The sequence below is a fragment of the Calypte anna genome, chromosome 4B, assembly GCF_003957555.1.
Source record: "Calypte anna isolate BGI_N300 chromosome 4B, bCalAnn1_v1.p, whole genome shotgun sequence".
In the NCBI taxonomy this organism is placed as follows: domain Eukaryota; kingdom Metazoa; phylum Chordata; class Aves; order Apodiformes; family Trochilidae; genus Calypte; species Calypte anna.
Window position 1 is genome coordinate 10,900,518 of NC_044249.1, and position 124,532 is coordinate 11,025,049.

General features: G+C 37.2%; 1 protein-coding gene across 1 annotated transcript; it reads left to right on the plus strand.

Moving 5' to 3' along the window:
- The first annotated feature begins 52,777 nt into the window (after window positions 1-52,777).
- PDE5A (phosphodiesterase 5A) lies at window positions 52,778-109,016 on the plus strand. The gene is made up of 21 exons (XM_008501804.2): window positions 52,778-52,908; window positions 65,030-65,612; window positions 66,467-66,556; window positions 77,534-77,605; window positions 78,358-78,447; window positions 79,677-79,814; window positions 81,087-81,154; window positions 84,052-84,160; window positions 87,282-87,366; window positions 91,218-91,393; window positions 92,765-92,824; window positions 94,584-94,730; window positions 96,712-96,837; window positions 98,934-99,028; window positions 102,248-102,335; window positions 103,443-103,543; window positions 103,638-103,715; window positions 104,288-104,351; window positions 104,934-105,008; window positions 105,529-105,612; window positions 108,879-109,016. Exons 1-21 carry the CDS (start codon window positions 52,805-52,807, stop codon window positions 109,014-109,016), a joined length of 2,571 nt encoding a protein of 856 aa, XP_008500026.2. The 5' UTR covers window positions 52,778-52,804.
- Window positions 109,017-124,532: the final 15,516 nt, after the last annotated feature.

Consider the following 124,532-nt stretch of genomic DNA (forward strand, 5'->3'; position numbering starts at 1 on the left):
ATTAAACAAACACAAATACTGTAATTGATGCAACATGCTTATATAAATATTAATTCTAGGTTACAAATGGGTTGAATATTCAAAACACTAACCATTCTATAATATGGTTAGTAGGGTTTCTGTTTTACTGGATTTCTCTGGTATGGTGTAATTTCATTTAAGAGGAATACCTCTGAAGCCACTCTTCTGGCAAAGGCAACTCCTTCAGGTATCTTTTGTTTCTAGACATATCAGATGACAGTCTCTTGAAGGTCAGTCTTGCAAACACTTTTAGGGCCATGGATAGCAGTTGGACATTCAAAGCAGGTAACTATAACCTGTTTTCTGGGATATTATTATTTTTTAATCATTTGACTTTGTTTTTACATGCTAAATTTTGCTCAAATTTTTTTCTGATGTGAGCACGCAACACAGGGTAAGCCATGCCCTTACCAGATAGAATTTTCAAAGTTTCACCTCCCATTAAGATATTTCAATTTTCATGCAAGGAGCTTCAGCAACTACTCTGATAACTCCAAACTTGCCAAAAAAAAAAAAAAAAAAACCACCAACCCAAAATGAGCAAATATACAGCTGTTCCCCAACAGTCTCATGCCTTGTCTCAGTCACTGGAGCCAGGCTTCTTTGAAAATCTGACCCTAAAATTATCCTTTGCCTCACTCAGATATTTGGAGTCCCTATGTCATCCAAATTGCCATGAAGCAGAAGTAGTCCTAGTTTCAAATGGAAGTAGAGCTGAAAGGTGAAACAAATCTCAAGCTATGCTGCCTGAAGTTTTTATTCCAAAGGAGTGGCTAATGACTAGGAAGACTGGAAAGAGATCAAATATGAAGGCATGATTAAGAGAACAAAATTCTTCCACACCAATTACAGCATCCATGGTTTTGACTAGAATCCATATCCCATCTTCCAGAGGCAGCTCAATGACTTTCAATTGCCTTATTGGACTTTACAGTGTCAAAGAGATGGATACCAGCCTACTATTTTGTAAGCTTGAAAAGAGAAAAATTGGATGGGCAGGCTGCCCCAAATTCTGTTGGAACATAATTGGCACTGAGAGTTTTCCCAGAAGAAAATTATTCAGGTTTCAAAATTTTCTGAAATTGTGGGCTGCATGTGAAGTCTTTCTCTCTAGCTCCCCATCACTATTCTCCAGTGCCATCACACCTTCACAAAAACCTTCAAAATACAGGATTCTATAGTAAAGCAACAAATTCCACTGCTCTATAGAACAATGTGCTCTGCCTGCTCTCATTTGCCAAGCCTACTGTTTTCCAGCATTATCTTTGTATTTGTCTAATGCTGTTTTGGCTGATACAGATAGAATTGATGACATCCATTCCAACAGTTTTCAAGGAGTTCTCCAAAGCAAGAATATATGCATTTACTGATTATTGTGCAATGACATAAAGCACTGTCAGGCTTTGAAATGCTTATGTATTGTCAGATGAGTGAGAAACATGAATCTTTGCTTGTTTGTAGTCAAGACAGCAAAAATATATAGGCAAAAGGGATTATATTGCAATGCCTTTAGAGCTGCTAATATTATGTGTAGAAATTTGAGCTGGAACCATTGCATTTGCTGCTCCATGTAGGAGAACCACAGGTTATGTACCACTTTTACAATAAGGTACTGCCTTTCAGGGTTTGTCACCAACTCACTGGATAAAATCCACAGCCCTCATAAAGCTCCTTTGTGCTCCTACTTGTTTGTGGCTCTACCTCCACACCACTTCAGCACAGGGGTGGTTCAGAGGTAAGGCAAGAGGAAAGAGAACAGAAAGTACTCCAGTGACCCTCTCTAGAAGGATGCCTTCTCTGACAAAACATCCATGTGGCTGCTGTAATTTGCATTAAGAAATACCTTGTTCTACAAAAGTCAGAGATTATCTGATGTAATTTATGTGGTAAGTAAATTGGAATCATGGCTTTTTCTGTGTAGATCACAGTGTTTGAAGTCTGCCAAAATCTGTTTTTTCCCCTTACTGGCTTATATAGCTGTGTTCAGCAGCATATTAAAGAGTTGAGCCAACAGAGATCTTTCCAGTTCACTAGTAGTAATTAGATCTATGAGCATGAATATAAATCCAAAGATCTGAGACCCAAATGGCTGCTTCTTGATGTATTTTTATTTGTCTCAAGAGCCCTCTTCATATCTCTTGTAAAAATATGTATTGCATTCAGATTAAACCCTAGGATAAATTCCTTGTCTTTCCTCTTCACACCTATTGATATGGTTTGGCTGGGTTATGCATCAGTGCCAAGGACACAGTTTACAGAATGTCAGAAATGGCATTAACTCACCTAAGTGGTAAACAGGCAGCACAACCAAGATTACATCTTCAGCTAGGTGGCTGGGTTTGTATTTTCCCCTTCAAGCGAACAACCAAAAATACAGTCAAAGAGGCGTACAAGTGGAATTTCATTTTGGATTTCCTTATTTCCTTACAAGAGGACTAATACATTATTTCTCAATTACATTCTTCATTTTGGCATAGTTTAAAAAAGTGTGAGGATAACAAAATCATTGCAAGTGTAAATGGTCCTGTGAGGAAGAAACACAGCACGCAACAATCACAACATGGATGTGACTGCATTTCACTTCTGAAAGCAAAAGATTGTCAGAAATGATTGGGAAATGGATACTGAGAGGATAAACAGCCATCAGGAAGACATAGCTAGGATAAACAACAGAATAGCCATCTTGTTTCACTATTTCTCTATCCATATTAAGAAATAAGTATTGATTAACTTCAAAATAGCATATTTTACAGTGTAGATCCACGTTGGAGCTTTTTTTTTTATTATTATTTTTTTATTATTTTTTTATTTTTATTTTTATTTCCAGCACAATGACACGTGTAATAAAGTGTGGCACTGGCATGTGTGGACATGTTAGACACATAAGGAGTGCTGCACACAACCAAGAGTCTTCTTGAAGCAAAGACACATGCACTCCCATGTGCTCTTTAATAAGAAAACAGGCAAAACTTTCTACAAAACATCACTGGACCAAAACAAAGCTGAAAAAATAAAGCTTCCTATAGCATTCTAAAAAAGTTGATTCCAAAATGAGAAATATAATTACATTTTATACAGTAAACCTGAAGCAACAAACCAAAATACTCTCAAGTACCATTAGAAGCACCATTTAATTTTTAAAGTAAAACAAAAGAAAACTTTCAACTTTAAGCTGAGATTAAAATTTCTTTTTTGACTTTGAGCAATGGCTTTTTCTCTTGGTGCTTCTATCAACCCAGCTGGAAAGTGTAGTAATTAAGAAACACAAAACCAAAAAACAGTTCTCTGTTTCCAGATGCTCTATTAAAATGCTGTTCTCCTTAAACACCTTCCAAACCACAGCTAAACTGAAATATGTCGAAGAGCTGAATTTTAAGTATGCATGTGAAACTGTAGAATTGTCTTTATCTATTTTCCAACAATTAGAAGTTACTGTCCCTCTTCAGAAATTGGAACCACATTAGGTTTCCCTATCCAGGATAAAAGTAATTACAACATAACTGCACTGATGCCACCTCAAGATTAAAGGATCTTATACTTTATGATTCTCTGTTTATACAGTAACTTACCGTGTGGTTTACCTTGGCTAGGCAATGTGCGTGCTGTGACTGCTTCTCATTATATGAAATTCAATCTTTTTGCTGTTGCCATGTCCTTTTTCTGGCTTCTAACTCCCTGCCCTTTTTGAAGTTTGTAAGGGCTTTTCTCATCTGTACCTGTTAAGATCACATCACTTTACTAAATAACGTATTTTTTTCTTAATGTACATGCAAAATGATGATTGGAACTGAACCTAAGCATGCAGGAAATTATCATAAAAATGTCATTATGTAAAGGTGTTTTTGTCATAGCTTCAGCTGAATACAATGACCATGGAAGAAATTAAATTTGCATTACCATATTCAACACTGCTACTTCTGTGGTGTTTAATGCTGCTACAGCAATATTTTAGAATAATTTCCACAACAAGCATTTGCAGCAAATCCTACTAAACACCTCACGCAGAACCTATTTACCAGTCCTAACTCAGATTGTTCCATTAGGAACTCAAAGTGGCAAATTAAGTGAGCAACATATCCACTGTGCTTCTTAAGCAGTTCTTAGATGTTTGGGAGATGACTATTAAGTCCTTATTCCTGTTAAAGTAGTATCCAACAAATGATGAAACTGCTTCAAGCTTGTCACACCTCCAGAGCAATGCTTTACTACGAACAGTAAAGGGTTCCCAGACTAATTGAATGAAGATTTCCTAATTCCTGCCCTGCTGCAATTAGAGGCAGTTGGTGCTGAGTACTGCTAGTGTTCTTGAGGGTTATCTTCTTGCCCCAATAGGAAAAAGATCCTTGTAGAATATTTTACACCTTTTCTTTATAAAAGTTACAACCACAGAATAGGTCCATAGAGGACATTTCTCTTGGAACTCATTATTAAATTATTACCAGCTCTTTGCTAAGTAAGGACAGTATGTATGCTCTTAGTGCTGGAAACAGTATGCACCAACTTGCAGCTGTGAGAGCTTGAAATCTGCAAGATAAATAATTTTCTTTTAAAAAGCCATCATCTCTTCAATAGATAATCAGGCTCACAGTTGCAATAACAGAACATTTCCAAATAACATGGATAATGTTAAAACATTCTATAGGTAACATTGCTAAATGTCAAAATGTGGCAAATGACAAAAAACAATGAAGGGAATGAAAACTGATTCATACCAACTGAGTCTGAAATGAAACCGCAGTTGTCAGTAAACTGAGATCTGTCAGAAGCTCCAAAGCACGTTGCTGGGCACTTCTTATGAATACGGGTTCTTTCATCCAGTCCCCAATAGCAGTGCAGATGGTCCTCATGTCTCTAGCGGCAATGCCACATCTCATTGCCACCTAGCGGCGAAGAACATTTATACTTTTGACCTTTAGTCGTGAGACGCAAATACTTTCAGGAACGTATTTTTTAAAATTTCCTTACCATTTTCAGCTCAGTCCCCTACCATAATGTTACATGTGGATGCAGTAAACATCCACACCAGCAATGGGATGTGATACAATTCTGAAGAGAAATACCAGAAGTTAAACCAGTCAATAGTTGAGAAGAGACATCCTTCGTGCACATCAAGCTACCAACTTAAGAATGACATGTAGCTCAGCACCACTACGTGAAGTTGGATCTCTGTCACAGCAGTTGCCCAATAGCTATGTTTAATCATTAAGAAACTTCATGTGGCTCACTAATGTAAAATCAAAATGCAAGCAGAAAATTGTTACAGGCTAAAACCAAGCTGGTTTTATGATGGCCTGGACCTCCGCCCTCAGAGTACTCAGAGACCTCAGCCCTTAGAATCCAATCTAGCTTTCTTACAGTATCCTAAAAATAAATTCATATCCCTTTGAATTTTTATTTTGGAAGGTTGTCCACCCCTAACCCATCCTATCAGAACAGAGCAGTTGAATAGTTCTGGCCAGACAATTGCCAGTTTGGGGGGAAGGAAGAAAGAAAAAACAAAAAACAACAAACAAACAAAAATCCCTTAAAAAGACAAAGCCATATGTGACTACTGAGCTGTGCAAGTGTCCCCTAGAAAGAATAAAACCACAGGTGTCACCTTGCTCCACCTATTAATTTTGGAGAGAACTTGCCTAGAAAAGTTAGTGAGTTTGACCTCAATTTCAAGAGCAGGAAGCAAGATAGTCTTGACCAGAGCATATGATGTCAGTACAGTTATACCTAATTTACCCCAGTATAACTAAAATTAGAATCTAGCCTGAGGGTAAAAGTTTCTCTAAATTGCCCAGGCTTGTCCTCTCTTTGTTCAGGTGTGTAGGTGCACCACAGTAGCTTGTTCTCACTTAATCCTACGACTTGGAAGAGTATTTGTTTCCTTCTAACCACAGTGTAGGAGAGATTCTCAGGGTCATAATTAATCAAAGAACTTTGCTCAAAGACAGAAACTTTTCTCTCAGCCTTCTCATATGATCTCATTTATCTACATTCTCATCTAATTGCATACAGCTGCTGCTGGCCAGAACCAGGGACACCCACTAGGCAGGGTAACCCACATTGTCTGAGTCTGGAAAGTCCATGGGTAGTTCTGAAGTAAATAAAAAAGTTAAAAATTACTTTTATATACTTTGAGGTTCTTTTAAAACAGGATCCCAGCTCAGGCCAGAGGGACTAATGTAAGTCAAACTATTCAGGGATGGAGAGACTATATTAATGACAGAAAGGGTGATGATGAAGTAGGAGCAGAAGAAATTAGATCAAGTGAACAGAGAACAAGGTTGTAATTGGATTTGGCTGCCAAAATAACTTCCCATATTTCCCTCTCCTAACCTTTAGTAAATTATATTCCATGTTCTGTCTGCCTATGGAGCTACGCTGAATATTTACTTTTCTCTGTCTTAAAGCAGAAATTCAATACCAAAAAGCTCTGAGAACAGAGCTGGGATTAACTTTTCTCCAATCCTGGCTATATTCAAAGGTTATATATCCCTACCACGTATAGCTTGCTGTGGTAGTTGAGAAGCAAAGCTATCACTCACCAATCAGATCAGCTAACCTGGGGCTGGGAAAGAGATCAGCTTTATAGTTAATTAAACAACAAACACCTGCTAGATAGTTTCCTAGCAGCACCTGCCTATCTGTTGGCTCCCTGACAATAGAGGGCTGGAGCACTTAAGACAGGATTTCAAACAGAGTTGTGTGCCACTGCCTATCCTGGATCTACACGGTGAGGGGGACTCTTCTCTCTTTGGAAGGAATCATTTAAGCCAGGTGGCATTTGTTGTGCGTAAAGCAAAGTAGCACTAATTCAGGAAATTAGTCACAGACTTGATCACTTTCTATACCAGGTTTTATCCATTAATCTGTACTTGCAGCAGCAACTTTATAAGTCCCATCAGTAACTGAGGCAGCCATTGTGAAAGCCTGATAACAGAGCATTGGAAAGCAACCAAGCTATGATAAAGAAAACAAATCAAGGTTATGGTATTGCAAAAGGAACTTTGTATGCTTGGCCAGAAAACAGGGTTTCTTTACAATATTGCCTCCTCATTGTCTAGTGGGTGTTTTGTACTACTAGTTGTAAAAGTTGCACAAAACCGTGTGACCTTATTGTAACATTCTTCGTCATGCAAAGATGTCCATATGTGCAAATATGCGGTTCAAATAAGTGTAAGTTCGCAATGCCCTGAACAGTGCTTGAAAACAAACAACATAGTGGAGATGCTGCAGCACTATGTGGAAAACAACACTGGTTTGCTGTATGTGCAGCACCTAGGATCAAACTTTACAGTAAGACATACACACAATTGCATTTTATCAACATGATTCTAAGAAATAAACCATCCAAATCCAAAACCATTGCACTGCTTTCCTGCAAATTTCTGCTTGAAGTCTATGTCTGCCTTGAGACCAACAGAGACCCTGTTGCTACACAATTCTGGCTGGTGGGACAATTTTGTTTGCTTCACCAGCCTGTTTAGTTCTGCTTTATCCTCACTGCCTGCTACTCTATACAGGCCAATCACAGAGGTTTCTTGGACATTTTTACTCCAGTAATACACTGTAATAAAAATAGATCACATTGAATTTATGTCTGCTATCTCAGTCTCTATCTGAGACATAGAAGCACTGATATATTTAGCTATAATGTTTTAAAGGCATTACTACTCTCAGTTGTCCACTCACCTCTCTGCCAGACGTAATGACTCTGTGGTGAACAGGTGCCAGTCCTGTAGCTTCTGTAATTCACAGTTTGGCAAAAAGTCTAAGAACTGGTTTGTCCTGTTTTCTATTTGAGTAGTAGATATACCACACTTTTTTTTTTTACACTGTGGTGTTTCCACTGTAGGTCTACTTGAAAAGTAAGGTCATTTAGCCTTCCATTTCAAGCACCATTATGTTCTTCCTATAGTAACAAGACAAACTGGCCCTAGCCCTTTAAAAAAATATTGCCAGTATTGTTGCTTCCTCTATATCCTGCCCAAATGTAATGACATCACTGCAACAGTTCCAGACACTCCAGAGATGATAGGAAAGTATATACAGTTCATTTGTTAATGCTATAAAAAAAGAGCAAAATAAACCTTTGTATCATGGTTGGTTTCCACAGTTGGGTGGCAACAGCTCTGCAAATGAACTATTTTAGGCAAGAGCTGGTGGCAGTTATTTGATAAAATGCAGCAGTTCTGACAATACACAGATTTTTTTCAACACAGAGTTTTTAAACAATAGTATTCAAGGACAAACTTGACAGGTAAAATTTGACCCAGGTGCTGAATGTGTAAAAGCTCAGAAGTAGAGATAACTGCAGGAAAGACTAATGACTCTTTTACACGAATATGTGCAGTTACATAGCTGTGCAGAGGAAGTTTCATTTGGAGGTGAAGCAAATGAAATCAGGGTGTGCTCTGTGCATACTGTTGTTCCTTTTCATGTCCAGAGATATTTTATCTCTGAGACATTAAAATATACTTTTGTTTCTATAAACAAGCTTTAAAACTATTTTATTTTACTTGATGAATCAGTTAAATGGTAAATGCATCACAGGATTGCTTCATAATACAGTCTATTTGACTTTATCCAGGTATCCTGTGTGAAAAGTGAAAATCTCTTTACTATAACATGTTTTTCATGCTTCTGCAATGGAAATAATGAGTAACATTTTTAATTACTTTTGTTCTAAATATGTAAAATTGAGCTCTTATTCTCCTGACGAAAAACATTTTATTGTTCATCAGATGTGAAGTACTAATGATTACAGAACACAGTTCTTGTGTCAAACAATAAGAAGACTTTAAGCAGCTGGGGACCATGTTCTTACCTTGTGCAGTCAGCCCAGACACTGCTCATATCATTAATTCTCTCATTTACATCAGGTGAAGAGATGGTATCTGAGAGGTGCAGGGTCACCCCAACAGAAGGAGCAAGAAGAGCAGTTGATCTCTTTGCACTCTGCTAATTAGAAGTATATTCCACCTCCTTCCAGTGGTTCAAATCTGAGCAAACAAGCGTCCATAGTCTCTACTTGTATTCTTTTGAAACTCTGGCACCCCTGCCTGTTTTTTACCTTGATGGCAGTTTTGTCCTAAAATTCAAAATTAAGTACCTGTAATCAAAGCCAGATGGTCTTTTTTATAGGCACTTGATACTCGGTTAAATTCAGCACTGTAACCTAATCTCAGGATCACTAGACTGAATTTCTCACTTCACTACTTTGGTGTCACTACAGACCTCTGCATTTTTGGAGTTTCACACTGGAAGTGGCCTCTGCAAGAGCAAAAATTATTTCTTCCCCTGACTTCATTTGCAGCTGGTCCAGTCCCTGCCAATATTGCTTGGTGAAATGCCAAGATCTGCTCAGAGATTTTAGCTCATATTCCTGACATTAAACAATTCCAATTTCAGGCATGTTAGACCCCAGAAGCAATTTTGGAGGAAATAATTATGAGAACATGACCCAAATGTTCTTGTGTTCAATGCAAAGCTCACTGAATTCATTCTGTCACACTATCTACTGAGCTATTCCTCAGTCTTCTCTGAGTTTCCAGAGGTGGAAAATTTTTTCAGTGAAACATCAACATAATTTTTAAATTTGTTGTATAACGGAGCCAGTCTTTTTTCCTGATTGTCTCCTAGGTCTAGTGTTTGTTTAAGTGGAAATGCTTTGTGATTAAAACATTGCATATTACCAGAGCGACATCCTGTTCCCAGGCCAGCCTGAGAGGATTGCTGCTTACTCCCAGGCTCTCAGTTTGCAAAGTTCCTGAATATTCATTGATCTATTCTCTTCAGATTAGGCTGGATTCTTCCACTAACTCTGAAGATCAGGCTGGGAACTTGCTGTACTATTTCTCATCTGCAAAGTGGTGTTTCCTTACATCAGAAACGTGTGAGAAGCATTAACTCAACACTTCCCAGGTAGCCAGAGATATTGAAGAAAGGTGTTTGTAGGGCCTACCTGCCTAAATTTACTGTGTGTGTACAGGGGTTATTGTCCCTTTTGTCCCCACTGTAAGTCCCTGCCATGTGATGTGGCCATAATTGCCTGCTGGCATTTCACTTTTGATTGGAGCTGCTGCTACTCTATTCTATTGCAGAATATTATAGGAAGGTAAAGAGCCAGCTGGTGTTTGAAGTTCAGTGCTCCTTGGCCACTTATCCTTAAGCACCTTTCAGAGCTCCTGATTGAGAGCTTGACATTCTAATTGAAAACGTGACATTCTCTCCTAATTCATTAAAATATTTATTCTCTAACAGTGGTCTTCATCACAACTCAGTAGTTTTTTGATTATAGACTTTCGTTCCTTCTTTTTGCAATGAGCAACCGGAATTGCATCTTTGTTTTTTCTAAATTATTAATTCATTTATACTGGCAAACAGGATACAATCTCTCCTTTCCAGCTGAGAACTGCTTGCAGAAATCCCCTATTATACACACCAGAAATTTAGCAGGATGAATGAAGGCAGTGAGACATATGAAGCTGTATGCCACGTTTTGTCTGGGTGTGACATTTCAGAATATCTGCTAAAATGCAAAATGGATGTGTAACTCCATCTACCTCTCCTTTCCTCGTAATTATTTACATGGAACCACTAGGATACAGCATGTCATAATATTCATTCATACTTGCAAACCACAAATAAGAAGAAAACTCAGCCAGGACTAACACAAACAGACAGAGAAAGAGACAAGTACATCTGGCTATGAATAAACAGCCAGGTTTTTGCTTCCTCTCCTGCAAACCTTCTTGATTTGTGCTCTACCTCAGTTTATTCTTTCAGAAATGAAATAGCCTGCTTTAGTACTTGCGTAACATTTTAAAGCCTCCTCAGATTGAGGCATCATAAAAGATTTAAAGTGTACAAGAGCAAAAGTAAAACTAATTTTTAGAGCTGACAACCCATGGCTGTATAGATAAGTATAGGATGAAGAAAAGAATCATATAACCAGTTGTACATATTAAGAAGACAATACTAATGGGGTGAGAAGTCGGACACTATGGGAGCTGGGTTAAATCCACACCAGTAATGGCCAGGTGACCCCTGTGCATAACTGGGTTTGCACACCTGCACTGGCTGCGTTTTGCAGGGGAAGGAGGAGCCAGCTTTCAGACATAGGGCCAGAAGTGGCTTTTCCCACAGAGAACAGGAACAGTATCAAAAGAAAATGCAAGAAAGCCTATTTCACAGCACAAAATGGCACTACACACCTGCCAGCTGAAAGGAGTCGAATCAGTGTAAAAATTCATGATAGGAACTGGACCATAAATCAAAAGTTGGTAGAGAACTTTCCTTGACTTAGGTGGATCAAGTGTACAGATTATGATATATTAGCATGAGCTACAGCCATCAAGATTTATTCCCTCTTCACCTCACAAAGCTTTTACCATGAGAGAATGGGATCCCTTTTCACTATTTGTCTTACAACTTCTAGTGCTTGAAGCACCCTGCCTCCAATCGAGTATTTAGGGAAATATCCTTAACAAACTGAATAAAACTGGAAATGCTGTTTGCCTGTTGAGCAGATTTGGTAAATGGTATTAGAAATCTTCACTTTCTTTTTTTTTTCTGTCTCCATACGACAATAACTTGTTGTCTATTTTTAAGTAGAATAAAAGGTTTAGTTTACTCTTCTCTGAAGTTGTTAAAAATGTAGTCATTCATCCTATTTGAACAAAATTTAAACAGAATTTCACAAAAACATTCACTGGGGAGTCTGAAGAATGGTATGCAGAAATAGATGCAGGATTTATTAGTGACATTTGCCATATTTATCATAGATAAGCAGATTCATTGTTATTTCCACCGACACCTCTAATCCTAAATGTTCCAGACAGAGTTCTCAAGAAGATTTATTCCAAAGGGAATTATTTTTTTCAAAATTTAGGCAGTTATGTTTAAAAAATTTCTGGAGAAAAACTATTACAGGAAGGTAAAAACCACCCAAATGTATCTAATTTTTTAAATTCTGTGTTTGTGGCTGTAATTGATTATTCTAAAATTAAATCATATGCAGCAGAAACACAAAGGCTATTTACAAGTTAAAGGCTACCAGCAAGAGAAAATCTAAGCATTGTGTATGACTTTCAGGGGCCTATATCTGGTCTTTATTTATTTTGCTACTTACAATCATGTAACATTTATTTATAGAACTTAATTTTGTAATTTTTTCCTTTTACATTCCATAGTTACATATCTCTCCTCTTTTATAACTTAATGATCTGAGCTTGCTTAGAGAAAGGATTTCCACAGATTGTCCTCATGGCCTTCAGCAGCAATTCTAGGTCTATTCAATTAATCCATTGTGTTGATAGAACAGTATTTCAAGAAAAGGTGAAAGGCTGCTTTTTTAGATATCCTCCCCACACATCCATTCTAACTGGAATTCAGACTTCTTTTGCTTTTAGCACACAACCTTGCAGATAAAACTTGATCAAGAGAAAGTTCACAAAGAGTGCTTTTTTCAATTGTCCCTGTATGCACAGGCACTCAGATATGCATCACTCTGAAAAAGCTCCCAGATGTATAGGATTAGAAGCCTTTTTTGTCAGGTGGCCTTGAATAAACTGGGATTAGCTGCAGAAAGGATGCAAACAGAAAAACTTATGATATTGTGAAGTTACAGATTTTTTGTGTAAGAAAACTTATCCTTTGGCTACATTTACCCCCTCAAACAATGAGATCACCATAAATTTAAAGAAAAAGGAAAACAGAGCAGTTCATACTTATCTGGTCCTTGGTGACTTTTCGCCATCCTGGGAAGTTCTGCAAAGAACTGTTGCTTACTACTTCATGGCTTTGAGGCCTCATTCTGAAATCAGGGGGTTGAAATTTGGTGCAAAATTAATGAAAGGATAAGATATGCATAGATTACTGTAAATAATATGTCAGGAATGATGAAAGGAAGAAATGAAAGTCAAGTGTTCTGGGATTTAGAGAGTCCCATTGCAGACAGACAAGCACATCGAAGTTCTGCTACAAACTGTTACAAAGCTGCAAGAAGCAAAGCTGTAAGTTTTTCTTTTTTGCTGAAAATATTTTGAGAAGATGCTCTTTGGGAATTTATCAGAATGAACTAAAACTACATTCCCCTGTTTGCACCCTCCTATTGTGGTTAAGGTAAAATAATTCAATTAGGTACTTTTCTTAAGTAATTTAGCCTTTAGGGTGGAAAGTGACAACTGTCCCAAAAAGGATTTACTGCAGGCATCCAAGCTCTTCTGTTGGAAAGGGTTAGTAACTTTTAGCAAACTAAAAGGATCTTGAATATAAGCTCATTTTCCTTCTTACATTTCATTGCAGTTGGGCTTGCATAAACTTCATCAAATTGTAGTGTATGTATACACATATGCTTCTGTTTATGGAGAGTGTAATAACTCTGGAAGAGCTGACATTTTGTGACAGAAAAAATACAAAACTGTATAAACAGATTTCATTGCAATTTATAGTTCTTGGATAAAACTTTTACTTATCCACATAATACTGACCTCAGCTAGGAGAGGATTTAACAAAACTGAATCTAAAGTCCAAAGCAAGGGTCTAACTCCATTTTAATGTATATTATATAAATCCAGAATGCAAGTATTTAATTTCTAATCTGGATGTAGGAAGTTCAAGGTCTGCCCCCCTTACATGACTGTAAATACAAGCATTCAGTTAAGTTTTCCTCAGATCAAAGTATCTGCTAAACTTAATTACTATTATTTTTAAATGCTTTTAATTTATCACAGAACAAGCTGTAGCCAGAAGGTCACAATTTATGTGCGTTAAACTACAGAGATGTAGCTCCAAGGAAAAGTGTGTTTTTGTGTTTCTAGGAAAACCCCTAATGCACCATGGTACCAGTCACATTTTGAAAATCAAGAAATAAAGCAGAAGTAGGTATTGTTTAATGAAAAAAATTAAAAGATTCAATCTAGACCTAGAAGACCATTAAACATAAAAAAGAGGGAGAGACACAACATTTTAAAAAGCATTTTAGGAAAGTATAATATTTATTGTATAATTTTTATTTATACTATTTAATTAATAACATATTTAGCTATTTCAGAGGAAAAGTTTAGTCAATTATTGCTAAAAGGACTAATGATGCTTTAAAGGGCCCTCAGAAATCTGTTTTGAAATCAGTGCAGAAGGGAGGACTGTAGACCTTCCAGAATATTTTCTTACAAATCTAGAAACCAGATGAAACTCTTCACTTCAAAGTTTGTTATACATCAGATCTCAACAAATCTGTCAATCTTATAGGCACAGTTGTGCCAGATTTTATAGTAATCTTCTCCATTCCCAGGTTATTATGAAAATCCTTGTGAAATGAACCCTAAAAAAAGACTTTCTCCGTCTGCTGTGCATTTAAATCACTGCTCTACATCAGAATCAAAAGTTATGGGGTGAGAGTTCCAGAGGACAAATGGCCATGTATAGCCACTGGGTAGATAATCTTCAACACATGTAGAAATTAATATCAAGGAAACAAATTTTTGAGAAGCTTGAGTAGAAACGTGTAAATAATTGAAATTCTGGCCACTTGCTCACACTTTATATCATTTAATGACACTGCAGTATTAAGTGAATACAGCTGAACCTAATCTCAAGCATAGTTTCAAATTCAAAATTACACTTTCTGAATTTTGAAATGACACTTTTTGACCACTCTCAGAGAAATCCACTTTCTCAGGTGTAAACTATTTGAAAAAACAGCCTGAAGTTATTTAATATTTTCACTGCTCTGCACTGAGGTTTTTGGTACACAAGGCATATATTTGAAAATATTCACAAGCCTATACTTCTGATTGCTCTACAGCCTTGGACATGCATCTTCTACAAAGAAAAGCTACACGGTACAGATCATAAATATAGAGATTCCTCTTCATTTCTTCTTAAAATTGCCCTGGTGCCTTGCAGATAAGTATTGTCACTGGTTGCAACCCAATACTTTGGATAGACGAAATAGAAAAAAAGTTCCACTGGTCAAAAAAGGAGAAAAAAATAATGTACCTAATTTTCTATTAGTTCCAGGAATCTTATTCTCACATTTATGAGTGCTTCATGTAAGGGCATCTAGTACAGACCCCATAGACAATACATGAAGAATTTCTTTTTTCTCCACTACTTAGTCAGTTCCATTAAGTAGCACAGGATATATTTCTTTATCTTGAACAAATTAGTCTGAAAATTGCAATCATTTTCACCAATGCAGTGGCAATGGCACACACAGCCATGTGAAGAACAGTTCCTTTTTATGTATTTTAAACCAGCTGTTGGATGCTTTCCTTGAATCCTTGCTAGTTCCCATCATAAACAGTAAATAACTGCTCCCTCAGTTTCTTAGCCATGTATTTGCCTTTCTAATGTCCCCTCCCCACTGAGATGCCTTTAGAGTGCTCTGTGACACAGCCACACTTCTGGGGATTTTTTCACTCATCTGGCTGGCTGTTTATGTATTACTAAGGTCACATAGCCCTGAGTGGGCAGTGCTTTACCTCTTCTATAACCATGACTGCATTCAGGGCAAATAAAGTGTGGAGTGGTTGCAAAGCAATCCTGAGTCAAAAGCATTTTATATCCAAACACGTGACATAATATATGTTTAATCATACAGGAACTGTACACTGCTTGATAAAAATCTTCCTGTCTCCCATAGAATCACAAATGTTAATTTATACCAGGAGCACATCTGGCCCAGCCTGTGTAAATAAACAGTTCAGCTGGAAATTTAATATTTAAACTGGTTCAAACCTATAGAATTCTGCACTAAATTAAATCTGGGAAAGCATTAATTACTGCTGTGATTACTTACCAAAGAAAGATTATTTTTACAGCAAACATAAAATTGCTAAAAATTTCAGTCAACACTTTTGCTGCTAATGTCAGGTCAATTACATGACACTTACCCTAAATGTATTTATTGTTGAAGCAGATGAGTGACATGGATAAACATGAGGAGATATGTGACATAGCACCATAGGTTTCTTCCCTGCTTTTATACAAAAGCCAGGCATAGCCACCTCCGTCCAGATGCATACATGAACTATTTACACAGAGGTGAACGTTGATACGTTACAAGTCCTTTAAGAAGTCCTAAACCCTGCAAACCAGGAAATGTGAGAATAGAAATATTCACCACTAGCCACAGTAGGCTTTTTATGAATCAAGGGCTGTTGAAGACACTCTGGGGACCAAGACTTGAGCTAAGCAAGTTCACAAAAAGAAATAGCTTATGCATATCTGTTTCCCTCTTACTCCCTCAGTTCTTCTGTTGTTTTCTTCCCCCTTCTGCTTCCTTTCTTCATTTTATGTGGCTATAAGAAGGGAAAACAGGTAAGCTGGAGCTTAAATTAGAAGGCTTGTCTTCTGTATTTGTTGCTGTTTTCAAAAAGTGGGACTGGTCCTCAGGCCAAATGACTGGTGCCCCTTTAATGAGTGAACTGCATGTAGGAGAGCAGTATGGTTTGCTACTGACCAATCTGGCTTTCCTAAGCAAACCATCTTCTCCCTATCCCTAAGGAAGGATCTGAGTGATCACAAATTTTAGGATCCAACGAAAACTTGAAAATATAAACAGAGTAACATAAAAGTAAGCTTTTTTGGAAAGTAGTTTTCACTAATTTCCACTTGTCATTCCTGAGGTTTAAGTAAATTTCTCAAATTTTGGCTGTTGCCAGGAATTCTGATAGAATAGAAGGGATCACCTGAGTTTCTACAGCTCTTGCCTGACCTGAGGCACAGTGATGCTTTCTGGCCCTGGGGGAGAACATGCTGCAAAGTCCATCAGAGAGCCAGAGAGTATAAAGAAAGCTGTAATGCATCTTCACCCCCTTAGTACAGAAGACTTCTTGTATTCTTCTCACATTATTTTCCATGGACTAGTTTGACATGTCTTTCAATGCAATGCCTGTTGGGTAATTTAGATAACAGCTCTAAGCAGCATTATGATTTGTGCTTTCCTCTATCACAGTGTCTGAATGGCATTGTTTCCATACTCACCTTAGGTGAATTTGGAAAAGAAATACACTGTGGAAGGATGGTATACGGAAAAACAAAAGGCTTTTATCATCATCAGGGAAGCAATAATTCTTTAGCTATTTATTTATCTGTCATTATGCACAGTGCTATTGCCTGCCAAATGAGGAACTGTTGCAGATTGAGCAACATATTTCCCAAAGCTTAGTAATGAGGTAAACATGCACTTTAAGTGTGACTAGCAGAGTCAGGAGTGCTGCAGAACAGTACAGATGCTATACAACAGATTTTTAATGCATTTTAAGAAACAACAGTATCTGGAATCTTTACAGGGATGAGGAAGCAATGAAACATGAATAGTTTGATGCATTTTTTTAAGAACATTTTTTTAAGATTCAAGGATATTGAAGCGTAGATAAGGACTTCATTCTGTAGTATTATTCTATTCTTGAAATATCAGATGTTTCTATCTGGTTTAATAATTTTTCTTTTTATTTGGACAATCAACTAATTAGATATAGATTTGATGACAGAGCCTCTCTGCATACGTTACTGCCAGTTTGTACTTCATCAACAGCTATCAGGGCGTATTCCTGCAGCCTATCTTCACAATTACAAAAACTATTTACTGTAATAATAATAAAATAATATACCCTTATTTTATTAATATTTATTATTTTCTTGGAGTTTGATTATTTTTTAGAAGAAAATATGGGAAATACTATGAAGGCAATTATGACAAGACTTGTGCCTGATCAACATTCAAAGTTTCTTTTGAAACACAACAAAAATAGTTCACAATAATATTAGAAAGTCTATAAGGCCAACCTGATATGCTGTCTTATAAATGAAGGAACTATCCTAAGATTTTTGGTAAGCCAGGTACACAGAATACAATACAAATACAAAAATTATAAAACAGAATTAACCTTATGGAGCATCTGGGTAATTTTTCTTGGTATTTTCCCATGGTTTTATTCCTCATTATTCCATATAATTATGGCATTAAATCTGTGCCAAAGGCCATAAGAGTGAGGATAAAATAATGAATCTAGATCTTCACAGTGGATGGAAGCACACAGGCAAGCTATGAAATGTAGCTAATCTGATATAGTTTTCAACAACTTCCAGTACTGAAAGTTGAGAAAAAAGTGATCAGTTATTATGATCTTACATTCTGGTAGATTAGCTATGCAAACTGGACACTCAGTTCTCATAGGCTTAGCAGATGGCTATAACCCTGACACTGCCAGACAAGCTAGTGTTTTCTGTCTAATATTGTTTTTACTAGGTATTTCCAGCTAGACTGAAATTTCTTCCTTTGATATTTAATGTACATGTGCCCCACAAAAGATTTTTCTTTTAAAAAAGAAGGCAGTAAGAGTGATTTTGTAATGGTTCACTATACATACTCCTACTAGCAAAGATAGTAGATATTTGTTTTGGTGCAGTAAACTGGCAAGAGGGCCAAAGAAGCAATGTAAGGGATGAGGAAAAAAAAAAGAAAGGAATATGAATTAAAAAGAAAATAACAATGCATGAAGTAGAGCTACTCAGTTATAAGAGTTTCTTTCTGGCCCTTTACCCACATCATTTTTCCAATGATAACATGGCACAAGCAATACTAAGACCTTCATGAATAATGTTGCTGGCAAATTTTGGAAAAGAGGTCAGGTCCTCAGAGTTTAGGGTAATATTTTATAACTTGTGTGTGTGCTGAATGCTTGACATCTTATTAATGTCACCATGACTTTCATATAATCATGTAAACCTTACAATTCCATATAGCCAAAATGAGCACTGATTTACTTTCTGTAAATTTCACTAGTTATAAATAATAATAGCAAGAATTTAAAAGTTGTATTTAATTTTAATGAACTCAAAACCTACCAATGTTAAACCAATGAAAGAAGTGTCATCAAAAATATCATCCATTATTTACATAACCTCTAGAGAAACGTAAGCTTGTATAGCAGTAATGTTTAAAAAATAAATCTGTATCCTCTAGAAATCAAACAGTTGCTCGTTTTACTGGGAAAATTGTCCTCCAGTCATCTGGATGTAATCCAAGAGCTAGTACAGGAGCTAGAACTGAATGCTGCAGATTTTGAATAGCAGATCTTGTGCATTATCTAACTGCTTGATTTATTCACTTATTCCAAACCATAGATGATTCACAGAGAATATTGCGTCCTATTTCATTATAGTACTGCTATAAATCACGAGTGATTAAAGTAAAAAAGCTACAAATATAAACCTGGCATAAGGACTAAGCAGTATTCTGCTATATATTCTACCTTTAGAGAGTAGCTATTCCATAAACACAAAGTATGCAGTTTCACAATCTTCAAAAGAAAAGATGAGTGATTTGTTTTTAATTTTAGGTTTTCTACATCTATATCTGGGAACTGTATACTTTTAAGAGTTATAGGTTAAGTGGGAGGAGAAACAGGAGCAACTTGCTTTGGTAGTTTAAAATAGAGTTCACTGATTTCAGGAACAGTTCCTTTTCCACATACTGCAACTGCTCCAGTGGGAGCAGTTTTCTGTTTTTTGTTTTTTGTTTTTTTGGCAAAAGTATAATTCAAAGCTAGTGTGGCAATACACCTCCAACACAGATCTACTAAAACAGTCCACAACAGCAGCAGTAAAATCTTATACAGATATTTACTCCTGATACATTGTTCCTCCAAATGAATTAGGATTGTACATGAAGTATATGATATTCATAATCAAAGATCAGTGTCATTATTCTATATTTTTCCGACCCTATAATTAAGTTTCTAGCTGCTAATGTCATGAGTTTCGTGTCTGAACTAAACACTATACTACCTTTTGCACGATCTATACTGGTGTTTCAGTGGCAGTTCTAGTGGAAAGGAAAAGCTGTGGAAAAACCTCTGGCAGAAACTGACCATGTATGGAGGGATGTTAGTGAAGAGCAAAGCAGGTCTCTCAGTATATTCAGGACACTTTTGTATAAGATCCTAGACTTGAGTTCTTAGTGACATAGGCCGCCATTTTTAATGGGCATTACATACAAGTCTGGTCATATCATACAAGTAGACTTCTATACACAAAAGGTATCATCTGCATTTCCTTTCTTTCCCCTGGATGAACAAGGATGTAGTCTTGTCTTTGGCGTTTACAGTGTCCAGATTAAATTGAAGATATTTTCCAAAAGCATGTGTTGTGTATTTAAGAAAAGAAGTTCACTGTGAGGTGATAGAGATCAACATTTTTTTTCCTGGAAGAAGCCTTGTTTAATTTACATTAAGTAATGAGCTGCAAAAGGATTTGCTGCTACAAGAATCTGAAAAAAAGAGACACCTTAAACACAGTAAAGCCAAGTATTTTCCACTGGGACAATTCCATAGTATAAATTGGTGCCAGTAGGCATTCCATCACCAAAAAAATCAACTAGGAATAGCTAAGCACTGAAGAGTTGTTCCAGAAACATTCTTGAGAAAATTGTTTTCCTGAAATACATAATCATGCTTATTTTTTTACATTCCAGTGTTTTCACTGGTTTGGTAGCCTTGACAGGAAGCATGAATCACAAACTTACAAGCAGACAGCATCTGCATTCCTTTTTGTGGAAAAGTCAGGCCCTAATGATTTTTGCAAGATAGACCACGGGAATAAGCAACATGAATATTGCTTTCTTGAGTTTCATTTACATAAAAATGGGAAAATAGGATACTTCTGCAGTTAGTTACAGCTAGACATAGACAATAGAAGGAAAGGAGTCTCAAAAATCGTGCTTTTTGTGTTTCACTTAGCAAGGTAGTAAATTGTCTTATAAACACAACTAGTTTTAATGGAATACTCTGTGAAGTAGAGTGCTAGTAAACAGGAGTGGGAAGAACAGAAAAGAGTCAGCGGGGTCATGTTGAGAAATTGCTGGCCAACATACAAAATGTTACTTGATATTAATTTCAACAAGATAATCACATCAAACCATATGAAATTTTTCTGTGTTCAATATATCTGAACTGTTTGCTCAGTTTGGTTTTCCTGACCTTTTCCTGACTGGATAGCCTTCCAGGCTAAATCTGTTTGAAACAAACTCTATCTCATAATTTAATTAATCTCAATTTTAAGTCCAACATTCACTTTCTGCAAACATATTGTCGTAACAATAAAACAAAAATTAGTTGCAAGCATTTGCTGGAGAAACTGTGAATATTTCCTAGTAATATTTTTTGTTGCTTTGCTCCTATCATATTGTAAAATATACTAGCAGTAAAAACAGCAATAAATAATTGACCAACACATATTCATTTATCTAGAAATATCATCTTGATGAAGATTTGATATTAAGACTTTGCATATGTCCTCAGCTGTATAAGAGAATTTTTTTTTATCCAGCCAAACAAGAAGACCTCATCCTCAGTTTCTAGTTGTGAAATTAAATTTGACATGATTTCAAGTCACAGCTCCTTACATGCCCACTTTTCTCTGAAACCAGACTTCAGGGGTCCACAAAGCAGGTTTTTTTTAAGGCTTACAGTTATGTTATAAGACTCTCAGGCTGTAACAGCATTCACAAGAATCTATTCTAAACACCAAAACGCCATATATGCATATTTAGAACTAAATAAATTCCATCCATACTGGAAGTAAACACACTTCAGCTCATTCTAAACATATTTCAGTTAGCTGAAAGCCTACAGAAATAAGTCTTAGTGGCTTCAGCTTTGCATTTCACTGGAAGAGCCAGGCCCTTGAGACATGCATTTTCAGAGGTACGAGGACTACACGCTGATAGCCTGCCTTTCCACACTGAATAGCTTTGAGGTTGTTTGGACAAACAACTTAAAAAAAAAAATATCCAGATTGGGAGCTCTTCCACGCTAGAGGACTAAAAATAGTAACAGTCAGTTCACTTCTGCTTGAGGTGTAAAGCTCACCAAAGCCTGTGAGATTACTCTATACATTTGCATAAATATTTTCCTAAGTGAGCACCAGGAAAATATATAGTGAAGACAGTAGATAAAGTTCTACACAGATTTCAATGGGTACAGAGTTCAGGGCACCTAATACCACATCAAGAACTCTCTGTAGGACTAAAGGACAAGTATTACTTGTAAAAAGGATACTTGTAAAAGAACTACAAGTATTGTTCGTACCAAGTCTGGAGTCTTTCAATTCTTGGCCATTCTAAGTGCTTGCAAAACTGTATGATTAAACCAAATATTCATTTAGGAGACAACCTCCTAAACTCTGTGTTTCACCTTTGAATTGGCATAAGCAACTTAATCATCCAGAGGTTAAGTTTCAAAATCTGTAAAAACAAGTTTGTACTAGTTTCCCCTAAAGGAAGTATTACAAAGTGAACCCTTTACCCCTTAGAAAGGACTTAAGGTTTCAGGAAACTAAGAGCCATAAGAATGAAGGCTGCTGTGATCCATTCAGAGTGGAATATTTGCTTTTGGTGAGTAGCTGATAACACTGAGTTTTGGTCTGTGCCTCAGCATCTCTGAAATGTCATGCATCCTTATCAACATTTTGTTCTCTAGGCATCTGCTTAGTGTTTCCAAAGAACAGTTACCTTTATCATCCACAAGTGGCAATATCCTAAGTCAAATTTGTTTTGCTGTTATTCTGTAATATCCTAAAGACAGCTAGACAATTCTCTATTTCCTGAGCTCAGAAAAAAACTGAGTATAGGAATGGTACTGCTTTCAAACTACAGAACACTTTGAGTTTTACATACTAAGTTTTGGCTACTGTGTTATAGAAAATACTAATGGTGACAGCAATGATGGGAAACAGTCTTTTGGTGATCTGTTTTTTGTTTTCTGGAGTCAAAACATAGGATTAGTGTTCTAAATTAATAATCAAAACATTCCGTATTTCTGAGTATAAACTGTACACAAGCATTTATAAAGTACTTCAAGCCTATTAACAACTAAGAGCAGGACATTCCACATTCCTTTCTGTACTGGTCCATTACCATTTTACATACAATTGGGCATACTTCTGATTAATACCCCTTCATAACAGGAGGCTTCATAGTTGATGAAATCCAGTCACAAAATGCTCAAGGTTTCTGAAACTAATACTTATCTGAATTTGAAACATGTAATGATTTTCTGTTTGTATAGTAGAAATAATTCATGTTGTGTTCGGTACACACTCATTAAATTACTCAGACTTTTAAAATGTGCAGACTTACAGGAAGTACATCAAGAGCATACAGACTGAACAAATATGTCTCAATATTTTCATTCTATATGTTTCAGAAAAAAACAAAGCAATACAAAATGTGTTTTTTAATGTGTACTTTCAACTGTTGCTCTGTTAACTGGATGTCAATCCAAATTTTTCAGAATGGTATTCTTCAGAAATAAAGCTCTTGAGGAGACATATAGCCTGTAATGATGATGCAGTTGCAGTGTTTAAAAAGATAAATCAGAACAATTTCAATGCTTTGCAGATTGTCTTTATCCCTGAAAGGAGCAAAATAGAAGTGTGAATCTTTAATATATGGCATTCAGTGGTGTTACACCTGTAATATCATCTCTTGTGACCATACTGCTCATCATGAGCCAGCGAGGGAAAAAGGACCTCACGTATGTGAGCAAAGATGGATAGTTAGGTTTAACACTGGCCTGGCAATTAAACCAAATAACAGATGCTACCAATCCCCTTCTCCTCCCTGATAATGGGAGCATGTATCAAATGCATTTTCCAGCTGAGACTGTCCTGGGTCCACAGCTATACACAATTTTCACTATGGACTCAAATGGCACATCACAGAATAGGCTCATTAGAGTTGGAGACAAATGAAGTCTGCTACACTCTAAGTACTTCAGAGGAAAAGAAGAGGATTCCATATGGTTGCGATAAACTGGAGATATCAATAGAAAACCAGATATTTTTAAACTTCTACAGGTGCTAGGACCATATTCAGGAATAATAACAGCCTTCACAGAGACAAAACAGGGAAGAGCTAAGGAGGAAGAAATTCAGAGAGAAATGGGCATAGAAATTATAGTTGACCACAGACTGGACACAAGCTGACATCGACTTGCTGCTGCTAACAGAGAAATGTCATTCTGGAATGCAGATAGCATGCAAGTTTGTAGAGTAATCCTTTTGCTCTACTCAGCACTGATAAGGCTTTAATGGATTATTATGCCTAGGTCAGGGACCACACTTCAAGAAATTTATGAACCAATCACAGATGGCCCCAAATATAGCAATAAAAAGTTTAAACAGTCTGTAAAATATGAATTATGATATAATATTGGAAAAAACGAAATTTTTAGCCTAAAAGATGGAGGGAAGGCCTAATAAAAGTCTTCTAGACTCTTACAAGACTACTTCAGGTGTCTACAGAAGTTACAGGCTAAAATTCAAGCAAGAAGATTCAGATTTCATAGTCAGAAATATTTTATATGGAAAGGGCCACGATCAGCAGAAAAGCACTAAAGTTCATAATATATACCACACTGTGAAACACATTTTGCTTCTTATGACCCCAGTATATGTTTCTGCTTCTCTACCTTCTACTTTCACTTTCTGCTGAAGGAAAAAGACAATTTGGTATTGTTCTCTTTTTGAACCTCATGTTCACAGAAGCTTCTCAGTAATGATGTAGAAACTTCAAGGCTCAAGACTGTGAGATGTGAACATTGTAGCTCTTATTCAGACAAACAATGAAGGACCCAAGAAGAGACAAACACATACTTGCTGTTTCAGGATGTGTGTCAATATCTGCCAGTTTGTTCAGTAGGCTCATTATCTTGAAGGACTGAGCCATCAATGTTGTTCAGGAGACTGATCTGCATGTAATACATTCAGGCAGATAGAAAACAAAATTAAATCTTGAATATTGTCATAAGTACCTCCAAATAATTTTTAGTTGTTTAATTTACAACTTCGAACAATGGGTACATCTCAAACAGAAAGGTCAGAAATGATGCAAGTAACCACAGCAACTAAAAAGTTTTCTTGTATTACCAACAATGGTATTAATCCTCTGGAAATGACTAGAAAAACTGGTGTGTAGGGAGAAATGTATTTCTTCAAAACCATCCCAAGTGTTATATCAAATTTCCATCCACAGCTCATTTGGAGGTATTGTAGGGAGTAGCTTTAAGTCATAAAATGGAATTACAAATCAAACCATGACAACCCAACACAGGCATTGTTCAAGGAGTCGTGCCAAATGACATCACAAGTACATAATGTGGAAAGAGAGCTTGCCAATCATTTTAATTTGTGAAAAATTATCTCAGTATTTTGTTTCACTTCAATATTAACTTTTTTTTTTTAATGGCAGCCAGTTACATAGGGGCTGGATGCAGTCTTGGTGTGAAACAGCAATGAAGAGGGCCATTAATGAAAAATGTCAAGGCCTGAGTTTCATGTAATTAATAATTATGACATAGTGTGAAGAGACATTTTGTGGGCAGGTTGGGGTGGAGGAAGAGAGGGATGGTAGGTGAGGAGAATTATGGTATTTATACAAAAGTGTCAAGGCATCTTGACAGGGAACAAAGCCCTTTATAGACAAAGGGTAGTAGTAATTAGTTTAACATTTAGATAGTTACACTTTATGTGACCTCTGATTTTAATGGCATAAAATTGTAAAAACTGACTAGTCTGTCAAGCTGCCAAGTGGAATGCTTTTGGGTGGGTATTTGGAACCCAAATATAATTTTTAAACATCATCTATTATTTTGGGCATATTGCCTACAGTGGACTGAATCTCAACTATTTATTTCATTCTGGTCTGCTCCTATTGAAAAAATGTTGCAATTTCAGGCAGACAGTATGTTTTGTTTAACATGATTCCATCATAGTGAAACACTATAATCTGTCCAGGAATAGACAATGCTCTGCACTTTATCATATGGACACAGCAAGTAATTTTCATACTTTCCTACAATTCACACAAGATTTGCATGAACCAGTCATGAAGCCAGTCCTTGTCTCTTGTTTTTAGATGCAAATTGTCTCCTTCTTTTGACATAAATATTCTAGTTTATGTCATAAATTAATTCCTATGAACTGCTGTGTTTTTTCCTCTCATGTTGTTCTATCAAGAACTAAATGAAGTACCCTATTCACATAATATTTTTCCTCTGCCTGGCATGCATATTGCTTACATAAAAATACAGAGTTGTTTAAAGAAGACAAAAATTTAGAGGGAGCTGGTGTAAGATACCCATTCTTTCAAAAACAACAATTTCTTGGAGATAATTTTTTTCCAAATTGAAGTAGTCTAAAAAACAAAACAAAACAAAACTAAAAATGTGCTTTTCATTCTGCAGAGAATAGTCAGGTGAAATCAAATTTACAGACTAAAGCTCATATTTGTAGAACTAAAATATAAAATTAAATAATATTGGAATTAGCTATTGTAAATTTCTTTTAATATTTGCTAATATAAACTTGGTAAAGGACCCAGGAAATGTATTAACTTTGAAGTCACTACCTCCTGTTGCTATTCCATGGTCAAACCTGAAGTTCAGCAGGAATCTAGAAACTGTTATGGCAAAGATGAATTAACCCCTTTAAGCATGTTTTTTAAAATTATGTTAGAGTTGCTCTGTAACTATATCCATCTAGAGCATACAGTGAAATCCAGAAGTTGACACAGTCATACTATGGGCTTCACAACCACCCCTAAAATAACTCTCTGACTTTACAATGAGAAGTGATGACCATGGAGAAACTCCTCTTAATGAATGCTAGTGAAATTTTCATGAGTAGGAATTTTTGTACATGAAGCTTAATGTGCAGTACTTGGATGATATGACAGCAGGGATCAGGGGTACTCAGTTCTAGCCAAGGGATGGCAAGGCCTGTTAAGAGCTGGAAAAGGAACCTAAGTGTCACATTACATGTCACAGTTCTGTCGGCACTTTAGAGCAATGATGTCTCTCTGGTCCCACTGTCTGCAGTGCAAGTAGCACGGGAGGGAACAGCAGTAGAGGAGACAGGTCCTTGGAGCACAACCCATGCACAGATAAATGGTGTCTGAGAACGATGGGGTGGCAACAGGTACCCGAGTCACAGAGTATTTTCTAGCTCTAAAATGACATCTACCTATATGTGTGCTGAAGCCATTATATATGCAATCAAAATAGTCAGAAGCCATTCTAGACATATTTCTGATTCTAGAGGTCACTTTTTAACATACATTATTTGCATTAATCAACAGATTAATATAATTTTAGTTGCATTAACCACTTAGTGAGTTTTCTTAGATGTCTCTGATCTTCCTTATCATTCTCTTCAGTCCTAACTAGACTAAGTAAGTTACTATAACCCACTATATGAAAATTTTGGGGGTCTTCTACTTCATTTGAAACTATTGTTTCATTCAATTTATCGCAAATATATTTAAGAATCACTTGCTCCTAGGTTACTTCCAAATCATTGGCACAAACCAATATTTAGCTTATCAGGTTGTCTTTCTTGCTAATTTAAAAGAAACACAGCAACTGAATTAATCAATAACTCTGGGATGTATCTTCATGCTTTAATACAGTATAATAAAACCAGCTACCGAAGAAGCATGCACTGAAACTGTCCGTCTCCCTTTGGAGTGCCCAACTCAGATAAGAATGACCAACAGCCAGATTGCCAAAGTTGTCAAAACTCTAAGTGTCATCAAAAGAAGGTGTATATCTCCACCACTCCTGAAAATAAGAATCCATTTACCTCACAATGAAGTCACAAATTCCGGGAACAGTACACTTGAACAGATACTTCTCACAACATGATCCTGATTTTCAGTGCCTGTGTTCAATAAATGGAGATTGCCAGAGTGCCACTTTGCACATTTGTTAGTGCATTGTGTATAAAGTGTATATTTATGCATACTCAGTGTTCGTATTTCCCTTTTATAAACTTGTACAGTGGCTCATTAAATCTGACCTTTCCTTTTATACATTTTCCAGTGTCATCTTAGGGTCCATATTAATAAATTAAAAAATGTTGGTTGCCATTTCAAAAGACACCTCCTTTGAAGAAGAGAATGACAATTCTAGGATGGCTGTGCTCAAGGCACCCTTAGGACCCAGGCTGGCAAGAGACTTCAACCAATTCTTTCATACTGCAGCAGTGTTAAGTTCAAGCAGAGTTTATCCAGCATCTGGAACTGTTTAGTTTTTACTCAGCATTTTGTACTGAGCACTAAGATTATCTTATCACTCTTATTAGCTCTGCACAATATATATATATTTATTTCAATATCGTAATATTTTAGTGGGATTGCTACATTCACTTAATTGCATCACTCAAGTGACCATTTGAGACAGTTTCCCAGCACTTGACCAATTTCCTGAAAAGAGGGGTAGGTCTTCAATTTCAGGCCTAATAAGAGTCACTAGAGAGTGATCCCAGAAAATCTGAACACTGTTTTCTATAGAACTAAGGATATCTCAAAAGCAAGTGTTTAAAAGGTGAAGAGTTCAGCTAATAAGGTCCCTGACTCCTAAGTGCTATGAACCTCCTGGGAAGTACTAAGACCCTCTAGCTGGCCTAGCAGCTGATGGGGGAGCTGAGGATGCTCAGAATTTTGCATAACCCAGCTATAAATTCATTACACTTAGCTGCATAAACTCAAGGATAAGAGAACATCTGTCATCCAATAAGAGCAAACACCATCTAGCTTTGTATATCTATAGTCCTACTAACTTGAACAAGTGAAGGTCAAGTGACACTGGGCATTACTTCAAAGAAAAACCAGAACATATTTACACTTGTTACTTTGCACTTTTACATATTTTCAATAGCTATAAGGAAAGCTTTTGCCTACAGAAGCTTTCATTGGAGTAATTTGCTACTTGTGCTTTCTCTGCTATCATCTCAGAACTCTATCATTTTTCTCTAACCAGCTCTAGAAAGGCACCTGGGGGTGATGGTCAGCAGCCAGCTGAATATGAGCCAGCTGTATGCCCAGAGCCAGCTGTATGCCATCCTATTTTTTATCAGGGAAAGTCTGGCCAGCAGCAGAAGGGCAGTGATCCTGCCCTGTACTTGGGGCACTGGTGAGGCTGCACCTTGAGCACTATGTTCAGTTCTGGGCCCCTCACTGCAAGAAAGATATTGAGCTGCTGGAGTGAGTTCAGAGAAGGGCAACAGAGCTAGTGAATGGTCTGAAAAACAAGTCCTGTGAGGAGAGGCTGAGGGAAATGGGAATACTTAATTTGAAGGAGACCAAGATGAGACCATGTCACTTTCTACAGCTACCTGAAAGGAGGTTGTAGGGAGGTAGGTGTTAGCCTCTTCTTGCAAGTGAACAATAATAGGAGTAGAGGGAATGGCCTGAAGTTGCATTAGGGGAGATATAGACTAGATATGAGAAAGAATTCGTTTACTGATAGAATAGTCAGGCATTGGAATGGGCTGCCCAGGGAAGCAGTGGAATAACCATCTCTGGAAGTATTTAAAAAATGGGTAGATAAGGCATTTCAGGACATGTTCTAGTGGGTGATACAGATATTGATACAGATATTTTGTCTGAGGGGGTGGTGTTGACACTTAAACACAGTGATTTTAGAGGTCTTTTCTAGCTACGACAATTCTGTGATTATGTGATCCAAACTAGATATGAAATAGGTCACTTCCCATTGCTCCTGACCTGAGGCAGTAGCCTATTTCTTTTTTAAAGATAGTATCAAGTTTCCTTCTTGATCTTTTCATCCTCTAGTCTGAAGAAGAATGACTGGTCCAGTCTCCTGCTTCTCTTTGATGGTACCGAAAGAAAGGAACTTCAAAAGCAGCATAGTACCAGGGCAGAAATCTTTTCTGTAAGGCTTAACTAGACCTCTGGAATTTTACCAAAAGAAATTTACAGTTGAGTTAGTTTGAACAATTTGTACTGCTCATAATCCATTGTGACTCCTTATTACAATTTTTTAATGTCTAGAGGAAAATGTAATTTTAATTTACTTTGCTGTGGAATCAATTTTTAAAGATGTTCAAATTACCTAAGTAATTAATTGTTCCTCTTCCGGCATTCTACTGTGGCTGTTCTGTCACTTGATTAAAGAGATAGCAGAGCATGTGCCCTGATCTAAAGTTGGAGACAGTTCTTTGGAAAGCTTTGGGAAATAAATGATTCAACTCACCACTACAATGTACTCTAAAGGCACTTAGTCATACCATTGATGCTATGCTTTTCAAATTTAGCCCTCAAAGGACTGATGTGCTGAGCACCCCCAGAATGGAACTCTGACTGAAAATCAAACTTGGGCACTAGAAGTAGAAGAGTAGGCCAAATAAACCAAATATAAAGACATCTCTGAAAACTAAGAGGAAGTTAGTGGAGAAAAGAAACAGCTCATATAAATCTAGAAAGGCAAAAATATGTTTATTTAGAATCTTGGAATTTGTATCTAGTGCCTGGCTGAACTTTTTAGTTAACATTTTACAATGTTTTTCATTTTCTATACTACTTGCATATTTTATTATAATTTATAGAAATAATCTCTCGATTTCCCTGAATATGTACAGATACAAGCTCTGTAGGTAGGTTTTTCTACATACTTGACCAAATATATCCATGCACACACGCTTTCAAAGAATAAACCATTTTTATTTGAAATGCCTGCAAGTTCACAGATGAAGTAGCAGCTTTAAAATGACTGGCATTTCTAAAAACTCAGAGGCCTCATCCACACAGCTGAAGTCCACACTTGCATTCCTATTCTCACCAGAAAACTAAAAAGCAACCTCTCAAGATAATGTTTGATATTATTTATTATGTGTTTTACAACAGGGCATAAGAATCTGAATTATGTCTTCCCAACGTATTTAGAATTGTGCAATATCTGTGATATGATAGATAGATTAAGATTGCTAGCTCCTAACACACTAGAAGTATAAGGAGCAATAAGTTAGAAAACATGTCTATTGATTTCCAGTCTAGTGCATTGCAGAAGAGAGCTTGCTGACTCCTAAATGATTATGCGAACTGGAGCAGCCTTTGAAGTGAGACACTGATTTGTGTGTCATTCTTTAGAACTGTCTTCTAAGTCACTAAAAGAAAGCTTTGTATCTCCTTGCAAGCTGAAAATAAGAATTCCTGAATATTCCCCATGATTATATCTGGAAGTGTCTCAAATATTTTGCTGCTGTGAGAGCTACCCTTCAAACCCAGACACTGCAATGTTTTTCTGGTTTTAACTGCACTGCACACAGAAACATAATTGAGCTGTTTCTGACCACATACCTCCACTGCTGAAAACAGGAAACTTATTAGTGCTGACATCAGTGACATCTTATTTATCTCACTTTTCCTCAGCTATTTTACTACCATGCTCCTCAGAATACCTTCCTCATCATTAAATTAAATTGTAAATTACATTGTAAATTAAATTGTTTTTTTTTTCTGGCTACCTCTGGTTTCAGAAAAGCCTCACTTCTCAAACAAAGAGTACCACAACGCCTTGGAAAAGAAAACGTAGGAAGAAGCAACTTGTTTTCTTTTAGATGCAAACCAACTGGTTTAAAAATTCTCTGTCATGTCCACACTTCAAGATTACAATCTCCTTACATTTGTTGACATGATTCACAGACAGTTCAGTCTTTAAAGCAGATATTTCAAAGTAATCTACGTTAGCTTAAGAAATACTAAGAACAGTTTGACTTGCTTTGGTTTTTTTCTTCCTCTAAATGAATGATCTTTAGCACAGATTTCAAAAATACTTCTGGCACCAAATTTTAGGGATCAGTACCTTCTGCTAGAGGAAGATCAAGTCTTGATGAGAAACTTCAACTAATCTGCATCAAGGGGCATTAAACCTGTCTGTCTGGTTAGCTGGAGCCTGGACAGGACCCAGCTCCCCAGTCTTACCACACAACTGGTGACAGAAACAAGTTCTGTGTCTGGGAAAGTACCCTTCTCTACAGCACTGCATGTAATATGCCTATAGTCTGAATAATTTCAGGTGATTAGCTATTTCATTAGCATTGAACACTTTAGATCAACCCACTTCTTTCTGCTATAAATTAAGTGCTCATTTTCTCAGGCAAAATAATTTTAATGTCAAGTCACTGTTCAGGATGATGAAAGCATTCTTATAAGCAAAGGCCTAACAAGTCTTCTCAGCCACTAGGAATATGAGCTGCCATACTATAAAAAGCCCTTAGGACACCAAAAGAAGGAGTACTAAGGTATGTGGGATATTTAGAAAGCAATGGACACATAGTGAACAATCCAAACACAATGGAGCTGGTTAACCTAAACAAGAGGCCTGTAGAAGCAGCAGATCTCAAGGACTTGCAAGCACAGCAGACCTCCAGAATGTTGCAAAGGTCAACCATTGTTACAAGTTTGATCAAACAATCACAAAAAGCAGAACAAAGCTGGGCACACCTGATTGAAAGCAGGACAGGATAAGATATGGCTGAAGAGAACCCTTCACTTGATGAGAAGACATCATCCAATCAAATTATTGCTTTAGGCCATGGACAGCACAAACGAACCAATCGACAAATGGCTTGTGCATCAGCGGGAGCCAGCAAGTGTACATAGACTGAGCTATCTTGGCAATAAAGTGGCATTTGCTTGATCATATTGGTCGTGTGCGGTGTCCATGACTTCCATGTCATCAAGTGGCGCCCGAACAGGGACCCTCGGATCGGTGTTGAATTCCTTGACGGGAGCTGACGGAAAGAGGTGGCAGAAGCCGGCAGTAGGTGAGTGCTGCCCCGGCACTCAGGAAAAAAGCGCTAGCTAGTATGGTGGAAATCTCGCCTTGATTAGGTGAGCGGCCAGGGAGGAGATGGGGTCCACTATGTCCAAGGAAGAGGCAGTAGTGGTTAAGCTCCTCCAACATATACTCTCTACGAGAGGACTAAGTTATGACTTGTCTACCCTGAAAGCCCTGTTACTGTGAGCAAGAGAAAAAAGCTTACTCTCTACATATGGAGAAGCTTTTGGCATCCCTACTTGGGAAAAGATAGGGCAAGAGCTATGGAAAGACATAAGTTCAGATTCAAAAGAGGCGAGCAGATTCTCCACATTGTGGAGGTTAATTATAGAAACTTTAAAAAACATGAAAGCAGAACATTCGGCTGTAGCTTCTGGTTTTGCCGCATTGACTCCGGAAGTTTCAAAAGAAACTCCCTCCGCAACAAATATGCTGTTCACGGGACCAATTATTCCAGCCTCTGTCCCAGCCCATGTGGCTGGGGTGAATAAGGTCTCTGCAGGAGCTTGTGCAGCCAAAACAACTGCAACAGCACCTCCAGAGCCCGGGGACCAACCCGTGGAAAAAAACAAAAGCCTGGCAGAATTTCCACTGCCAGCAGAAGAAGAGACAGGAAGCAGTTCGGTCTCTAACTCCCGTTCTTCATCACCCAGACCAGTTGTCTCATCTTTGTATCCACCGCTACCACCATCCACTCCCCCATCTCCGTTGGAGAAAAAGGAGGAGTGGATAGGTCTGTGGGATATGCAATTAAGGGAACTGTTGCAAAAGCTTGAGGCTCTCGAAGGCCGCCTGCAGCAGTCAGTGAAACCCAAGTCAGAATCATTGGCTTTTCCTGCGCCTCCGCCACCTATCAGCACAGGATTTTCGTCATTCCCATGTCCACCCCCACCAAATCCTTTCATTTCCCAGGACATACCAGTGGAAGATTGGTGCCGTGGCACCTTCGCCACCTCTGGCAATCTTGTTAATGGGTGTTGGGGTGGGATATACAGCAAAAAGATGGAAGGGGTGTCAGAGATGCTCACTTGAAGGTCAGTTTATTCCATCTGCATTTCCAGTAATGATTAATGGGGGTCCTGTTTGGGAAGCATTAGACTGAAAAGTTTTAAAGGAAGCTTAAGCAGCAGTCACTCAATATGGGTTAAAATCACCGTATAGTCAATCTGTTATTCAACATGTATTTTCTGCGCACTTGTTAACACCGTATGATGTTCAAAGGATTGCGAAAATGTTATTGCTCCTATCCCAGCAGCTCCAGTTTTATCAAAACTGGCAAGTGGCTTGTGAAAATGCATCCGCTATCCCGCGACAGAACAGGGATCCTCCGTATGGAGTGCAAGCCCAAATGTTATTAGGTGCGGGTCCTTTTGCCAGGGCAGACTGGCAAGCACAGTTTGCCCTTAGTACAAAGAGCACCCTCACTCCTGCCTCCTCAGTCACTTCTCCCCCCTCCCATCCCCTCACGCAAGGGTACAACACAGATACGGGCGGCGAGCATAGCCAGTGTTATCTGCTACAGCTGCAGCTGCTGCTCCCCCCCCTCGAGACACCGGCTGCGGATGCTGCGGCCTCTCCCCTCAGCCCGTGCGGCTGCTTTATTGGCACCGTGACTGGGAGGGGGTCGGGGCAGTGGAAGTCTGAGGCTGGCCCTGAGCCTTCGGGGTCTGAACAGGAGGACGGTGGAGGAGGGGGACGGTGCCGCGGGCGGGGTCGGATGGGGGGGGACTCAGACTCAGGGTGTGCTCGGTCCTATTCCATGAAGGAATTGCGTGCTCTGGGAGAGGAGATTCTGCATCATCAAAGGTACTCTGATTCATTTTCCTGCTAAGAATGAGTTTACCATTTCCCCTTTGAAAAAAGGGCATCTCCCCATATACAAGGCAGCCACAATTAGTCCCAAGACACTATAATTTGGCAAAATACCTGACCACTGTAGCTAATTCCCAGCAATCACCATAGTCTTAATCACAGATTAAGATTATTAGATAATGGAAATTATTTCATTGGCTAGAGGTGATGTAACCAAACCTAAACACTGTCTGCTCTACCTTGCCAACCAACATACCTGTTATAACTCACCAGCACTCTCCTCTGCTGCACAGCCACTGCTATGCTGATTCTGTGCCATGTGGAGCTTTCAAGTGGGTGCTTTGTCCTAAAAAGAAATTGTTTTGTAAAACCTTTCTTTAATAGAAGAAAAGCTTCAATGTGAAAATTTGATTTTGCAGGGGTAAAAGGAATTTGAAGTTTTCCTAATAACTAAGTACTTTATGCTAGTGTGTGAAAACTTTATATATATTTTATTTTATTTATTTTATTTTATTTTATTTTATTTTATTTTATTTTATTTTATTTTATTTTATTTTTTTCCCAGTCTGACTGGATAAAAGACTTAAGGAGTCTTTCAGGGATCACATATAATAATAGCCACTGGTAAACACTCCAGTGATGAAATAAGTGCCTTGCTTCTGCTCTATGGAACTGATACAGACCAAACTCCTTTCTCTCTTCCTTTGATCTCCCCTCCACTCTTTTACATGCATCAACTCAAAGCATTGCCTGGTGTCACCTACAGTATAGGAAATTTCAAAAGGAGACAAAATTCTTTCCTGGACAAGCCATAGGTGGATGGTAGACTTTTCATTGTCAGATGGAAAAAAGATGTCAAAAGAAGTCAGAAAAAGATGTCAAAGAAGTCAGTACAATACTTATTTCAGCAGCAGTAATAAATGCTCCTGTTCTTATTCCTAGATGATCACTTACAAAAAGTAAACTGGCAAATTTCTCCACTTTTCACCAACATACTTTTATATATCAAATTACTTTATTTGTGGAAAAATAACTATTCTAAATCAGAGACCAACACTTTAGTGTAGAAGATAAGTGAAATGTAACCTATGACAAAGTAGATCCCTCATATTTATAGTGTACCCTCTGGACAAAATTGGTTAGATAACAATAGCAGGCTGGTGCTTGAATGCTATGTACAGGGTACTTCTCCATAGAAGATTCTAAATATGTATGGAGAGCCAACCACAACTTTCTTGTCTCCTCAGTAATACAGTGACGTGATACTGTATCTCTTATTTCTCTTATGTAAACATTTTTGTAAGTGTTAATGAAGGGAATCTTGCAATGCATTTCTAAATTAAAAATAAATATTTCATAAATATTTCATAAATATTTCATGAGTTTCAGTTTGCAGCTGAAGGAATCTAAGGCAGAGACAAACAATGCAAATTTATGATCATGTTAAATTATGTTCTACTTTGGTAAGGGACTGTTTTTTATTTATGTCCAGAAATAAATCCATAATTAGTTGTAACAAATAATGAATATTATAAAAATACAGTGACAAGGGGAGAAATGGAGATGAGGAATTCTGACTGTGCTACATGAAGCCACTCCAAATTAGGCAATTAGACAAAAATGGCGTATTTTCAGAAAGAAACATAACTAAAACCCTAGCTGTATATGGGAAGAAATATCACAGTTGGAAGCCCTGCTCATGCCACTGGGCACTTGAGTTGCTAAGGTACTCAGGGTCTTTCTCTGGTGCATAGCTCCAGCTTTCCACCCATCTTTCCACAGGTATTTTATTGCTCGTCTCTGCGCTCATCCATAGATTAATTTGAGAGATGGAAATTCTTCTTTTCCATAAAGAAGCCAATTTAAACAGCAGAGCAGGCTGAGATTGGTATGCTCCCAACTCCTGCTGAGTCCCCCATTTTGCATACCTCTGGCTGTGCCTGAGAACTGCCTCCCACTATCACAGACAGAGCTGACAGCCAGGTGTTTCTCATCCCACCTATTCCTGCTGTGCTTTCCCTATATCCCACATGCCCACAGCAGAGCATGTCCTGGCTCTTAAGACCAGCACTGGCAGCTGTGGAGATTCAGGGTGAAGCACTTGTGGGGAGCCATCTTCTTCCCCCTTTCCCAGCAGGGCTGGTTGTGTGCACACTCCTCTATCAAAAAGTAACAATCACAAAATATTAAAGACCTTTTTTCCTCTCCAAACTGTATGCCTGTTTTGTTTTGTTTTGTTTTTTTCTCAAGACATGAGTCGATCTGTGTTTTCCCAAGCTACAGATGTGCAGAGATATCTGCATCATTTTGAAGCAAAACGTGTTTGCTTCTAATGGGAACTGGGATTTGCCAATAAATAATTGTCAAGACCCTTTGTTGTTTTCCTTTTTATACTTGTTTTTTTACTGAGCATAAATGACCTGAGTCTCCTCTCCTTACCAAAAGAAATCTGAATTAAGCTCACAGAGTCATGCAGAATTACGTCCATAAAGCATTAGAATAAATACCCTTGATCATACAGATAATCTACACCTACACTGAGCTCTTACTGAACATCACTGTACTTTTTGTGTGGTAGTTAAGTTCATAAGGCTGATGTGGATCATCCACTGTATTAGCCACCCAGAGATATTCAGACTGATGGATGGTGTTATATATTCCCAAGACAGCACTGGAGACAGAGGCAAGACCATTTCTGTAAACTATTGTGGCACACAAAAAGTAAAAATGTTATTTTAGAAAAAGCTGAATCTGGTAAAGAAAAATAGTAACAGCAATTGAAGCAAAGTAAAATAAACACATTGCAATCATCCAGAATTGGTGCTTCCTAACAGTTCTGACACAAATACCAATTCAGTTGCAAATATCCCAAAGAAGATGAAATGTCATTTTGAACAATCTTCTACCTTTCAATGCATTGGCATAAAACTCAATAAACCTTAGTGAAATGAGTCACTCAAAACATACAGTACAGAGTAAAAAGAAGAATAATTTGGTCCACTGGGTAATTTCCTTCTCAAATTTTATTTTGCAGTAGTGATGAAAATATGATGGTGTAGTGGATAATGAAGATGAGTCCAGGTATCACTGCAGCTATTTCTGATCCTGAGCCTGTGATGTTTTTATTGCATTACAGTATTTGGCAAGGTTCATTTTGGGAAGAATGTATGAAATATGAAATAATGAGACACTCCTTGCCATAAAATACCTGCCTTACACAATTTCTCCTTTTTTCATCATTACAATAATTTTAACTTATTTCAAGGCAGCTAATAAGCAAAAGCAAAACATTTTCTTTCAATTCTGCAAAAGATGTGGGACTTCCTTGTGGAAAACCAAGGCACACAATGACAACACTGTTTATTAAAAATACAAGAACTTCCATGCAAGGCAGTTTATGACTTATTATTTCTCTGGCAGTATGCCCAGATGATAAGCTCCAGAAAGAAATCACAATCTTTTTTTCAAATCTCACAGATGAAAATACAGTAACAGCTCTTTATTACTTTTTCTTTTTCTTTTTCTTTTGATATTGCATTTGGAAGCTGCAACATCCTAATCTAGTAAAATCTTACTTACACACATGGGAAATTTTAGCATGAAGTGTTCAAAATTGATGAGAATAAAAAGGAAACAAACTTAAATTTAAATATTTTTGCTTCTCAAGGACAAATTATCTTTTTAATCACATATTTAAAATCTCGTATTTCCCTAAGTTTATTCCTTTCCTTTCCTTTCCTTTCCTTTCCTTTCCTTTCCTTTCCTTTCCTTTCCCTTCCCTTTCCTTTCCCTTCCCTTTCCTTTCCTTTCCCTTCCCTTTCCTTCTCCTACTGCCGTAAGTATATCTATATTTCCCTTCTGGCATGATACCTGAAAATACACACTCACAGGAGTAGTGCACTATTTCATAAATGCTTGGTGTTTATCTTCAGAAGCTTCCAGAAGCAAAATCACAGGTTTATCAATCCTGTGCAAATCCATGAAACTTTAGTGGTGGCATTACATAGTAATTTGGAATTAAGCTATTTGGTGGAAAGAAATCAACTTTCTATGTGAGCATCCTTGGTGTTTATAAGATCTCTGTCTTAAAATTGTATTACCAAAATACTATAGAGTTAGGGGAAGGGGTAGATTTCCTCAAAGGGAGTCCTATCTCTGGACACTATTAGCATTTTTTCTCCTAGGTATGATTACCCTGTAGGAGTAACATGAACTTTCATTGAAGGCCACAATTTTTGCCTCAGAATGGCTCAGACTGTTATGAGCTGCAGGTATTTTGAAAACAAAATTAAGTTTCCATTCAAGGTTAAAAATATTCCCTAAGCTCTTCCACATCAGACTTCAGGAGCTGAACACTACTATGCTATCAATACAGTTGGTTTATTTTTCAGGAACAAAAAATAAACATTGAGTTAGAACACTTAATATAAGTTTACTAAGGAATTTTGTTCCCTTTCTTGGTCATGGTTATGAGAAAGTGTTTGTTTAAATGTGAAGGAAGATTAATAGATTCCCCAGATTTTTCTCTTTGCCAGCAAATACAGTGTTCACTGAACACTGCATAACATGTGGAGAAAAGGAAAAGATTAGATTCTCTTGTTAAAATACTTGTTGTCTGTACTAGAGTGTTTTTCTCTTTTCCTATAAATGTACACTTAGGGTCACCTTGGTTTCCACTGACTTCTACAGGTTTAGTTCTAGAGGTTTAGTCGGAAAAATGAGAAAGGTGTTTGGCCTAAATCCCGCATTTCCATTCACTGTCATTAATCCCAAGAAATTTTCTTACCACTCTAGCAGTGATGCTGAGGAGCAGGGAGATGGCAGCATTCTGTGACGCTGCCCTCAGGGTAAAAGCTCTTGATGTGGAGGTTTAGTCAAGCACAGCAAAGGTGTGGTATTAAGAAGAAGAGGGGGTTGCTACTCCAGCCTCACACCTCTGCAGGGCTGCTGAGATAACCAGCAGCAGCAATGAATTAGAAAATCAGAGGCTGCAGAGCAGCCAAGCATAACGAATGGGTTAAACCACAACTAGCTGGAGAACATGCACTTAAATAAATAGCATGTTTGTGCTGTCTCAGGCTTTCTGCTTTCAATGAAACCTCCTAGGCAGTAGGAGATAAAACCACCACTCATCTAGAGGCTGTTTGGCAGTGTGTGAGAAGTGAGGAGTTTTTTATTCCAGTCACTTTCCAGTAGTCGGTGTTAACATAAGAAAGTCATTACTACTTTCACTGTTGGCGGAACAGCAGTGACCTAAGGGAGCCAAGGGATGTGAACAGGCAGAGACTTGGCTAGGACAAGGAAATTGAAGTTGCTGTTCAGGCAAATGAAAAGGTTCTTTGAAGAGCAAGCCAAGCACCATGGGTAAGGACATCAGTGACTTTCTCAAGCACATCAAAACCCTTAGATACAAATAAAGCAGAGAGGGCTTCTTTCATTCATTTTTGGGATACTTAACTTTCAAGAAGGAATTTTTATGCAATGTGAATACATCACTTCCTACCAGATGCACAGAGATAAACTTTGTAAAGTCTGATAAAGAGAACAGTAAGACGAGTCTATATATTAACTCCATATCCATTTTCAGTGAATTATTGGCTCATCAACTGTGTGTCAAATATCTGTGAATTCTGCCCAAACTCTGGAAGCTAGCTAGGAACAACCAAGTGCAAGTGAAAGCATCTGTGCTCCAGCTAGCACAGCTGTATGAATGCTGCTGCTTCTCTGCCTGCAGAGCACACACCATGCCAGCTGTCTGACAGGGTGAACTGAGAGATCAATGAGCAACTCTCCAAGAGAGGCCACAGCACACTTCAAAAGCATTTTTTCCCTTTCACTCCCCTACTTGTATGTGCTGCTCACATTGATTCAGTTATTTCACTTCTTTAATCTGATAAACATCAATAAAACTGCAAGTTCTCCTTCCAGCATTTATTGTTTGAGAACTCTTTAGGCAGTGAGTTTACAGTCTGCTCCTTGGCCAGGGTCAGACAGCTCAGATTACACGGCCACCTTCCTGTATTAGCACCCAAAGATTTATGTAGAAAGTTCCTATTCTAGTTTGTAGTCAGTGAAAATCAACAAGGCCTGCAGAACAACGAGATTTCATGTAATGTCCTGTACTGAAGGGAACATTGCTTTTGATTACACAAATGTTTTAACCTTTAATGGCTTTCTTTAAATTGCTTTGTGTCTTTGTGTTGTACTCAGCTTGTTGACTAATCTGCTCTATTGAGGAAGAAAATATGTTGTCGTTTCCTAATTTTTGGAATAAAACCAGATTAAGCTGAACCCAAATTGTCCATATTGTAAATAAGAAGGAAAGTACATATTAAGAAAAGGTTTTATAATTTTTTTTTCTTTTGTGTTTAGAGCACTTTTTATTTGAGCTTCATGAACACTTGTGAGGGCAAAGGCAGGTTGGCATGAAGAGTACATAGAGAAAATTTCAGGCCTGTAACAGAGATTTGCTACCTCTAAATTCAATTCTTGATGAAATAAAACACGATTTGACAACCTCAGAGGTGCCTATTAAAGGTCAAGATATTCAGCTAGATAACAGAAACAACACTGTGTACAAAACACAATAGTCTGGTCCTTGTTGTAAGGGTCTTTACTAAGCTCAGATGAAATGGAATACAGTGAAATGTGGTGAGAACACTGGAGACACCAACAGTGACCTGGAAGCTGCTATTTATAGGATGATGGGCAATATGCTCAGAAGGGTAGTTCTCCAATTCTTTCCAAAAAGAAACCAGAAATGAGCAAATGAAAGCTGAGCTATCTCCACACTACTTTTTGAAGCAGTGGGTAAGAAATGCTTAAGCCAACCTTAGCAGAGGGAAGGAAGAGAGGAGATAGATTCCAGCCAGGCAGGAAGAGCCATTTGCTGTGAGAGCACCGGAATAAATCCAGATATTCTTTTTTCTTTTTATTTTATGACTGACATATTTTTAAATGAATTATACTAACGAGCAGAACCCGTGTAGGAGAGACCTCACTGGCTAACAGCTACCTGGGACTGTGCAGAGCTCCACCTGAAGCTCTGGTGCTGATAGGCTGTCAGTCGCTGCTGAGTGGGTACTCTCCTCTCCTGAGATGTTCAGTGACACCCTGACTCTCAATGACGGCATTATCACCGTATTTCTTTTCAATGGGGCTCTTATGAGACGATCAGGTTCTTTTGCTATGTTAATTTTTCCACTGGATTTGGCTGGTGCTGGTTAGGGAATCAAAAGATCCTGGAGTTAAAGCCACTGACCGATATTCAAAGACACGAATAAACACACAAGCCCAAAGACTTTTAGCTTTTTTTTTTTTTTTTTTTTAACTTTTAAAGAGCTTCAGAAGTTTTTTTATATTTCTATTCATGAGCATAGCCCTTCACAAACAGAAGGAATCCTAGGAGGGGAAAAAAAAAAAAAAAAAAAAAAAAAAAAAGGAAAAAAGAAGCCTACTGTTGAATGAAGGAGGTTGTTTCAATCATAAGCTTTCTTGATGAGATATAAAGTGACCAATTGTTATAATGCTTTGAGCCATTCCAAATGAAAATTAGCTTGAACATCCAGGGACCAGCGCAGTGAGTAAGGACTGTTAGCAAAGGAAAACAATAGTACTATGAATGTTTAAGCTCAAGTTTTCATGTCTGGAAAGCACTTGGGTAAACTTGTAGCAACTTTCAACTTTACTGACTAGTTTAAGAACTATTTATGTTTATTTATTTTCTTAAAATGTGGGTAACTATAGGCATTACAGAATTCAAGTCCCTGTTCCTTTTGTTTATATATTTATTTATTTATTTATTTATATCCTTTTTGTTGTATATTTTCCATTCTAAATAATTCTTACTATAGCAGACAAGAGAATTATGGGCTTACATCAATGGCAAAATTTGGTTTTCCTGGCAATAATATTAAACTCCATGCCTCAGTTAAACTGAATATTAGTCTATATAAAATGAAAAATCTTAAACCTCACTAAAAACTCAAAACCATCAAGAAGACTGATTTCTTTTTTTCCTTTTGTTAGTTTTTGTTCCACACAACTCCATTCACTTGTCTCCCCAGACTACTTCTAAGTAGCAAAATAAGGCCACACTTCTATCCACAGACAGAGATCAAGAAATTAAGAGCCAGACACTAAGTAAGTAAAGGTAATAGCTGTGATTTATCTCCTATAAACTAACAAAAAATTTTGTGTAAGACAGAAATGCTAGAATGAATAATTATTCTGTGTCTGAAAGATACTTAAACAGTAGTTTGATAGAAGATGTACATTTACCAGAAGAATTATTCCGGTCAACTATCAATGACACATTGGTTTTCCTTTATACTGAATAAACACAGGGACAAATGTTGCCTGATTTGTTCTGGGTTTTCAGGACTTTGAAGGAAGTACAGAGGAAGAAATGTCATTCAGGGGAACCCGCAGCAGCCATTTTCCTGCAATTACAAAATCCAACCTTGTCAATCCAAATTTAATCAGCAGTGGCTTTTCATCAGAAACCCCATAAAGTCAGATGTCAAAGATAAAATAGATTTTTATTACAATACAAATGTATACACTGCAAATTCAGATCATGCAGCGTAAATCAATCTGGAGTCTGTATAAATGTAATGTACTGCAATACATTTCTGCATATGTTTTTGTCTGTTAAGATCAACTGTACTGTGTTTACCATGTGCTCTAGGAAGCATAGATTTCTTGTAAAATGCATAAAGTCCCTCTTCTAGATCTCTAACTAAGGAAAAAGAAAATTACAGATAAAAAACATGTACAACACCTACACAAAAATCCTGCCTTTCAGTCCATTTTTCATTTCTGTCATCTGGTCATGTATTTAGAGGAGGAAAAGTGGGGGTTATGTATGTGTTTGGTGCAGGGTGAACTGAAAAGCCAGCTCACAACCTGCAGTCACTCAGCTGTCCTTGCAGGCTGGGCATCCTGTGTCACATTTCCTTTCTGCAAGGGTGCTGAGTTATGAGACCACAACACAAACTTCTGTTTCAGACAACCATTTCTCTTGGGGAAAAAAATTAAAATAAATTCAATAAGCTGAAATAAAAATGAAATTATTTTTCTTTCAATTTCTGAAAAGAGTCCAGACTTTGCAGCTGGAAAGAAAGAATATCAGGCACAGCCATTAGATCCCAAGCAGCTGGATGGCGATTTAGGATCACCAAGTGTTTCCTTAATATTTTTGTTTAAAACTGGAATAGTTTAGCAAAATTATGTGCTTATTTCAATATCACTGTGTACCTAGCTCTTTCTGGCAGCTTTGCTTTCACACAGTTTGATTCTCCCCTGGTCTTAAAGCTACACTGAAATCCTTAGAACTGGGATGCCGCACCAGCTAATATGCACATACTTGTCTCCTTTATTGGATATGAAACTTTTTGCTTTTGAGGGATGAAAGCCGTAGTTCACATTTTCATTTTTTGACAAAAATTTTTTTTGTCTAAATATTTAAAGTGAAAATATCCCAGGTTGTAGAGAAACAAGATTAAACCAGGTGCCTCGAGTTGCCAAAGAGTGGGTGTGAGTCCACCTGTGCCTGGTTAAGGCAGGCCCCCTATTACCAGGGGGCCAATAAAGGTGGGACACATACCCACAGAGAGAAGCTCACTCTGGTGCCAGGCAATGGAGAAGCCAGCAGCTCCTTGAGCCTCGAGAGCAAGAAAGGCTCTTCCCGCTACAGCAGGTAGCTGGTCACTTGGCTGTGGCTCCCAGGAGTACTTACATACAGCACGGCTGGCATTTTAAGTGCCAAGGTATCTAACCAAAGGCCATCAGATCAGGCACTCGCTGTTTTCAGATGCTCACGTTATCCATTTGGGAGCAAAGACACCAAATCAGGCGTGCCACATTTGAGAATTGGTTGTTGTTGCATGCAGCACACAACTTGCTGTTGACATAGCTCCTTCTGTCTCTCGCAGAACATAGGATAGTATAAACTGCCAGAAGTAGCTGTGTAACCCTATGGCTATAGAAAACATGGTGGCAATTTCAGAAACAGAGTAGCAACTGTGAAAAGATATATAGCCACAGCAATTTGGACCTGGTAGTTCTTGTCTCACTCACTATTTTCTTAAGAAAACCATCTTAACTCCTTCAGGTAGATGACCCCAACCTGTTTGATGGGAGAATCTAAAGATCCATTTCACTGATTTACTCTAATAGTTTTCTTCATTTATTTACCAGACATAAATAAACCTAGAATCAAAAAGTTTTGAAAGCTCCAAGTCCTCAGATCAGCCAAGGCTTAAAAAAAAAAAAAAAAAAAAAAAAAAAAAAAAAAGCAGGAAAAGCCCCTGTGGGGAACACTTCCCCACCGATTGTATCTAATTTGAGATTAGCAATGGTATTCTGTGAATGCACTTGCTCAGGTCCCCTTGGAGCCCCATAGATGTCCTGAGGTATAGCCATGAGAACTGAAGGAGAAAATGGAAGGATCCTGAGGATGCCATGCCCCTCCAAAAAAATCAGGTGGGATCCAGATACAGACACACACTCATTTCTAACAACCGCTTTCCAATCTGACTGGTCTCATAGGTTTTGAGTATAATTAAAATGCCATACAAGTCAAATATATTCACTTAACAATGCTACAGGTAGCCTTAGTTGCAAACAAATCTCTTACACATTTTCCTTGTCAGAACAGCAAAGATTTTTTGATTATGCTTATAGATGATAATATCAATGTTATATGTAAGTATTATATTCACCTTATTTAATGTTTACTTTTGTTGGTCTTTCACAATCACAGATCAAAGCCTTACTTAATTACAATAATGCTCCTGTGCATTCCTAAAATGCCCTGACAATTTTTATGCCTGCTGCATAATTCTGTAGTGATATAGTCTATGTTTATTTGTAGGGTCTGTATTGGTCTGGGTATAAACCTCCATCCCTCCCTCCTGTCCATCCATAAATTAAAAAACTATGTGAATATTTGATGACATACCCAAGCAAGTGATATATTTGTGGTAAAGCTTCCAGTACAAAGAAGTCCTGACTCCAGTTGTGGTCTGTAGAAAGTATGATGATTTTAATTAATATTTTTTTTCCAGAACCAGTGATGCATAAAGAATGCCAATTATGTTTGTTCTCATGAGTAAATCAGATCACAGCTTTACTGAAGTATGTTTCCTTTTAATGGGTCAAAAAGTTATTTTATTCAGTTAAGCACCATGCAAGCTGGATCAAAGGAACACCAAAAATGTTATACATACAGATCAATAGGAAATGTTCAACATTTTAATTGTTTTGGGGTCTAGACAAGATCAAGGCTTCTGTTAACTCTAAGTAAATAACATCAGTGAGAGTATGAGAGTATAGGTTCAGATGCATAAAATGCTTTAAAAATTTGTCATTAGCCAAATTTATTACTTTTATCTGCAGCAGGACTCTGCACTGAAATATGTTCTGGGTGACTTAGTGTACAGCAGACGCTTTACAGTGTTACCAGGGAAATGTCTAAACAGAAGCTTTACTCATTGTGGTAAATAGAAAACAATGACATGAACCTCTCATCATATACCTCTTTGTAAAAATTATATCCTGGGTTATACGATTTAATAGTGATAGTAACAAACAGTACCAGAAAGATTAACCACCTCTGGGCCACTAAAACTCTCCTCATGGGATGTATCAAAGCAGAAGTTCTATATTTTCACTTCTGAAGGTCCCGAAATATCAGAAAGTAAAATATTACTTGTTCAAAAGGTGTTAACTCTAAACCTCAGTAAGAAAATTAAAACCAACTACACTAAGAAAAAAAACTGCCTGGAAATGCCACGAGTTTCTGAAGACAAAAGAAAAGCAAGCATTGTTCCATTATTTAATATGGAAATTGCAAATCATAGAATGCAATCACTGTACAATTAAAGCCAGTCAACACAGAAAATTAGTCTTGTCAGAAAAAATAAACTTTCCTTTTTGCCTATGAGATTATGAATTAGTTTGATAAAAGTAATTTTTGTAAGCTTTTTCTAGGGCTTTGGCTCACAACTTTACATTTTTGTTAAAAAATCCCAGCACTATATGCCAGTGAAGTCTACACTAAATGGACCCAGACCATACTGAACAATTGGAACAAAAATAGATGATTATTTTTGAAAAAAGCTACAAACTACAAAATTTATAGAGTGATGCATAATAGGAAGGGAGGCCATTAACACAGGCCAACTAAGATCACTGGAATAAAGTCTGGAGAATATACATATTAACACAGAGAAGACAAAGATGTTAATTGAAAGGTCCAAGATGGAAAATTATTTTGTGACAAGGAGTGACTCTGAAAATAAAGAAACAGTAATAGTAGACCCACGCAGATGCACATTCTCAGAGCAAAGTGTAGGCAAAAAGTTTTTTTATTAAACAAGTTATGGGATAGTTGGTAGGTGTAATTGGTGCAGTTAAACCTCTCTGTGGTTTCAGAGAGATCATTACTAGGAAAATGCACTGAAAAAAACATCACCAGGAAACCAAGGGCTATACTTAGAGAAACAATACTAATCATTTGTGGTGACAGGGGAGTCTTCAGAAACTCCAATTTTTAGGTTAATATGTGAGAAGTTTAACAGAGAATTATAGTTTATTCATAAGGAAATAAGAGAGTAGATAGCTAATTAATGGAAAAAACATAATGAGCTTCATGCATGCTACTAAAGACAGATAAATGCAAAGGAAAACAAATAGAAACTTTCAGCATCCAGGAAAACTAACTGTGAGAACAATATACAATATACTTGGATTCAAATCCCGAAATAAAAACAATAGTCTGTCTAAAATCTTGCACTAATTCTGAATTTCTACGTGAGGCTCTATGGACAGTCACTAGGAAACATGAGGAGATCATCATGACAGTAATGTATTTCAAACTGCTGTGACTTACTTCTTGTTTCCCCCCCAGGAGAGTATTTCCCCCATGTTCCATTTCTGGTAAGCTATGTTACAGAGTCACAGCAGAAAACACTGAGCAGTACATCCTGCTGCCCACTGTGCCAATGCTGGCCAGATTCTCAACAGATTTTGATACATACTCTGGTCTCTAGATACAGAATTTATCTGCTGTAGAGCCCCATTATGTTTAAGAAATATCAAAGAGAGATGAGAGCATAGAGCTGCATAGTGGTGGGAAAAATACCCTTAGCTACTGGGCACGGGGCAGGGACAACTCTAAAACTTTTGAGACTGCAGCTGTGAATGGAATTAAATTCTGGATCCATCAGCATGAGTGAAAGCTATTGCACTGCTCTCATGGTGCAGCTTATAGAATCCTGAACAGTAAGGTCCAAATTGTACTTGAAAAACAACTGACTAATCTTTGATTTATGTAGTTCAACACTAAGTCTCCTCCCACCAACAACAACTAGGGAAAAAAAACCCTTATAATTTGACTTCTTAATTATCTGTAAGTCTAAGTATAAGCCAAATACCTCAGAATCACAATTACTAACAGAAGTACTGATAAGAGTAACGGCTAATTGAAAATAACTACCCTCTAGCTGTCACAAAGGTCTTTCAAATAAGCTATAAAAATTTTTTTTAAAAAAAATTTTTAAAGGGTTTATTATGCACTTGAGACCTACACAAGTTTCCTACTTACCTACTACCTACTATATTAATTCTGCCAAACGCTATACACATGTTAAAAGAAAGAACAGGTGATGACAGCCTCTGTTGTCAACATGCTAGAAACCCATAAGGATCTGCTGAATATAAGTGGAAATGGACTACATGGGTTCTCAATTAATGCAGACTGTAGCCCATTTGAACCTGTCAATGCATTGCATTTACTGTTATCCCACACGATGCAACCATGGCATAACCTCCCTGCTTGCATCAGGCCTGTGTCTGCATCTTCACTAAAGACATGCTTGTATCCCATAGGCACCAGAAGCTCTAGCTAGCTAAACCAGTAGTAATGCTTAGAAGTCCTACTACAATTTCAACTGCCTGCATGGTACCAAACCATCAACCAGACCTGTGTCCTTCAGCAAATTTGTGCTAATCTTGGTGAGGCCAAGTACAAATCAGAGGACTGCACAGAATTCAAAATAATCTTGATAAATTGGTGACATAGATTTGAAGCAAAGGACTGAATTGAAAATATTCAAGAGCTAGAAAATATGGTTAGGCAGAGGTAGGCAGGTACACAGGCAACACCAGACTACATGACAAATATTTAGAAAGGGGATAAATATTTAGAAGGGGAAAGAGAATAGAGTTGGTGACCACAAGTCAACAATATCAGCCTAGTGCCAAGAGGCATATCCAAGCACAACTGTATTGTCAGGAACATAGCTAGCAAGATACCCAAAATATCCCTTCTATTTTATTTAGTATTGATATGTGTTCAGCTGGATTATTTGATTCTAGCTCAGTGAGACACTGCAGAAATGGTGGGAACAATCTGGGAACTATCCAAAGTGAAAAACAATGGTCAGAGGGCTGGAAAACATGACATTCAAGGAAGAGTTGAAAGGAGACAAGGGTGAGAAAAAGAAAGAGAGAGAGGAGAGGTTCCAAATTTATCTTTATACTTCCAGTGGAAAGTAGAAAAGGTTAAAAATGGAGCATAGTGGTCAGCTGACATATTAAATGCTAGTATGTTACACTCAAACTCTGAATTACATTTTTTAGGAAATTAAGTAAGAGAGTATTTTTCAGACAAATTTCTGGATATTACAACTTTGAGAGCTTGCTGCTTTCCTGAGGCTAGCAATAATTCTGGATGTTGATGCAAAGGCTCAATCACATCGAAATCAGAATAGGAGGAAGCTATTGTTTTACATAGCTTCCTGTAGGACATATGCCATGCTATCTCAGAGGAGAAGTCAGATTATGCAGGGAGTGAACAGCTCTGCATAGCTAAATTTATTTGGGAAGCATTTCCAGTTATTATTTGGAAAAGACTGAGAGAATAAACTAATGAGACATTCTCATGATTTAGCATTTTCATCACTAACATAACAATTACATTTTAAATTAATTGGATTTTGGTGGATATTTCATTCTCTTTATGCGACGTAAGTAGTGGAAGGGAAATGGAAACTTGCTTTACTAATTTTATCATTCTTCTACTACATGTGTGTTCACCTGTAAAGCACTGGCTAATATTTATGGGAATTCTTTCCTCAACCTTAACATATTCTATCTTCACTGACAATGTAGTACAGGCCTATACTTGTTTTAGGAGCCTAAAGGGACCAACTGTTTTCCATATTTAAGGAATGGTAGATAGACAACCAATTCCCACTTCTTAGAAAAGCTAAATGCTGCTCCTATTTGTCTAATGACTAGGTAAGGCAAATAATCCAACTATGGTAACCTTTAAAACCTTATTTTCTTCTCTTCTAAAGGGGGATGATACAGAAATGTTACTTTCAAATAGGTTTGAATAAATAGCTATTTGAGCATGAAGTATCACAGAAATACTTCTCTGATTAGATACTTTCATATTTGTTCTTATTAATTATCACCAGTTATGATTTCTAATTTACGTGCCTTGGACATACAAAAAAACTCCCCACTTTTCTTATCTCCTTACATGACAATATTTGCAAAACACACAAGCTAAAGATTTTAGATGAAAGAGGGGGTTTTTTGTCAACCAGTCCTGCTATAGAATGTCTTACTGCTGGAAAAGTCTCCTGGCTTCTAGGCTGAGCTCTCAAGCATACTGCTTTGCCACAAGTAGCTTTCAAACACGAACTAGACAAATTTATTTGCATGTTGTTACTAGAAAAGCTTTTCAGGTTTACAGCTACTACACATCAATTCTGTCATCTGAGTTCTGGAAACAAACTGGAAGGCTGGGAGTGAGCTAAGATACATGGAGCTTTTTAAGGGCACTTTGGAAGCCAAAATCATGGAAGACTTTTTCCACTTTTACCATTCATTTCTTTGTTGTGCTTGGCCTTCATTCCCTCCTGTCACCTTCAAAATGAAAACAGCATGTTCATTATTATTCATGGACATTCATAGGATACATAGTAAGTATCCTTTTTTCCCCCCAGCTGTCCCATTTTTATTTACTTTGGGAAAGACTATGCCATTCTTTCCTTAGGTAGCAAACTTTTGAACTTGCTTTGCCTTTAAATTCACTGGAAGATAATTTGCTTAGGCTTTACTGATTCTTATCTGTAAGCTAAATAATGACACGGTTGCCAAGCCCAAGCAAAAGCACAATGCTGTTGCACTGCCTGACCCCTCCTCCCCCAGTACTCTGTCCTGCACACACTGGCTCAGACTGGGCACAGCTGGCCACAGCGAAGGCAGCTTCACCCAGGGGTCCTAGTACCTTGAAGTACATGGATGCTGTACACCTCTCAGCTACCTTAGCATTTAATATGGCATGTTTATAGTGCTCAGTACAGTATCAGTTCTTGACTGGGGCTTACTTGACTGCAGTATAAATGCTTATTTTTATTATTACTACTCCTAATTACATGAAATGAGACACTATGTATTGCAGCTGATAAAATTTTATGGACCATTACCTTGTTATTCTCCTATGAGCCAGAGAGAAAATCCTATCTTACTTTTTAAGTATTTGTATCCATCCTTTTATAAACAAACTCTTTCTGCCTCTTTACAGCAAATATATTTCCATGTGTTTGGTCATTCTTGTTTTTCCTGTCTAGATCACCTCTGACAATTCTGGAACTGACTTTTGAGATGGGACAAATACTTTTGAGATGATCAATCTACTGTATGAGACCATTCTGGGAATGGTATTTCAGATATATCTAAAATCTTCATTTTATAATTGTATGGTTTACATGATTGGTATACATTTTAAGCATTCTAACACTTTTCCAAAAGCTCTGCCGAGCTTAGAAGCTTTTGTTACCATGTCTACTGTAGCCTCAAAATATTTTCCTGAAATGGAATGGTTAATTTATAAATATATGAGTGACATGATAGGCTTATTTTCTTTTTTTCCAATATACATAATTTTCCAGGCTTTGACTCTAACAGCTTCATTTAGTGCCACATTGCCTATTGATGCACTTTGCTTGGCAATTTTCTACTTCCCTGCTGAAAGATTTCTCTTTGCCTTGAATATCAGCTTGACTCTTGCAGCATGTCTTGTCTTAATTTTATCTTCACATTTGCTCTTGGGTAACCATGCGAATTTTTCCTGAGATTCTCTTTATAACAGAGTAATGCTCCTATAAAACTTCCCTTTCTGCATGTCTCATGTTACACAAAAAGCCTTGTAGTCCAAAGATACACATGCTAAAGAGAGTGACATGCACAGCTGTGACACAAAGAGACAGAAAACTCCCCCAAGCTCATGGACAGGCTCATAATCCCTTTGCTGTGAAGTTCCTGTTGCTGGCCCTTCTCAGGCGGAAGAATCCAGACTCTTGCTAAGTCTCTGAATATTGAGGCTCTAAAAGCACTGAAAAAAATTGCATAGGTGTGCGAGGATGACTTATCTATGAAACTGCGACACCTGAATGTGATGCTCAGCATTACGAAAAATTTCAATCCTAACTGTCTAATAGTAGAGAAAGTAGGAGCTATGAGTCTGGAGCATATTTAAAGTTAGGCTGTGCTTACTAAGTGTCTAAAACGGTTTCAAAAGCTTCATTGTAGGTATGAAGGATTGAAAAGCCGGGGCTTTAGTACTCATATCGAGGCTGAGGTCCGTCAGAGATTGACATCCTGCAGTGAAATACTCAAAAATCACAACACAGCACTTTTTTAGGCTGAAACCGGTCATAAATTGAAAATAAGGTAATTGTCAAGTGGAGGCAGGGGAGCAAACCGCCTTTGCCAGACTGAGGGGGAACAATTTACTTTTTCGTAGCTTTTCCTTTTTCCCCCAGCCCCGCGGAGACCGCTTGGGCTAACAGCTCCAGGTCAGAAGAACCGCCAGTCTCTGCCGACGTACGGTTCTCCCTCCCGCGCCGCCGCGGGCATCGCCAGCGCCGGGACTCCCCGACAGTGACCCCGGCTGCGGGGCCGGGCCGGGCGGGGCGGGCCGGGGCGGGGCAGGGGCAGGGCAGCCCTCCGGGACACTGCGGGGCCGCCACGGAGGTGGAGCCGGGTTGGACTCTATGGGACGGGCGGCGGGGCCGGGGATGAACTGAGGTGCCGCCAGCGCGGCGCTGGGGCAGGACACCGGGGTGCCTTGCTGCCCTCACACCTGGGAGCAAGAGGAAAGCAGCGGGGGAGAGGGAGGCGGCCGGCCCCCCGCCAGGCCGAGGGCATCGGCAGAGGGCTCAGGAGGGTCGGGAGGGGGGAAAGCAACACCGACAGCGGGGGCAGCGGCAGGAGGAGGCAGAACGGCGGCGGGAGCTGCTCTGCCAAGCATGGAGCGCAGCTGCCCGCCCCCACCAGAGCAGGAAGCGGTGGAATCGTGGATGGACGATCACGACGACTTTACCCACTCTTACTTTGTTAGGAAAGCTACAAGGTAAGACCGGAGCGGCGGCGGATAGAGACAGAGCCTTTCTTCCCAGCAGAAGATTGCTCTTCCGTTTCCCTTTATCGTCTCCAAAGAAAATAAAGGAAAAAAGCTGTTCCCCGGCCACCCCCACCCTCGAAAGAGCGAAAACTGACACTGACAAGCAGCAGCCCCCCTCAGCTGTCCTCATGTCCATGTGCACATGCGGCCGAGTCACGGAGTTTGCCATCCGTCCCCCTGGGTCGCTGCAGCCCTGCTGCGGTGAAGCCGCCTCCGGGTAACGGCGGCCGAGCGCCCGCAGATCCGTGAAGCTATCCCAGCCTCCGAGCTCCTGCCCTGGGCCTATGCATATTTATTTATTTTGTTCTTGCCTTGGTTAAAAACAGCCATAGTCAACTTACAGTAGCAAGCAATATATTTTCCCAGCTGTACTAAGTAGTAATATATTGAAGCCTCAGATAACATCTGATCTCTTCGGGAGGGCGGGTTCTGTCAGTACTTGGTGATCTCTAAACAAAGGGCTGGTCTTGAAGAGCTCAATCGCTCTGTAGGCTTGCTACCTTTTTGACATTTCGGCGGCCACCGGATGGGGGGCGATGAATTGAGTGCCAGGGGAGCTGGGGAGCGGCCGCAAAAGCTGTACGTGATGCACTGGACAGCAGAGCCCCACCCGACGAGGGGGTCGCGGGGGTCTGGACAAAGGGGCAAGCACCTCAGCGCAGCACAACCGCAGCGCAGCAGCTGTAGAGGAGCCAGGCTGCACCCCGGAACCTGGGAGGAAGGGGGGGAAGCGGGGCTGCAGCTTCAGGGAAGGGCTGTAAGGAAGGGCATCGCTACGGGGTGGGCATTGCTGCGGGGTGGGCATCGCGAGGCCGGCAGGGGGCAGCGCGGGGCTGTCGGGAGCTCAGCAGTACTGCTCGGAAGCGGCTGCTCGGTGCTCGGCTCTTTTCCTTCGAGTTGGTTCTTGCGAAGAACCCGATGTAAAGAGCTGAGAAGCTCGTCTCTGCTCCCCCACCCCGGCTAGAAATGCTATCTTTCGGAGATAAGACGAGGTATTTGCTCGCCGTTGCCACGCTTCAGGAGTGGGACTTCACGCTGAAAGCGAGTAAATTTGGCTATTTTTAGAAGTGGAGTCAGGTTTCCATTTTGCATATTTTCCGATAAACTAATCAGTGGTGATGCAGAGCACAGACGATGTGCAGCTCCCATGGTACATCTTAGTGGAGAGCTGGGATTAGTAAATGCTGTGGTTTGTTCCTGGACACTCCGTCTCCGCGGGCTCGCTTCTCTCCTCTCCTGTTCCGAGCCGCTCGCACCATCTGCTCACGGCTGCTGATTCCCTTTACCAAGTCACTTAGCCGGGATGGATGAGAGTTTGCTGCGGCTCCTCTTTACATGGGATGGGGCGGTAAGAAGAGAAATCCGCATTGATAATTGACTCACAGCAAGCTTCAGGGGTCACCCGCTTGCTTGTGACCATCTGTCGTGCGGTTCCCTTTCTTCTGCTGCTTCTTGTTTAGGTTCATTTAACAGAAAAATAATAAAATGCCTTTAAAAGTGTCTTTTAAATGTTGATTTTATTTTTTTCTTTTAACAAAAAAGCTGTGCATAGGTGTAGGATGCCTTGATGGAAGAAGCAGTGAGCCTAAGTACTCCCCCTGAACACCAGAGCATGGTGTGTATGAAGGGCAGCTTGTTTGCCCAGGAAATAGGGTGTTAGCAGCTTTGAGAAGTAGAGTATTATTAGTTCAGCCTGTCACACTTCCTTTGGAAACTGGAAGTAGTATTGAACAAATAGGAATTCTAATTAATAGTAACCACTGTGTCATATTTGTTTTACCCATAGAGAAGTTTGGTTAGTCTTTTTTATTTTATTTTTTTTATTTTATTTTATTTTATTTTATTTTAATGCTGATACACACTTTTGTGTTTGTGGGGGGTCTGAAATAGGCAGTAGCTCACAAAGTACAATTCAGCCATGTCACCAGGATGGCAATGCCTTTGCATTTATACAGGACTTTGCCTGAAAACTGTTGACTTTGAGTTCTTGCTTGGCAACAATTCCATTATGTTTTTGAAGTGATGGAAATATTGCATTTGTCTCAAAACTCTCTGCTGTCTTGCATGGAATGTTGTGTTGCTTGGGTGTTTGTTTCTTCTTACTGTATAAAGAGAGAACTGTAACAATATAAGGAAAACTCTTTTATATGTAAGTTTGTATTTGAAAAAAGCTTCTTGACTGACAGTTCAAGTTTTGTTCACTGAAATGGTATCCTGAAAAGCTGAGCAGTTTGAAATAACTGATGTTCTTTGTAAAAAGTTTCATGTCCAGGTCAGAGTTTCTCTCAAGCTCTAAATAACACTAAAAATTTTAATGCTTTGCTTTGTTTTAGTTGAATCTTTGTCCAATGGCAATATAGCAATAAATTGAACAGACTATGCTGTTAAAGTTTTGTTACTTATCATTATATTTACTCTGCCAAGTAAAGCAGTGTTCCTTGAACTAGATTTCTAATCTTAATTTACTGCTTGTTATTTTCTGTTTTGCCTTGTAGTATCTCAGAGTTCTCACAGGTCCTATAAGCAGTAGACCAAGGAGTTAGTTAATTTGGTATCTTGCAGAGCACAGAGACATATTCTACTTCACGTTGCAAGGCACAACTGCTGATACTTAAAGATAGTTCCTGTGTCTGTTCCTCAGGAATAGGAAAAAATAAACATCTTGGCCATTTGTTACAGAGAAATGCAAGCCCTTTCTACTGAGAGTAATGAACTTTGAACCAGAACCTAATTTAGCAATTTTATGATATGCATTAAATATATATATTTTTTCTTCTCTGCAACTGATTAGTTCCCATAGTGTTTTACACAGTAGTTTTTTTGGTAATTCCCATAAAAAAAGGTTTTAATTAGATATCTAAATAATAATTACACAATAAATGCTTTGAGTGGTCATATGCCTGCAGATTTGTTTTGTTGTGGTTTTGGGGTTTTTTTAAGCATGGAAGTCACATCTTTTTACATAGGTAATAGGTACCTCATGTTCGAATTTTCATGGGGCAGCTTTCATTGTTTAAAATAAAATAGAATTTTTGGGAAGGTGGCACTTTCAAAGGACATGGGTTTTTTATTCACAAAACAAACAATTAGTTTGTTTTAATTATTGTTCATAACATGACACCTGTTATAGTTGCTAGGGTCCTCAGTCTGTATTCTGGATTCTCGTGGAGGCAGTCTGCAGGTCACCTACTTAAATTTGCACCTGCCTCCCTCCTCTCCCTTAAAATATGTTGCAGGATGTAAGTATATATACATGATTTACCCTTCATATTTTGATCCTGCAATGCCTTTAGGTTGATAGTGTTTACAGGCAGGCCACATAACTCCTTAGAGTCTTTGATGGGTGGATGGACTGACAGTCTGCAATAAAGCTATCTTGATTGACGTCCACTGGTACAGTTCAAGGCTGCAATCCTACAAGCATGTAATCCATGTGAATAGCTTTAAATTGCTTCCTGCTTTGGCTATGTGAATAAACTGTGATCCCATGAGCAGGAAGCAACAGAAGCAGTTATTTATTACTTTATTTTGGTACCAGGGAGATGAGTGGTTTACAGAAATAATATAGATAGCTATTATTCATGAAACGTTGTTACAGCATGATCAAAGTGCAGAACAAGAAAGGGAAAGTGTGCCACCAGCATGCTCAGTGACAAGGTGAATTTGGTGAACTTTGTGATATGCAGTGTGCTGGCTTACAGTTTTACTGCATGCTTAGGTGTTGAAGAGTTTCTAATTATTTCAAAGCTGTTTATTTTACTCATGTTTTTTTCATCTCCTTTTGTTATTTTTCCCCTTTCAAAGTTTTCAAATTGCTTCTCATATCCTGGCATCCAAGAGACAGCAGAAACATTTTGAAATAAAATAATTCTTCTTTTAGATAGTATCCTATTCTTAACCATACTGTTTTTAAATGCTCTTTGTAGCTGCTGCTACAAGTATAATAGTTCTAAATAGGCATAATACAGACACATTCTGCAGCCTTTTTTGTCACAAAATTGTACTGCATTTGTGGCTGAATTCATTACCCTTTTTGTCTATGTTTTTATTTAAAAAACATATTTATTAAAAAAAAATGGTGCATTGTCATGTTTTAACATTCTACTTACTTTAACCTATAGTTCTGTATTTCTGACTTTCTGCTTGTCTCTACATTTAAAAATATGTGAATGCTTCTTTCTTGGCGTACCTCAAGATCAGAAGGAGCAGACTGCAAACAGCCTAAGTAAAAATTCTCTCTTGGGTTAGAGGCAATTGCATTTTTCCAGGCAGTGTTTGTCAGGTTTCCTGAATGTACGGCATGCTAAGTACAAATTATTAACCCAAGTCTTATATGTCTTTAAGTGCTAACAAGATTATTTTGTTTAAAATACATCTGACTTATTAGCAGTGTTGGGAAACATTTACAAATGAATTAAGGTGGGGTGGTTGTGTTTGGAAAAATAGATGTCCTAAACATCATGGTACTTCATAGCACTTCACTGAGGATTCCAGAAGTGGCATTTACTGGAAAACAGTACTTTGCTGAAATTCAAAAACTTGATTATATCAATTACATTTATTACCTTGAAAAAACCTCAAGTACTGTTGTGGTTTGTGTTTTTCAAACTTCTTGATGGCTGGTGGACAATCAGTTTGTAATGTGTTGCCTGCAGTACTAATAACTAAGACATTTGCCTTCTAATCTCTGTGTCTAGAGGACTTTAAAAAATGGCTTTCAGTTTGAGCTGGATATTTGATTTTTATTCTTGTAAATACTATATGTTTTATGCATTATGTTATTGTTTTGTTCAGTAATATATATATGTGCTTATTTTTTTCTAATTGAAGTTAATTTTTGGAGCAAGTATATGAAAACTCAGAAGCATTTACCAGAGGATGGCAGGCCCCCTGATTCTTTGCACCGTGGCTTGAAAACCACAGGAAATAGTGGTGTTAATACAGGGATCAGAATATTTTCTCCCACTTACTTGGTTTTGTTAGATGTTTACAGAGCTTTTCTGAGAATGAAGTACAGAAAAAAAAATTCAATTCTATAAAATCTTGGAAGTTTTCTTGTTTGTCTAATTATCTCCATAGTTGTTCCACTTATAAATAATGTATCCATATCTTTATGCCTTTCTTCATAACTGCAAAGCATTAAGGTCACCACTTAACATTTTAAACTTCTAATTCAAAAAGCACTCAGGAAATTAGGGAATATTACACATGTTCATGAAGTTGCAAATATAATTAAGTGGTTTTGGCAATTTAGGTGTGTGTTGGAGTATTTTGGAAACTATCTAAAACCAGCAGTTACTGTAGAATGAAGATGCTGTAATTTGGTAAATTCTAAGAAATTTAGATCTTAGCAATTTAGATCTTCAATTCCAAAAGAGCTATTACTGAAATTCCTACACAGAATACTTAGTGTGAAGATAATCTTGTCAGAAGATAGTGGTAAGCAGCTACAAGAAGAATGTGCTTTTACTACATATGGTTTGCCCTAGATAATAAAAGGACGAACAGGCATGTACAATACATTAATTAAAATAAAACTGGTAAACCTTAGACAACAGATAGAAAATAAGATGGGCTGAACTACTTTGACAGTTAATATCTCTTTTTGCCTTCTTTTGTTTCAGGGTAACCTTACTATCATATTACAATACTCTGGTAATGCCGATAGGCGTACCAAATGTTATTTCCATTTTTTTGATCTTACCAGGAGGACTTTAGAGAACAGAGTCAAATTTCTGACAGCTAGGAAGAAAAATAGGATCTGAGACAGTTTTGCCTCTGTGGGAGACAAGAAAGTTAGACACTTTTCTTCTATTTCTAATAAAAGTTCATAATTTTGTGCTGAAGAATCATCATGAGGAGAAAATTCATGTCCTTATACATGATTAGGACAAAGACTCCATACCTAAAATAAAAATATCAGTCAGTTGAATTTTGAAGCTGAAGTGAGACTTCCATAGTGTATAGACATTGTGCTAGCTCTTTGCACAAGGATAAGATTCATAACACATCACAAATGATGTCTTCAGAGCAAATAAAGGACGTCATAGCCTGTGTTCATGCTTAGTTGAATATCATAGATTAAAGCTGAATTGTGTGGTAATGTATGACTTGTAGCAAGAATCACAAACAAATATAATTAAAACCCTCACAGCATACAATTCCTTCTCTTCCTTACTGGAATTTACATAGGAAGCTTTCTCATTTATATGATTTGCTTGAAGAAAAGAAAATAAAACAGTTATTAAATACAAAAGGAGCTCTTAATAAACTGCCAGAAAAGAAGCCTTAATGAAATGGCCCCATGAATATCTCAATGGTTGTAATTTCACATTGGATCTGGCACTGAAAATAAACCCACAAAATATATTTGCTTAGTAAAATATATATATCTTTTCTCATTTCTTTGTGCATTATGGTGAACTCACTCCAGCAAAGAGAGGCATCCCAGAAAATCTGCACAGCTTAAATCCTATTTTAGGAATTTAAATGGAACTGATGAGGGGCCTAAGGCGTACATGAAGTCACCAGGCAAGATGTACATGAGGTCACCAGGCCTTAACTTAAGGTGTTAACCTCATTTCTAATCCATCTTTCATCAAAGTCACTGGCATTGTCCCGTACCTTTTCACAATAAAATCATCAGGTACATCTGTTTTGTTTTGTTTTTTTCCCTCCTTGGAACAAGAAGTAAATGTGAAGGACAAATAAAGGCCATATTTTAGAATTTGAACTTTATCCCTGAGGATTTATTCTCCCTTTGTAGTGTAAATAGAAGGTCCCTTATACGGAAGAACACTTTCATGTAAAATGTTAAGCTTGCAGTTTAGTTGTTGAAGAAAACTTGAAAATTCTTGGATTCAAGAATAGCCTGTTACTGTTAGTCCTCCATTTCAAATACTTTTGCTTCAAATAATAAAGCAGCTTCTGCCTCCTATTTTAAAAAATAATATGGGCATTCAGACAAGATTTACATTATTTCATAGCTCTAAAAATTGTTATTTCACTCTTTCCTGTATATGGTTTTAAACAAGAATTAGAATTTGCAGTTTAGATTTGTGTTCAAACAGAAGTCAGTCAGGCCACTTGACATGCTTAAAGTTAGAGTTATGTTGATGTATTTGACTCCTGATACAAATAGCATTCTAGTTACTATAGTTGGAAAGGGTCTAAGGCCTTCCTGTAGAGTTAAGTTTAAAAGCTGCAGAAAGGAAACAGAAACACTTTGAACTGGATTGTGAAATAGGAATTACTGGGAAGAAAATGGGAAGAAAAGTGAGTTTAACTTTTAAACTCGTTTGTTAAAACTGAATAGTTTTCGAGTCATTATTAATGCTTTAAATGACTTCTGTGTCTAAATTATGTCAAGATGCAAGAAATAAAGATATCTTGTGGGTGTGTTAAGGAAAGCAATAAAGAAAATAGTTCTGAAGCTTGACTTGAAATGTTAATTTCAATACTATCAGGCTTAGGCCACAGAAATTTTGATACTTGTAAACTGGCGTTCTCTAGCAGGCAAGTTGGGATAGAGTCCCTCTCCTGAAGTGTGTTACCAGTAGCTACTGGTTTGAATGAAAAATCAGCAGCATCCCACACAACTACTGAAACTTTGCACATTGTATATGAAAAATTGAGAGCAACAAAGAAAACCAGGAGTTACTGGCTGTTTCACTGAAAACTGCTCATTACTTAGTACTCTTATGGTGCATTATTATTCTTTGTGTGAGGTAAGTAAGATGCAGTATGCTATCAGTATTGCATCTTGGTGTAATTTTTGTTTTCAACTATCTTTGTAGATCACTATGGATCAGTACCTGTTCCTGTTTAGTACCCTCCTGCAACTTCTAAACTTAATTCTACAGGAAGGCTCTTGTCCTTACAATCAGCTCTTGACAATGCCAATGCTTAATGAAGACTATTCATTTGAATAGTCACAAGTGTTTGATTTTTCCTTTATTCCCTTCCAAAATGACATTTTTATCACACATACCACTCATTAGTAACTTCTAGTAACCTCACTTGTGGTTCAGTGGGTGTTTGATACCAAACATCCGATGACCTAATTCTGAGCTGAGAAACTGGTTGTATTAGTTAATACTAATTACTAGTTGTTGTCATGCATTATTAAATGGGATTGAGTGTCAACAAGCAGATGCATGTCAAGACTTTGTCTGATTTTATATCAAGTTAGAATACATCAGTTAATGTTAAATTGTAGTTCTTCCACCCAAATGTAGAACTGTGTGAGTAAAAGCAGTTCAATAGTTTCCTTGTTAGAAGAGGCATTCAGTAAAGGTCAGTGAACACTGTCCTTATTCCAGATGAATTTGAGCAGCTTTTGTGTCGCCCACATAAAAATGCCTGTTTTGAAGTTGAAAACCATAGTTTAAACAGGTAGTTAATGATTCATTGTTGTTGTTAACCTACAGAGCTTTTTGAGAATCTCAGACAATGTTTGTATTACTGGACCATCATCTATGAGACATGAAAGGAGACAGGAACATGTTCTTTGTAATTATGCAGCTCCTCATAGTTCTGTTCAGTATCAAAGTGCTTTGTAAATAGTACAGATAATTTAACAAGTAGTCAGATCTTATTAAAGAAATGCTATTACTTTCATGTTAAAGGGTTTTATGTTCTACATCCCCCCAATAACCTCCATAAAATAGATAAATGAATGCTTATTTTACATGGTAGAAAGGCAAGGTGGTAAAAACTAAGTTATGTCATGGTCACAGTTTGAGAACTGGTATTAGAATTCAGAATACATTTGACTTACTGATTACTATTACTACACCATTAAGGTCAGGGAACATAATTACACAACACTCCAGAATAAATAAAATGGCAGGTTTCAACTGATAAAATAAAGTTCTGATTTAGTTTTTGCTTTGTTCACAAAAGATACATTTCTCTGCCTGGTATCTTATACCAACACATCCATGTGTGTAAAACAGAGCAAGATAAAATCATAACATTTTATATTCCCCTTTCCTCATGTGTAAATAAGCAGGAGATCAGATTGTTCTACAAATTGGTGCCACTCAGAAATAGTTTAGGTTCATGCCTGTGCATTTTCAAGCATTTCTAGACAAAGCACATGGCTTCCTATGTCTAATCACTTGCAAGTTTAAGAACACTCTCCATTTGATACTAGGTTATTTAAAATCTTATTTTTCATTAGTCCAGTCCTTGATGTTCAAAAATCAAGTCAGCAGATACAGTCATGCAACTGGTTCAGATCACAAGTGTCCTTTAAAAATATTGGCTATTACATACCTGACTTCTTGTATCTGACACTTCAAATGCATCCAGCTTGAATTTTCAGGTTCTTTTCTGCTAGATGCTAAATTTTATTTAGAAAAAGTCTAAAATTACCTGATAGATTTATATTTTTTTTAAGGACATGATAGTAAAACAAAAAGAATCCACAAATAATGTAAGACCTGCAATGACAAGAGTTATCAGCATTGATTTTAGAGCTTGTACTATGTTCCTTCCCAATTTTTACATTTTAAGCTTTATATTTTTCTTAAGGATACTTTTTGGTCGTTTTCATAAGAAAACCTTTATTCTTTTTTCTCATTCAGTTTAATAAATGAGAATTCCAAATGTCAAATGCTAGCTTGTTTTTTTGGCTGTCACCAAAACAGCTTTTGCAAATGTGATATTGCCCTATACGAACTATATTATGTATATCAGTAATACATGGTCACAGTTCACATATTTAATACTTATCCTTTTTAAGTATGATAAATTAATATAGCTAAAATCAAAGTTTTAAGAATAAAAATTAATCGTTCTTTATGCTCCTTCACTGCAAGAAACAATTAGAGGAGGTATTGCCACAAAAAAATATAAATCACCGTAATAAAAAAGGATAATTTGTAGTTTTTATGAATATACTTTAAAAACAGAGCTTACTTTCTTTAACTGTAAGTATCTAAGCAATGAACCAAATCTCTTTCAGAGAAATGATGGAATTTCATTGTGTCCTCTGATACCATGTTTGCAGTAATTGGACAGGCTTTAGACTGTGGAGAAGTTTATAATAGATGTTGACTGATGTGTTATTGCTACAACAAGCATTATTCCAGGAGCTTCATGGAAAATGCAAAAGCATGGAATGAAATCTTATCTCTGTGGAACTCAGGGGTGTTCCCTGGGTGTTCCCAGGGGTGTTCAAGGAACCCACTGCCTTGTGACCAACTTTTCATTCAGTGGTTTTGGACTCGTCATCAGAGATTCACAAATGCCCTATGTGACCACGCTGACCATTCAGCCTTGAAGATCACTGGGGCTATAATTTATATTAACCATGTATACAATGTTTTGCATGATCACCCTAACAGTACACAGAGAGTAACCAAAACAGAGAATAGTCTGTCATTCACTTGTCTGGAGTTGCATTGGTGTGAATAAGATAATTTAGTTTTACAGTGCTACATTGAGTGATATTTACCTCAGTAAGAGAGGTTTTTTTGAAGGGGAAAAAAAATACCAGGTAGCTTACACTTAAGTGGAATGGGTCTCTTTTTGCCCCGGTGTTCCTTTTACACTCACACTATTTCTTAAATTAGTTCAGTTTTTCATAGCATGCTTGCCTACAGTTGCAGTCCCCAAATGATATGTGATTGCAAAATCTGAAAAACTCTTTCAGACCTTCCTATTAGAAGACAAGTAAGTTTCCTGCTGTGGATTGCTTGCTAATAAAACTAGTATTGCTGAACTTTAGATTTTAATTTCTTACATTCCTTTGACTTAGTTGTTAATTATATTTGCATTACTACATTCTACACTATAGATGAAGCAGTTCTGTAAGGAAACATGCTGTGTCCTGTGCTTTTCATTTAAAAAATATACTTATGAATGTAACCAATGAGCAGCTTACCAACCTGACTCATTTCCATGGTTTCATTCAGCTTCACGCTCAAAATTCCTGTGGTCTGCTAGGCAAATAAAAAAGATCCCAAATTTAAAACATGACCACCACAAAATGTTTCCAAGAGATCATACTTTTTAATAGGATTTTTGCTCTTCATAGGATTACATTACGTAATCCAGAAAAAAACCACACACACACCCCCAAAAAAAGCAAAACAAAAAAACCCCAAACCAACCAAACAACAGATTGACAGATTTTGCAAAAGAAAATATTATCATGATGAGAAAAAGTATATTTATCTAATTGATGATGTGTGTGCTTATGGATAATTCCAGATATGCTGTAGTAGGGAGAACTCTGTTATGTTTGGTGTTTTAGTGCTAAGTTAATGAGAAACACAGTTAAGTTCTAGATATGTATGACATTTTAAAATAGTTATAAACTCTTCAAAAATACAGTTTTGGGGTTGAGTTAGACATTTAGAATTATCTGTAAGGGAAGGAAATACAGATGCATGAAAACTGTCTTTTCATTATTTTGAAGGGCACTGAATTACAAATATTCATTTTCTTGCTGACAGTTTTTGAGCAAAACTTCTCTGCTTTCAGTCAAAACAAGATTTTTCACTAACTCTGAAAGAGCGGGAGAGATTAACTTAAAAATAATATAGAAGCAGCATAACAATAGGGAGGAGCTTCAGGTGGTTTGACAGGGAATAGAGTTCAAAATTATATTTTTAAAAGTCAGGAAAGGTCTAGAAAAGCAGAACTAAACCAGAATGTTTTGTCCTCATATGAATGTATACACATACTGAAATCCAAATCTTAAGAATGGGAAGGACCAGAACTTTTCAAGCACAAAAATTGTGGTCTAAACTTCTGATCTTCTATATTCTAAAAGCCACAGCCAAAACTCTCTTCCTCTGCACTATTCATATATTACTTTTAGGCAGAAGTAGGGTTTTTTGTTTGGTTGGTTGTTTTTTTCTTTTTTGGGGGGCATAAACCAATACTGCTTAATCTGGGTTAATTGCTGCATAAATTTAAGAATTAAATACACTACATGTGAATTCAAGTCCACTGTATGAAACAGTTTAAAGGTATCCTCTTTGTGGTGTCCCTTCAAATATGGATAAGTTCCTGAGGATTTCTAACTTACATCATTCACCGTATTTTTGTTTTACAGAGAAATGGTTAATGCATGGTTTGCTGAGAGAGTTCATACCATCCCTGTCTGCAAGGAGGGAACCAAATCCCAGAGTGAATCCTGCACTTGCCACCAGCCTGCCTGTCCTGAGACCACCAACTCTGGGACGCCAGCAAGGAAAATTTCTGCTTCTGAATTTGACAGACCCTTAAGGCCTATTTTTGTCAAGGACTCAGTAGGAGCAGTGAGCTTTGTTTGTGGGTCTGAAAAGAAGGAGCAGATGCCTCTGCAATATCCAAGGATTGAGACCAGTGCAGGGGATCAGTGCTCAAGACTATTAGAACTTGTGAAAGATATTTCTAGTCACTTAGATGTCACGGCACTTTGCCATAAAATTTTCCTGCATATCCATGAGCTTATAGCAGCTGATCGCTATTCCCTGTTCTTGGTCTGTGAGGATAGCTCTAATGAGAAGTTTCTTGTAAGCAGGCTGTTTGATGTGGCAGAAGGCTCCACTCTGGAAGAAGCTTCCAACAATTGCATTCGCCTGGAGTGGAACAAGGGCATTGTGGGTCATGTAGCAGCAATAGGACAGCCTCTGAACATCAAGAATGCCTATGAGGTAAAGTAAGAAAATTTATCTTGAACAATGCTTGAAAAGAGAAAAAGCCATATTATCAGCTCTTGTAATACTGCCATTTTAGTATATGGATATGAAGCTATATTGACTTAAACCAGTCAAGATGCAAACGTGACACCATATTTGCGGTTATAATACATGTATAACAAATCCATACATATATAGATACATTTAGCTATGACGAATGCTAATGGAATACTAACATTGAAATAATTTGAGTCTGACAGTAGCATCAGATATCAGTCCCATCTTAACCAGCTATGTGCACAACAGTATTTGCATTTCTGGCTTTGAACACCTGAATGTTTACAATTCTGCTTGTGTAAGGACATAGGATACTTCTAAACTGAAATGAATGAAACTCTGAGTGTAATTGTCTGCAGAACTTTGGAGAATTATTATCATACCTGAGGCACAAATGGTAGGACCTGAACGAACAAGAATAGGATGAAGGTTTGAACTATATCGGAGTCTCCCAAATAAAAATTATACTTTGCAATTTCAGTTAAAACAAGCCAAATTTAAAAAGGAAAGGAATCCAGCACTGGGAGAGGGCATCTCTTCAGCATTTTCAGATAAGTTGATTTTGTGCTGTGATTTTAGGCTTTATGGAAAACATAACTCATTATTTAAATTTTAAATAACTAATTAATAAAGGCTAACACACAGACAGTAACATTATATAATTATTAGCTAGTTATGGAACCTTTGTTATCCTGTGTAACAGTTAAGTCAAATATAGTACTTTTCTTAACCTTTAAGCCAGGAAAGAAGAACTGGTCTTTAGGAAAATAGTCAAGTAATTGTTTGTTTTTTTGGTTTTTTTTTTTTGCTAGGACCCAAGATTCAATGCAGAAGTTGACCAGATCACAGGGTATAAGACTCAGAGTATTCTCTGTATGCCAATAAAGAATCACAGGGAAGAAGTAAGTTACAGTTTTCAGCTATGCTAACGCTTTAAGCTTCATTAGCTGACAGTCACTGTCTTACAATATAAAACCATCTCTTTAAAAAAAGACTGCTTATGTTTTTTTTGGACTTCAATTTTATCTTATCTAGGTTCACTAATGTAAACCAAAAGGAATAGTCAGGAAGAGTTTAATCCCAGATGTAGGAGTAGGATATATATATTTAACTCCAGAAGTGCTGTTCCCAAGTTGATGTACCAAGGATCTCTCAGCATTTAAGTGTACACACTTACTGGTCTAAGTACACACTCAGATTGAAATTAAGTGTTACTGTACTTGAACTTAGCTTGTATCTATATTATTTTCTTCAGAGGACACAAATTGGGTTTTAGTGTAATCTGAAAGGCTGTCTTTTTACATGCTATTAATTCAGCTTATAAATAATAAATTAAGAAATACATTAAGTCCTTAACATCAGGCACTGAAAAACATGTCAGTGTGATTCAGAAAATCATCCATGAATCATACAAATGAAATCACTCCTAATTTAGAACAATTTGAATCTGCTCATTGAACTCCTGCACTTATTTTTCCTCTATGCTACCTCTCACAGAAGTTCTGTCTTCCTATCTGATGCTAATGAAGTAGGGAGAATTCTTGTTATGGACTAATGATGTCTTCTTGCATGGAGAAGTTGGAGTGTGAATTCAGTAATGTCAGTGAAAGCCACTGAATGGAAAAAAAATGAGGTCCATTGTTTTACTTACATAGTAAGTAAAGTAAGTTTGGATTTTTTTGATCCTGAATGCAGTAGCCTTCAGCAACATCACCAGTTCTTAGAATAGTCACAAACCGTGAGACTCTGTGTTAGAGCTTTAAGATAGAGATTTTCTGTCCTGTAATTGTTTTATTTTTCAGAGTATTTATAGTTTGCTTCCAGAAAGCTCAAACTCCAAAAAGAAATACTGCGAACACTGGTTTAAAAGCATCATATCTTATTTTTCTTGTTATTTCATCTTTTACTCCTCTTATGGATTGTGTCACCGGCTCCTACTGCACTGAACCTTTTTTTCATTAAGTAAATTGATTAAACTCTTGATTTAACTCAGTTGTTGAATCCTCCTCTAGTTGGCCCAGATGGTCAGCTAGGATTTGCTTTCTTTACCTCCTCCTAATTTTGGCTTAAAATACTTCTTCCAGTTCTTCCAAGGACACCATTTGATCATCTTCTACTCCTACTCCTGCTTGAAGGCCTTCCCCCTTCTAACTGACAGCAGCCACTGCTGGCCCTGGGCCAGCTGATATGAAAAGCAGATGTGTGAAGAGCTATTAGGGACCAGCAGTCTATGTCAGACTACTGCAAGACTTTAAATGTCACCCAAACCATCCTATTGTCATTTTGTTGAATGGAAAAAATTATGTGCTCTATGTAATTTGCATCAGAAATTAATAACAAAATCTTGCTGGCCAAGGAGCGTGAAAGTGCTTACTTCCCACCAGGTCCTCGTAGGAGGTGGGGGAAGGAATAGAGCTGTAGTCTGCTAGTCCAATACACCATGACTTACAGGCTGAATAAACCTGCAATTGGCCATGTCTTCAGCTAGCTTTCTACCCCTGAGTTCATCAGCAAGTGGAAATGAAGCAGGAACTTGTTTATTTTGAAAAGTTCAGCCAACCTGAAATTTGAAGAGACTCTTCAAACACTTACTCATATGCAATTATTCATAGGGGCTAAACTATACAATTTCTTCTAGAAAAGGCTGGCATTTTAAATTTTTTTTCTGTTTTAAAGTCTCTACCAGGAAGTTTTTATCCCTCTCACCGTAACACATGGCCGATATGTTTCTGAACAGATCCCAGACTCACTGAACGAGTCCTTAATTTGTTATTTGCATTATGCTGCTTTTTCTGAGCAGCATACCCAAAACACCAAAACCAGACTGGGTGTATGGGTCCACCCCCTGAAAAAAACGGAACCAAACCAACCAAACAAAAAAACCAACAAGAAAACCCTCCCCCCAAAAACAAACAAAACAACCAACCAACCAAAAAAAACCCCCAAACAAAGAACAACACAACTCCCCCCACACATTAAAAGATCCCCAAAGTCCCTCTGGTAATATTGAGGCTAGTGAATGCTGCCTTAGACCTGGATGTCAGCAACTGCAGTCAAAAACCGGTTTTGGAAGACACTCAAAAATAAACACTGAGAAACAGATCCAACTGTAGGTTTTTTGTTTGTTTGTTTAGTATTAGTACTATTTTTTTAAAACAAAAGAGTCAGTAATTGAGAGGGAAAAAAAATCCCATGCTGACTGTTAAATCCTCTGGGCCTGCTGAAATATGGGGATTTTTCCCGTAGATGTTTTTCCACATTTGTCTGTATTTCCATGAGGCACATGAGAAATTGAAGTCTCACTTAAAAATAACAGCTAGTAAGAAATTCCATAGATGAAAAGAATAGAAAACCATTTAATTTATAGAAGAGCTCCTAAAAAAGACCCAGGATCTAGTAATGATGAGGAGAAAAAATGTAGAGCAATAAAGGGACTTCACCTCGGCACAGATGGGCATGAAAAACGCAATTCTGTTCAGTTAATAGTAAAAGAACTTTTCTTAATCTCCTACTCAACCTATTTCTGTTGACAGAAATGCCACAGAAACATTGCATTTCAGATGCAGAAAATTCTGCTGATCCTGTCCTTCAACATCAGATCACAGATGCTTGCTTTAGGCAAAGTTCTCATTTTGCTATGAAGAATTAAAAATACAAACTGACCAAGCTTTGCATCTGACTTCAGGGGCGTTGAATAAAGTTCTGATATCTGTAAATCCTTGCTATACAATCTCAAATAAGTAAAATGAAATTCTTTCCACCCCATCACATGCCAAAAGTATGGCCACATGATGTTTTCTGCCATGCAAGGCTCTATCATTTGCTGGTTATCACCAGTGAAGGAGACAAGGAGGAAGAAGGGCCTTGAGTAAATTGAATTGCATTCTACTTAAAACCAGAATGGTTCTATGTCAAATCATTTAATCACATAATCACATTTGAATTTGCCACAAGGTAAATGCAAAGCCATAGAAAGGATTCCATTTTGATTCTGAAGGATTTTCTCTTCTGGTGATTTTTTCTTTAAGAGTAGGCATCAGTATTAAGACTTGCTACTTGGAATACTGATCTGTATTGGAACACATTAAAAATCTTCAAAACAGACCAAATTTTTATTCTTACTAGTACAAAACCCATCAATGAAAAGGTAGTATTAGCCAGCTTTTACCACAGAGTTAATATGGTTATTTCTTTTTCAAGAGGAAACTGGTTTTGCTGGCCTCAGGTTTTAGTGGTAGCTATTAATGCCAACCATTTCAGTGCTCCAGGGTTTATACAGAGACAAGGTTTTACCACTACTTGAAGAAAACCTCATGTTTTGGGAGTTCAGCATTGTGTACCTCAAAAAGAAGCTTTTCTTTCTTGGTGTGCCCTTAAACCTTTAATTTTTCAGAAGCTTCATACTGTACTTATTTACCTTCTAGACCTCCCATTATCAGTAAGTGCAGTAGCACTTTCTTCTGGTTTTGTTTGTCCTTGGGTTTAGACCGCCAGAAAAAGGACTACAGATGCTGTTGCAAATAATTATCACCTCAGATTTTTCCATCTGGTTTTGTAGATGTTTTTTAAACATCTACATTTTGACAAAATTTGACAGAACTGAATAGGCAATAGAAGCCTTTAACTTAATCCAACTTGTGGAGTTACCCAGAACTGATAAAAGACTCTGTACAGCTCTCTAACTGGTTTGGACTGCATGTAGACTGAGTGGTCTCTGATGCATGAAGTCATCATAGTTGCTATATAACATCTACAGGAATCACATAGTTTTCACTGAATTCTGTTTTTGTTTTTTTTTTCCTTTCAGCTGTGCAAAATAATTTCCTTAAAATTCTCCTTCGGCTTAATTTCTACTAAAATCTGTAGTATTTCTGTAGGTAGGAACTTTTAGCTGACTTAACAAAGACCCATTTCCCAGACCTTGAATATGTAAGACTGAACTTCTTACTAATTGGCTAGGGAAATGCTTTATTCTGGTAACACTCTTTTCAATTTTTAGTTTGTTGTTGGGAAGAGCATCCCAGTGACAGGACATAGAGCAAAGAAAATGAATCAGCCTTTGAGAATAACTCTTGAATTTCATTGTCTAAAATGTGGTCAGATACTTTTCTGTTAGCCAGCCAAGTTATTTTCTCCCCCAGTGAACACTTGAAGCACCATCCTAGTCACTGCTGTATAGTATAGATCTAGCCAAACTAACTTTAAACAAACTAACTCAAATTCCAGCAGCAGTCTTGCTGCAGGATTATGGAGATCAGTAATTTTTCTTCTTGGGAAGATTTTCAGCGTCAATTTTCAGTTGACTTGTAATAGTAGCTAGACTGCTGAAAATCATGCAGGCTACTGCTAGCATAAATGATAAAGGAGTGAATGAAAGTTTTATCGATTAAAAATCTGTAAATAAAACTGTGTCCCTGCAGGATAATTTTCTAAATCTGAATCAAACCTCTACAAGACCAGGAAAGCAAACTTAGGCAAAACCCACTTAGTCTGTCTTCTCAAAAGGGTATGTTCCCATATTTAAAATGAGATAGAAGCTGAATTTCCCTCTTCCTATTAGCAGTCTTTGGTGTAATATCACTTTTCTGCAGGTGCCGGCAAAGTAATTTTAAAAAAAATCTATCATGAGGATCTTATATTGATTATATTTTTAAAGTCAACTGAGTAAGGACCAATGAAAAAGGGCAAAAGCTGCCTGTATAGTTCTATAATCTCACCTGCCTAGTCGGTGCTCACTGGCTACTTGAGGGATTAGGCCATAACCTCACAGGTATCTAAGCATAAGCAGATACTAAATACTTCAGTCTTTTCTGTCCCTTAATCTTGGTTTTCTTCCGTTCAGAGTACTAACTGGAGCTTTTCTAGGGGTCATGCCATTTATAGCTCTTTTTAACCCTTGTTTTCCATACTTGTTTTATTTCAGGTGATAAAGAAATATACAGGAGATGTCTGTAGGCAAAGTAGGAGACTGACAAGAAGTCATACATATATCTTTGCTTTATTGTGACAGGACTTAGATTTCAAAAAAATTCACCTAGTGCCTGGCTGTTAGAGAATTAAAGACACATAAAATATTGTGCCTAAGTAATTGAAAAAACACCTTTCTGTTAGACTGGAACAGTGGTTTCATGAACAAGTGTTTGAGAGGACTGACATTTTTTACAGTGTTCTCCAAGCTTTACAGAGAATTGTTTACCTCAGATATGTCTTGTTTATCACCACAAAGATTTCACACTTTTGTCCACCTGTTATCTGAAAAGGTTCTTTGTATAGCTGAGTTCAGAGCAGATAGTCACATTTGATTCAATTTTTCTGCTGGTGTGAACATAACTACCACCTGGAGATCATAGATCAGGCTTATTGGTACTTCAGATTTGTTTACAATAAGTTTTTAAAATGAGTATTTGGGTTTCATACTGTGCTTAGTATTCTCTAAAATGGAGGCATATGTTCTCCATGTCCTAAAATGATACCATGATTTATTTTTGTCCTAATTACATAATTACTTTAGTGACAGAAGCAGATGCCCTGGAATTTCCTACATCTTACCCTAATTACCTGGTTGCAGGCAAGACTCTGAAGGCTAAATAGTATCAATTTGAGGTTTTTCTCATTACTGTCTCTACACCATATTCTACAGATCTTAGTGAAATTCACTGAATTTTTTACCGATGTAAATGAGACCAGAATTAGGACTAGTTTAATTCTTAGGACTGTTTATTTTGTATGAAAAAAATGGCACATACTACAAGGTTGTCTTTAAAAGCTTAGAATACCACTGAAAAAACAACAGGTTTGCATCTGCACAGTATTTTTATCATTATCAAAACAACCATTAATTTTTATCAGGTTTATTCTGCTCATTAATTCCTCCCTCTTCAATTAAAACCTTTTATTGGAACCTTACAAACTTTAACAAAGATATAAAAATAACCATTTCTCTTAGAACACATGCCTTTGTTAATGTAACAGAAACTTACAGTGCTAGTAAAGGGAATCTAAATAAATCTTCCTGCTATATTAATATGGTCCTTTTACTGTTTCCTTACAACTTTTTAAAGTACCACAGACTTCCTTTTTATGGAGGAGATGTGTTTACACAAAATGAAAGTACTCACCTTTCGGATGCCTTAAAAATCCCCTGACTTCATTAAAGTTGTCTTAGCTCATGCTGGATCAACACTGAAAAAAATTAAAAGAAATTAAATAAATACCCACAGAAGATAGTGGTATGAGAAAAGGCCTAACCATTAATCTCCGCACATGTAGGTTAACATAAAAACATATTGACTTGTTAAAGTATTTGCTTAGTATTCAAAGTCTGCTATGGAAATACATAAGGCTAGTTGTACATTGTTATTACAGTAAGAAAGTTCTCTGGATAAGGAATATTCCTCAGTGAAGTAAATGAGAGGCTGACTGTTGGTAAAACTGGGTTGTATGGAATGGAGCAGACAGTTAAGCTTTATTTCAGACAGACATTTTTGAGCCCACATTTGGCAGTGATTCATGACACAGAACAATGACCTTATTTGTAACATCAGTATTTTGGGAACACAAGACTGAGAGATAGTAAATTTTCTTCTTTTCCATTACAAAAAGTAAAACTTCATTCCTTTCATCAGTTCAGCAAGTTTAAATTTAGCAATTAACTGCTAACTGCAACTTTTGAAACATGCACACAGCACAATTTTCTCCTGGTACTGTTTATGCCAAAAAAGCAAGCTGAAAAACATACTGTCATTAACACCTTGCATTGGTCTTAACAAAACTTGGATCTCAAACAAAGCAAGTTCTTTGGAGATTTGTCAGTCATTTGTTGTGTGTGCCAAAAAATCTGAAAAGAATCAAAAGCTTTGAGTATATTTGTGGCTATATTTGAGTATATGTGGCTTCTGACCACATATTCTTTCATATTATTGTAATCGGCAAGGCAGGCTCCATCACTGGGAGCACATTCTAGCCTCTGAGTTTACTGTAGGGCAGACTTATTGAGATGAGCAGAAGATGAGATACAGACACTTAAATAGATGAATGGTCTAACTGTAAGGAATTGCAGGGTTTTAATAACTTACTTCCTGCTCCTCCTGGTCTGCCACCTCCCTCTCCTACCCCTTGCTCTGGCACTACTCCTCTCTTTCAGCTCTGCCTTAATTAAAATCCATTCCAAGTGCTGCTGATGGTTTGATACCATGAACCCTGGTCTTTATTTCTGGATACCAATATAAGCAACGGCTCAGACATAATTGTCACCACCCTCCACTTGGCACCTTCCTCAGAAGGTCATCTACTTTTTTACCTTTTTCATCCATCCTGATGAACAACAAACAGCACTAGGTTCATCACTTTATAACTCCCAGTCTTCATATCAAGTACAGAAACCTGTAATTACTCACCAAGAGTCAGAAAATGTTTTACTTCACAAATCAAGGAAACTGTACTTTGTCTTATTCTTTTAAGCCTGATGTCAGATAAGTAATAATTTGCACAGTGTCAAAAGCAGTGGAAACATACAGGATTACATTAGGAAAAGGCTAAGGCTGTGAAGTCCTATAATCTAGGAAAGGTTTATGTGTCATTATAGTAACAATTTGATTTACTAGAGAACCAAAGTATGCATGATTAATGTGTAGTCTAATAATAAAAATGTGTAGTCTAATAATAAAAATAAAGAGCCTTTTTTAATGGAATTACAGAGCATTACAGTTAAAAAACCTCTCATTTTTACCTTATCGACAATAAAACTCAGAAGTGTCTCAACAGAAATTATCCTGTCTCTCCTTCTATATGCCTTCCAATTTTAGTGTGCTGGGAAATTACCTGATTAATTTATGACTCAGAGTAGCAGAAGCATGGAAATGCAAGGGTAAGTGCAGAATCTAGAAGTTTAAAACTAGTTTACAGGACAGAATGGTCACTGCCAGTACACTGTGAGAATTACTGCAATGGGGAATCTACTAATCAATATCAATCTACTAACAATATCCCAGTGAATTAATTTTTTTTAAGAAGTTCTCGCATTCTGTTCATACTGACTTGTATGAAGGTCTCTTTAAATTCTCATTTTCCTTGGGCTCTGATAAATAGATCCACATTACCAGAGAAGGCATCTATGTTGAGTATGCAAGAGTAAGTCCAAAGCAACTGCCCAATTCAATTTCTCCCCAAATGTCAGAGTGAGAGCCTGCAATACAGACTAGAATTAGTATTAAGCAAAGATCTGAATTCCACTTTCATTTTTAGAAAGAGTTCTGCTGTTTGTAGGGCAGACTGTTTTCTTGGGAGGCTCTCACCAGCATGCGGAACTGAACTCTACAAAGACTGGCAGTAACAAAATTATCATGCTTAAATGGGTGTGTTATTCTCTCACATTCATTTAACATCTAAAAAAATCTAAACCAACAACCTGCATGGAGAAATCATACTACTCTCTATGCAGATAACTACTCTCTATGCAGAAAGTTACAAAAGCACCAGTAGCCTGTATGTTAATTGACTGTCCTTAAAGGGAATAAGAAGTTTATAAAAAGTTTATAAGAAATCGTGTTTTAATCTCCCAATTCGTGGAATTATGTCCAGAAACTTGAAATAAAATTTTAGCACAGATTGTTTCTATACTAAAAAAAAAGTATCATCTGAAATTATGATCATCTGGAGGATGGAGTAAAGCTTTTCTCAGGGGTGACCAGGACAAGGAGCAACGGTTACAAACTGCAGCAGAGGCTGTTCCATATAAATATTAGGAAGAATTTTTTCACTGTGAGGTTGACAGCACTGGAACAGGCTGCCCAGAAAGGTTGTGGAGTCTTCTTCCTGGGAGACATTCAAAGCCCACCTGGATCTGTTCCTGTATGATCCTGCTTTGGCAGAGGGAGTTGAACTAGATGATCTTTTGAGGTCCCTTCCAACCCCTAACTTTCTATGATTCTATGAAATTTAACACAATTTAGACAGAACTTTGTGACAATCAAATTAAGTGTGTAATCTCTCTTGGTTTATTGTTACACAGCAACAATATTATTATGGCCACAATATTATTTGGCCACAACAACCCCATGCAGCGCTACAGGCTGGGGACAGAGTGGCTGGAGAGCAGCCAGGCAGAAAGGGACCTGGGAGTCTGGATTGACAGGAAGCTGAACAGGAGCCAGCAGTGTGCCCAGGTAGCCAAGAAGGCCAATGGCATCCTGGCCTGTATCCGGAACAGCGTCGCCAGCAGGTCCAAGGAAGTGATTCTGCCCCTATATTCAGCCCTGGTGAGGCCACACCTCAAGTACTGTGTCCAGTTCTGGGCCCCCCAGTTTAGGAAGGATATCAAGGTCCTGGAGCAGGTCCAAAGGAGGGCAACCAGGCTGGTGAAGGGACTCGAGCACAGACCCTATGAGGAGAGGCTGAGAGAGCTGGGGCTGTTCAGCCTGGAGAAGAGGAGGCTCAGGGGAGACCTCATCGCTGTCTACAACTACCTGAAAGGAGGTTGTAACCGGGTGGACGTTGGTCTCTTTTGCCAGACGACTTTCAACAAGACAAGAGGGCATGGTCTTAAGTTGTGCCAGGGGAAATTTAGGTTAAATATTAGAAATAATTTCTTTACGGAGAGAGTGATCAAGCATTGGAATGGGCTGCCCAGGGAAGTAGTGGATTCTCCATCCCTGGAGATATTTAAAAAGAGACTGGATGTGACACTCAGTGCCATAGTCTAGCAACCGCAACAGTGGTAAAAGGGTTGGACTCGATGATCTCAGAGGTCCCTTCCAACCCAGCCAATTCTATGATTCTATGATTCTACAGATTCTGTTTTCTTTCACGTAAATCCAGAGGAGACAAGCCAACAAAGGAAGTAAATGGAACCGGTCTATTGATATCTTCATTTTGTGCATCATAGAGTTTTTTTCTAACACATGTAAACCCTCATTATTATTGCCTGTGCACTGATCTATTTGTGTGGGAGGCCCTAACTTATGAAATCTCTTGGTTGGTGATCTTAATATATATTCCATTTGAAAGCTAGGACTGTGCCATGTGCCAAGAGCAGAAAGAACTACTAAAGAGAGAGTCTTTAATGTTGATTAGGTTATATGGGTTTGCTTCTTAGATCCATCATAGATGTTCTGCAGGACCTGTGAATGCTTTTTTTTTGTTTGCTTAGCTTCTTTGTAAGCCAGGGTTCTTCCCTACCTTCTGTGTTGCCCCACAGGGAAAATAATTAAAAATGGTGAGATATCAACATATCTTGGCAAGGAGGACAGTCTAACTACCAGCTGAATCATAACAAAATAACTTCTCAGTGTTGGTCTAATGTGGTCTTAGTTAAAGCCTACCTTTAAAAATGAATAACAAATTTGAGTCTGTCATGACTTTGTATACTATCTTTGTATAGTGTCTTTCAGTAGATGAAAGATTAATGTGGCTAGATTCAGACAGATAGAAAGTGCAGAAAGATCACTGTAGCTAAACTTGAGATCTGACAATGAGGTGATGTTTTGGAATTTTGTCAGAGGTAGAAGGAAGGGTATTTTCTCTATACACAAGCAGATGAACTTTAGAGAGAGCTGTTGGATGGTCTGGCATCTGACTGCAGAAGTATAAACTGTTGTCTTTCTGAGAGATGGTTGTTCTAATTTATGTAATCAGTTTTGGATCACATTACTCCCTCTTCATAAAAGTACTGAGGATTCATGCTACTTATTTTTGTGGCTATTCAGGCTCATGCTCAGCTCTTTGTAATATGAAAAATTAGGAAAAAATATATTTAAATATCTTACAGCAACCAAATGAATACCTGTAATGATCATTTATTGTCTTCTATAAATATTCCTGAAAATAGAATCCAGTGACAGACTCCTAAAAATTTCTTAATTACTCCATTTTGAATACGCTAGGTTGTTGGTGTGGCTCAAGCAATCAATAAGAAATCTGGAATTGATGGCACTTTCACTGAACAGGATGAAAAGGTATAAAATAATTTATTTTCTATTCTATTTTCATAATGGAATGGGGATGGATATGTTATTATTTTTTACTATTATCAGGAACAATATGTAAGATAATCAGTAGAGCAGATAGAATCTTAAATCCTAATTCTCATACTACCATTTCTTTCCAAACATTTCCCAGACTTCACATTCAGATTGGTATAGCAAAAAACAGGCTGCACTCAGGCTGAAGAAGTTGACTTAACTGTTAGAAATAAGGAAATCAGAACTCACCCTTTCACTTTGAAAACTTCCCCATTAAAACAAACTGCATACTAAATATCTGCAGGATATCAGAGTTAATCCCCTTCTGAAAGGGAAAAAAATGTGGTTTTACTATATTTGCAGAATTTTATTTCCACTTTCCGAGAGACTGAATTACCTAGAATAAAAGAGGCTGCTTGCCTGCACTGTTTTTCTAAATGAAATATACATTGATTCAAAATCAGTTGATTCCTCTGACTTGCTGCTTACATCAATAGCACTTTTACCAGAAAAAAAATAAGATCATTTGTTTAAAAAAGGGAGAAGATATTTCTGAGGAAATAACAAATCATGAGTAACTGAAAAAAAACCAAAAAACCAACCATGAATATGTGGTTGCCAAAAATCTCTTTAAAAAATCAATTAATGCTTCAAGGTGAAAAGAATTGCAGTAGCTTATCTTTGAAAAGACTTAAGACACTGTAACACATTATATTCATGCGGTGTTGATATTCATTTGTCTTCAGGATTTTGCTGCATATTTGGCATTTTGTGGAATTGTTCTTCACAATGCCCAGCTGTATGAGACATCTTTGCTTGAGAACAGGCGTAATCAGGTACGGTGAACAGGTTTGTCCCAAGAACACAGAAATTATAATAGTTAGCTTGTAATCAGTGCCTGCTCTTGATATTTGTCAGATGCTAGTGGTTCCTTGGCTATTACTCTAATTGAACACTGTGCATCATCTGTGACAGTGTTCTAACTAACTGCACTGACAAGTAGCTGAGCACATTCCAGCTTGGCCTGAGCAAAGTGGACCATCTAGGGAAAGAAGGTAAAGCTACAAGTTGGAATATTAATTCCATGTCATTATACTCCACATTTCCTGAAGTCATCCTGTGGCTTACTATATATATTACACAACCAGAGGTGTACCTACTCCATCAGATAGAATTATCCCTACAGAATGGTAGAGGTTATACACATTGCTCTTTTAGTCTACTACAACTAGGAATAGTCACTAACCATATTTTGAGTAATGATCAGATGGAAAACTGAATTTCCTTCTGACTAATGTAATTGTATTTTGCATCCATCTTTATAACTGATGGGATATTAATGCCATGACCTTCAAATGTGAATTTATCTGCCACATAGTGTATGGAGAGATTTTGGAGAAACAACTAGAGAGCAGTTGTTTTAAAAGCTTTCTAGTAGGACAGAGTTTCCAAGTGACTATGAGCATTTGTAAATTGGTACAGACTTGGGTAATCATCTTTTCAGATTGGCTCTATGCTTCTTGTGAGGAAAAAAGAAATATCATATAAGCACATCTGAGCAGCTAAATCCTTCAGCAGCATCTTTGAAATACAGCAGACTATTCCTAAATGATGTTTTCACCAAATGAGTTTGTTAGGATCTGATAGACTTACAACAGATAATAATCGTGTTCAGAATTCTTAAGAAATTTAAATATCACTGGTTTTAGAATGCCCACATTAGTCACAGTAAGCTATTAGGTTTTCCAAGGGTAAATAACTGTATGTTGTCTGGTTTTCTCAGGTTTCATTTGATTAACTGCTAAATTGATTCTGTCTCTGTGATCAAAAACCTCACACAGCTAACTAACTAACTAACTGTGATATTTATTTCTTCCATTAGAAGTGTTTAACTGGCTCTTACTGTTACCTTGCAGTCTGCGTGAGAGACAAAACTTAATTTCAGTCACAGACATACATGTTGTCTTCCTTGATTCAAAGAAGAGAAGATTTAAACAACAGTAATAATGGTAATCATTGCTTAAATTGCAATTAGTCAAAATTTCACAAAAGATCTTTTCCCTAGGTGCTTCTTGATCTTGCCAGCCTCATTTTTGAAGAGCAGCAGTCTTTGGAAGTAATTTTGAAGAAGATAGCTGCCACTATAATATCCTTCATGCAAGTGCAAAGGTGTACCATCTTCATAGTGGATGAAGATTGTACAGTGAGTATGTTTCTTGTCTAAGGGCAGAATGCTTTTTCCCTGGGAACAGTATGGGCTTCTCTCTATTCTGACTCAATAGTATTTCAAATCCATAATATGTTCTGTTATCTTTTCATCCTCTGCCTTTTTCTTTTACATCATCTGCTCAGGTTAGGTGTTGACTTGGGAGGCTTTGATCTTTGTGTAGGCCAGGTTGCCATTTTATCTATTCACTTTGCAACATTACTTGCTGGTAAACTGTGGGTTTAAGCTCTCTCCTATGTCATAGATCTTGAATGTTGAACTCTTTCAGAAGACATTTTCTTAGCTACTGATGCAGAATGGAAAAAAGGCTGGGAGATAAACAATGTATCCTTTGCTTCCTCTGCGTAATCAGTTTTGACAGCACTTTCTATTTGAGTATATCAGGACAAGGAGGATATAACAGAATCATGGCATAGCACAAAATCCTTTCAAAACTCCCCACCTGTATTTCCTTCCTATTGAAAATATGCTGCAGAACAAGGAGCAGGATATTATGTTGCATGCCTCAGTCTTGTACTGGCATTTCTAATTTTACTTTTAGTACTTGTTACATATACGGGTATACCAACATCTGGAAGTGAGGAAGTACTTTGAGGTTCTGTAGCAGAGAACACACAGCACATGTGACCATCTGTCACAATCTCATCTCTCACTGTATTTGGAAGAGTCACTCCTGCAGAGAAGAATACAGAACAGAAGTTTACATAATTTTTGTATTCACATATTCACAGTGTTGTTGCAAGTTAGATAAACTCCTACATGTAGTTTGCAGTCTCTAGTTTGAATCTTTAGTACAGAGATAATCTATTTTTCCCTATATTCAGGCTTCTCAACTGTTAAAAAAAAGGTGAGTGAAAAGCAACATGTAGACCAGTCATTATGTTCAAAAGGTTCTGATGTCCTCACCCATCCAAGCAAAGCAGGTCAAGAGTTGGATGAATGTTAAAATGAAGAAGTTCTGTGCTGATAGTTAAATTTGGCACAGCTTGTAAATACTGGCATTTCTTCTTTGACTGATGAGTCCACATTCAAGACATTTCAATGATACTTAAAGTTGTATCAAAATATATTTTTGTGGTAGGATCCTGTATGCTTGCTGCTACGTGTGAAATGAAGTTAATAGTTTTACACTTGTCTTTATTACAGAATAGATTCTTATAACTGCAACAAGCTTTTCATTAATACTACTATTCTAACTTACAACAAACCTATACACCTATAAATTAAAGTATTGGTTTGGTATTTCAGGATTCATTTTCCAGTGTGTTTCACATGGAATCTGACGAATTAGAAGATACAGCTGAAAATCTAAAGAGGTAAAATGATTCAAACTTGTGTTTATCCCAGCAGAATGCTGAAGAAACTATGTTTTTAGTATTTTTTCCCCAAACTTATTATAATTAGTTACCAGGCATAACGGCTGTTTTTATAGAGCAGGTTTTGCCCTGAAATATACATAGACAAACCCTGTTGCCTTAAAATCCCACTGAGCAGAACGAGAGAGTAGAGGCTTAATCATTTTGTCAAGTATAAGTACACAGCTGTATTGCAAGGCAAAGTGCAAAAGTACAAAATGGGACAAGTAAAGATTGAAGTTGGTGGGCTGTTCTAAAACTGATCTGTAAGAAATCTGCGTAGATGACTATGTTGTAGACATATCCACATCAGTAGCTACTAATCCTACTTATGATTTTAATAATTTTTAATAATTATTGTAATTTCATGGTTATTTACTGATTATTATTCATTCATTTATTATTATTAACTTTTATTCTATTCTGCCATGTTGGGGGAGGAGTGGCTGGAAAGCTGCCTGGTGGAAAAGGACCTGGGGTGCTGGTTGACACCCAGCTGAATATGAGCCAGCAGTGTGCCCAGGTGGCCAAGAAGGCCAGCAGCATCCTGGTTTTATCAGGAATGGTGTGGCCAACAGAAGAGAAGTGAGCATGCCCCAGTACACAGCACTGTCTTCAGTTCTGGGCTCCTTGCTACAGGAAAGACATTATGCTGCTGGAGTGAGTTCAGAGAAGGGCAAACAAGCTGGTGAAGGGTCTGGAGAACAAGTCCTATGAGGAGAGGCTGAAGGAACTGGGAACTGGGAATGTTCAGTTTGGAGAAGAGAATGCTGAGGCGAGACCTTATTGCTCTCTAAAACAACCTGAAAGGCGGTTGTAGGGAAATTGGTGCTGGCCTCTTCTTTCAAGCATATAACAATAGCATTAGAGGGAATGGTCTGAAGTTGCACCAGGGGAGGCTTAAACTAGATATTAGGAAGAATTTCTTTACCGAGAGAGTGGTCAGGCACTGGGACAGGTTGCCTAGGGAGGTGGTGGAATCACCGTCACTGGAGATATTAAAAAAACTGTAGATGAGGAACCTGAGGACATGCTGTAGTGAGCATAGTGGGTTTTTTTGGGTTGACAGTTGAACTTGATGATCTCAGAGGGCTTTTCCAAGCATGGCAATTCTATCATTCTGTGATTCATAGATAGGGAAGCTGACTCAAAGAATATCACTGACTAAATCGAGAACAAAGTCCTAAAGTTCTATCAGTCACCTTTGAAAAGCTATTAAGAAGCTCAACTGGAGGGAATGCAACTATGTAGAAATAGTTGAATTAAAATACCCAGATTAAATAGTTCCCAAGCTTAGTCTGAACTTCTGTATTGAAAATTACTGTATTTGAAAGTTACTGTATTTGAAAATTACTGTCTCCATTACCTTTCTCTGTCATCAAAACCAGTTGTTTCTAATTGGTCAAAAGAGTGCCACACAGTTGTATATAAAATGCACTGCTATAGGTACAGTGTACAGAGAGAAAATAAAGATTTTTTTATCACTTTGATCTTTTTTGCAGTGAACATTCATTATATTAAATTTTATTTAATATATTAGAAAGTTATGTCCAAAGTGTGTGGCTTGAGCAGCTTTTGAGCTGTATTACAGTTTTAGACAATGTACAACCAGAAAGTACAGAGGTAGAACAGGCTAGTAAGATCACAGGTTGAAAGGAGAAGTTCCTGTTTACTTCTTCTACACTATGAGAATGATGAAGAGAATTTCCTCTGTCTATTCATTATCACTTTCATAGTTACTAGTAATGTATTCAAAAGGTAATTTACTGCTTGCATGGCCATCAGTAAATTATTTCTCATAACTGGTAGGGAAGGAATCTTGGAGGTTGAATTGCATATCTGGATCTCACTCATGAGACAGCACAATTTATGTGTCAAGAACTGTACTGTGAGTCAGCCACTGGATTTAGAACTACTTTGCATGATTTTGCATGATTTTGGGCAATAGAAAAAATCTAATGGCATGGATTAGATTGGAAGTACCGCTTTACATAACAAAATTTCAGGCTTAGTATGTAATCAAGAACCGTGAAAGAAACCCCAACTCAGATCAGTTTTCAGAATTGTAGGGCATTGCCTTGTATAAATAAGTCTGTGAACTAATGAAAGAATAATGCTCTTCCTCCAGCCATGTGAACATCCTTACACCAGAACAATATATGAAGTACAATGTCAGAGGGAAACTAGAGGAACTTGATGGGAATAGGTTTTATTAGGACATATGTCCTCTTACAAAGCAGGCAAAGGGTCTGAGAGAATTCAAATGCCTCAGTTAAATACATCATGGCTAAAAAAATATATTATTAATTCTGTGAAAATGTTTTATGATCTGGCTTTGAATAAAGTTATATTTCAGTAACAGAATCCTTATGAAACACTGATTGTGCCTTTACTTTTAGAATAAATTTGAAATGAACTTAGAAGCAGAAAATTCACAAATGTTGCCTTCTGCATTCCATTTAAAGAATATGTGAATTCAACAAGTATTGATTTTTCAAGTGTGTCAGATTTGTAAATGGAATTTGTTTTCAGAAAGTTCTGTTTGTTTCAATATAAACCCAGTTGCTCATTGTTTCAGCTTCATCTACATAAACTGTACTGATTTGTTTATTTCTTAAGTTTGGTGTTCAGTGTTCCCATTGTTGAATATTAAAGAAATGGTAGAAAGTATAAATCAATCCACTCTTCAGCTTTGTGATGACATCTGGGTTAGAATACAGGATTTGAATTCAACTCCATTACATATATATTTGTTAAATCCTTTCCTTATACAGGAAAGATACTACAATTACCTGTTTTGCATAATGAAATGACCCGTTTTCATACTAAGCATATCATAACAATGTTCTATCCTTCAGGGACTATGATACAAACAAAATCAATTACATGTATGCTCAGTATGTCAAGAATACAATGGAGCCTCTCAACATCCCAGATGTCTGCAAAGACAGAAGATTTCCGTGGACAGTAAGTTAAATAAGCTCAGATTTGAAATTCAGAAATGGAAAATATTTTTTCTGTTTCATTTTCTAATAATTTTTGTTTTCCCTTATTATTCCTATTGATTTGATGGCTGCAATCAGAATTATGCAAACACAAAGGAAGGTACATTTGCTTGATAGAATTCATTATCAGTGAAGAAATGGTACAATACTCACACAGTGAGATGGGTTACCAGGGGAGAGACTTATCCCTAAAGACATTAATAAAAAAGCCTAAAATTAATTTTTCAGTAAATAGTGAGATGTGGAGAGCTTGCAGTATGTTCTGTGGCAAATGTTTAAGTGATGAACAGTGGGAGCCTTTCAGAGTAATCCTCTATAGTTTACTTTGAGTGCTGGGAGGCTCTCAGTTCCTTCCCTTCTTGTTCTGGAAAAGATTAATGTTATAGGGACACATTCTCTGCTGTTTTGGAGAAGGAGCAACTTCACTTTACTTTGGGAGCTTTTGCTTCACACTTCATCAAGCATGAGCTCGTGGTACAGTGTACTACTAGCAAATACTGGAGAGTTAGGAGAAAAGGTCACTTTTCAAGACTTGGATTACAGTCAGTTCACCTTCAAAGCCATCATCCACAAAAAGCACATTTGTAGTTCTGTATTTCCTGCCAGTGCAGAAATCAGAAAGATGTATGCTCTTAATTTATTTAAGTTTATTGGCTAGAGGGGCTTAGGGAGAGTGTTACAGGGAGAGGAGTTATGATCAGCAGATAGCTTTTTACCAAATTCTTTGTTCTGAGATGCACAATGGGAAGGTCAGAAAGGTGCACAATGGAAAGGTACAGTGTTCCATACAGAAGAACAAAGTGGAAAGAAAGTGCAGGCTTATGGTAGGGAGCTGTCTTGATTCCCCTTTTCTCTGTGCAAGGTTTCATGGATGTGGGTTTCTATGAAGGACTGAGCAACACAAGAATTGAACACTCAGCACTTTGCTGTACAGGGCCTAAAGCTAGCTTAACTGCAAGAGTAGAAGTAGAATAGAAATGGATGGACATACTGCATTATATAAGTCAAGAAAGAGGTGATTATCTAAAGACATTTTAAAATAAAATTCTTTGAGAGTCATCCAAAAAGCTGTTTTTCTGAAACAGCCTTTTCACTTTTTCAGTAGGTTTAGAGTAGGTTTATGTTTTTCCCTGAAATCTAGATGACTTTTACCTTATGCATATAAAAGAAACTCTAAAAAAAAAAAAAAAAAAAGCACTGCTGGAAGGAATTTTGGATAACATTTTTCAATATACAGTGGCTGTACCTCCATCACAGGGTAGAAGCAGCCTCAAGGTAGGGCTGTAGGCTAAACGTTTTGAAATCCGATGAACCCTGCCAGGAGGGAAATCCCAGATGCACTTAGTGCCCTAGAAACTGTAGCTCGCCTCTTTTTTGAAGGACATTCAATAGCATGCTTACTGACCTTTTGAAAATATCTTTGTGCTTTGTAAATTTTTTGGTGGCCTCAACTACCTAGGTAGGGTCATGAGGCAGAACAACAGCTTGGATTTATTTGTGGAAGAGCTGTGGTGTTGCCAGGACAGGTCCAGGCCATTTTACAAGGACAGTATTGAAGCCAAATGCTAAGCTTCAGCAGTCCTGTGTACATGTTCTTTCCTGAATCAATGAAGTCAGTGCAGTGGAGACAAAGTTCAGGTACCTACAAGATTCCCTAAAAGTACTTAGGCCTGTTTTTTGCTTAATCTGCTCCCTATCCGTTAACACTTGGTCAGACAGAGCACTGTGATCTTATCTCCACTCCAGTTTGACTTTGAACAAATCTGAACTTTCCCGTGAAACCACAGGTTCTTCTCAGGGTAGCTACAAACCAATTTTCATGCAGGCTTGACTTTGTGTTTCTCAGCTGCCCTTGCTGGAGAAGTCTAGGGAGAGATGCTGATTCTTATACTCTGTGCTGATTTCACAGATATGCCACAGTTGAGAAAACAGCAAGCCCTGCTCTTGAATTATTCCATATACCCTCCCAATAATGGGCTACTATTAAGTAATAGCATTTAAGTTCCTGGAGTCATGTAAATTATCCGTCATGATGCAATCATGTAATGCTTCCACGAAATAATTAAATTTCCTATTGACACTTGTAAGCATTACAGTGTTTGTGCATTTGTCTGCAAAGAAACTGTCTACTGTCTTTGCACAGAACTAGAGAACAGAGCAACAAACATTAAATAAATAAAAAAAAAAAGCAAAAGCAAAATAGCTTTTTGATCTGAAATATTAAGGTGTACCCATTTTTTTGGTGTTCCATACAATTAGAGACTAGACCAAATGTAATTTCTGGAGCAGTCAGAGTAGAACTACATCCTTTTATCACCAGGTATTTGAAAAAGATACACTGATTTTTTGTTCCACTTTTCTACCCTTTCATCCCTCAAATAAATTCAGTTTCCTTCTCTCAGAGCATAAGATGATAAAAGGTCTTCAGACTATAGAATATTGACCTAGTTGGTGGTACTTTTTCCCATCTCTCTCATTCTTTGGATCATAATTTGGTCTCCACTAAGCCTTCTTTTATTGTGTTGATGGATTGATTAATCAAGGCACCTCGAACAAAGGAAAAGATTTAAAAAGAAATTCTGCCACAAAATACACAGTTAGCTTAAGGCCAGCTGTTGTTTTATAACATCTCTTCTTTACATTGCCATATATCAAATGAGGGTTTATGCTGGAAAGGTCATTTCCTTTTACAGCTCATCACCTGATAAGAGTAAAAATGTGATGCCTGAAGGCCATCTGATCCCTTTTCAGCTGCACTAAGTGGAGCACTGTCCTGGTACAAAGTTTTCATTTTCGTGATAGTGGTACCTTCTAATGAAAGAACTTTTAACAAAATTAGAACATGTTCAACACAGTTATGCAAGTCATTGTAAACTCCTACCGAATGGAGATTATCATCATTACTTGTACTGTAATTCACCAAAGCCTGTATCAGGTAGTGTTTATTATACCATCCAGCCAAAGATGTGCAAACTCTAAAACATTGTTGCTGTAGACTTCAGCACTACAGCTTTTTAACTTCCGACACTTGAATGTAAGTCTTTAAAATTGTAACTGTATTTTTTTGTTTGTTTGTTTAACAGAATGACAATGCAGAAAATGTAAGTCAGCACATAAAGAGTTTGCTGTGTATGCCAATAAAAAATGGGAAAAAGAATAAAGTGATAGGTAGGTATCTTTAAAAAAAAGTAATTTTATACATTTCATAGAAGTATTTCTGTGGTCCACAGTAAAATCTCCGCAACATGGAATCTCACCCAAGGAGAAAAGATCCTTAATTATCACATTTTCAACCAATAAGTTTACTGCAACCTTGACTCTATGTAAGTTATCAAGTATATACAACACTCTTATGATACTTAGCTATTTCTATAGCTTCTTTGAATAGGAAAATCTTATGTAAGTAAAATTATCTTCATAACTTCCTGTTCAGAGAGTCAGTGACCTCTCTTGCTTGTGTAGATTTTTAACAAGTCAGTGAAAGGAAGCAAAAGCATAAATTAGTAAATTACCTCTTCAGGCCTGAGGTATCTGTAGTGCCAGGATTTTAGGGACCAGTGGTGGCATTTGGAAGGCAAGCTGAACGTGACAGGTAGTGACAGTTTCCTCGGATGAGACTTGGCTATGTAAAGATTCATACCTTAGAATGCAATTTTGGTGCCCTGAACTGTCCTTTGAAAGAGCCTATTTCCATCTGTGGATTACACAGGGAGCTGACAGTCCTATTTTAAGACATGAGTTCAAATCCCTAGAGCTACCCTGTGTAAATATCTCCCTAGCATCTCCTCTGCTTTTTCTACAACTACTTTCCTTCTATTTTAAAGAGTCCCCATAGTACCACCAGCTTCCTAGGGTAATGTTTTCAGAAGTAATTTGACATCACTTAGGTCCACATAGGCCTAGATGCTTATGGAAACTTAGAAGCCTATTTATCTCTAATTTCCTGAAAATATCTAGTTGGCTATGGCCTGGGTCCTCAAAGATGAGCATGCAACTAATTTTTTTTGAGAGTGTCATCTTATTATTAAACTTATTCTATGAATAAGTTTAATGAGCTTTAAGTCTTTCAATGAATTTCAGGTTCACCTTAAAGGGATAATGATGCTTTTGGAAGTTACCAGGACTTTGTTGTCCCATGAAGAATAGAATGGGTATCAGCCTGCTTTCCTGGCATCACTAAGTTCTACAAGCAAACAGAACATAAAATATACTGATTCCTAGGTAGCAGCATGCATTAGTTCTGGTATTACTCTGCTTTAAGTATTCTACTAGACCAAGTAGTAGAAGATTGAACTGTTGAACTTCGATTAGACTTACTTCACTATGATGTTAGCTCTGATAAAATGGTTGCATCTCCTTTCATATAGTTTATAGGATTTTTCTATTGCAGTTTTCTGTGGAAGCTCAAACAGAAAGTTTTGGTCAGACTACCGAAACGTAGGTGGGCTTTTCAAATTTTAGTAATTCTTATAGTAAAGTGTTCTTCAGAGTCTTTTAAGGTTTGCCTAATGTTTAGATCTTTAATAATCAGGAAGGCCAAGGGACTATTGTCTTTGGGACAATACCCAGAAGTTCCTTTAGCATACTATACACTATGAAAGACTACTTTTATAAGTCTACTTCTTAAGATTAGTATACAGAAAACCAGAATTTGGAAAATGAGATGGGAAAAACTGTCCACAGCAAAATCAAGGAAATCTTACTGGCAAGAAAGATAAAACTAACTTTTCTTATCTCCTGACTTGTTCATTTTTGAGATATATGGTGAAAGCTTTACAGAATCTTTCTGTGATTTTATACTTATGTCCAAGTAAAAAGATCTTTGTATTGTATTGTGTGGACCTCTCAATGCTTTGGGGAAGCTTTTGAAAGAGTTCACAATCAAAGCGTTTTAAGTACTACATAGTATATTTATTGCAGTTTTGTCATTTTTTGAGACACTATGTGCATTCAAATGTGGTGTCTTTTAAGAATTAATTTGTTTTTGTGGCTTATTTTTATGTGTTAATCTCTTGTTCATTACATCACAGTTGCTATGGAAATAATTATAAATCCATAAATAGAAATAAACAGAGATCTGAGTTTCATGAGATTTTCTTATAATGTTTTATAAATCACCATTTTTTTTCCCAGGGAAAGTTAATCTTGTTCTTATTGAAACCTTATTTTCTGAGATTATATATTTTCACTAGCATTCAAGTGTCTAGTAATTTCAATCCCATTCAGGTTCAGGATGCTGTTTACAGTATTCCTATACAACAATCCTTGCCACTGCAGTTCACAGATACAATTATAACATGCTTACAGATCTCTTCAGAGGAGATTTAGGTACTAAAATATGTTCCCAAACCAAAATGTAATTTGGAAACAGGACAGTTTTCCATTGTCACCAGACATTAAAACTTCTACACACATGAACAATGATCGTCTAAAAACAGTTTGCATGTGTGTGCAACATTTCTTTTTCTCAGTTGGTCTACCTAATCTGACAGGGAAGATACACACTTGCTCCCGCAAAGACTGTTTTTACTTTTAATTATGAACCTCAATAGGCTTTTTTAGTCTGTAAACATGGAATACTAAAAGCTGGAAATGCCTTCACATAGAAAGTTATTCACACTGGCAAGACCTTACAGTAATTGCTGATAACGTTCCCTGTTGATACTGTTGTAAAATAGTATTGATTATAATTTTTTCCCTACCCATAGGCAAATGCAGCCTTCCTGACCTTACAGTGGTGAAGCACAAGACATTCATATTCTGTTCATATATCTTGTGAAAATTAGGAGTAGCTCTATTGTCGCAAGAAAGAATTCTTAAGAGTGTTCTGGGAATACCATGCTAAATAGTTATGTTGTCTTTTCCTGGTTAAATATATACATAATATTTTACTCTTTCTGCTGCAAAATGTTCTTTGCAAAATACATTAATTATACAAACTGGCAGGCAGTAGCAATTTATAGAAAATAAAGATTTTTCATTTATTATCAGAATTTATAATTCTGTTTATTGGGATAATTTTTTGCAGCTTTTATTTTAAAAGCTAACTTTTATGCATGAAACTGTACTTACACTCATGAGAGTGAGAAAACATTTGGACTCACTTAAGACATAATCATCCCCAAAGCAGTTTTGGCTAAAGACAATGTATCATATACTTACAATGCAACTGCTTTAATTAATATTCTTTAATTAATATTTAATTTTTAGCAGAAACTGCCACCCACTAGGTAAAATTAAAGTGAGGTATATGTGAGGATTTCTGTCTGCTGGCAATGTTGTCAGAGAATTAAGCTGCAGCAAGATTTGGTAGACATTACCTGTCAGACCTTTCAATGGTTTGTGCACAGAAATGTCCAGAAATTCTTAACAGAAAATAAAAACCAGTGCAACTATCAATAAATTTAAACCTAACAAGTTGAATTCAGTAAGAAACTTTTAAATTAGTTTAGTAGTTGCAGCAGGGTGTAATTCAACCATGTCTTCACAGAATCTGCTAGTATGCTTAAGCTTTTTGAGCCTCAACTTAGGTATTCTCTGTTTTATTAGTTTATTTTAAAAGATGTTGAATAGTAATTCAAATAAGAAGTAAAAACTCTGTGTACCGCTGTTCTGACTTTAATAACTATTCTTTTGGCATGGTTACAAAAACTTCATTAGCCTCAAAAAGGACAAATTGTCTTTAGGGATCTAGAATACTACTACTAATAAAAGTTAGGATGCAAATGATCCTAGTCTGTAAAGACCTACATTTTTGTTTTACAAATTCTAGTAACTACTTTTGAGTCTACCAAGTAATATATAACATTTTAGCATTTATTCTACATTATAGTGAATTTACTCTAAAAATTTCAGGGAAAATCCTACAGCACTCCTACGTGTCATTTCTATGGCTATTATTGGTTTATACTGAAGGCTAAACTGTTCTAGGCTCAATTTTTCTCTCAGTGTTCCGTACAATACATGATAATTTGGCAATTCTCTGTATTACTTCTTTTCATTTCTGTATCCTGGCACAGGGGTTTGCCAGCTTGTGAATAAGATGGAACAAAACTTGAGCAAAATCAAAGCTTTCAACAGAAATGATGAACAGTTCCTAGAAGCATTTGTCATCTTTTGTGGCTTGGGGATCCAGAATACTCAGATGTATGAAGCTGTAGAAAGAGCCATGGCCAAGCATATGGTGACATTAGAGGTGAGCTCAAAATCTATATGGTCCTTGATTAGCCCAAAACAGATCCTCACTTTCTGCAGACCCTGTCTATAAAACACATAAGTGCAGCTACTCACATGGATACTGAATAGAAACTTCTCCCCTGGGAGAAGAACATTGGGCCTGTTGAGTTGGACAGGTATTTTTCTGCTTGTTTCCATATCTGCCAGCAGACTATTTTGTTTGTTATTGCATTGTAACTTTACTCATGAGATTTAGTGGTGAGCTGAATGCATCTTTCCCCTATATGAGGCCACACTTTGGCTGCATAGCACATTTGTTCTGTTGTGTAGGAAAGGGAAATAGTTAGGGAGATTAAGGGCTTCCTTTTCTTGTCTGAAATTTCCTGTGATGACTTTGGCTCAGTCCTTTAGAAAAACTTGTGGGGTTTTTTTGTTTTTTTTTTTTTTAGTAACAGCATCATTATTGCAATTTCCTCAGACTCCATCAAACTATCAAGACGAACATCATCATCTCAGTCTTTGAATTGGTTGCTGTTAAATTTAATGGCTGAAGAGGGTTTTAATCTGAGAAGAGGTGATAACTTGAGCCTGAAAATGAAAAATTTGTAGACTTTGGATCTCATCACAGTCATTATGTAAACAGTGTTTGCAGAATTCCTAAATTGGGGATTATTGTACCCCTTTTCCTCTCACACAAACCTGTATTAAGTCATGTTAAAAAAAAATGTGGCAAAATTATCAGCAAAATAGTTTCATTGCTAAAAAAAAAGTTTGTTTATATGGTATTTTAGCAATTCTCTCTCCTACTATAGCACTTTGTAGACAATATAGGAACTCCAGACAGGCTAGCATGTTAGATGGCTTCTTTATAAAAACTCAGTCTCTAGTTGCTAAAAAAACTTTGTAACATTTTCATGTCCTGTGTTCTCAGCATCTAAAAAATATGAGCTTTTTTTTTTTAATTTAAAGAAACACATTTTCTTTCAGAGATTTTCCCAAGCTTTAGTTAGGGCAAAACTTTCTTTTATGTCTGAATAAACTCCTGTAAGTTTTATAATAGCAATGTCAGGCTTATAATTATAGCCATTTCTTGTATTATTTGTCTTTGAAAAGTAGGGCATGAAAACTGTCCAAAGAGAAAAACAGAGTCCTCTGGTCTTTTATAGAAACTATTTGTTTTCTTGGCCTAAATATCACAATAAGTTTCTCTGCAGGTATCTCCTCATAAGCTCCCTTAAACCAGTGTGGGTCCTGCACAGACACTAGGTTACATCAGCAAATGCAATGCAGTGCCATGCAGCTGCAAGCTGAAAATTCTGCCTTAGAAAAAATACCTTTTTATAGCATCACTGTTCTGTTCATACTAAGGGCTGCTTTTCTCTTTTCGTAGGTTCTCTCATACCATGCTTCTGCTGCTGAGGAGGAAACAAGGGAGCTGCAGGTAACAGCGGTAATAGAATTTTTTACTATTAATAAAAAAAGGCAGTTCCTTACACATAGGTGATCTCTAAACCTGTAGATGACCATCTTCCAGAAATAATAATCATAGTGAAGCTTAAACTGATCACTTCCTGAGTTGGCTCAATGTATCACATAAAAGGGAAACATTACAGTGCCCACAATCAGAGATACAGGTTAGCCAGAGACCTGCAATTGCAGGAGAACCAGTAGTCCACAGACTGCCTTTCTCTTGAGTGACAGTAACAGCTGATGAAATGTCAGTTCACAGTGCTTCCATATTTCAGAAGCAAAATGTTGAGAATTCTTCTGAGTATAAATGTTGTGTATTTTGTATCTTTTGCACCTTTCACGCATCCCAAGTTCAGATGCAGCTTTGTAGCCTTACACAGAAATTCTGTATTTAATTTGTTTTTGTTTTTGTTTTTGTTTTTTAATGATTACTTTTCTGTGCAGCACCATTTTCTATTCACATGTAATTCTGTGTTTAGAAATCACTGCCTCAGGAATAACTACAGATGTGATTTCAAGTGTAGTTCAGAGCACAGGCTTTGCTTAGTCTGTCCTTTTGTGTCTGTTGGAGCAGACATTCAGGGGAGATAGCATCACCCCCCCCAAAAAATGGGAGGGATGGAGAGGAAGGTAGACATAGGGGAGCACAAGATGAGTAATGTGGGACTCACCTGAATGAGCAAAGTGCTACAGAACAAGGCACTAGACTAAGAATAGTTTTAGAATGGTTAGTGTCACAGATTTTGAACCTCAGTCCTATGATGCTGTTGCCTGTTGATAGAGGCACTGATGAGACCAGAATGCAACACATCTCCTATGACTTCTCTTCAGGGATTGAATGCAATCTCTCTGGTTACATCTGTGCTGCTAAATAAAACAGAACTACACAAAACCTTGCACTGAATAATAACTAGAAAAAATATATAAAAAACAGAGTTGTAAAACATATAGTTGTAATACATGTAACATATGCAAATGTTACTGATATTAAAAGTTAGATTCTAAAAAGTATAGACTTGTGGGTTTTTTGTATACTTTATATCAAATATATTGTATATTGTATACTTACATATTTTATATATATATACTTTCTATTATATATATTATGCTGTTATGTTATATATAATATATATACTTTATATTATATACTTTTTATATCAAATTTGCATTCAAGATTTATGATTGTACTAAATTCACATTAAAAACATTGTCCAAAGGTTTCAAAGATTATTGATTAAAAGTAAACCCTAATTTTTCAGGCTTCTAGTCTGAGAAAGCTCTGCCTGTAGACATGTTCTACCTTAGCACTGGATGTGGATTGTGTTAGGAATTCTGTTCTAGTGACATCTCTTTCCTGAGCATTTTTAGAGAAATGTGAACAGTTACAGACTTCGAAGTCTGCATGTCCATAAAAACAAACTTACAACTCCACGGCCTTGCTTTCTCAGTCTCTCAGTTTCATCCACACTCTTGGTTAAAGTTTGCTTTAGATGACTTAGATAACAGATTGACCAGGTAATCCTTTTATTGTTCTCTTGATCCATAGAAATGTAATTTTAAATCTAAGTAAATAAGGTAATATTAAACAAGAAAGGCTAAGAAAAGATGAGCGACAAGTAATCATCAGGTTTCAGGATAACAAAAAGGTAAAATTTAGCATCTCTTGTTTAAAAAGCAGATATTTATGTTACACTTATTTTGTGTCCAGTGCTAAGCTGTGTTCTCTTGTTTTTCTCCAGGCTGCTGTAGTACCATCTGCACAATCTCTCAAGCTAACTGACTTCAACTTCAGTGATTTTGAGCTATCAGATTTTGAAACAACACTGTGTACAATTCGAATGTTCACAGACCTCAACCTGGTGCAAAATTTCCAAATGAAACATGAGGTATGAATGCTGTCAAATGCTGCCTTTACATAAAGAGACAGCTTAATTATTAGAAAATAGGGACACTAGAGAAAAAAGCCTACGTTTAATATAATTGGAAATTCATATTAAAGAGCCATTAGCAAATTAGGAAGGTATCTAAAGTGTGTGTGGTACTGGGATTTGTCCTCAGTTCAGTTCTACTGAATTATTAATAGATTGGTTAATGGATTGTAACATGCTTTTAGAAATCCTGAAGGGTGAAAGTAGAGGACTTGGTTAAAATTCCAATTAGTTTGCAAATTTTAGCAATGTTTCAAGAACAGCAAGAATAAATACATAAAGACTAATGGAAATAGTTAAATACGTAAGCTAGAAATGGTCAGGAAAAAACTAGGTACTGGTAACAGAAAAACACATTTTGCAGGTACTTGTAGCAGAAACCTCATGAACATCAGTAAAATGCCACCGTAGTAAAAAAAGGGACAAACTTAATTCTTTACTGGCAGAGTTGGGCCCACAGAGTAATTATTATACTGTAGCTCATATTTGAAGTGACACATAGAAATACAAATTACTTTTACAAAAAATAAAAACAAAAAACAACAAACCAACAAAACCAAAACTGGTAAAAAGTAACTGAGAAAAATAGTCAGAATGAATTAAACTGGTTTTCTCCAGGAGGAGGGAGAAGATAGCAACTTTTCAGTAAGACTCTGTAAGTAAGTGAAAGATCTTACAAGGTAGTAAAAGTAATTAGCTTTGTCTTTCCTTCATAAAGGATTAGAATAAAGACTAGGGGAAAATTTATAGTACTGGAGATAGTAAAAAGATTGTTTATGTGGGCAATGGAAATTTCCCTGAAGGTTGTTACCAATAGCTCTAATTCTGTCTACAACTATGAGAGATGATATAGACAAATATCCTTATTTTGCTCCTTGCCATGAAGATAGATCAGACAATATCCTAGCCTCTCCCATTCAATACATACAATTTCTGTTTGTAAAAACTTTAATTTTAAAATACCCCATATTTGCTTTTTGTATTTTTCAATAAAATTTTTAAAGTTCAGTATCAAAATGCAAGATTAATTTGGAGGACTTCATAGGCAAAAAAACCTTTAAAAGAAAGCAGGTATTTATTTTCTAGGTCACTAGTTTATAGCCCAGTTTAGATCAGTAGTGTTTAAAGGCTGAAAGGAGTACTGTATGAGCTAGTCCGATCTCTTGAATATTCCAGTACTTAGTTTCACCTTTGTAGTAAGGACAAGATCTTGTATTTCCTTAAGGGATATGTCCCAACAGAAGAGAGGGTGGTCAGGGGAGCCCAGTAGTGGGTGGGCTTCTAGTTCCTAGTGTAACAGATTTGCTAACACCATGACAACAGACACATAACTACATTTCTCAATAGAAGCAAGAGAATACTGACAGCTTTGAAGTTACACTATCAGCTTTCCATACTAGGCCAAAAGAAAACTGGTAAGAGCCTAGCTGTCATTTTTAAACAATGGAATGGCAGAGAATATTTCTGCTTTTATCTGTGTGAAATCATTTATGTAGGTGAATGATATGGGACCTTAATTTTTGTCAGTACAACATCTTTCACTAGGAACAATAAAGATTTTTCTTAGAACCAAAGCCTTGATTCTCAGCCAGTATTTAACACAGAGCACTGTCCCCTATCCATTTAAACCAAGGGACCTAGCTCAACATAACTCAGTTTCTATATTAATAGCAGTGCATCTGGCAGAAGCACATAGCCTTTATTAGTAAAAACCCAAACCCACAAGTATTACATACACAGTGAGAGGCCTAACTAGTGGCTGTAAGCATATTCTTACTTGTGTTCACAATTAGAAATACTTTTTATCTGAACTTAACTGAGCTGAAAGGAAATTTTTATTCTGTAAGACAGACAGTTGTCCAGCAGGATTACAGAAAAATCTGTTGTCATTAGAAAAAAGATTTTAATACCATTAACTATGTGATGATGTTTCTTACAGGTTCTCTGCAGATGGATTTTAAGTGTGAAGAAAAATTATCGGAAAAATGTTGCTTATCACAATTGGAGACATGCCTTTAATACAGCACAGTGTATGTTTGCTGCTTTAAAATCTGGTAAAATTCAGGTACATTTTGCTGTTTCTTTGTTAAGTATCTTCTGGCTAAACAAATCGTATAGTGATGCATAGTTCTGACTGTCTTGTTAAAAAGGTGTTAATTCCATAGTCTTACTAGTGAAATCAAAGTATTTCTGCTGAAGACTTCTAGCTTTAAGGCCTTGGTTTGTGAAACTGTTATCCTGTTGCTACATGCCCAGTTACAGTTAAGTCCTCTAGAAATTATCAGGCAAGTGTTCCCAATGGCAGTCTCTCAAATAAGGCACATACATGATTATGCCCTCTATTAAAGTTAATGCTTGCACTACAAGCAACTCAAAAATGTGGGGAAAGACTGACCCTGTTTCAGGATGGTTCCTTAAAATATTGAACAAGAATTTTTTAAAGTTCAAACACAAAGGTGAGTACAGCTTTAGACAAACATTAGACCATTTTTAAAAAAATACAAATGCTCATTTCAATGCTTTTGAGAAATGTTTAAACCTTCCACTTACAAGACACATAATTTAAAAATCAGCCTATTCATTTTTCATTACAAATAATGAAGGGCTAGATGATTGCCCAAATTAGAAATATATTGATTTGAATTTTTCCCAAAACTTGTTTATAGGCTTTTTATTTTCTTGAATAAAACAACATATTTCTTTTCATTCTGAATTATTGTGTTTCTTCCGTATGATTACAGATGATTGTTATTAGTTGTTCTATACTGTTTCAGAGTAAGCACTTCCAAAAGAATAAATAAATTCTTTTGTAAAGTCCAGTATCAATAAATCAATAATGAAGAGCCATTCCCTTCATCTACAATCTTTGTCTTACAAAAAGAAAAAAAAATGTGCTGGAAGAGACAAAGGAAGGGATTTCATATTCCTTACATACTGAAATGGACATGCTAGTTTTGTACCATGTGCAGCCTAGCAATCTCTGACCATCCTGATAGCTTGCTAGCTATTTTTTGAATCCTGACAGTCTCCACTGCCATTTCCATAAATTTATTCCTAACTGTACTGATTTGGTCCAGGATAGAGCTAATTTTCTGTCTTGTTAAACCATGACACTAGCTACATTGGATTCACCCCACACTGATTTTCATGTCCTAGATTCCAGAGTCAGAATGGCATTTAACATGCATCTCTCAATTTTCTCTAGCCTGAGGAGAAAAACAAGTATTTGGGGACACATCTAAGAGAAACATAAAATCAGTCATTTCCAAAAAAAAGGTCTTTTGACTAGACTAAGGACAGGTTTCGTTATCTACAAGGCAGAAGCAAATCTACAGAAGTTGTAACTGCTTAAAAAAAAATACAGATTTGATTGTAGAGAAGGTACAGCCCCCCAGTGGCAGTGCTGTCACCAGCTGTTCTAATTCCTGTTCTGACCTGTGCCTGATACTCTTCTCCCATGACAAAATGCTGTATGAATACTGGAGCTTTGTTCAGCCTTTGCTTCTCACTGGCAGATCTAAGTAAATTTTCTGTCCATTTATACTGAACAATTTCAAAGATACATTATAGTCACAAAAGAGAAACTGTAATCTCTCTTCTTGCTGGAGCTCCAGGATAAACTCTTCAATAATGAGTCAGATATTGATTAATTTTGTTTTACATAGGTTTTAAACTTCTGTTAATTTATTTGACAGTGGTCAATGAAAAGCAAGACTTTTCCCCCTTCTGATTATTCCAAGGACATTTGTATAATAAATTTTTATATCTACTTAGGGAACACAGCCTAAGTCCCTCGAGGTAATAGAGAAGCTGAGCTGAAAGTTGTGGGGCCAGCATTAAAAAAAATCCTCTTGGTCTCTCTTCACTGACGTGACATTATACAAGTCACTGCCTCTGTATCAGTCTTCTCATCAGTATACATAGGACTAGATCATGTTCCCTCTGAAAACTGAGTTGAGGCCTATGTAAAATGATTATTAATGTGCTCCACAACTTCAGAGACAACCCTTATTCTCAACATACCATTTTGTGTCCTTGTCCTCCTTGGGCCACAACTCTGTCTGATACGTAGGTAAACCCAAGACATCAGATATAAAACACACTGTGCAAAATAAATGCTCATCACAAAGCTAATTCACTTTTATCACTCTTGACATGTAGAGCAAACTGACTGACTTAGAAACTCTGGCTTTGCTGATAGCAACTCTAAGCCATGATTTGGATCACAGGGGAGTAAACAACTCTTACATACAAAGGTAAGTCTGTGAGAAGTTAAATAAAAACAAATTAATACCAAAATCACGGAGCTAAATTAAGTGCAACCTAATTGATTTGGTGATGTGAGGCGGTGCGAAGGAGTGGGCTTTTACAAAGCAGTAAGTGCAAGAGACAGAAACATTCAAGAGTCCAAAGCAAAGATGCTCTACCTCAGTTGTTGACCAACTGTGATGGCAGACAAAGTGAACTCTTTGCAAACTTTATAAAGGTAGTCTCTTTGCTTCTGTTCTGGATGTCTTATACCCCATTTTCAATACAGTGCCAGCAAACAGTCCCAGCTTCTAAGGGACGCATGTTGGAAATGTGGAACTTTTCAGATTGCTCCCTGCCCAACCATCTAGTCTGAGCCAAGATCAGCATCCTTCTGATACAAAGGTGTCTCACTGCCATTTTGAACTCACTGTTTCAGTCATGATTTAGGCATGTTTTCCCAGAATTCTAAATTGATTTGGATAAGATACATATTAAAATCACATTTAAAATGTTCATCTGTTTTGCACTGATTTGGGGTTATCTGTACTCTTTGCCTTGGATAAATTCTCGAATTACAGACAAAGCTTTACAATGCAGAAAGTCAAAATATGTTTTTAAACTGTGAAACAAAATATTTTTACTAAACAAAACATAAAAATGAAGCATCTGAACACTTCTAAAATTTTCTCCATATTTTAACTAAAAATACTTGATTTTTAAGAATTTCTTCATTGTTCCAGATTTGCCTAAAATGCATTTTTCAGTGAATTTAATACTCACTTCAGATAACAGTAACATGGTATAAAACATGGTATAAACATGGTATAATGTGATTACTGTGATATGGCAACATGTCCTGATCTGACCAGATATGGGAAACAGATATGTTATACTTGAATCTTTTTCTGGCAGAGCTGGAGAGTGGCTTTGAAGCTACCTTTGGAAGAAGTGGTCTGCTGTTCTCACCGTGTGTAAAGTTTGTTTGAGACAAACTGTAAGGCAGAAAATAAATAATCTTAAGCAGAATTCTGCCTTTCAGATGTATGTTCACAATAGCACTAAGATTGGTGTGTAAAGGAAAGAAAAGAACAACCCCAAGACCCCCCAAAAATATTAAGAATCATCTTTCTCTAGTTCCCTAATAGAGGATTCCTTCAGGAACTGCAGCCTTGCACTGACTGGAACTAGTAAGCTATTTTTTGCTTTATTTGTTTTAAAATAAGTTTCCTGGAAGACATCTGGAGATGCTTCATCTCCTCTCAAAAATGTCCTGGGAAAGTGCCCTAGGCAGCAGAATCTAACATTTGCACATGCTGTAAAGTGGGGATGATTACAGCTTAATAATTCTTCTTCTATAGAAGTTCCACAAATTTTGTTTTTAAATCTGTCATTTATATCTAAACAGAAGATTATTTTTTCCAGGAACTGATTCTTTTTCTTTCTTCCTTGGAAGCAGGAAGAGTGAATACTGATCGTGATTCTTTTCTTAAGCAATAGGTTTAAAAAAGTTAAAATGGTCCTAACAGTAGAAATTACAGCAGATGAACTGCTTAAAGGTCTTTTGGTAGATAATAAGAGTGCTTATTTTCTTTTTCATCCAAAGCCCCACATAAAGTAGGCAAGCACAGAAAATGAAACTTCTTAGCCAAGCTACTGTGTTCAAAAGCAATGGTGTCCTTTAGCCCAACACTGTAGTTTAACAGAATGCTATGTACTACAGAAGTAAGATCCAAGTTTATTCCCAGATAGCCAGAGTCTGCAAGTACTGAGCAAGCTCTAATTTGGTGCCAAACTTGGGAAGTTAACCCAAGATATTTCTCATGTATTTCTCTCTTCAGTCAGGATGAACTTTAGAGGACACAGTATGCATCCCACTTAACTCAATGGGACTTACATCCATCACATGTTGGCACCATCCTAACAATTTGTTTCCTTAGAGAAACATGCAAGCATATTTTCTCTATATACTCCTTTTGCAGTGGTCTCAGAGGAGGTGCTGGGCAGTCAGCCCATAATCCTCGGGGGCATGCATCCTTTAATCTCTCTTTCCACGTTTTTGTTTGCCTTTCCATCTTTGTCTCTTCATTTTTGTGCTTCTTAAATCCCCAGAGTCTCCCATTCTGACTTCTATTTGAGTCTGTGTGTGGTCTCACATAGGGACCTAATCCTGTAACATTAATTCATGTGAATGATCCTTAAACATAATTAAAAGTCCCATGAAACTATCTGCTAAAAAAAAAAATAGCTTCTTATATGATTAAACATTTGTAGGTCAAATTATAACCAGAGTATTAGATTCAGGATCACCAGCAAAACAGACTTCCAAAATATCCTAATTTAACGGAAGAGTTAACATAAGATACATGGGATCAGGGACTGCAAATGATGATATAGTAGCAAAAGCTAAGAACTGTATTATGCAGTAAGGAGCAGGAGGCATTAAAAATGCTCAGAGAGGAGGAGTTTCTGTAATTTGACTAAACCTATGCAAACAGTAAATTCTGCTTTTTAGACTAATTAACTTCACATTTTCCATCCATGCAGATTGTTTCACACTGTTTTTCACTGCCTGTAGTAAAACCAACATCTTTCTCTTTTGGATTTTACCTTGGGCAAAGGGCGGGTAATGATATTGCAGCAGTCTGGTCATGAAGACAGTGCTGATGAAGTGCCAGCAGAATAAGTAACACCACAAAATTACTTGATGGACATTTTGGTCATTGAGATCAGCAAGAGTTTTTTAGCAGTGGCCTTTGATGAGGTCTGCATTATTACTTACAAACTCAGCACTGGATCTGATTAAATATGCCAGGCATGTGTTTCAAACATTAAAAACTGCAAAACTGTCACTCAGATTTTGCTTATGAATGAACCCTTCTTGTTGCCTTTCCTTTTCATACAAGAACTTTCACTATTTATGAAACCTTGCATTACATTCGCACTCCTTGTGTGAAGCTGGTCTCTACCGGCAAAAAACCAGAGTTGTCAGTGCTCTGACAAAGTAACAGCAGTGTCTTTATATCTGCACTCCCCCCACATGCTTCCAAATGTATTAATTTTTTATGGCCAGTTACAGAAAAGGGGAAAAGAAATTGGTTAAGAACAAGCACGAATAGTTGGGAGTAAACTGATAATGAGAAGAGGACATTACAAGGGCAGCTATTTCTGGTTTACTAGTATGTTTACTTTGATTTCTCCATCTGACGGGTCTTTTTACTCCTCAGAAGTGAACATCCATTGGCTCAACTGTATTGCCATTCTATCATGGAGCATCATCATTTTGATCAATGCCTTATGATCCTGAATAGTCCAGTGAGTGCCATATTTTCATGTATGCTGAAGGAAACTATTCCCTGTTTTACTTCTTATTTTTAGCTTCTGGATGGATTCCCACCCTAATACATTCCTAAGTGATCTTTATTCCTTTTTGGGTAAAAAAAGTAAATGCAGCAGTTTTGAAATTACAATTCCATTTCTGAGCATGACCAAACCTTTCCAAGTGTTGTGTGATAAGGGAAACTTTGCTATCATCCTTCTGAGTACCTGCATCTCTGGACCAAAGGAAACAAAAAGCTTTGTTGCTATTTTCACGACCTTGTATGAACCACCAAACAAACCCAAGTACTTGCTCTAATTTAAAAAAACATTCCAGCCTACACATACACAAAGCAGTCCTGAGGAGACCAAACCAAACATGGCTAATAATGACATTCCAAAGTGGAGCCAAACCTATGTTAAGTAAATATGCAAATAAAACTACATTCTTTTTGATTTATATTAACTAATTCTAAGATCAATTATTCAGCATGCATAATTATTTCAAAGCAGTGTATTTCCACTGCTCATTTCGTATCACTGGTATGGTACTTTTGGCATGGTACTGGTATGATTCTTTCCTATACAGAAAGGAAAAATATGGAAAAAAAAGTGGAGGGAAGTTGCCATTTCCCCAGCTCCATCATGCTTTGGCTGAATAGTGGATCTATTTAATAGCTTGTTATTTGTGTTGCTTCGTAAAAAGAAAATACTTTCATTTACTTGAGGTGTCTAGGCAGGTACTGGAATCATAGTTCCTTTGCTCCAGGGGTGGAAAAAGGAAGGAGAAATACTATGATACAGCTAGCAGCAAATTTAATTTTGATTAATTAAACTGACTTAAAAGCTTTGATGTTTCTCTGCTTACAGTTTGATTTTGTAGTAGCCGATTATGATGGTGTTGCTGTGTGGCTTTCTGCCATTACTCAAGAAGACTGAAACTTTTTGATTTAAACTGGGGACTCTGTAAATGGAAGGAGGGTAAAAGAATGACATCAGATATCAGCAAGCAACTTATAATGACTTAGTATCTAAGAGACATTTTAACAAACTGGTGTGCTGTTTCCTATTTTATCAATAATACTGTTACTGTTTTTTGTGAAGGGAAATCAGATTCTCAGCAACCTTTCCATTGAAGAATACAAGGCCACACTGAAAATGATAAAACAAGCCATTCTTGCCACAGACTTGGCACTATATATAAAGTAAGTTAGAGGCATGTTTGGCTGCTTGGTCATTGCTGTATGTTTGGATTGTGTCAGCATGTTCCAAAAACTTTTGTTTTAACTTCTTTTAAAGGAGGAGAGGAGAATTTTTTGAACTTCTAAGGAAGAAGCAATTTAATTGGGAAGATCCTACACAAAAGGAGCTATTTTTGTAAGTAAAAGCAAAATTATTACATCAGTCAATATTATTAGATACCTGATTTTCTGTGCCATGTTGTTGTGAATTGCATTAAAACCATCAGATCTGTGTGTTCTGGGCCTGTCCAAACTGGCACTGGCACACAGGTCACTGAGTGACTCCTGGGGTCTGAATTACTAAGTGTGCAGCTCGTATAATAAACTTTGTTAAGTAGCATGTGAAGTTATGTTAGCAGTTCTGTTCTTCTAAAAGAGTGTAGCATTGCTGTCTAAGCACCATACTCTTGTGCTGTTAGTACTTAATACTTACATATTGACTTGCTGAAACCAATCCTAGGTAATCCTTAGTGATCCATCAAATGAGTCAGTCCAGATTTGCTCATTTCTGTGTGCCTATTTCACACAGCTGAAAGTTTACCACATCACTGAGCCTTGGATACCTTTATAACTTTGCTTTAATCTCATTTCTTCTTCTGACTTCAATGCTCTTTGAAAATTTATACTCTGTTCTGCTGATCACTTGACTTGGAATCTACATACATTTCACAAGTCAGTAATTCATAGATTTGTTTGTTTTTTCTGCAGAGCAATGCTGATGACTGCCTGTGATTTATCCGCCATAACTAAACCATGGCCAGTTCAGCAACGGGTATATACTTAATTTTAAGATTTGCTAAATACAAACTCCATGTAGAAGCTCCTGCTTCCTCAATCCAGTCCTTAATACAAAGGCAGTGGTGGAGTAGAGAGCCTTAGGAATCAGTCCCTCAAAGTGCTGTTACATGGACTGAAGACTTTCTCAGGTCTTTGTAGCAAGATCTGTGCATTTAACTATGTCACCATGTTAGCAGTAATCTGAAGGTAAATCAGGAATCTTTGTTCTTTCTGATATTTCTGTCTTGGTACAAGGCACTCAACTGATCCAACACACTAGTGTCAGATGACCATTTTTTGTGTGTGTTGATCATTACAACTGTTATTGGTGGAAATATGCCTGTGTGCCATTTTGTTCACTTTGGTTTGTCAAAGTAAGTATCAGCACATTCTTGTGTTTTGTTTTTGCACAGATGTGTGCATGAAAAGTTCTGAATGCTAAGCATGATGCTGGAGTCTTACTATGGGGGGTACAAATTCCATACATACTAAGGAGGGTGAAGAAACACAGGAAACGGTTTTGGTTATAGGTAGCAAGCAAACTTTGAGAGCTCTTAATGTGTGAAATTTTTTACAGATTGCTGAACTTGTAGCTACTGAGTTTTTTGATCAAGGAGATAAAGAGCGGAAGGAACTCAACATAGAACCAACAGTAAGTGCCAGAATAATGCAGAATCACCTCCTTCAAAATGGCTTCTACAAACGACACTGCATGTTCCTTTCAAAATCTACAATTTCTCCCAATGACCAACTCATACAATTTCTATAAGACCAACTCATTCCCTGTCCTAGTTGTCAGTTTTCTCCTGAGGTTCCTGAAGCCCAACAGTGTGTCATTATCTCTGAGCCAGAAGAACAGCCAGCATTATTTCTTCTAAATTTGTAATAATAAATTATCTAGAACACACATTCTTAAATTGGTACCTATTTGCAACCTATCCAAACCCAGTAAGTTTGTCTTTTTGGGCTCTATCAGTTCAAAGACAATCTTGCAAGTCAAGTGGTACAATCAAATTCTCTGCATTATAGGACATGTACTGATACCCTGCTGTGCTAAGCTTGCTGTGCTTTTTAAGATGTTGCTTTTTTAATTTCAGTCTTTCTCTTTGGTTTTGGTTGGGTTTTCTATTTAATGCATTTAAACACAGAGCTTGTTTACTTCTTATCTGCAGGATCTAATGAACAGAGAGAAGAAAAATAAAATTCCCAGCATGCAGGTTGGATTCATAGATGCTGTTTGTTTGCAGCTGTATGAGGTATGCTGCCTAAGAAAGAATTGCAAATACCTAAAACTAGAACTCAGTTTAGCCTCTAATAGCTGTGGATTTAAAATTAGTATAAAAATCAAATAAAAAACTAGTCCCTTAGTCAAAATAGAATTTTTTGTTATGTATTACATATTCAGTTGAAGAAGTTATGCTTCTATCATTTATCATTAATTGTTCAATTATTGTATGTCTGATTAATGTATTTGCTTGTAACTTTTAAAACCTAGTGGTAGTTGCTGTGGTCCTCTGCACTTGGTGTTAGATCCCTGGGTTATGTTCTGGCAAGTCCATTGAGCTGCTATGATCATCGGCTAAAGTCACAAAAGTAATGCTTTGCTATCTAGGAAAAGAATAGTATCTATACAGTGTAGTGATAAAGTGTTGCTTAGTTTTAAAGAATTCAGGATTCTTCATGTAAAAGCTGATATGCTACATATAGGCATTACCCACGTTTAATATTTTCTATCCCATTTTTTTTTTCTTTCTGTTTCGTAACACAGAAAAACAGTGCATGAGAGAATTCACTGCAGTGTTTTTAATCCTGGTCACAAACTGCATAAGAAGCTATGTGGTCAGATATAGTGTGAAACAAAACATAATGATTTCTGACTTTGTTGAACCATCAAAGCACTAGGGTGAAAGCCTTTTCACTGAGACTGTGGCAAGTATTTTACAGGAACCGAGATGAGAAAAAGTAAAGTTGAGGAACAGATAGCCTTATCTACTGCTCTCCTAGCAATCTTCCAATGGGAGGAACTAGGTGATGACTCATTTTTTTCCCTCTTACACATTAAACTTTTCTAAAAATAATCCTCATCCACCAGCTGGAAGGTAACGATAGAGGAAGGAAAGGGAGTTACCAGCTACTGCCCCTGAAACTCACATGTTTCTGTGCTGTAGAAACTTTTTGTCCAGAAAACAAGGCAGCCTTTGCTGGTAAGCCCCAAAAAACTGTCTCCAATAGGAGGCAGGCCATTGAAATGAGACTGAGTATCTGTGGAAAGGTTCAGACTATACAAACAATATTCTTTGAACAGTCCATCTGAGCAAGTTTGAATAGCCACAAGTTCAGAGACTGAACTTTTGTATTTTTTCTTACTAGGGGAGGGCTTCACCTTTCCATTTATTAGAACACCAGAAAACTTTCAATTGTGTACTCTAAAATATGCACTGCAGCTTACATCAACAGTTGCCAAGTGATACTAGTTCAAACTGCCCAGGTCCTGTACAGTTCCTTCAAGGAAATAAGGCAGATGAGGTATTTCTAGCTACTGTACCCCTGCTTTGTAACTTAGGCTTTGTTATGACACAGTGAATACAAACCCATTCCTGCTTGGCAGCCAAAAGCACCTAAAAATGTTTGGAGTGTTCTTCTTTTCTCTTTTAATTGGAGAGGAAAGAAGGAGATGCTAAGTCCGCAGAAAGAGATCTAAGTAGCATCTTTTTATTCAAAGCATGTTGCCTCTTAAAACTTTCAGTGTATGATTCTTACTTGTCTGTCATGTTGTCTCAAATTCCGACCTGAACTGGAACAGCATGTAGCAGGCTGACAGTGACTGGGACTTTATATAAGGCCCAAAGTATGTCAGTGCATGTCCTAACATGACAGATCAGTGAGGGTGACTTACCTGCAAGCACTAAAGAGGATGGGGAGCCTATAAGGAAGTGACACAACTCGTATTAGTAATAGCAAATCCAAGGAAGGGGATGTGTTTTGAGCTGATCCAGTGGTTATTTTGAGAGGAGTTCCAGTAGGAGATATTACCTGTTTATGCAGATTTTTGTTTCCTTCGATGAACAAGAAAATGGTAAAACAGAAAAACAACTTTAGTGTTTCTCTGAAAGTGAACAAGTAGTCTCCAATGTTCTGCTATAAAAACAAACAATATAAACAGGGTTGTAATGGCAGCCTTTTAATTGTTTTATTAGATTTCATCCAGTCAGTAGGAATTTGACACACAATGCACACGAGTTCCCAGTACAGCACTGCAAGTATGGGACTTACCATCTTCTTCAGAGTGGCTTGTGTTAGCTAGGTAACTGGTGCAATCTAACTGCGTGATCTACATGCCTTCCCTTTAAGTTCAGAAAAAGTACCATTTAGTAGTTTTACATGCTGGTTAGGTATAGTCAGATAAATAAACCAGAAGACTACAGGTATATTTGACAGCCCCATTCTTCTTAAAAACCAAGAATAACTCAATAAGGTCTACTGGAACTAATAAAGCTAAAAAAGAACTGTGAAGAACTCTATTGAATTATCAGCTTGTAGAATTCCTGTGTAAAATTACAGGAGAATTCCACATTGCTACCTCATGTTATTGGTGTAAAACCTAAATGCCATGTGAAGTTCCGACTGATTTTATGTTCTGTACAGCAGCCAGCAAAGGGATTAGGGTTCTTTTCTGAGTACTCAGTAGTCACTCATACTAGTTATAGACTCAGTGGGCTCAAACACTCTTTTTCATACCATATTGTCCCACAATGTCTGTCCTACTAAACTCCCACTTTACACTGAATATTGTGAATTAATTCCAAAAGCCAATGGAACCCTTTATGCAAATAAGGACTGACTGTCATAGTAAGGATACATTTTCATCACTTCCACCAGGAAAGAAAAACATACAAAAATGCTTATGAATTTTTCTTCTGTTTATTTTTTCAATTTTATATTTAAACATGAGAATCCAGTTTTCCTTCATTCTGACACAGGAAAAATACTCAACTGGTTTGCATCACGATTATTGCATGCATCTCACGCAATTTATCATGTGCTGCCTTGAATTACAATTTTTCTGAGTCAGCTTCTCTGAAGCAGTTGATACACTGCAAGTGTATATGGTTCCGCTGATTATACCTGTTGCATGTCTGATTATTGTGATCAACCCTGCCATACATTCAAATGACTGGCTTGCAAAGTCCATGGGTACTACTAGGAATTCTGGATAGGTCACTTGTGCATCATACAAGAAACTTAGTGTGGCTTCTTCTGCACTGATGTATCAAGTGCTGTATGGACATTGCCACTCAGTTTAAAATGCATAATGCCAAGTAACTGTGTTCACTTTTAATGTATAGAAGGAAGCCTTCTTCAAAGTTCAGCATACAAGTTCAATTTCAAATACAGACAGACCTTGTATTTCAATCATAAATAGACCTTGTATTTCAATCATTTTTGTCTCTCATGGTCATCTTTAATAACAAACCTTTTGTTGTTGAATGTAATCTATTTTGCACATTCTTATTTATTTCAGGCCCTAACGCATGTGTCAGAGGCCTGCTACCCTTTACTGGATGGCTGTAGAAAAAATAGGCAGAAATGGCAATCCTTAGCTGAACAACAAGAGAAGAATCTTGTTAATGGAGAAAGCAATCAAGCCAAAAGGAACTGAGATGCTGATTTAACAACCACAAGTGTAAGTTCACATAGAAGACACAGTATGAGGGAAGTAAAGCATTTTGCTAAACACTGTATGACTTTGGCTTATGTTTTGCCACTGCTGTATTATTTTTCCACATTTCAAGATATAGCATGACCATATATATTCAAAGGCTATATAAAGATAGAATTTTTCTTTCATTACATCTGTCTGAGATGGAAAAAGATCTGCAAGGGCAGTTTTTGCTACCCTATTCCACAGGGAGGTACAAGTGCAGTTACTCAGCTGTTCCCCAGAGCCTATTGCTTCATAGATGTATATAGTTGTTTAGTGATCACCTTGTGGCCAGTACCTTAAAGACTACTGCATGTAAAACTAATGTGCAGTCTTGCCTGTTCTCTTGCCCAGAGGCTCAGAGGAAAGATTGGAACTGACTCGGGGGACCCTAATCCAGCATGTACTATGCCAATGCCTTTCAGAGACCAGAACTGGGCTTTGAAGTGAAAAAGCTCCAAAACATGTTCCCCAGTAGGGTTTGTTTGTTTGTTTCTTTTTTCCCCCCCAACATTAGAGGAATGTCTTAGCAAACATCTGACACTTGAGAAAATTATAAACTCTATACAATATTAGTGAATTACTAGGCAATGGGGGTCTGAGGAGTTTTGTGGCAGAAGAGTCATAATTACCCACAAAGAATGTTAACCGCTTGATTGATGAAATGTCTAAACATAACTGACAGGCTGCCATGGAAGTATAGCTCCAAAGTTGCAAGAAGCACACAAGGAAATGGAAACTAACCAGGATTATTTTTATACACTAGTTTTAACTATATTTGGAAGTTGAATTTGACAGCATCACAACCAACAAACTGGGAATCGCAGGGTGGAAGCGTAGAAGAGAATGTGGTTACAACAGCAAGAGATGAAAATCTGAATCAGAATGATGCATAAATGGCATACTGCTGACTATCAATGACTGATTCTTTAGGCCAGTGCTATTATGAAATGGCTGTCGCCACTTCAGAGAAAGTTTTATGTTAACATCTTCGAAAAATAATTTTTAGCTCTAGTTAACTAACAATTATTAATCATGTCTTAAAGGAGAAGGGAAAAAGAGTACTGGAAACAAAAATAGCCAAGAATGCTACAGGGATTTGCCATTTGTATATGAGGCATTAATATTCAGAAAAGTAAGAAATCTATTAACTTGCACTAGTAGAAAAAGCAACATTGATATTTTATTTAAATGAAGATGATTAATAAAAATGGTTTTGAATTGGGAACCAAATCAAGAAAATACCCACATTAGACAAAACCCAGAGAGTAATAAAAGAAGAGTGTTATTATTTTGCACATCTAAGACTTCAGATCTAAGACTGGTTACCAGTAGGTGTTACCTTGGCTGCACAAAGACACAGAAAATGTTTGGGGTTTTGCTTTTTTTAAATCTGTAGTAATGATTTTTCAGTTAAAATCAGCAATAGTGTTAAGCAAAAGTAATATTTTACTTTGAAGTGTGGGAGTTTATTTCTGTCTCAGTAATCCAGAAAATTCTAGTTGGAAATTGCGATAAATTCTTCCCAGGAGACAATCAATCTCCCCTTGTAAGAGCTGGTCAAAAAGTGAAAACAACCCCTTTTTATCAGTGCCTGCATTCAGATAAACTATACCAGAAGCTAAGAAAAGATGAAGTAAATGTTTCAAAATGTTTGAAAATACTGAGTTTCAGTCAATTTTTTTTAATGTAGAATAAAGTATTATGATGCAGCATTTCTGCCAACCGAAATTTTGTCACTAATTAAATCCTATCTCAAACTTCTCTAATCAATACCAGTAGTGTATTATTGCAGCTGAATTTTAAAACATTTTTTATAAGTATTTCTCCTGATTTATTTTAGATTTTTTAAAAAGTGTGTAATTTAACAATAATTAAGAATTACAGGGCTAATGTTATGCAGTGCTCTAAATGTGTATTTATATGATACACAATACAATTCATGTATGCAGTAGGTCATAGCTATGCAGAAAAATGACAGCAGCCTGTGCTCCCAGCACACATCCTCCAAAAAAAAATTTTTAGGTACTTTCTGGTAAATAGGAAACTTGGTTTCAGGATTTGCATAATTCTTGTATATTCCTTTCCTTGAGTGCTTGAAATACTTAAATATAGTTTACACTAACAGATGAGATACATATTTAATATAAATATGAATAAACTGTATATATATAAAGGTGTATTCTTGCTGGTATGGTGAGACTGGTAATTCATGGTTACAACAAGTGAAAACAGCTAAGGTGATACTACAATGAAGTGATGTATCAAGATCCCCATAATTCTTTGATATAATGTGTGTTCAACAAAGCTTGATTAGGACATACATTTATAACTAATAAGAAGGAGTGCTAGATTCATATTGTTGACTTGAAAAAAATGGACATGATCACATTTTTTCAAAGGTTCACTTAAAATGAAGGCACTTACACAGGATGTGCATGTTTAATTACACATTTCTACACATTTATCCCACCAAATCTCTTTCACTACAAAAATTGGAAAATACACAGAAATACAGTCGATAGTTTTAAAAAACATTTAAATTTCATAATACATCTGTGTCTGTAAATATTTTGACAAAATCCAAACCCTTTAAACTACTGGTTTAAGAACCTTTAAAGTACACATTGCTATACTTCATGAAATTTCAGAGTAATCAAGTTGTCTATATAGTGTTTTACTTCGCTGGAAGGCAAAGTGAAAGTGTGCTGGGTTTATCTCATAGCTTTGTGTGAATCGTCTGTAGAAATTGCTCATTTCTTTCACAATGTAGCTATGTTAATAGTAACATGAACACAGAACATCACAGAATTTGATCTGGCAACAGCAAGTTATTTTATCTTTATCATAGCTAGATTAATGGAAATTGCATGGGCAAGTTTGTTTTCCACTTAAATAAGTTGGTTTCCATAAGGAAACTGATATCTAATTACCACTGTTTCTAAATGTATATTTATGTGACAGTGTAGTTTCCACTAACTTTCACAGCATGAGCTTGTCATGCCAGGGCCTATGGGATTCTCAAATGCCCATCTGAAGTTAATTATACGATTCCCATTTACCTCAGTGGGAGCTGGACTGAACTGTACAGAAAGTGAAAGAATGGGTAAAATCCCACCTTTTTTACTTATAAAGAGGGACCAAACTCTTACTCTTGGTAACACCTGCTTCGCCTCCTCTTTGCTATATTCAGCTATTCCTGCTGATGTCTAAGGTACCTTACAGATGTAACTGAAATTAGAATTTGAGCCCTCTGTGTCTTCACATGGCTGACACCTGCATGTGCCTGATAGAATGTAGTGTGAAATGCACTGTAAATAGTTTAAAGATTAATTTCTATTATAGTTTAATAAAAACCTGAATCACAGTCACTAGCCACTGTGTTTGTCCATTTGTATTCTTTTATCTTTTAAAAATATTTGGAGAAATGTATAGTTTCTAAGCACAGTATATTTGTACTAGGCTGATGTTTTGCCTTTAATCAATATTGTAGTCCTCTGAATGTTGTGGTCCTGCTTGCATCTGTCCTATGACTACTTAGTAAAACTACTCAAGAGAATTACTCACTATGTGGTTAGTACAGTTGATAGAGAATATAGAGTCAGGTTTTTTTCTACTTATTACTGCTGCTTATTACTTATTTCTTCATTCTCCTCTTTGTACTGTTTTCATGCTTTTTAAAATAAAAAGGATGATGTCAAATTTTACTGTTTGTTAATTAATAATTAACATTGAATGCTCAACACCTCATTGTTCCCTAATTCAAAGCATTTCTTCTATAAAACTGTAACTTATAGTGACTTCTTGAGGTCCTAGAAATTCTGAGGATAAAAATTTACTATTAATATAATTTACTTGTAAGTACTACTGAGAAGAGCCAGTGGTACTTCTGGTTTAAAAAAACCTGCTACTAACTACTAGAGAACAGAGAGCATAGACTTATTAGAAGTTGTCAGAAGCCAGTTTATTTACTGGATAAGTAGAACTGGCAAATACAACTGTTGCTTAGATCCATCCTCATCCTCTGCCTTCAGAAATTAATTCCTGAATTAGCATGTAAGAGAGATTGAAACAGTCAACTTAGTGACTTCAAGGAAAACTGTGAAAAAAATAATTTTTTACTTCTGAAAAAGCCTCATCATGTGCAAACTCCTGATCCTGCAAGATATAGACCAATTAGCTTAACCAGACCAAAAAAAGAATATAAGCTTGAATAAAGACATTTTAATAAAAGAGGTGAAATAGAATGTTACACTCAGCCTTTCACATCTTTCACAGCAATGACTTTTTAACAAATGGAAAATCATAGAATCATAGAATTGTCTGGGTTGAAAGGGACCTCTGAGATCATCAAGTTCAACCCTTGATCCACTACCGCTGCTGTTACCAGACCATGGCACTGAGTGCCACATCCAGTCTCTTTTTAAATATCTCCAGGGATGGAGAATCTACTACTTCCCGGGGCAGCCCATTCCAGTGTCTGATCACCCTCTCTCTGCAAAGAAATTCTTTCTAATATCCAACATAAACCTCCCCTGGCACAACTTGAGACCCTGCCCTCTTGTCTTGCTGAGAGTTGCCTGGAAAAAGAGACCAACCCCCACCTGGCTAAAACCTCCTTTCAGGGAGTTGTAGAGAGTGATGAGGTCTCCTCTGAGCCTCCTCTTCTCCAGCCTGAACAGCCCCAGCTCCCTCAGCTTCACCTCATAGGACTTGTGCTGGAGTCCCTTCACCAGCCTAGTTGCCCTCCTTTGGACCCTCTCCAGGACCTCGATATCCTTCCTAAACTGAGGGGCCCAGAACTGGACACAGTACTCGAGGTGTGGCCTCACCAGGGCTGAGTACAGGGGCAGAATCACTTCCTTGGACCTGCTGGCCACACTGTTCCTGATACAGGCCAGGATGCCACTGGCCTTCTTGGCTACCTGGGCACACTGCTGGCTCATGTTCAGCTTCCTGTCAATCCAGACTACCAGGTCCCAGGTCCCTTTCTGTCTGGCTGCTCTCAGCCACTCTGTCCCCAGCCTGGATCTCCCCATGGGGTTGTTGTGGCCAAAGTGCAGGACCCAGCACTTGGCCATATTGAACCTCATCCTGGTTGGAACTCATCCTGTTGGAATCAGCCCAACACTCCAGTCTGTCCAGGTCCCTCTGCAGAGCCCTCCTGCCTTCCAGCTGATCGACATTCCTCCCCCCCAGCTTAGTGTCATCTGCAAATTTGCTGATGATGGACTCAATCCCCTCATCTAAATCATCAATAAAGATATTGAACAGAACTGGGCCCAACACTGATCCCTGGGGGACACCACTAGTGACCAGCTGCCAACTGGATGCAGCCCTGTTCAGCACCACTCTCTGGGCCCGGCCCTCCAGCCAGTTCCTAACCCAGCACAGAGTGCCCCTGTCTGACCGTGGGCTGACAGATTTTTTGGGAGAATGCTATGGGAGACGGTGTCAAAGGCCTTGCTGAACTAAGTTTTCACTTCAGCATTTACAGTTCAGAATTTTTTTAAATACCTGGCTGCATGTTTTTGCCCCATTACTCCAAGCTCTTATTGTATTTGATATAGAAATTTATTTTTACACTTCCTGAGGGACTGACCTGTTTTCCAAACAGCTGCAGTATTTTCTGTTCTGAAATACATTTAAGTAAAGATAAAATCCTCTTTCCTGCTGAAATATGAGAATAACCAATTCAGTTCTAGCCTGCTACTGCTCACCTGGCAGTTCATAATGGCTGATAAATAGATCTATTCTTCACACAGGTTTATTTTGCTTAACATCAAAGATCCTTGCAGGAATACTTTTGAACAGATTACTACATGCTATAGCAGAGGAAGTTCTACCTGAAAGCCAGTGTGGTTTCAGAGTCAATAGGAGTACCACAGACATGGTATTTGTTCTCAGTTGCAAGAGAAGTGTAGGGAACAGAATAAAGGTCTTTATGTGACATTCATTGACCTCACTAAAGCTTTTAACACTGTGAATAGAAAGGGCCTGTGGCAAATCTTGGAATGACTAGGATGCCCTCCAAGTTCCTCAAACCTGCTCCTCACCCTGCTACATGAAGATCAGTGAGGCCAAGTCAGATATGGCAATTCACTCTCTGAATCCTTCCCAATAATCAATAGTGTGAAGCAAGGCTGCGTTCTCTCACCCACTCTATTCACAATCTTCTTCAGCACGATGCTCCATATGGCCATGGCAGACCTCGATGAAGAAAATGGCATTTACATCTGATGGGAGCCTATTTAGCCTAGGGCTATTGAAGGCCCACACCAAGACCCTAAATCACCAGGCCCCAGAGTTGCTTTTTGCTGATGATGCCGCCCTCGTTACTCACACAGAAGTAGCTCTGCAGCGCTTAACATTCTGCTTTGCAGAGGCTGCAGATCTTTTTGGGCTAGAAGTCAGCTTGAAGAAGACAGAAGTTCTCTACCAGCCTGCACCACAGGAAGGCTTCCACAATCCCCACATCACCATAGGCGAATCAGAGCTTAAGACAGTCCAGCAGTTCAGCTATCTGGGATGCATTATTTCCTCAGACACCAAGATTCACAGATTAGCAAAGGCATACAGTGCACTTGGAAGACTTCATAAAAGAGTCTGGAGCAATAAACACCTGAAGAAAAGTACAGATTGGTGTCTACAGAGCCACTGTACTGTCTACACTTTTATATGAGTCTGAATCATGGGTCATCTACTGCCACCACCTGTGACTCCTTGAACACCTCTATCAGTGCTGCCTCTGTACAATCCTAAACATCCACTGGACTGACTGCACGACCAATGTCACTGTCATTGAACAGGCAGGGGTCACCAGTGTTGAGGCCATGCTATTGAGGACACAGCTGTGCTGGGCAGGACACGTCTCCAGGATCACCACCTCCCTAAGATTGTGCTCTATGGTGAACTTGCCACCGGCTGCCACAACAGAGGAGCCCCAAAGAGGAGATACAAGAACTCCCTGAAAAAATCCCTCAGCTTTAGCCATACTGACTGCCATCAGTGCTCCACTCTGGCCTCCAGTTGGGAGACATGGAGACACACCATCCATAATGCTGCTGCCTCCTTTGAGAACACACATAGAATCAGTCTCAAGGAGAAAAGAGCACAGAAAGAACTGTGCCTTGCCAGTATTGTTAAAGGAGACTTTCTGCTGTGCCTTCTGCAACCACACTGCCTGTCCCGCATTTGTCTTTTAAGCCATCAGCATGCTTGCAGCAAGCGTGGGGAGAGCCCTTCTGACATCTTCGTTTATGAAGCCAAGCCATGATGATGATAGCTTCATATGATTATCACAGACTGACATAATGAGATTGGCATAACTGTATTAGTTAATAATTTATTTTCATGTACTCACTTAAAGATCAAACTCCAAAGTTAATAAGTTTGTCTTCTCTCAGTGTTCTGAACAAAGTCACAAAGTTAAGACTTCACACCCTTAGCTTTCATTACTTTCATACAAACAGCAATACTAAACGGCATGTTTTTCAATGCATCAACTAAGCAAAAACTGTTGGTTTGAAAACCACACAAGAAAGAGACAGAAGAAGCAAAAATGTTGTGGAAGATTACAGTATTAAAAATATATCAATAAAACATTTTATATTTCATTTTAGAAGAAAAAACAGCTTTTATAGGAATTCAAAAGAATTCTGAATAAGGTGTATATTGTAATATTCTAGTACATGTAAGAAAACTGAAGTTGGTTTTTAGTGCAGTAATAGTCCTAAGTCATGGAAGTTATGAGAGATTAAAAAGACAGCTGCTTGTTCCAGCACTGACATTCCATGAGACCTCAGAGAAGAACAGTTCTTCATGCTGTCAGCACTACACCAATGTAAAGACACCATGAAACTCATAAATATTGATCACCTATGGATATTCTTCCTTCACTGACATATCTTTGGGGTTGATCTGAGCAGAACCCTAAGGATTCAGGTGCAGTAAGAAGCAATGTTAAGGAAGAGTAAAAAGGGACAGAAATGGAGCAACAAGCTTTGATGTGAAATTCAGGAACCAGCTACTCACTGTTCCCATGGTGAAAAGGTTTTGAGTCAGCTCATTAGTCTGATTTCAGAGACACCAAAGGATCATGAGGTGGAAAAGGCAAGTTGTGAGATAACTGGAAAAGCACATCTGAGTACTCTTCCTGTTAGCTGAGGACTTGCTCCAGAACAATCTCCCCCATTTTTATGGTTCAGAAAACTGTTGCAGTAACTTTGATGTAGAAATTCATATTTAACTGTCAGAATGTCACTACTCTAAGTTATTTTAAATATAAAAACAGTACTTCAGATACCACAGCAGTTCTTAAACTAAATTAATGAACAAGTTCTTGGAGAGAATACAGAACACATCTAAAAAACAAACAAAAAACCTTTACTTAAGTAATAAACATTGCCTATTTTTTAGATTTCATATTTGCCTGAAATAACGTGAATTACTGTTTTCTACTGAATACAACAGTATCAAAAGTCACACTACATCACTGACAGAAAGAAACCTTCTGAAAAGACTGTAAAGAGACTTAATGATTTTGTTACACAACAATAAAATAGATTAACTATAATGAGACATCATGTATTTTTTTTTATCTATATATACTGAATAAATAATATTGCTTGACAATGGTAACTACCAAGGTCAGAACACATTCCATTGCAATAAAAAGAGATAATTTAACTCCTGTAGGAACTCATTTTGACCATTTTCTGAGCTTGCTGAAGGGTAAGTTGGGCATCCAGGATTATTCACTGGGAATGGGCTACAATACTTTTTGAAAGTTTGGACTCAGCACCATGTTAACACAACTACTTATCCTCCATTTTATATTTAGCTGATTTTTACCCCATTCCAATTACAGCTTGTATATATTTTCAGAAGTCAAATGCCATGCCAATACCTGAGAGTGGCCTAGTTCAGAGGGAAATGGAGTATTTTAATTCTGTCTTTTGCAAAGGTGGTAATTCTAGAATTCTAATATGATGATTCTTTTCCATCATAATTATGCCTACTTCTTTGCAAATTTTACTGTAGTATTTAATGTGTTGTGGGAAGCAACTGCATGTAAAAACTAAATGAGACCTAAATGGTGGTATTAAGCAGATATTCTGAGGTTCTTCCCTCACCCTCACAAGAATAAATAGCCTGAATGCTTTCCATCTGGCAGGCTTTTTCACTCTGCAACACAGGAATATAAGAGGCAGGAAGAGGAAAGAAGAGTTATCTAATACAGGGACATGGCTGTAAGTTCTTACTCTCCCAGCTGTGGCTATGCTGCCTCACAAGGTTACTACTCCAACATGTTTGGCATGCCCCCATGCTCGGGGTACTGCACTAGTAACCATTCACTTGGCAAATTAGATTCTTCACATTCCTCTTTCTTCTCTGCACAGTTTAGGCAAACCCTGCAGGTTGGAAACATCTGTTGGGTAAGAGAAGGTGGCTCACTTCAAATGAAATTAATTATGGAACACTCATAAAAGGAACTCTGTTGGCTGATCTGAGATAACCTCTGCAAGCTACTGCTGGGAGAGTCTTCTTGAACTGAATAGCTGTAGTTGGCACGGGAGGAATTCACAACTATAACAGACTAGCTGGCACCAAATCCCATCTTTCAAAAGATGGAAGGGTCTGGAAAAGTTAATTTTAACTCTAAGACATGGCCAGCTTCTAGCACTCTGTTTTGTCTGCAAGTGTGGCACCTTTCCCTACATCACTTGCAACAGTATCAACGTACATTTCTTTTTTCTTTGCTTTTCATCGAGTGAGAAATCCTTGTCAAGCTATTTTTCCTCTTAAGTGTGTTAACCAGGTACTGCTGATTTCAAAATGAACCTGTCTGCCAAGCCACACCATTCTGGTATTCCTAGCAAAGTACTAGATTTATAGTTACACTTCAGTAGAACCTCTTGTTTCACACTGCAGCCCCCAAACGTACAATATTATGATAACATGAGATAGTGTTAAAATCTGTTAAGTAGAGCACAATGTGTGACAAGCAAAATTCAATTTGCCATTCAGGATTTACATTTTGAAGCTAACAGATAGCAAACGTGATGACATTCATGTGAGCAGACATATTATTGGTTTGTTGGGGAAATATATTTCCTCCTATTGCCTAAAGACTCTTCCACAAGCATGAAGATACAAAGGAGATACAAATTGCCAAGAAATTTTCTTAGTCTAATTATTGCTTTCACTACATAGCTAATTTTTTTACTACAAATCACGTAAGATGAATAAAATGAATGGATTAACAATCCTCTAAGACAAGCAATAATGATACTGGAGGAAATCCAGGAAAAATTTGGCAGCAGTGTGGTCATGATTAGAAATTTGATTAAACTACGGTAAATTTCTCCCTATAAGAATCAGTGCATCTATTGAGCTTGTCATCCACATCATCCTGTGACTTGCTTTAAAGTTAAGCCAGTACATAAATTCTTTGCTAAGATCTGTTACTTCAGAACAGTCCTCCTACAGACAGAAACACGGCATTTGATGGTACTTGGAAAATAGACAGAAGTGAAAACTATGAAAAATTAATGGAGGCCATGGGTAAGTCTTACTTTTTCAATGCCTTGTACAAGAATAATGGCTGGATACAAATTCCAGATGTCTGTGAAGTACTTTCTAGCTAGCCTGTCCTTTTGCTGTGTGCTGCTCTGCCCTTGTGTAGTGTACTGCATTTATTTTCAAAAGAATCCACAGAAGAAAGACACTCACTCTTCCGATTTTAATTATATTTTGTTAATCTTTAGCAACTTAACTAATCCCAGTAGGTTTATTTCCACAGAGAAAAGAATTGCTAAGTCCACAATTTGAGGAAAAAGCTCGGAGAATTTGAATGAACTTTAAGTAGAATTCTATAGCAAGAATATTACTTTGATAACATGAAACCAGTTTAAATTTGCATAGGGAAGAAATAACCATTATTCAATCTTACAGAAACACATGATTCAGGTAATTTTAACAACCTGGTAGTGAAAGTTTGTTCAAGTTGCGTGTTATATGAATATAACCATAACCATTTGAGTCAGACAGTGGTTTGTATTATACCTGTACTGGTGAATGTGCCCTCAGTACAAATTGAATAATAAAAAAAAAAGATCTCAAAGTGCTGGAATAAAGTCATTTGACCACATAAAAGTCACTAAAAAGACCTAAAAACCATGATCTAGGGTTTGGGGGGTTTCTGATTGATATTTATTGATTTTTCTAGGTGTTAACAAGATGAAAAGAAAGTTAGGAATCCATGGTAATATGAAGATCAGTTTTCAGCAAGATGGTAACAAATTTACTGTCAAAGAATCAAGCAACTTCCATACCACAGAAATTGTATTCATTCTAGGAGTCAATTTTGACTACAGTCTGGATGATGGGACCGAACTTACTGTAAGATACTTTGTAGAAAAGTATTTTTTTAGCATATGATAAATTCATGATGTACAGTTTTGAGATGATTGATTTGTCTTCCTAGATTTTTATTTAAAGTGTGATTTTTCAGGAATCCTCGCAGCTTATAAGCAAAACCACAATGTAGTCTTAACTGTTAATGGTTCAATACTGTATCATTAAACCCAGGGTTTGATAGAGAGCCCAAAACGCAGATTATGTAGCAATTTTCACATAACGAAATCCAGGTCATTGCAATTTTACTTCTTAAAATACTCAAATATACCACCTAGAGTCCCAAGTGGGCATTTATATATAAGAAATTACTTTTTCTCAGTTGATACTATTTAAACAAGGTGTACTAAGCAGTAAAAAAACCCAAACAACTAAGTCGCTGGACTATTTTGGATTCAAAAAACCAGTGAGTTGACTGAACTTTCATTTTAAAACTTTTCCATCAATGTGGGGGAAAAAAAAAGCATTATTACACTATATATCTTCTTACTTTTAAGCATTCCTGCAGTCTTTAAATCAAACCAGTGTAATATCTATAGCAAATTATTTGGGAGTTGGTTTTTTTGTTTTTCCCATTATATGGTTCTTGGAATATAGAAGGAAATAAACTTATGGGGAAAAATACTAGGAAACAATGTAAAAGCACTCACAGCATACAAAGAAATCCTAGGTGATGAACTTGTTCAGGTGAGTCAAGCAGTCACATTTGACTTTACATTATAATGAACTGAAAAAAATTTTAAAAGTGTTTTGAAAAAGAAACTATTTTCTTGAAGCCGAATAGCCTCATTTATCTTTAGTTGAAATTTTCAAGTAAATTAACCTATATATAGATGTGTTTTGACTGAAGGCTCTTTACAAAGTGAAGTCTGCCTCATAAAATCCTTACCACAGAAGATTACTACAGAATAATGCTGTCAGTGGCTGATAAATGTCTGTTTAAAACAAAGTTTGGGGCTGGAGCAGAGGATGATGGCTTAGACAGCTAGGTTTCAGACAAAAGGGAAATGTTTCACAGATCTGCAGTGAGGCCAGAAACTGAACTGTAACACTTTTAAGATCCTTTCTGCTAGCAAATCACAAGCTTCTTGGAAGAATAATTAAGTAAAAAAAGCCCAACGTTATGGACAGGTGTGAGATTTGAGATATAAAAACCAGAGAACTCAACCCTTCAGTGCTTCTTTACAATTGTAATAAAAGCAAGTCGCATAGAAGAAACTTACATCTTAGTGGTATTGGAAATGTGGCATTTCAACTGTGAGTTTTTCCTGAAACTAGCAAAAGCTGTCCTGTTGTGGTCCAAATGTTTGCAAAGAGTATTTATGCCCACTGAAAACAGGCCACTTTCTTTACATTCCTCAGAGCCTGCACAAGGGCTGGTTGTCCCCACGCAGCCTCTAATCACAATTACTTAAAACACGACCATCTCTCTCTAGCATCTGTGAAAGAGAGAAATTCCTGCTCTAGTGGCTGAGATAGTAGAGGGTTTGCTGTATGTTCGTTTGTTTGTTTGCTAGTTGAGTGTGTGTATGGTTGGACTAGGTGATCTCAAGAGGTCCTTTCCAGCCACAACTATTCTGTGATACTTTGTAATAGCAGCCACTGTTTTTCCCTCCTAATTTCTTAGCAGACCTACATATATAAAGGAGTTGAAGCTAAAAGAATCTTCAAAAGGGGTTAAATACTTCACCCATAACCAAAAAACAATGCAAACCCAATCTATTTCTACATATCTTCTTTTAAGCCCTCACACCTCCTCAGCTGCAATTATTTAGCTCTGCTGAAAGCACAGGCTACTTCCTTATATTTACTGGTTTGTCTTATATAAACTGTTTAAGCCCTGAGCTCAGAACCAAACTATGACTTCAGCCATATCTGACAAATCCCACAGCACTTCATCATAAAAATCCCTGATGATGGTGAACAGCCAGATTATCTTCTGCCGTGCACATACTCACATGCTGTTATAGGTCCAGTTTCAAGAATCACTTCTGAATGAGTACATTTACACTACTATTTTACTGGGGTTTTAATACAAAAACTTAAAATTTACTCTCCTTTTTTCTTGTCTCTCCTTGAATGACTTTTTAGTGTCCATAAAAGAATAAAAATAAATAAACAAATTTAAAAAGCACAACACATTTTTTCCTGCTGTTTTGTTGTTTGATTGGTTTTTGTTTGGTTTTGGTTTTTTTGATAACTGAATCCTCCCTCAGCCTGTAGTTTCGTACACTACAGCTCCCTCTACTGCCAAAATACCTTCATGACGTAAATACTATTCAAGATAGGAGTAGGGCAAATCATACTTCTACATGAGTATTGGATTTCCTCTCCCAGATATTGATTGTATGCAACTTCTAGTGTATGTATTTTTTCAAAATCATCTTTCAGTGGGTAGATATAATACTTATATTGCAATGAAAAGCATAGTATGTTAAACAGTTGCTAAAAGCAAAGGTATGAAAAACTAAAAAAAAATTAACCACCAGACAACCCTATATCTGGAAACAACATTATTAAAAAAAAATTCTATCTCCAGGATATTTTGTTTAGATACTAACACCTTCAAAAGAGAAAGGGATAAAGAATAATGACTTGCAATAAGCTCTGTGATGGATTTTTTCAGTTAAGCTATATTCACTGAAAAAGACAGAAGCTCTCACTATCAAAGCACTGTAACAGAGTTTGACCATCATCAGCTGCATGTCATTACTATTTCTCAATTGCCTAGAAGCATATTAACAGTGACATGCAAATGTTTCAGGAATTGTAAAATGCCATTTTCTTTTAGAGACTTTACTGGCTGAAATGAAAGCAGCACTGAGTTTCTAGATGTGTTCTCTCTTCCATGAGTATGCTGACCTTTAATAACACCTTGCACCCTTCTGCATCAGGAAGCCAAACTCGCCCACGCCTTATGTTACTTCTGCCACATCCAGCTCAGTTACAACCCCCCTGATTTGTGGTTTTGATCTAGGTTACCAGATTTGTTTGATTAATTTCCTACAATAGTCAGTATTTTTTTTAAATCAGAGTATTTTTTTCATCAAGTATTCAAGAAATTATTTTCGTTAATGATACATACAAGACCACAAACTAAAAAGTAATTTAGTAGTTCCTTATAAAAAATTAACATGGGAGCTCAAAAGTTTTTAACAACTCCAAAGTTGTTAAAAGCAGGGGTACTGCTTTGGTAAATGATCAAATATGATCATTATGTTAGAATGTGAAGGACATAGCCTTGTAAATTTGACTATAAGACCTTTGTTTCCTAGGCAGGAATTTCAGAATTATATTACTTTGCAACATAATAGGAAATTGTTTACTTTGGGTAAACCTACAATCCACAGTTCCTTTTGCTCAGATGAGGTAATACAGATAAATATAACCTTTAAAGGGCAAGTATTGTCATAATTTTCCCCCCAAATCTCCTGATATACTTCACCTACCAAACATATGCTTAACTAATAATTGCTATATGGAGAAAATTTCAAGTTCATCCTTATTTCTAAGGACAGAAATCATTAAGGAAAATAGCTACCCCTAAGTTCAGGCTTACAAGTTAAACTCTGATCAGATATACACCTGCTCTGCATTCTGCAGCAAGTATTGCCTTTTCTCGTACTATAAGGCTAAAATCTAGAAAGTTTTTGTTTAGTTCTTTAAATATGGAGTGACTGGCTTGGATGAGGGTCATACCTCCCAGATGGGAGTATGGAGTCAGATTTTGTAGGTTACTATTAATATCTATTAATAATAATTATTAATAGTATTAATATTATAAAATCGTGTGATGTATAAAAAAGGCACACAGTATACCCTCTCAACATGAACATCTCCTTGTTTTTTATAGTGTATAAACTCCAAGTAATCATCAAGGATAAAAGATTTTATCTTAAAATTATTTCAATTTTCTTCAGCTTCTTAACAACAGGATTTCCCAAAAGGTATTTCAGTTTCTTCCAGAGCATTATCTGCTCTCCAAGAAAACGTTATCAGGAACAACTCGTGAATGTTTATTTCACACAAATCCCAGTATAGCTCAAGAAAACAAGG

Bases quoted from the DNA above. Each gene is read 5' to 3' on its own strand.
- PDE5A (XM_008501804.2), top strand. From the start codon at position 52,805: ATGGAGCGCAGCTGCCCGCCCCCACCAGAGCAGGAAGCGGTGGAATCG. The intron at 78,448-79,676 runs GTACGGTGAACA...TCTTTTCCCTAG, and splicing joins TTGAGAACAGGCGTAATCAG to GTGCTTCTTGATCTTGCCAG. The intron at 99,029-102,247 runs GTAAGTCTGTGA...TTTACTCCTCAG, and splicing joins AACAACTCTTACATACAAAG to AAGTGAACATCCATTGGCTC.